The sequence below is a fragment of the Poecilia mexicana genome, unplaced genomic scaffold, assembly GCF_051168715.1.
Source record: "Poecilia mexicana isolate PSO_F unplaced genomic scaffold, ASM5116871v1 scaffold_1, whole genome shotgun sequence".
Lineage (NCBI taxonomy): Eukaryota > Metazoa > Chordata > Actinopteri > Cyprinodontiformes > Poeciliidae > Poecilia > Poecilia mexicana.
The window spans coordinates 21,009,848-21,130,278 of NW_028263370.1; the positions used below are offsets into that span (position 1 = coordinate 21,009,848).

The 120,431-nt window shown below is 39.7% G+C and overlaps 2 protein-coding genes across 3 annotated transcripts; both read left to right on the forward strand.

Annotated features, from left to right (window-relative positions):
• Positions 1–7,770: 7,770 nt before the first annotated feature.
• On the forward strand, positions 7,771–105,519 carry znf827 (zinc finger protein 827). 2 transcript variants are annotated; one of them, XM_014997006.2, is made up of 15 exons: positions 7,771–8,224; positions 43,190–44,461; positions 49,327–49,499; positions 50,192–50,687; positions 61,646–61,921; positions 78,942–79,184; positions 83,508–83,562; positions 83,708–83,808; positions 88,962–89,099; positions 91,953–92,124; positions 93,642–93,808; positions 98,091–98,300; positions 99,485–99,662; positions 103,552–103,602; positions 105,404–105,519. In XM_014997006.2, the coding sequence occupies exons 1-14, from the start codon at positions 8,182–8,184 to the stop codon at positions 103,598–103,600; spliced, it is 3,573 nt and encodes a 1,190-aa protein (XP_014852492.2). In that variant the 5' UTR covers positions 7,771–8,181; the 3' UTR covers positions 103,601–103,602; positions 105,404–105,519. The 2 variants fall into 2 exon arrangements, with proteins under 2 accessions (XP_014852492.2, XP_014852493.2); XM_014997007.2 differs by lacking the exon at positions 105,404–105,519 and having other exon boundaries at positions 103,552–105,087.
• LOC148161211 (uncharacterized) lies at positions 104,648–110,695 on the forward strand. Its single transcript, XM_088006296.1, has one exon. The coding sequence runs from the start codon at positions 105,444–105,446 to the stop codon at positions 106,230–106,232; it is 789 nt and encodes a 262-aa protein (XP_087862422.1). The 5' UTR covers positions 104,648–105,443; the 3' UTR covers positions 106,233–110,695.
• Positions 110,696–120,431: the final 9,736 nt, after the last annotated feature.

Genomic DNA, 120,431 nt, shown 5'->3' on the forward strand with positions numbered 1-120,431 from the left:
AATCAGACACTTGTGATAGGCTTTAAAGTGTCCTGAAACCACAACTGAAACACAAGGTACAAGGATGTCTTCAGTGGTATTTGCTAAAGGTGACAACCTGACTCGCACCCTGCATAAATGTGCCAACCAAGGACAAGAGCATAGAAGGCCAGAGGGCAAAAACGGGAGTGAACCACCTGTTTCTGTCACACTGTCAGAACGGAGGAGGATGAGCGCAAACAGGGCGAAGTGTGTTCCTGTGAGTGTATGTGTTGTGGATGCTGTGCAGGAGGGGGGGACAGGTGGCACACTGGAAGGCGCTGGCACAGGCCACCCAGGATTTATCACTCAGCGACAGTCACGCCTGGGCAGGGGACAGATGTTTCTGTTTACCCCAGGGCAACATCTGACTGGCCGAGCCTAACGTTAGCCCAACCGGCCTTTAACTCTGATAGGACAAGCCCTGAGAGGACTGAACTGAGGGAGAGAAAGGGAAACAGGAGGATCCACGCAGCTCAGCCCCCAAGGCAACAAAACATTTTTGGTCATTTTTCTCCAATCCATTTCATCCTCCACTGATGCACCTGAAACTCATTTGGCCTCCAATAACTCTTGAGTCACAATAGGGAATGCTTTTATTTTAAGAACAGAAAATATGGAGATGCACAACAAAACCGTTCCAGTCAACCCTGAATCTGTTTTGCATTCAGTGGGGAAATGGTCATAAATGCTCACTACTTATTCTAACATGTAAATAGACACAAATTAAAAAGTTCAAATCAACTCTAATTTCTGTGGACCTCGACAGAGTTGTTATTGTTGTAACCTTTCATACTGGTCCTCATCATTAGTTCTCTGTGTTTTCTGAATAAATTTGTTCGGAGGACTCAGGGTGAAGTTGGTCCCAACTATCATCTTGTGGCATTGATTATTTTCTGACAACACCTTCTACCTGATCATGCCAACATATTGTCCAGGTTTTGACTGGAGAAGATTTAAATGTGGACAAGTGAAAGATAAAATGCAACTTCAAGGCAGATTAAATTTATTTGAAAATCATGTTCTTTATAAATAGAAAGAAATCCAGCAAAGTCCTGACTCAAGACCTGACAGATGCATCCATTCTTAATATGATCATCTGTGTTATATAGTGACCCAGAAAGGTCAACAAAATGTAAAAACTAAAAGTAAATGTAGAAACAGCAAACACACAGTCATGCTAGCAATGTTATCAACTTACATTCTGCGATACAAGGAGGACTAGTGTCTGTCTACAGTAGTGACTGTGCAAGAGGCCGGGTAAACCCTGCACGGGTCGCCAGTACATCGCAGGACACTTTTGTTTTTGTGCTGTGGCTTTTTTGCTGTTGTGTCATGGCCTTTGTTTTGACTTTTATTGTTGTGTTGTGGCCTTTTGTTGTTGTGTTGTGACCTTTTGTTGTTGTGTTGTGGCCTTTTGTTGTTGTGTTCTGGGTTTTTATTATTGTGTTGTGGCGTTTTGCTAATGTTTTGTAACTTTTCTTGTTGTACTGTGGATTTGTTGTTGTGTTGTGGTCTTTTGGTTGTAGCAATTGTTGTGTTTTGTTATTGTTGTGTTGTGTTGTGTTGTGTTGTGTTGTGTTGTGTTGTGTTGTGTTGTGTTGTTTTGGACGTTTCATTGTTGCATTTTCCTTTTGTAGTTGTATTGTGATCTTTTGTTGTGTTCTGGGATTTTATTATTGTGGCTTTTTGCTAATGTTTTATAACTTTTCTTGTTGTGTTGTAGTGTTGTGGGCATTGTTGTTGTGTTTTGTTTTTTATTGTTGTGTTGTGCCTTGATTTTTGTTGTTGTGGCTCTTGCTGTTTTGTTGTGACTTTTGTTGTATTTTGCTTTTTTATGTAGTTTGTTGGCCCTTCTGGGCCACCATAACGTCAAATTGCTGCCATCAACCTGTGTAATCTTTGAAAAAATGAAAGAAATTATCTATTTTTACAGATTGGTCTAGTAAACAGATTCCTTGCTAAGTTTTCTACTACATGTAAATGATTCCGGTTCATCCCTTCAGTTTGAGAGACTTTAGGCACAATAATATTTTAGTTGAAATTAAGTTGCTTATTAATTAAACAGTCACTGAAATCAGCAAAAATGCAGTTAAATGAAAAAAAAAAACCTTGAAAGCTCTTCATAAAGCCTAAAGAACCATCAACTGAGACCACTTTAAAAGATTAAAAGACATAGTGGCTCATTTAAATAGAACATTATGGGAAATGCTTCAAGACCTTTGCACAGAACTGGATGTACTTTAATGTTTTGTCGGTGAAACTTGAGCAGTACCGCTGGCAATGAAGTCAGTGCACTCATCCCTGGAGCGCAGAGGAATGACCTTTAGGTTCAACCCTGAGTGAGGTCATGTTATTGTTGCCATAGCAACTATCGGTAGCCTGTCCTGTAGCGAGCATTACCTCAACTGACTGGCATTGTCAGGGTCAGAGACCAGGCCATGAGCTCCCCCCGTGGTGACCGAATTCACCAGGGAACAAGAACACCACCTAAACAAAACCTATCATTCCAGCCTTATCAGCTGGAACCGTGTGTTCAGAGAAAACAGTCGCAACAAATGCAAAAGTTTCACATCTTTACACTAAACTGCATCTGAATTAGGGTAGGCTAAAACATCAGCAGGATCATTAATGATCTGCTCTGTGGAAAGTTGATGTCAAGATTAGATATCCAATTTTTTAGAAGTTATTAACCCCAATAGCTCAAACTAAATAGCTTTATTTGGATTTTATATGGTAGGCCACCACAAAGTAGTGATTCTAACAAAAACAAACAAGAAATTATTGCTCTTTTCTTCAGCCTCAATTACTATGATAACCCTAAATAAAATCAATTGCAGTCCATTGCTTTCTAAAATCACCTAATTTAAACTTTAAGAAGTTTTTCCTTGAGAATATCAATTAAACAGGTTAATGAAGGCCAATGAACAGAACAGTGTGGATAAAGTTCTGGAGACATTTCGCTCAAGATGCTAAACCTAGAGCTTGGTTCAAACCATAATTTGAAAGTGGAAAAGCGAATTGTTCAACAGAAAATCTTTTAAAGGCTGCAAACGACTTCACCTTCCACCAGGAAGAGCCTCAACATTTAACAGGAGTTGCAATATATTGGTTTAGCTTAAAACATACCCATATATACAAATGCTTAGACAAATTAATGCATGGATGTGCCATAACTTTCTTCAGCTGAACAGAAACACAACTGAGGTTTTAATCTTTGGACCAAAAGAGGAAAGATCCAGAGTCAGCACAAAGCTTTATTATAACTAGTAATTAGTTATAATAGTTTCTATAAGGTCTGAGTCCTTCACAGGGTGTAGTGAAGGACTCAGGGCTGAGCCTTCAGAGACGCATAAAGACCATTACAAAGTCGGCCTTCTGTCACCTGAAGAACATTTCCAGGATTAGAGGACTAATGTCCCAGCGAGATCTAGAGAAATTCATCTTTGGTGGCATTGATTACTGTAACAGTGTCTTCACAGGTCTATCTAAAAAACTCAATCCTCCAGCTTCATGAAGTAGCAGCATTCAACTTCTACACACCACAAATCTGGAACAAACTTGTATAAAACTGCAAAGCAGCCGAAGCGCTGAGTTCCTTTAAATCAACGCTAAAAACCCACCTGTTTAGAGTTGCCTTTGAACATTGATCAATATATCTGATGTATATTTGATAATGAATATTTTTGCTGATTTTAATTATGGCATTTCATAAAATGGCACAATTATATATTTTTTGCCATTACACTTTGAACTGCATTGCAGCTGAAACGAGCTTTGGAAATAAACTTGACTTGGTGTGTTATAATGACTAGTTTGTACAAATTCTCCAGATGTGCAAAACTAGTAGAAACACATCTCAAAAAGTTGTAATAGCAGCAAAAGGAGAAAAGCACTGACTCAAAGAAGTTGAAATACAAATGCACACCACACTTGTGAGATTTTATTTGCTAAACAATTTGAATAGTTTATATTTTTTCCTTCCACTACACAACTATAATTATTTTGTATTGCTCTATCAAACACAAATGTGAAAAGGGGGTGTGAATGAATACAATTTTGGATATGAGATTTTATTTTGAGCCAAATTTAAGGGTATATAATTCCAAATATAATGTCTATTACATAATGTCTCCACGTATATTATGCAGTGCAAAAGCTGAACTGATCTGCAAGGAGAGGAGAAATGTCACAGTTTCCCACTTTCTCTATGCATCAGCTCTTTCAGGCTTGAGTCAGAGCACCTGTCAACAGATTGTCCATCAGCAGGTGCAGTTGAGAAACACTGCTGTTTGCATAACCACACAACCATCACCAAAAGATGATTACAATAGTCTCTATCATCACCCAGCATTATCCTCTCCAAAACTGAAAACCCTTACAGGGATGTCTTAATTATTTCACGCAGGAGATGCAATAACAAATCGCTTTTTGCTATTTGTGGAACATGTTTGTCCACTCTCCTCCTGATAGGTCCCATTTAATCATGTTGTTCTGTTTCCTAATTAGCAGAAATGCAAAGTGTCTTTGTCACCTGTGGACAGCCAAGAGGGCTAATTTGGGCTTTTCACTAATTGCCACGGTAACGAGCCTCCTGCGCCTCCACTGGGGGGTGGGGGGTGGGTGGAAGGCATGGCATGAGGAGGACTGGAGGATGGAAGGATGGAGGGATGAAGACACAGCTCTCCTCACACGCGGCCGAGGTGTGAAAGAACGCGGCAGGCCAACAGAACGCAGCCTGGAGGAGTCCAACAGCAGGGAGTGGGGGACAGCCTGCGCTGTGAAAAAGCCCCAACACCCAGCTGAGAGGGAGGAGGATTCAGCTCTGGCCAGTTTTTGCTCTCTCTCACAACTTTGATGAGGAGATGACTGCGTTGGTTTGGATAATAGTCTGAAATTTTTCTGATAGGACACCTGTTATTGCTATCACATGATTGAATACAGATTCCCACACAATGTCCCCTTCTTTTTTTCTTTTTTTTTTTATACTGTTCTTATTATAGAATAATCCTAGGAATAACTCAGCAGGCAGATTTTAAATGAACAGCCCAGGGTGTAGGATTCCTAGAGGGAGGCTGACTTTAATAAAATAAAGCTTTAAGTTCAGTGTTATTTGCTAAATTATTTAGATTTTATAGTGGGTGTAACTTTTGACCAAATACTGCTCACTTTTATGCACTTTTTATAAACTAAGCTAATTTTCAATGCATTTCCATAGGTTACAATGATTAAAACAGAATAAAATTAACTCTTATTAAGCCACAACAATGCAAAATAGATAAAGTAATAAATAGGATAACACAATACAATACCAAATACCACATTGGCTGTTTGTTTTTCTGATGTTTCACTCAAACCCACTTCACAATTCCCACTGGATGTGCCAAGGTTCACCGAACCAGTGACTCTAAGTGGAACTAAAAGAGCCTTGCCATGTTGAATATTTAAAAATAACTATGAGGTTTTCAAATTTAATGAGATTTTCAAAGCTCCTCCATTTTTTCCGATTAGTCCAAAGAACTGATTAACATCTTCTCTTGCTTCTGGAAATACTTTAGCTGTTGAGACTTGTTGATAAGTTCACCTCTTACCAATAGGGACCAAAAATAAAAGACAACTGGCAGTTTTAAGTGAGACTTGACTTTTCAAACCAATGCTGCAATAGACTCCAATACCAAATCAGTTGTGTTGAAACAATCAGCCATTATGATTATGGCAAATCATTTCTATTTCAGTGAAAAAATAGTGAGCTAAAAACTGCACCTTGTGGTGCACCTGTATTAGTTAGATTTGTCACCTCTCTAACTTTGCAAAGATTGAGATGATAATTTCTGAATAACAATGTCAGTTTAATTGTGTTGCTTTTCTTTTTAATGCATCTTTGAATTTGTAAATCAAGAAAAAATGAATTAAATCAACTTGCATGGGGAAAATTCTGTACATGTAAGCCAAAACCTTAAGAATGGTTTAGTTAATACAGTCATTTTAACACTAAATGAAAAAAATGGAATACATTGCAGTGCTCCCAAAAAAACTAACCAAATTTGCACGTGGACTGGTCATACTTCATGCAAGAACTGCTTCTGCCTGTGAGTCTAGGTACATCCCAACAAATTACAATGTCATCAAATGCTAAATATTTTTAGTAATTTGGAAAATAAAGAATAACATATAATAACATATGGGAATTAGATCTAATTTTAGTGATTTCTTTTAGATGTGTATTTCTGTACAACCAGCAAAACAAAGTTTTTCAAAGAAAAATTATGTTATGACCATTTTTTGGCTACACTACTGACTTGACAGTTCTTCGCAAGAAGAATAAGTCGCAAACATTCCAAAAGAAGCTGAGTGTTCAGTGTTGCATACAAGCAAAGTGATGAAAAGTTGTGTGGAAGGAAAAACTGGCTAAACATGGTGGCAAACAAAAGTAATAACAGCAGTTTTGTGACATAGTCTTATCCATAAGAAAGACAGCAACTGTGTTAAGTTAATCTCAGAGGGATCCTACTAGGGCTAAGGAGAGAAAAAAAAAGACTGGACTGTTGCTCATTGGTTTTTAGTTCTTTCTGAATAAGAGTAAATTTGGAAATTAAGGTCTCAGATTCTGGAGAAGAGGAGAGGAGCATAATTCAACTTGCTTTAGGTTCAGTATAAAGTTTCTTTTGTTTTTTCTTATGTCCAAAGACAGTGTAGGCTACCAGGAAAATTTCCACCTTGCTGATAAACTTTATGGAGATGCTCATTTAATTTTCCAGCAGGACTTGGCTTCTGCCTACACAGCTAAAGGTACCATTACTAGCTTTAATGACCATGGTATCACTGTTGCCCAACAATCTGGCCTGATTCAACAAAGCAGATGAGCTGGAGGCTGCTTCCTTCAGACTTCACTGGAGCCACAGGTTAATCACCTCCATGCCACACTGATGCAGTAGTTAATACAAAAGGAGCCCAGACCAAAAACTGAATGCATACTCTACAGCACAGGGACGTATTAGTATTATTATGTTTGTTTTTCGGTAAAGGTTTTGAATAATATTCTAATTTTCCAAGTAACAGCAAAGATGTTATTTAATTGGAATTTTTTCAAGTGGTTCTTAAAAAACATGCAATGTGATTCTATCAATCAGTGTCATTGCTTTTAAACTGTTTTGTAATTTGTTTTAAACTTATGCATATGTTTTATTTTTTATTTACTTTCATGTACTTGTGTGTTTTGCAGATTTCTGTCCAGGTCCGTCTTGAAAATGAGATGTGGATCTGTCTTCTTCATCCCTGATTAAATACAGGAATGAAGGAAAATAACAAAAGTGATGGGGGTTTCATTAGCTGTGAGCCAAAATTATCAAAATGAACACTTACATCGAATATTTTTAGAATATTCTGCCTTATTGAGATGCACCTGTAAATTGTCTTGAGGCTTTTTTCCCCCTGAAATTCAAAAAATGAATTATTTTATGCATTTTTCCTAATATTAATTTATCTTTTCCTGCTGAGCATTAGTCATTCTCTTAATCTCTGCTTTGTGTAATAAGGAGTCATAAATGTTAGCGACATTTGCATAAATTAACTACCATCACTTTATTTATTTCCATTTTTGTTTTTCCTTACGGAAAAATGACATGACTCTGGATGCAACTCGACTCCATCAATATGGTTCTCTTTGTGTTTTCAAATATCTATATTTTCTTTTCAGCAACGCGCACTGAAAGCCTGGGGGCACCTTGTCCGTACGCTGCTCTCGGGGGCGAGCTCTTCCAATGCGTGCGCGCGCGCACGAGGGACAGCGCGTGTGTATGTGTGTGTGAAGAGTGTGAACGTGTGTGCCGAGTGTGTGTGTGTGTGTGTGTGCGTGCCTGCCCACGCGCGTGTGTCTGCTCTGCTGTTGCTGCCCTTTGATCCCTGCATTAGTGTTAGTTAGGGGCTCGGAGACACACTTGCACCGAGAGCAGCCATAGTCAAGACACGGCAACAACAACAGCGAGCGGCACCTCCTCCGCCCGTGTTCCCGTTCCCCCCCTGAACAATACACTTTAAACCGAGCAAAGCCAGGTGCACGACCGAGTCCCTGCCATCACTGGCGCCTCCAGTCTCAATGGGAAAAATCCTTTTTTCTCCTCATCCCCAAACAAGGACGAGAATGTGATTAAAAGCGGGGGGAAAATGCCAAGGAGGAAGCAGGAGCAGCCCAAGCGCCTGCCTTCACGTAAGTCCTCCGCTCGATGTGTGCGATTTTAGCCGCTCTCCGTGTGTTTTGCGCAGTAGTTTAGGGTTATAGAGGTGAAACAGACAAAAGGCTCGGAGTAGGTTATTTCTCCCCCCTTTTTTTTTTTTTTTTTAGGTCCGAGCGAGGCAGCCATGTTGTTGGCGAATGGGTAACGTTAGCCAGGCTGTGAGTGGATAAACGATACGTGGCTTTAATAAAGAGCAGAATCGATGAGAGGTCCGGTTCCGCTAAAAAGGTTGCGGTCAGTTTGGCGTATGTGTCGGGGCAGTAGTGTGCGGCATAACGGGCGAGCGGTTTCGGTAACGTCTTCGGTCTCTCTCGGGTAGAGAAAAAGGGGAGGATCTGGGAGTCTGGCCGCAATAAAATGAAGGGTCAGCCGGATCAGACGAGCCAGAGTCTGGCTCCCCCGAACATCCCCGGTGTTCTCAGTTAGCCTCAGCGCTATCTAGCAGCACCGCTCGGTAAACTTCAATTCCCCGGCTATTAACGGCTAACTTTCGCTTCAGTTTTGCTGCTCGGAGCTCGCGGAATCGACTCGTTTCGCGTTTGTTTATGTCGTCGACTTTAATTTAATTTTATTTTTTTTGAAAAGTGATGATATTGCTTTTTCTTAAACCCAAACCCATGTATACATTTTTTACGCCTCCCCGTCTACATGAAGGCAGTGTCAGAGACATGGTCGGTCACCTGAAGTTCAGGGTTTTTCCCCCCTTCCTTCCCTTTGCAGCCATTCATTGCAGACAGACTCCGATCAATAACGCGGTTAGAAAAAGGAAACGGCACTCGGGCTCAGATACGCTGCTTGTGCCGCAGCAGAACCCCATTATACTTTCCGAGGAGTTTATTTTAGTCGGTGGTTGGCTTACTTTTGTGCGTTTGACCCTTACTGTCTTCGATATTCTGCCTTTATCAGTCCTATATATATATAATGAAATGCTGCAATAACGTACTCCGGCCGCTGGAGGATTCCTTAGATGTTTAGGGGCCATTATTAGTGACATTTTTTATGCTGTTAATCATTTCTGCTGAATGCACGCGTAGGCAAACAGCTCAATTAGTCATATTGATATGCAAATTTCATGAATAATTAAGTGATTCAGCTGGATATATTTTTTTGTTTATTTCATAAATGTCACATCCCTCCAGATGTTTTGCATTGCCGCTGATTTTGCTCGTTTGTACCCAGCTCAGGTGTTTGACCTGGGGGTGAACTTAGGGGAAAAATTGCAGAAGCTGGGTATGAGGCAGAGATGTGGACAGTAGGTGCAGTGATTGGTGCTCTGTGAGTGGAAGTGACTGACAGTGTGGGAAGTCACATGAATGGGCTTCACAGCACAGAGCGTGGTTTTGATGTATAATGAAAATAAACCATAGTAGTCTTTATGATACCATCTGGTATCAAAGTTTTGATTTAGAACTGTGTTTTGAGTGTTTCAGTCACTCTTATAGGTTCAGAGATTTAGTGGCCAATTACTGAATTTTGTAAAGTGTTGAATTGTCTATGCTTATTTTAGGTGATTTTTGTTCTCTTAAAGTAGGCATTTATTCATACACCACAACCTAGGTTGCCCTAAAATACTAATATTTTCTTTTCAAGCTGTTAATATTCTTGGACAGATCTCATATGAAACCAGAGCCTGTGGTGCAAAGACCAAAAACTCCCAAACTAAACCATTTGGTCTTTTGCTTTGGTACAGAAACCTGTTGAGGTTAATATTTTAAAAATCTAAGAGCCATTTCAATTCCTGTTGGCAACACATCTAAGAGGTTCTGCTGAAGTTTTGATCGTTTGAGTTTGGAGATAAGTTAAATGAAAAATCTGATTAAGTTCAAATTTGTAGCTTTAATTTGTGAAAAGATTCAACCTGAGTACCTATTTTTAGGTTAAATAGTATCCGTTTCTGTTTTAAATGGGGAATGTGTTAAAGTTTCCAGTACAAACATGTCCTTTTGCCTGTTGAAAGTTACTGTTTCAAGGTACATAACTGACATTTATTCTGACTAGAGCTGAACATTTTATCACAATAACAGTGCGCACACAATAGTATCACAAAATTGTTGGTTAATATGTTCCAAGTGTTATAAACTTTGATTTTACATGCTAAAATATTTAGCCAGCTGGACAGAGTCTCAGAGCAGCAGATGCTCACACCGGAGATGAGTAATATTGCCCAAAATGCTGAAAGAGTGAAGGAAGCACAGATAGCACCACTGCAATATTTACCAATATTATCGCCACTACAAGGTTTTTATTAAATGTCATACAGCTTTAATTTTGATAACTAAAAGGTTGAACATTAACCAAAGGTCATTTGTTAAATTTCATGACAATATTTCCCCAAATTGTTCAACTTAAGCAATTTATTTTATCATATTACGTCACAATTTTTATAGGTTTCAAAGTAAACTGAAAACCCTCAAACATCCCAGAATATCAGCCTTCATCTGTCTCCTTTTTTAACCTTGGTATAATTTCTTTCTTCAAGCTCTTTTAACACTTTTTCAGGCATCATTGTATCCAACTCTGAACATTTTTTTTCATAATGCATCTATTTTATAAATAACAGTAAAATGACTTTTTCTATATTTAAGATAAATGAGAACTGTAACATCCCAGACTTGAAGCTACGTCTGTGAGACTAGAAAGCTACAAGTACAGTGAAAATCCTCTAGGTTAAAGGCCTGAGCTTTGTATACATAAACCTCAACAGAAAAGACAGATTAAAGATCACTATTTTTTTCTTTCCACAAATATAGGGGTCAGCATATTACCAATATCTAATTTTAAAATAACAGTGGGGTCCAGCTTAATATTTGGATTAAAAAGCTCTGATTTTCTATTAGTTGCTAAATTGCTATCATTAAATTTATTTATAGTGGAGCTTTATGGAGTTGCTTGGATGCAATATTTGGCTGGATATTCTAAATCAAGTGCCATGCATTCATTCTCTGCATGCAGATATGTTTTTGCCACTTAGCTACCCATGCCTAATGTATAGCTTTAGTTGCTGAGTTGCTAAAGCATAGTGTGTATGCAGGGGACATTGGGATGTAGTAAAGAGTCAGGAATATGTGGGTTAATTATAATTAATATGCATTTTCAGCACCTTTTGATATGTTTCCTGAAATTATTTACTTTCACTTTTGACAAAAGTCAATTATGAGAGAGAGAGCAGCCTATGTTAAACCGCTCTGCAGCAGGAGGATTTCAGTAACACCAAAACAAAGAGAAATGATCATAAAGTTGACAATTTGATCCCTTTTGCACTTTATACTTACAATTTGCATTAACTGTAGAGTTTGTAGACTAACATTTTCCAAATCCTGCATGTTCTCTGACACACAACAGGCCTCTGACATCAGACTTTATTGTGGTATTATATTCACTCCTAGGAGCTTCTTGCATGTTTTGTGGTTTCTCTGATCATTTGAAACACATCAGTGAATCTAAAATTGACTTCTTCACATTGTGAAAACCTTCACAACTGGATGTGGCAATAACTGATTGGGAAAAGCTCAGCTCTTTACTTCAGATCAGCTGATTATCTGTCAAGCATTAAATCAACTGATTTACACTTCAGCAACTTCTTAATTTTGTTGTTTTCCCACTATGTTTGTAACAAATAAAACACATAATATATTATCTTTGGATCTCTTTCCATCGCCTGTTGGCTATTTGTCTATTTTTTTGTTATGTGTAGTCATTAATTGTGTGGGACTGTGATATGTTACCCTTAGAGCAAAGCTGTGTGCTCATTTTTGTTACATCTCTGGGACCTTTCTCCATTAATTCACCAACCTTGTCAGCACCAGCCGTATTCATGCCCTGGTCCTAATGAGGCAGGATGTCATTTCTGGGTTAGGTGAGGTTCGTGTCTGGATTAGGCATGCATTTGTTGCTGTTAAGATGTTAGTTTGTTTTTGAGGCTTTGTACATGCAATTTGAAAGCAACTCCCTCTGATATATTTGTTGCATTATATGCCTGTCTGTGTATCTGCATAGCTTGTAAAATACTCTTACAGATATCATATAGCAGGCATAAGATGTGTATGATTTGGTATCTAATTGTTTACCTAGAAGGCTGATCAGATAAGTTATTCAAAAAAGATGAGAACTTTATAGGTTTACTTCTTTTATCCTGTAAAGAAAACAAAGAAGTATTATTTCAACAGGAATATTTTGGGTTTTAATACAAGACAATTACAAAATGCACACTTGTTTCTGCTTGGTTATCATATAAATTAGTCCCAAATCGAGAGAAATATGTTTCATATGGTATACAAACACAACGTTGTGTGTATTTGTGAAAACGAAGCAAGAGAAAACCGATGGTGATGGAAATCAATGCAATGTTGTCTCTTCTGTGCTTGTCTTGACATGCAAACAGTTCAATATCCAGGCAGCAGAGACTAAATTCCACAGTAACATGTCTTGGATTATACCATAGATTCTTGGCAAGCATTACTAATCCAGCTCTCTTGCTTTTGCCACTTCTCTGACTGCATCTTGAGAAAGCCGGGCAGAGAGACACGTTGGAATTGGGGTTATAATTCTTGCCCATTATGACTTAAGGTCATATCGCAAATATAGAGATGGATTCTCTGCTTATATGAGACCAGAACTTTTTAACCCACATCCATATATTGTTTGCAAGTCTGGTGTAGGGCCTGGGCTCCAACCACTCAACAGAATGGATATGTCAGAAGTGTTTTGGTTTTTGTTTCCTGTCTTGGGATCTTCGTGTTCTGGCCTTTTTTCCCTGTATGAGCTAAATGATAAATAAAATAAAGAATAATCCATTTTTATTATGGCTGGGTTCCCCCCCCCTAGTTCCAGTGTTAAATGTTGCTTAGAAATTAAAGTTTTTTTTTTTACTTTGAGAAGGCATGCTTTTGTTAACTTTTAACTTTTTGTTGGATGTTTGTTCATCCTTAAGACTTAAATTCATACTAAAATTGATTTCCTAATGTCTTAAATTCAATAGAAAATTGTAAGTTGGCCCTAATTACATTAATCACATGTCTTAAATTTTCTCGTGGCAGGACCATTTAATCTCATATATTCCTTGTAGTTTGTTTGTTCTTGTGGTACTTTTCTGTCAGGCAAAAGTTTGAGTTACATGCAGACATCTTTATTGTGTTTTGTGACGCGGGGCAGTTGAGGCTACCACTAACTACCTGCTAATATACCCTTGCTAGCTATCTTTTTTGCATCCATCATTGGTAATTGCAAATTTTCTTTCCAGTTGGCTGGACAACGTTCATCTTTGCCAATTTAAAATATACAATTATTTTGTACATTTCTGTTGTGATACAGGCCTTAAATTTAATTCATAATAATCTTTAAAAAAGTCTTAAAATCTCTTAAATTTGAGATGGTAAGCCCTCCAGAGATCCTGGTTAATATACCTTTTGATTACAGCGGTTGGATCAACCACTTTCCACTACCTTTGAATTTAGTGGAAAGCAATCATTTCTGGGACAATTTATTGTCAAGCAAAATTTGTTATCATGACACCCAACAAGCTTTGGAAATCTCTTAAAAAGAAAAGGCCAAGCTAACACTGGGTGTAGCGCTGTGGATATGCTATCTTAGCTCAGACCCAGGTAGACTGCTTGTTCTGCCCTGCCTGCTCCGCTGATGTCTGTTACAGACGAGGAAAGTTTTCTTTAAGGATGGCACGCTCACGTGAAAACGAAAACAAACCTCCGATCGTGTGTGTGTGTGTGTGTGTTTGCGGGTGTGTGCATGCGGGTGTGTGCGTGTGTGTTCCTGTGTTGGTGTGGTGTGTCTGAGGGTACAGAAGCTGGCTATGGAGGTCACAGTGCAGTATGGCGCCTTCACTCTGACAAGCACACATGACCTTTGGTGCCACAGAGGAACCCAGCATTCACTCTGACCTTGGTCTTTATTATTGTTTATGTAATTTTTCAGTCTAACTACCCCGTCCTAAAAGTTAGGGACTAGTTTAAATGCTTTTAAGTTCCAGTTTTATGACCGGCGCTCTGAGTCAGCGAGAATACCATGGGGAACACTTTTATTCCCTTCTCATCCCTCCTGATTATTTCCATTTAAAATATAGAGATGTTCATCATTTCTGGACTGAATTGAAGGTTTCTTTCCCCCCGTCTGCCAATAGCTGAGAGACTTGGTGGCTCTCTACCTTACTGTAATGGCGGGTCACTGGCTACCTTCCACTTTTTATGATTATAATGACCTTGGTAGGGCTAGGGCTTGAAAACATTGGATTATAGGGAAAATGAGAGAAGGGTTTCCATTTCCCTCTTGGCATCAAATGTTCGGGGCTCTTTCTGCCAAGAATCCTCCACCTCACCACCGCTGCTATGTTCTCCCCTAAGCTGGCTGGGGTTGGGGGGCGCGTGCTGGCAGGTCCGATTGCACAAAGCTCAAGCGAGAAACGAAACACAGCCTCGAACTTGGAAATGCATTGCAGGACAAGGGGAATAACGCTGTGCGCCTTTAACTAACCGCACGTCATCTTGGGTGCATAGAAACTGTTTTCAATTAGTGTTCATATTCAGCTGACAAATTAGATCCCATCGTTGGTTTTTTGTTTTTTGTTTTTTTACTTGATAGTTGCAGAAAACACAAAGTTGTTTGAATGAACAGTTTGTTGGGCAGAGTTTAATGGGCCTGGCTTCACAGAAGTAGCAGAGCCTCAGGGCTAGGATCAATATTTATACACAAATGTTAACCTTATTTGCTACTTCAGACAATTGGCGAGGCACACAGACGTGGAGGCTTTACAGCACTTAAAAATGAAGGACTGGGAAGGGAAAAAAAAACTTGCTGTTCTGTTTGTAAGTCAAGATGAATGTAAAACGGTCAAATAACTGACTTAATGAAAGGGATTTTAACCGGCCTCATTTTTATTTTACAAAACCGGAATCAGTTCTCTCGACTGCCATCGTTCAGTACCCTGATAACGATGTGTAAAAAATGTCGGAATAAATTATTTTGGAGACTTTGTGACCCCAAGATGCCCCTCTTTGCTGCTGTTCTTTTTTTCTGACCTCCTCCTCTTCCTCGCTGCACTGAGGAGCAGCTGAAAGACACAGTAGTGACCCATTTTCAGTTAACTGGCAGAGGCCATCAGATTTTTATTCAAACTCTTCTCCTGTCTCATAGAGCTCTTGATATAACAAGGTTCTCTGGGCTGTTTTGGAACTGAATCAGGCCCACAGCATCACAGATTTAATCCCTAAATGCTTCCTAGCCATCTGATCTTTACATACATTTGTAGGACAGACCAGAAATGTATGGCCTATCCTGTGTGGAGATTGGGCGACTTTCAAGATGCCACTTCTTAATAATCTGATAATTACTGAGCCAATAATTTTGTTTAAAAAATATTGAATAGTAACATTGTTGTTTCGAGAGACTAAGACAACATCCAAAACAATAAATAAAAACAAATTAAAACCACTTACAACCAAAGTCATAAATTAAATTGATTAGGATGTCTCTAAAAATATTAATAATCAAAATGGAAATTACCAAGCGTCATGTTTTTAGACTCTAGGAGGAAGCTGGAGTACCCAGAGGGAACCACATAAGCACAGGGGAGAACATGTAGGAAAAACCCAAAACACATTCCAGGATTCAAATTCCCAACCTCCTTGCTGCTGTGCTGAGTTTGGGATTTTGTGCCTGTGTTTATTAGAGTCTTTTGGGCCTATACAGCCCCAGATTTCACACAAGGAATCAGTGGGTGATCTAGATTTGAAAAGACTCAACAAACGTCTCCTTCCAGCAGGACTCGTTCACAGTTCAGGTGCTTGCAAAGTCGGAAACAAATAATAATGGATTGTGTTTCTCTTTCCTGCTGCGTGGCCAAACATTCACAGGGAAAAGTAGTTTCTCCAACTCAGCCACAAACTTCAAGCACTAAAGGCTTACAAAGTGTCACAACGGCACCAAGTCAAAACTTCTCACGAGGACAGATGCATTGCTGGTTTGTCTGCCAGCAGCATTTGGAAGGAAGAAATCTGTAAAGAGTTTGCAGAAGAAAGACAAAAGAACTAGAATTTTCTCCCTTTAAAAACTCTGGTTCAGGATGTTTTAAAATGACATTTCTTTCTGTGAGTCCTACTGACCTGATGCACAAATCAATAAAATCGTACTTTGATGCTTCTAACATTTACAGAGAAACGCCAATATTATTCATTCCTACTTATGGTTTCTACAAATTTTGAATGACATTTAATGTAAAGCTGTTGTTTCTTTAAAATTCTGAGTTGTTTACTCTCCAAATATATATGCTTTATCCTGGAAACGTGTTATTATTTTTTGTGTGCCTTTAGAGAACTTAGAGAGTCAAAGGTGGAGTACCACTTTTGAAATCCCCCTCTTTGGGATCATTATGAATTTCTCACATTGCAAACTGAGCCCTAGAAATTAATGAGCAACGTGGAATTTAATTTTTCTTGACTTCGACATGCTGGCAAGGTTCCTAATGAATTAAGAATACACAAAACTGGCAATTAATTAAATGAATGTAGTTATTTCTCACTCGACGTGTAAATGAGATTTAGCATAATCATACAGTTTATCCCCCACTGCATGGAGTGCAGTGTCCTTGCTTCACAACTCTCACTGCGCCTGATTCATCAACTGTATATCTGGTGGCATCAATGGATGCTCACCGGTTTCAGCATCTGAAACAAATGCACATAACTAAAGCTGTATAAAGGCCTGGTTATTTTTAAATAAAATAGGCCAGTTCCTATTTTTGCACAAAGCCTCTTGTTTATAGAAACTCTTTTACCACATGATAAAATTATGTTATGGGGAAAAATGTAACTCATAGTTTGTGTTGTGATCTATGTGGAAGTTACTTAGCCACATTTTATTTAAATTACTGTTAATACCTTTTGACTGCAATTTTAACTTTTTGTCATGTTGAAACCATAAATATTTAGACTTTGAGTATGCCGTTCTGAGGCACGAATATGCTTTAATCCATGGGTGAGCAATGGTAGCTAAAAATACAGTTGCGTTCACCCTAAAGTGCTAATCATAAACATTAGTTCTGCTAATGCTAAAGCAATACATGCTAAATGCTAAAATTCTAACTTCAATTAAAAACATATCTGCCCTTGGACGACTACAATTTAATTTGAGTCTTTCAAGAGTTTGATTCAATTTAGCTCTTGAATTATAGTTCATATACTGTAGAACTGTAATTGTTCTACAGTTCTCAAGTACCGTATTTATGTTTATAGCTTGTAGTTTACCGTTTTATTTTGTTCTTGTATGTTTCCTGTTTGAATTAAAGTTATCAAGGGAAAAAAGAGAACGAGGAGAGGAAACTGACCTGCTGAGTAAAGTCTTCACTCACTTCAAAATAAGAGCAGGAATATAAACATCTAACTACTTGAATAATTAAGTCTATAACCAAAAACTTCAACACACATGTTGAAATTTAAGTTTACATTACAGCCAAGCAAATTAACCCATTAGAATTTATCCAAACAAAATAATTTAGGGGAAGTGTGCTAAAGGTTTCCAAAATTTAGCACATTAGCTAACTTTACTATTATCCCATTAGCGGATTAGCGGAAACGTGTCATTTCATCCCATCTCTGGCTTCATGTTTAGGGTTGATGTTCTGCTGGAAGATGAAGCTGTGTCCACTTTTGCTGCAACAATTTTCTCCAACCACTGCCTCGTAGTTGGCTCCATTTATCTCTCAATCAGCTCCCACTAGTTTCTGTTCTGACACTGTGATACTGCCTCCACTGTGTTTTGCCATGGGAATGGTGTGTGTTCAGGAGTACATGGAGTTGTTTTCTATCTCATTTGACCAGAACACCTCCCGACAGGTGTTTGCTGTGTCCTTTACATTGTTTTGGCACATAGTAAATGGAATGGCTTGTGGCAAACCTCCAACAGGACTTCCTTTATCTCTCAGGCCTGATTTGTAGGGTGAACTGTAAATAGTTTAGGAGAGGATTGCTGCTACTTCTCCAAAGTTACTGTGGGGCTGTCACTTGGTTGCTTCTCTGATTAATACGTTTAGGTGTTCTGCCATGCTTTGATGGGTTAGCAGTTGGTTCTTTTTCTCTCCATGTTCAGATGATGGATTGAACAGAGACGTGGGAGATGTTCAAAGTTTGGGATATTGTTTTCTAATCTAAATCAGCTTTAAAGGACTCCACAACTTTTTCCCTGACCTGCTTGCTGTGTTCCTTGGTCTTCATCAAGCTGGTTGTTCTCTGATTTTCTCTAACAAACCTTCACAAAACTGCAAAGGTAGACTCTGTTCACTAGTTAGGGGAATTCTGAAGGCAATTATTTACGGGGATCAGAGTAAAAATGCACTTCACACTTCTTTTTGTTTGTTTTTTGTTTTTTTAGATTTTTTATGTGGAAAAAGAACATTTTGAGACCTTGAGTCATTTTCTTTCCACTTCACAATTATTCGCTTCTTTGTTTTGGTCACAAAATCCTAATAAGATAAAAGTTTGTGGGCATTAACACTTTTGCAAGGAGCTGCACATCAGGCATCTGGGAAACATTTCTTTTTTTCCATTTAAAGTTAGCTTTAGCATCATCAAAGCATTGCCCTTTGTGATCGCCTCATCCCAGTGGATGATGTGCTGGATTTGATACCCTGACATTCCTCCTTTCTAATTGTGCTTATGACAAGACAGTCAAAAGTATTTTGCTGCTACTGGCTTTACTACAGGCACATTGTTTCTGATTTTTGCCTGCCATCACTTCTTAGCCGCGCTGCACAATGAATCAATTTCATTTGATCAAGAGCATACAGTGCTGCCTACCCAGCAGTTTTGTGGATCTCGTAAGAGAAGAGGAAAGTGTTTTTTTTTTTTTTTTTTCATCTGAAAATTGACATTTGAGTTATTATTCAGCTGGAAAACAAATCTGTTGAAGGGAAAATGTTCAAAAAAAAAAAAAAAAAACTGAAGTAACCCGATTAAATAACTGTTCAATAACTCAGATTGAGTTTTTGCCTTCAATCTGAGGTACATCCATCATTTCTATTCATATTTACATCATTTAGCTAAGGCATTAGATTGCCAAGGATTAAAAGAATTCCTTACAATAAAGGTAACAGTCTGAAGAAGGATACAAAAACTCAAAATCATCACTATGGATGTGAGGGCAGCTAATAACAATAGAAGAAAATGTTGAACAACAGCACTGGATTGTTGGTTTTACGATTTTTTTCAGTGTCCAATGAAAGTATCAGTAAAATCACTAAATTTTAAAATATGATAAAATGCGCAGTTACTGTGTGCAGATTAGTGATACAAATCACACTTCTTTATGCAACTGGTGTCTTAAAGAAACATATTACAAATGGGGGGAGCAGTATTTGTGTTAGTGGTGCTGTGACTGCTGTCAGAGCCATACTCTTACCTAAAAAGAAGTGATATATTTGGTGCTGTGGTGGCGCAGGGCAAAGCACAACCCATCTATTGAGGCCTTAGTCCTCATGCCAGTGGTCGCAGGTTCAATTCCCGGCCTGGTGACATTTGCCGCATGTCTTCCCCCTCTCTCATAACCCTCTTTCCTGTGAAACTACTTTATATATGTTATCAATCAGTCAAGTTTATTTGTGTAGCAAATTTCATCAGCAGCAGTGCAAGTGCTTTACATCATGAAAACATCATATAGTGAACAGTTGTAAAAACCAATAACAGACATTACATTTTTCCATCAATAAAATAATGAATACACATCATATATGTTGGTCAATGTTACATTCATTAATGTCCAAAAGCAGCTCTAAACAGGTGGGTTTCTAGCATTGATTTAAAGGAATTCAGTGTTTCAGTTGTTTTGCAGGAAGTTTGTTCCAGATTTGAGGTGCAGAGAAGCTGAAAGTTGCTTCTCCTCGTTTGGTTCTGGGAATGCAGAACCATAATTTTTATTCATCACTTTTAGAGTTATCATGACAGTGCTACAAAATATCGTGATAAGATTTGAAGTAAATGCCTTATTGAAGGTCGGAATCATTTTTCAACAATTTATGTCACATTTTTTTATATGATTATTGCGCTTACTCTTTTACATTTTGGGTGCCAGATAAAGTCCAGTTCAGATGCCAGAAACGATGACAAAGGAAACCAGAAAATGCTCACATTGTAAAGGTAATGTTTGCTTTATGTGCCTGCAGATTATTTTACTGACCAGAGACCAGGCTAACCTGAAACCACCAGGCTAGTACCTGCGTCTCCGCTTGGTCACTATCAGACCCCCGCCCCCTTTTCCTTTGTGTGGAATGGAAGTGCCTCAGTCTCGATAACGATTTTTTTTTTTCCCCCCGTGTTGACAAGTCACAACATGGAGATCTACAGCTCGGAGAGCAGCCCTTTGGCTACGTAGAGCTCTGCTTGCACTGAGTAATAGCAATCTCACAGGAGTAGCAGGCTTTCAGCTGGCAGCAGTTCATACGGAACAGCTCGCCGGTGCAGCTGGGAAAGACAGAGCATGAGTGGAAGAGGGGAGCGAGGGGCCGGTGGAGATGGAGGGAGGGAGGAAGTGGAGAGGAAGAGCTGTTAAGAGCTTTGGGCGGTTTCTCTGTTGTTGTACCACACAAGTGCATCCAGGCCCTGCAGGACGAGCCTTTAACAGGCGTGAGGGATGGAGAGCATGAGAGGAGTGGAGGAGGATGCAGCGGAGGAGGAGGAGGAGGAGGCTTTGGTTTGGGGAGCTGAAGCCGGCCGGTCGTACCAGACGCCTGATCCGAACATAGATGGGATTTATTGTTTGCCTCTGCATCACCAAAGGCATTAAAATTACTCTGAGAGATAAAGAACTTCCTTGATTAGAATCCCCTGCAGGCTGAGGATGTGGTGCATCATTAAGACAGGCTTCAGTTCTTGCAGTGCATTCACTCCAGCCCTGTTTAGTCTGCTTTAATCAAACTAGTTTGTTTGCCTAGAAAGTCCGGACAGTTTGGGGAGGTGTAAATGTCAATCGAACTGTGATGCGGACCAAAAAAGTGAACTCTGGTCTCTGAGTTTCCCTCCATAAAAGCTGCTAAACCCAGTGGTAGAGACGCTACTTTAGTCCACCAGCGCCCCACCATGTTTTGTTTAAAAAAATGTTAAAAGTTACATAAATTTGGTGGTGCATGATCAGACAAAATTTGCAAATAATAGCATGAGGCCAGTTCAAAACCCTATTTAAAATAAACAAGCAATGCTTATCCTGGTGGGGGCGCAAATGAAGCCTGGTGGCCCGCCAGACTTATAACTCAATTGGGGATCCCTCTGGGCCGCCTACAAACCTCTGTCTCGATTTTGTTAAAGTGAACACTTGCGTAATTCAAATGCACATGTGAATACCAGACAGACTGGAGATCACTCAAACAGTAGGAAGCGAACTATATCACAGGGGATTCTGGGTAAATACAACCAAAACAAATACAAAAGTCTAGTGCCAGCAGGAAAAATGGTTCATGGTCTTTTACCAAAGACAAAATAGAAACCCTACAACCTCTAAAATCTGATGACGCTACATTTTTGTTTAAATTTTGTGAAAAAGCAAGTTGCGCTCATGTAGACTTTGTTGTTTCCTTCTGTGGTTCTTGATGCAGCACTATGTGTATTTTAAGGATAACATTAAGTAATACAAACTAAATCCTATTACACATGGAAAAACAATTTATATATTTTTATGATTGCTTCACAAGTAATAAGTTAAACTCTACCTGTTGTTTCTGCCTTTATTGGGGAAACATAAGATATTAAACTTCTTAGCTTGTTTACTGTAAGTTCAGTGTTTATCTGCTGATGTTACTTTCAAATAGTTAAAATATTATGGCACACTTAAATACCCACTGCATTTCAAAATCCAAATGATTGTTTTTAGTTGGCTGCTAATGTAGAATTAAAATCAATAGCCATAATAACATCTGTATGTTGTAAGCCAATGATAAGAGATATGTTGCACACAAACTAACAGAGCAGCGTAGGAATGATGAAGCATCTGGTGTTGACATGTTGGGCCCCAAATGAGAATGTGCTTAGGGTCCCAAAAAGGCTCGGGCCGGCCCTGGCCACCACAGATGTTTCAAAGGATTTGGTTCGTTTGACACAGAGCAGTGAGAAAGCAAACTGCATCAGCCAAGAATGAAATAAATGTTGCATCTTTGGTCCTCAATCAAACTGAGTCTACTGGATTATCAGATGTGAAAACTCTCCTACTTTTTGCTTCTCACTGTATAAAACACAAACTTTCCATGAAAAATGAAGATTTAATGCTTTTATACACGTATCTCTGATCTGCATGGAGGTCGGCCAACATGTTGATCTTTGTCGCCCTCGCAGAACACCCTCCACAGCGCAGTGCAGTGAGATGACCTCACTTCCTGTGTGGGTAGAGGAGGGCAGCAGGGCTCTCATGCACACAGACACACTTTCCCTCCTGAAGCCTGGCTCCGGTTTCCCCTCGGTGCTCGGGGGTGGGGGGGCCTCAGCCAACCCCCGTCTTTCCTCCTCGGCATGGAGGAGTTTTCAGCGTTTTCACCTCCCCTTCTGGAGTTTTAGGGTCGGAATCGGGAATCAGTTCAGAGAAGAGATTAAAAGTGCGGAGGGTTGTTACAGACGGAGCAGTGTGTGTTCATAAAGCAGCAGGCGCTCTCCAGGGAAACAATAAATCAGCTCTAAACGGAGAGTGGAACTGTTTTGGCTCGAGTGCAAGAAATCCTGAGAAGTTAAAATCCTCTATATGATGTCATCTCTGTCAGTTATTGATGCTGAAAATGCTGGTAAACATCTTGACTGATTCATTGTCAGGTTAACTCCTCCTTTGCATGCTGCGGTCATAGCTGCTGTTACAGTAAATAATAAGGTGGACCAGGCCCTAAAATAAATTCTTTAACAGTAACTTTTAAGGCAGGCATGTAGGTTCTTTCAGAGTATTTTACAAAAATCCAAGTTTAATCTGATTCAGAGTGGGCTAAAAAAAATCACAGAATCACTGGAAACACAATTATTGGAACCCCTGCTGTTAACACTTTGTACAACACTTTTGCCACTATGGCTGCGTTTACTAATCTCCCAAGGGTTCTTAAAGTTGGTAAGATTGCAAATTCAGAAATCTGAATCCTACTTTTCAAATGTGAAATATGCTAAGCTTTTCCATTTTAGGTCTTCAATTATATTTCATCTTAAATTATTACTTCTTCCCCTATAGTTTCATTTTAAGATTAATCTGTACTGTGATGTTTTACTTCTACCTGAGGATGTCGGGGAATATTAAAAGAACTTCAAACTCCAGGATGCAGGGAAGCAGTTCGCTCGCCACGTTTAAAGAGATTTGGCACGCATTCACACCAGCCCTGTTTAGTCCGCTTACTTCTACTTTCAAATCTGTTTCTGTTTAGACAGTTGCATTAAATCATCTTGTTATTCACTACCAGCTATAGTGATGAAACACATTCTCAACCACTGAAATATACATTTGCTACTGCATGTGGTTAAGGATTTAAGTTTGGTAATTTAAATGTAGAAGCACTAACATTACATATGGAAAAATGCTACTTAAAGTCGACAGTTGATAAGTTTGTCGACAAAGTTTACTTAACTTTGTCATTGCAGAGTCATGGGGGAGCTGGTTTCTGTCCCCAGCGGTCATTGGGTGAAACAACCGTTCACACACACATACACACACACTCGCACCTAATGGCAATTTAGAAAGATCAGTTAACTAACATTCATGTTTTGTGACTGTAGGAGGAAGCTGGAGTAACCGGGGAGAACCCATGCATTCTTTTGTTTCTGATGAACCATTTCTGATCGAATGCTTCAGATCATTATTCCACGAACAGACCCAGTGAAGACTCCATTTTTAGTTCTGGTTTTATTTTTAGAGACAGAAGACAGATCCTCTGTTGTGGTTAACAGTGGGCATGAGGTGCTTATCTGCACATCCATCTTTTTGTTTATATAAACCCCAACAGGAGCGTTTGTTGTAGAAATGCTCCTTCCTAGTGCGATCTGACTAAATCATATGGTTACAGTTAACATTTCAGCAATTTAGAAACTCCACGTTTACTTTTGTGATGGTAGGATAGAACAAGGTTGAAAAACAAACAAAAAGCGAGTACAGTACAAAGTATGATATAGAGATTTGATTTTTAAAACTTATTTTATTTTGAGATTTTTACAGAAGAGGATTATGGCCAAAAACAAAATAGAATTCTGACATTAAAAATCACTTCTAACAGAAACTTGGTTCTCTTCCTGTAAAACTTACGTTGGTTACTCCCAGGTGCCCATCTACATTAAAGAAAAATATCTTTTTGTTTCTTCAATAGACTTGATCCTTTTCCGTAGATTGTTTTTGCAAAAGAATTTATTTGAGCTTCTAAAGCATCAGGGCACTAATAAATGTGGCCAGCACTGTACCTCCATTCTTCCGCTTTCATTGCTTTCCAAGGACATTTGTTCATTTCATATGGTTTCTTTTTACTGCTACTAAGATTAGGTAATCACCGTTTTCTGAATATAAAGGAGATATCATGTGTTTTTATTCTTAAAACCTAAAAGCAAACAAAGTGGGACAAATGTGAAGTTTCTAAATGAGTTGACATCAGAAACGGCCGCAGGAAGATGTGAATCAGACGGCCCTGCTCGGTAATTGCCTGTGTTTTTTCCCACACCCCACGGGTCCTTTGAATGGGGGCCATGTTAGCTCGGATTGCCATGTCATTAATCCCTCGTACTCTACAGGGGAGTGGTCAGCGGCAGATGTGTTTGCGCTTACTCCAGAAGGTTTTCTAGATTAGGACAAATCCTCCCTGAAAAAAAAACTGTTTAAAAACCCCATTTGGCACGCACGGCCGGATCGTGTGGGCTCATAGCCGGCCAATGACAATGACGACCATCCCTCCCTCGACATATAATTTGCCCCCCACTTCCTGATTTTTTTTTTCTTGTTTTGTTTTGTTTCTAATTCCCCCCCACCCACCCTCCACCCACCTCGTGATTCTCAAAGCGTAACCCCCCTCACTCCCCTACGTTGGTTCGGACTGGCCAGCGTAATTGTTTGGAAGCCGGCTTCTGTCATTTGCATGTAGCAAGCAGCCACTTTTCCAGTTTCAGTGGTTTGACCTTGTTGTACCTGCCAGCCAGAAATGAGATCATCAGAAGAGTAGACGAGAAGCTGACATCTCTCCTCCACCTACCCGTGGCTTTAAGTGATGGTTGTCATAGCAATCATTATGCCACAGAACAGACTCAGTGGGTGAAGGATGGCTTTGAATGCCGCAGCCTCAGGTCACAACCTGGTTATGACAGAACAGATAGACCTACGGAGGTTGGCTGCAGACTGTAAAGTAAACAGCTGCATACGCTGCTTGTTAGGGCTATAAATTCTATATTCCTATTTGAGCAGTTATGGCAATATTCCCTTTTTTATAGCATGAAAATGGGAAGGCAGGTATTGGTCTAACTGAGAGGAGAGGGGCAGCGTGGTGCAAACAGCGCCTCCCGTTCCCATCAGCCACCCTGGCTAGCATTTAACATGGAGATTGGAAATGGAAAAAGCCCCTCAAACCCCCCCACCATCCCACCATCATTCTCCCTGGACCTGCATGTAAATGAGATAGCAGTGAGCATTTCCTGCTGTGCCACAACAATTCCTCTCCTTTTTGCTTGCTCCTTTCTTTTTTTAAGTGATGGCCTGGAAGCGCTCCCTTCTTTCACCAGAACCAATCACTAATCGTGACCCAGTCCTCACTAACGATAGCCAAAATTCCAGGTTTGAGTTCCTTCTGCCAAATCTGTTCAACTAAAACGTCCAACAACCCTCCTTTTTTGTCCTCCTTGCTCCTCTTCCCACTTTCTCTCCTGCTGTATATATTTGTTGTTAATGTTGCATTATAAACCTGCCGAATTATCTCCCAAGTCTGTCCTCACCTCCCACTGGACCTTGATTGTGTGACCGCTGTAGGACCGAGCGTCCCTCCTTACCAGTAGGACGATTTACAAACAATACATGGACACTGTCCACGGCAACCTTCCACCCTCCTACTGTCTCTCACTTCTTTCTTGCACAGCTCCACAGCGGGGAGATGGTCTGTTCGTTTCACACTCATTCTAAAGAATGCACCCTGTCTTCTGCCGGACGTTGGAGCAACATCCACATCTCCTTCGACAATGGACGCTTTGTTGGCCAGCGGGAAAATTTATGACAAACTCACTATTTTTTTTTTAATTGACTTGCCTTGTACAATAATTTAGTTTGAAACCACGTGAAATTCATAGAATGAATTTGTGTAACATAGGCATGGGACGATATGAGATTCTCACAGTATAATTTGCCACAGAATCATAGCATAGGAAACGTGCAACTCTACAAGCTTTTATTTAAACCCTATAAACCTTATTTGTTCTTTATGCTCAGTTCTGATTTAGGTTTTTTTTTTTGTGTGTGTTTTTTTTTTTACGTGGTCGTTTGTGCTACTAATTAAACTCAATTGCGCTCAGAATTCTGTTTGAATAGTTTATGATCCCAAAGCAACCCGCATGTGCAGAAGAAGAACATGGATATCACACAGCAGCACATTGTTTATAGAAGTAATAATGGACAGAGTAGTCTATAGATCACTTTCATTCAGCGACAGTAAGATCATGACAACACATAGACTGCACAACTAATAGCAACGGCTTTTTGTGGAGCATTAACTGCAATTTCTGTAGAGAAGTTTGTTTTGGATGTATAGTTGAAACCAAGAGTGGTGTGATTGTGATCTGATGCGCTTCACTGACACAGACTTCTTTCATAAGTTCATAATCATAATTTTCAGGCATTGTTTACTTCCTGATTTACTGAATCTGGCTTTTTCTGGTGCAGAATGATGTTGCATGTCTCACATCAATGACATAAAAGCCAGATAAAATACGATATGACCGTTCAGACTGCTGGCACTTTGAAAACAATCAGATACAAATCCAATTTAGTACCACACATGGAAGTGGCACAAATCACATTTTTTGGAGGGGTGGGCATGGGGTGAAAAGTTTGGACATAGTTTGCGTATTAGTAAAGTAAAGCGGATTTTGCATGCAGAGGTGAGGAAAGTTTGACAGCAGAGTTGTGACAAAAAGGGTGGGCGGCATGAGACTGAGAACAAAATTACATGGCCTTTGTCACGCAACTGCGACTATGAGAACTGATTTCGGCACTTCAGCTCTGTGTTGGAGATTTTTTCTTTCCTTATATTTTTTAAAATGTCTAATGACTGTCTGGTTTGTCTAATATCATGTGTAAGTAGACCTTAGAAAGGAGAAAACAAATCCTATATTTCAGTTAAACCAGCCGTGTTTGGACTGGAGGGCATTCCTCCACTGTGCCCGCTCCTTGACCTGCAGAGTTAAGAAATCTAAACTGCTTTGTGGAGAGAAGTTGCTCAATAACTTGATTGGCGGAGTGTCTTCCACAGCGAAACAACGCTGAACTCCTCAGAATAAATGGAGAACTCTTGTTGCATCTAAAGGCTTGCTGTTCAAAACACAGTCAGGGTTGTTGCTACTGTGTTCTCCCCTGTGAGACCATCTTAGATGGATCAGGAAAGAATCATCCTCTGAATTGTAAGAAATATATTTATTCCATTCTGTGCACCACAAATCTGGAACAAACTTTCAGAAAACTGCAAAAAGCTGAAATACTGAGTTCCTTTAAATCAAGCCTAAAAACCCAACTATTTCTAGTTTCTTTTGAACCGTAATCACCGGAACGTTGATCATATTTGATGCATATTGATCTTTTTGATGATGGCTCTTGACAAAACTTACTGTTACTCGTTTCATAATTGGTGACTGTACGGTGTTTTTATATTTATGATGTAAATCACTTTGAACTGCCTTGTTGCTCAAATGTGTTGTGCAAATAAACTTGATTGATTCATTAATTATATTTTATGTACATTATTTAGCTATTTACACTCATGCTGACAGTGCCGCTGTTCTTAACTTACATGGAAATGTAGCTTCAAAAATAGATCGAAAAAGCTGCAAAGAGTAAATTTTAAAAATCTAGTTTTTTTTTCTCTGAGGACTGTTTTCTAATTGTGCTAGCTCTCTTGGTTTTAATAAAGACGCTTGAAAAGTGAGACCAAAGGTTAGTGTGTGGACAGTCACTGCGTTCAGTCATAGTCATGTGCTCACAAATTTAATCAGCATTACGTATTTTGAATATCAAGGCTGAAATCCACCTTTAATCTGATGGACCGAGCTGATATCAACAGGCAGTGGCAGCTCAGCCGCTTGAAGCTTTTTTTATAAGAAAGCCTTTTAAAAATTGTATATTTATTTTAAAACATTATTTTTCATAATATCCGTTTTTCCCCAATAAATCCAGCTAATTTGTTTTCTGGGGAAACTTCTGTTCTTTAAGCCAACTGATTAAGTGTGTGAACCATCTGGTGTAGGAAGGGAAAGGGCCTCTCTTTTATATAGATAACACACAGATGTGATGGTATTTAACATTTTTTAAGTGAGATTTTTCTAAGCCATACAAAGACAAGCCGATGTCTTGATATATTAAAATATCGTAGCATATTTTAGTGTTTCAAAGGCTTTGAAACTTTAAAATATTATTCATTTCCAAAAGCATTGATTTGTGAAAGTATATTTCAGTATTGGGTAATCTGTATATTTCTTTTTTAGTCTATTTTTCTTTTCCTGAAACAAATTTATGTTCATTGTGCTTCTTTATGGGCTCAATGATCCACAGTTTGCTCCTTTAAAACATGCTGAATAATTGTAGCAGTTCAAATCAAAGAAGACGGCACTGAGACAGATTTAGGCAGAATACTGCAGAATTAAAAGAATTAAACAGTTTACACAAAAACGTCAGAATTTGCATAGAAACATGAAGATAACATCCTTAAAGACTAATTTAGATTTTTTTATGTGCAAAAAAGGTAATGTGGGGATTACTTCCTCTATAAATGATCAAAATAATTGAGATATTTTTGGACTGAAATAAGCCTAACAGTTCACTGGTTGGTAGTTTGATTGTTGGGATTTAAAAAGAGAGAAAAAGTGAGTGCTTAAATCTGGATTTATCTTCCTATATATAAGTATGTCAATGAATTTTAAGCATTGCTGCCATTATAGAAGGAACACAGTCCAAGTGTTTTTGACAATTACTTTTTTCATTTTAAATTAATATTTTTTTTATTTTCAGTAATAGATTCTCTCATCTTTTTTATTTATTATTTAAGCGATCATTTCCTTTTAACTAATAATGAATGTGACCTATACCAGGTCTGAAGCTTGTTGAAACACTTCTAATATGACGTAATTTCATCTTGTACAGGAATTAAAAGCCAAAGATCTAATGATAAACTTTGCATTCATGTTCAGAATGCAAAGTGCAGATTCAGTAGATGTATCACCTCTCTCCCCTAAAGCGGGCCAATCGATTTGATGACACAACTGATGTTATGAGAAGCTAAAAAAAGGAACGGAAAAATAAACCGCTGGTGGTGGGGTAGGGGGCTAAAGTGCACTTCATCTGCATTGAGGAATTTCAGAGGTCTCGGGTTGTCTCATTCTTTTCCAAGAACACTTCTCCTTCCTGTTTCACCTCTGGCATACGGCCCAAAGAACCCACAAACCACGGAGGCCAAGGCTGAAAATACACTCATGGTAATTCGCGCTACATTTCAGTACGACTCGAACCAACAGTAAATATAGCCGCGCTGCCTGAACTCTGATCCTCACTGAGAGGATCGTCTCACCTCAGAGTCCAGCTAAAAGATGATCTTTTGTGTCTTTGTCAAAGGCAACAGTTGGATGAGATTATGGAGGTAGTTTAATGAGAAAAGGAGTTTGATCCAAAGTTTTCCAAATATTACAACGTAGAATGTGCTGATGAAATGTTTGTGGGTGATTTCCAGTCGCCGACTTGCACCGATTCAGATTCTTTTAGGAGCTAGACTATAAGAAAATATAGGAATAGAATTAAAACTACATTTCCAGTCTTCCTGCCCAAATATGTCATTGATTATTGGGAGCAGAGGAGATGTCTTTGTGTGAGAGCAGTTATTGTAAACCAGAGTTTTACTAATATTTTAATCAGAGTTGATATTTTAAACTATCTTTTGCATCTTATATGACAAATTTGTACTTTTAGAGTGGTTGGCTTTCCTAAAACAGTGTTCTCAGACAGAGACTTAGATTTTAGATTTACAAAAGACTTTTGAATTAAATTCAAAAATACTTTATTAATCCCAAATGGAAATTAAATATTGTAGCTCAAAAGTTATTGAGTTATCAAAGTATCTTTAAAGAATTATTGATGATGCTGTGGGAAGGAAGCAACTCCAGTAGCAGTCAGTGTTGCAACAACTATGAAGAGGTTTCAGATTTTACTGGAGATTTCTGACGGCTCATTGCCTCATATTACTGTTATTCTTTTCAATGAGCAGCCTTCTTGTCCTACCAAAGCACTCACAGATGGCCCAGTCCTTGTTCAGCAGTCCTCCCAGCTCCAATCAGAGGAGATGTTCAGTTTTGCACTTCTCATGTGTGAATCTGCCACTAGCTGTGTTGTTGTTGCCTCCTAATACGATTATCAAGTTAAAAACCAAACCAGACTCAATGGCCGTTAGATACATGTCCTAAAATGTTTCAACGTGGCAAAAATACACTTGCCTTTCAAATGCCTTCATGCATTTCTCTGCTTCCACTGACAGTTAAGCATCTTACTGATATTGAAAATATGGTATGGTGCATTCACTGACTGTTAAAAGATTAGATTTTTATGTTTTTGTTCCCGATCATAGCCAGTTAAGCTGAAAATTGTCCAATTGTGGTTACCAGATGGATTTTATGGGGCTTTCTGGTGTGTTTTTCTAGTTTTGGTAGAACATTTAATGCCTGACAGAAACACAGTTGTGAGAATTTTGTTTTCCCCAGGATCAACACCGTGTGAAAGTAAAACATCAATTTGATGGTTCAGGGTACCAGGAGTTCAGTTTATTTATTGGACATTCATTTTACATTAAATTTTAAATCTTTTTTTATTCCTTTGGAACAATTCAAAATTCTTTTAACACAAAAAGAGAAACCTTCTTATGAAACTTGGCCTATTCTTTAGTTCATTTTGTTTGCTTTATTTAATTAAAATTTCTTAATTATTTGAATTGTTGCTGTATTTTTGACATTGTTTCTGTCTTTATCAAAGCAGGTCTCACTTGTAAATGAGATCTTGGATCCCAGTGAGATGACTTGTGTAGAGGTCAAAAACGTATTGAATTGGATTTTAATTTGACTACTTTTATTCATTTTGGCTTGTTTTTTCCTTGTAATATCTTGATGTCATATTTGATGTGAATAGTTTTCTTTTTTCTTTCAGAGTTTATCAAGAAGCTTTAAACTGTACAATCACAAAGTTTATTAAAAGTAAATGCCCATCGTGCTTCATACCAACTTGGTTCAGCGATCTTATCCATTGCTTGGTTGTCACATTTCATTACCTTCTAGTGAAAATAACCACGAACATAAACTAGAATTATTAGGGTTTCCTGCAGTAATGGCAGTAAAACGACTGAAGGGACATCTATTTAATTTGTTCAATATGTATTTTATTGTTTGCTTTCTGGCAGAAATGGAAAGGCAGGAAGAGTTTTAAGTGGAGAAGTGATTGAGAAGTGTGCAAAAGGGATCAAGTAGGTGACAGATTATGCAGAAAAGGAAAGGGGGGTGAGCATTATCCAATGTGTCCCAATTAATGGAATTACACTCCTCCTTGGGAAGGCTGTTAGTCATTTGTTGAAAAGTGAGTCTGCCGGTGGTGCATCTCTCCCACCATATTGTCCAGCGAGCGCTTATTAAGCCAGGCCTGACCGCTGGGCATGCTCATTAGCATAGCCCGCGGCCGTGGCAAGGCCCAGTAGGGCTCAGCTGGACACTTAATTACAGCCAAAGCTTCTTCGGCACTACCTCCATGCTCTTTGCTTCCCTTCCCGTGTCCTCACCCCCCCCTGCTCAAACACCCTTAACCCACCCATCGAGGCAGAAACGTGCCCGCACACAACTGTCACCCTTGCTGCCTTGGCAGGAGAGGGAGGCTAATCATTTTGGTCATGTAAATGTGATGGCTTTAGTCGGAGTATGTTGTGGCAGTCTTTTATGTTGCCTCGCTCTGCACGGCTCTGCGGTCGCTTTGCGGTCAGCAGTCTTTGAGATTTTACTGACTCGCTGACCTACACTACCTCTCTCTGTCTCTGGGTCTCTCCCTCATTCTTATATTAGCTCATGGGCATGACTCTCCTTTTGACATCGGCGCAGTATTGATGCATCCCCTTCCAACCTTAATCGGCTAATGGCCTCTTCTTCTTGCCTGCCCAGCCAAATCAACCCCTCCCTTATTTATCCCTTTATCTCTTCCTTCTTTCCTTTGCCTCCCCCCCGCCGCCACCCTGTTTCTGCCTGGGGTCGCTGACGCCACTTTTCATGCCTACCTAAGGAAGAATAGCTTAGTACACATGCATGTTTATGGGTTCATCCGCCAGGACACGATGGCTACTGACAGAAAATGTATGTTATGGTTTTTAACTCATTTAAACCTCCATGGTGGGTTGATCTTGAGGGCTTGGATTATTTGCTGAACTTAACTATTCCCAAGAAATATTTGATTACCAACCCAAAATATCGTTTTTCGTAGCAGCTGGTAGCAGTATCAACATCAGAACAATAAAGTGGGTCGATGGAAACTAGACGCTAAGATATCTAATCTTACTGTAAATATTTCACTGCAAAAACACAAATTCTTGCTAGTGTTTTTTTGTGTGTGTCTTATTTCTAGTTTAAGTATCTTGGTACACTTGAAATAAGTAGAAATGTATAGAAATATATAGATTCAGAAATAAGGTAATTAACTTACAAATAACTTTTGAGGAAACTATAGGAGCTTATAGAAAATGGGAAAATGTGCAAGTTCTTATTTGTGTGTTTATGCTGAAGATCTTAATTCAAGCTGAAATCATTAAGAACAGTTTGTTCTCCATAAATGCAGAATCATCAGCTTAAGAACTTGGATTTCAACAGTACAACGGAGCCTCGTCTTTTTGCAGATTTTCTGTGCAACTGGCCTTCGAGTTAGTTGCGAAAAATCAACCTATTTGTGAATTGTTTTTGTAGAGTATACATAAAATATTTGCAAGACAGAAAATGCAACACAGGAAGTGGGAATAATGGGGCATAGTCCTACTTAACATGCTTTTGGCTGGCATTTGCAAAAGAGCCAGTCCAGGAGCTGCTGAATTAATAGTTATAAAAAGTTAAGAAAAGTTATGAGTTTATAAAGGGGGATCTCAGTTATTAGTTGATTTTAACTATTCACGGGCAGCTGTTGTCCCTGTATTCATAAAATGAGTAACATTAAAAATAATCCTTTGCGGTAATGCATACAGTGATATTTCAATGACCATATCTTACCCAGAACTTATATAGAAGTCTACATTGACTAAAAACTTGATATTCTGCATCTCTAAAATGGTAATCACTAGAGGCTAATAAGTTCCTTTCTTTTTTGCTTTTGGTTCATGCAAAAATTTTATAGGATCAATGTCGGAGATCAACATATCTGACTTGATTTGTGTACATCTGTTTTAAAGCCTAAGATGGCTTGTTGTTGTCACCATTGATTCCCTTCAGTCTATTTATATAGACTCAGTCTGGACTTCTTAGGTGTCCCTCTTTGTCTATAAAGTAGTGATGCTATGCATTATTTGTGGCCCAGAAAGATCATCCTTCTGCGCTGCACCAATGAATCACTCGTGTGTGAGCGATAACAGATCCCGACTGCTGAGCACCCTGCAGCTGTTTGTCTCAACATGCAAGTCATCCCCGCCATTACACCGCTAAACGGTCCCCTTTCAGTGGCAGACGCTTGCCGCCTCAGCCCGTTTCTCTGCATCTCCATCACTCGGGGTGGCGGCCGGCCGGGGTGTGTGGTTACTGTCACCACGCCAGCCACGTTCCAGAGGCAAAGCACTTGACTGCATCTCAGAAGCAATGCAATAGAGGGAGGGCATAAGCCTTAGAGTAACACTTGAGAAAAATGTTTGCTCCAGGCCTTTCACTGCAGTTGTGGGGTGTAATGCCACTGTTGAGCAAACAAATCTGTGTGAGTATCATGCATTTAGAACTTGTAATGCTTAAAAATTAAGCAGAGATGCCATAAAAATACAACCAATAGGGTTAGGGTAACCTTAGAGCAGTCGTTCTCAATTATTTTCATTCATGGTGCCCTAAATTTAATTATTATTGAGAAGCTGATAAGTGTTATAATTTGTCTATACAGACTACTGTATGCGTTTTTTGCACAAGCATTCAAAATTAGGCTTGCAACAACTTAAATTTTAAATTGCAGCTCATTTTATTGTGCTAAACTTTAAAACTATTTTAAGTGTGTGTGATTCTCAAAATAGAAAAAGTCCAAATGATTCACTGAGATGTCCATTTTTATACCAAACTTGGCACAATTCAAAACTTTTTAACTGTAAACATTGATTACTTGTCAGCTTCAGCAGCTTTTTCCTTTATAAAAAGACAACTTTTTAAAGAATTTTGTGAAAAAATTGCAACAATATTGCTTATCCTTTAGTATATCATGAAAATGAAAATTGCATGTCATATTGCATTCACAGTAAGCCCAACCAGTGTAGGCCTTGTCATACTTACTGGTATTTTTCTGCCTGCTACTGACATTTACTTTATTTACATCTACTTGCCTTCATCGTTTTTCTTTTTACTTCTCCATTTATCCTCCTCCTTCAGTTCTGGATACTGGTGTGCTTTAGTGAGTTACTTCTTCTACTGGGTTGACTAGTGTGAGCACTGCTGCCACCTAGTGATTGGATGCTTCTTTATCATTCAATCATGTATAAAGACACTAATAACAAACAAAAAAGTATTCCTCTTTTAAATTAGAGGTAGACCAATATATTAAGTGACCAACAACGTAGATCAATACATTTGCTTCTATCTATTTTTTATTTTTTAGATCTTGAAGGACTATAGACAGGATTCTACTTGCTGTGGGTGTCAGGATTAAAAGCACATTTTCAATCAGTTGAAGCTGATGAGCAATAAGTTCTTACAAAACATGCATTGATACAGATTTTAAAGAGTGTTACCAATATCTTACTTTTACATCAAGCCTGTTATAAAAACTACAACAACCACTGTTTCTCAGTTATAAATTAAGTTTAACAAATACAGTGGACCAGTTCGGTATTCACTGACTTTTCTGTGGAACAGTACTCCAAATTATTAACTAAGCCTCTTCATGAATTTTATGTCTGAACTATTAATAGAAAATGCACACTTGGGAACCTGAAATACTTGCTCACAATGCTATATGACATTTTGTTGGCTAGAGTTTACAAAGAAGAGCATCATTCATTTTCCTTGGCGCCAATTGGCTCAACACACAAAAGCAGAGATGAAGAAGGCTGGAGATGTTGGCTTCTTCAGTGTAGCTAAGACGGTATCCATTGTGCATATTAATTCATATTGAGGTATATTTGATATCAGATGGCGTCTTTAGAGAAGGTCTCAAACATTTGCAGATTTGGGCAATTTGTGGGTGTCTGTGGTCCCTTATCTCTGCAAGTACCAGAAATCAATTAGCATTAGAAAATTAAGCTACTACATTATCCCCATTTTTACTTCAAAGCATATGTCAGATTTTTATTTAAAATAAAATGCATTTAAGATCCTCCTGGTGTTGAGTGTACAGACCATAAATGAGGAAATTGTAGTCTTGATTCAATTCTTTGAGATGTTGTTTTCCTGAAACTGGTAGGAGTGATTGAATGTGTGTATGCCGACATGGACTGAAACATCAGTCAGTGAGGAGGAAGCCAATACTCCTAAAGAAACTTAAAATGCCAGATTACAGTTTACAAATGCACACATTGACAAAAAAACGTCATTTTTGGAGACATTTCCTCTTGTCTGATGAAACTGCAGTTGAACCGATTGGTCATAATGACCACCATTAACCCATGGTGTATGTAAACCTGTGATTTCAACTGTATCACGGATCTGTTTAAGTACATAGAAATACATTAAGGGGTTATTTTGCCTTATTCTGAAAAGGAAATGACCCTAAAACTTGTTTTAACCAGACAACAACACCCACTTCCTTAGCAAGCGAGCATCTTTGTTCCTGACATGGTTAATGTTGTAGAGTGATCATCGCTTTAGCTCAGGGGTGTCAAACTCAATTTCACCGAGGGCCACTTCAGCATATTGGCCACCCTCAACGGGCCACATTGACGGTACAAATCAGGAGTGCATCCCTGCTAAAACACCCCAGACAAAAGGTTGACTTCCCTCATTCAGTTCTGTAGAGATTTATAATGAGTCAATGGTCCAGGTGTGTTAGAGAAGGAATGCATCTAAAGCTGCAGATGGTAGCTCTGGAAAACTAGACTTGGGCACCCCTAGCATAAATGTATGAAAATACAATGTTAAAAATACATTAAACACCTCATATTGTTAACTGATTTTATGTATTGAAGTTTTATATATTGCATTTGAGTTCCCATGGCCTATAAAATGCTGGGGGGCCACGAGTTTGACACATGTGCATTACGCCATAGAACTGCCAATTGGTAATTGAAGTAAAGTAGCTTCGATTTCAAAGAAGCCAACATTGAAGCATTGGCAAATGAACCATCACAAAAGAGGAAAGCTCTTGTTGTCTCACTGCACCCCAAGAGATGCATAACCGACAAAAACCATTTCTGTCTGGTTTCGAACCAGAGACCTATTGCGTGTTAAGCAAACATGATAACCACTACACTACAGGAACTGAACTACTCTTGTTTGTTTCAGTTTGAGGTTCCAAAGTTGATGATGTGAGATGCAACACATGAAAATTTCAACTCAGGTTTGCACTCAGATGCCTGGATTCAGAGTACAGACCATGACACCACAGAACCCTTGTTGACCTTTAGTAAACACCTGTGATGAATAGAACATGCAAAAATCTGTTTCTGTCTGGTTTCGAACCAGAGACCTTTTGTGTATGAAGCGAATGTGATAACCACTACACTACAGAAACTCATGCTCTCTGCAGTGTTCCTGGTAGATGATCCACATTTTGTTAGAGACTAATAACGAGCATGGAACGATGTCAAATACCACAGATCGTCTCAGAGAGCACAGTAACTTGGTGAACAAACTGTCAGACTTATACTTGTGCCTAATTTCACATTACAGTCCATAAACTAAGCCTGGGATCAACAAATTGTATTGAAGATGTCATTACCAGAGACAAATGGTTCTGCAGAGACTTGGCTAAATGGCTAAAACAATAAAATCAATACTTACAAATAAAAAATGGTTCAAAAATGAAATTAACACATTAAAATAAAAAAATATATGTGAAATACAATCAACACTTGAAAATTAAAAATGGTTCAAAAAATAATATCAACACTTAAAAATACAAAATCTCTGGAAAATAAAATATTATGTATGTTGTTTTGAAAAACATTAGAATATAAGCACTTTTATCAAATCTTCATTGTGGTAAGATCATGTAAGTTATTCTTAAATCCATGGAAACTCAATAGTTTGTAAGGTAGGTGAGTTAGCTCAGCAGGTTAGAGCACCGTGCTGGTAATGCTGGGGTCAGCAGTTCAAACCCCATATGGGGCAATTCATGTGTAAGGTCTTTAAGACAATCAACACTTCAAAATAAATAAGGGTTCAAAAATAAAATCAACACTTCAAAAATAAATAAGGGTTCTAAAATCAACACTTCACAATTAAAAAATGGTTCAAAAATAAAATCAACACTTTACAATAAATAAGGGTTCAAAAATAAAATCAACAGTTCAAAATGTATAATGGTAACTGTTTCTGTCTGTTCAGTCCATAACATCAATACTTACAAATAAAAAATGGTTAGGAAGCACATTACAAACCTTTTGTTGAAATGGCGCGTTAAATTCAAGTCTCCATTACAGACCAGAGAAAACTAAAGAGAATGCAACGTTGGGTTAACCCATTTGAGGAGCCGGTAGTTTATCTTGAGGAAATAAATGACGATGCAGAAGTTAATTAGATTGCAACATGCGCAGTCCGCTGTCAACCACTGCGGAACACGAAGAATTAGAAACCGCTGGAAGTAACTCATCCAGCGGATTTAACAAATGGAGCCTTCTTGGTGCTCGTTACCCAGGAGAGCTGCGCTCTGGAGGAGCTGCAGACGTAACATCATCTGTCCGTTTCGGAGAAGCGAAACCACGCAAAAAAAATAAATAAAAAAAATCCTGGTAAAAGCTCACACCGGCCTGCGCAGGGTAAAACACTTACAGAGTTCAGTTGATCTGATTGGATCAGACAGATCCAACTGACTGATGAATTAGCGCAGATTTTTCTGCAGATGAGAACCAGGAGGAAGTGCGTTCAGACCCCAGCGGGTGAAGTGATGCTAATTTAAGTAAAGTTGCTTTATTTAATTTATTAAAAGTTATTGGAGCCTCAGTCAGTGGTTTTTGTCACTACGAGAAAAATGTAGATACATTTATCTGCTTAATCTGTGATGGGATCTGGATTCACGGTGAATATTAACTAAACCGCATAAAATGCGACTAAATAGCCGATGTTAATATGATTGTAATTTCACAGATAAAAATAGTACATGACCGATTTTTTTTATTTTTTTTTATTTTTTTATGTTGTCGGTCAAGATAACAGATAACAAAAAAAGTCTAGCGCCACCTGCCGCCCTGACACCAACTCACACACATCTTCATTCACAGTCTTGTAAATCGATTTTTCTTTTCTTGGACATTTTGATGTTAGCTTGTCGATGTCTCAGTTTTATTCGCTGGGAAAATCAATAAGCAGCTTAAGGTGACTCTGCTGCTCTCTAGTGGCGAGAAGCCGTAATGTTTGGCTGGTAACAATTGGAATGCATTGTGGGAGATGTAGTTTGTAGTCAATTCGTGCTCAAAACCTATTTTAAGTCAATCATCGGCTATAAAATGCTGGGGCGGGCCACATAAAATGACGTGGCGGCCCACATGTGGCCCGCGGGCCTTGAGTTTGACACATGTGCTTTAGCTGAACCTTAATCCAAATGAAAACCTTGGGTCACACAGACTGTTGCTGTTTCTGAATAAAACCAAGAACTGCTGATGAAATGTGGAATGTAGTCCAGTCGTCCCGGGCTGGGAAAGCTTTTCTCTGGTGCCAGAAGTTGGTCCATGCAACACAGATGTGAAGCAGTTCTCAGAAGCACAGTGGTTATTCCACTTAATGTTAGCTTGGTGATTCACAGGGAAGCTAAGTCTTCAAGTATTTTTCAGTTTATGCAGTAAATGTTGTAGTTTGTAGGAAACAAAACAGCTGTTGTTTTATGGTAAAATACAGAGTGTTTTTATTTTCTGTATACTGATAAGAAATATGATATGCCATATTCTCCCAACATTTGTAATTATGGAAACAAAAGCTTTAAGGATTTACTCACTTCTTAAAATGCATTATTTAGAAAACAGCTGTAAGGATCCAAATTTGTGATGGGTTGTAATTAAAATTTTTAATCAAGTTAATTGCAGGGTCTGTGTTTAATTAATCGAAATGAATCATGTCTTAATCGAAAATCATATATTGAAAAAATTTGTATATATTAAAAAGAGTCTTTTTTGTTGTTAAATCGTTGACAAAATAAACATATGAGCTTAACAACAAATTGATTGTTTCTGATCTGTGATTTAGGTTATTCAACCATCAGATTGGTGGAGGTGCTTTCAAGTGTTTCAGAAACACCTGTTTATTTATAACTTGCTTTAAAAAAATAATACTTTAAATAATACTTTAGAAAGTGGATTTTTGATGCCGACGTTAGCGTCATCAGGGTCTGTTCTTGCTGCATAATGTTTAGCACTGAGATGCTACTTTTGGCTTTAATAGCTTCACTGATGGGCTAACTCCTTCTTGCACAACTTGACCACAAAAGTAGTCTTTTCTAGCATCCAGTCAGATTTATTTGAAGCAAAAATTAACCCCCAGTGGGCCAAGAGAAGTGGCTTTGTCAGCGAATATGAGTAACTTGTGTGTCAGACTTTTTGGATTACGCACCATAAAGGTTCCATCTTAGGACTTTCGTACGTTTAAAAAAACTAAACTAAACTATTAACTGTTTACATTTTCTATTCATTTAAGTGCCACTCTTTATCAAAATAAAACAAAATCGATTAAATAAAAAAAATTTAAATCAAAAAATATTTTCGATTAAATAATCAAAAATATTTAATCGATGTTTGAGTTTATGTTCTTAATCGATTCAAAACATTGAATCCTTCAGTTTAGTTTCAGTTTTACTATTTGAATGTTACATCCACCAAGTTTGTGACACAAGACCATAAAACATTTTCATCAAAACAGGCCAGAAGCATAAAGGTTCAGATTTAAGTTGATGTTGCATATAGCTTCTATTTTTTCCCTCCTTACACGTGAATGGCTTTTAGCAGCAGTCGTGAGCACACGGCTTGGCTGAAGTGCCCTTAGAGGTTGGGCTGGAGACCTCGACCCTGGAAAATGCCAGTTTGCCCACGGGGGTGGCTTGCCTGTGACACACGAAGCTACGTTAGTGAAGTTCATCGTTGCACTTTAGCACTCAGCCAGGAGTCTGGTGGTGCAGCGTCGCGCTCAGCTGTACCTAACCCCGGGATTTTAGCGTGAACTCAGGAAGGAAGAGAGTTCAGCCTTAAAGCTGGAACCTCAGGTCAGCAATCCAGCTATTTCCCTCTAACCATATTACAGCCATTAGTGACTCTTACTGCTTTTCGCATGTCACATGGAAATAGGTCAAGGCCTGGCCTGTATGACTCACTGTCTCTTTCCCCCCCTCTCTTTACTCTTGCTAACCATATTCAGGTGGTAAAATGGCTGCAAGGAGCATGGGAAAGGATCAGGATCAGTGCATTTACTTATTCAGCTCATATGTTGACTGCTAATAGTGAAAGGTCAGGCAGTATATGATCATTCCTGTCAACACAAGCTGCATTGTGTACGAAGTTAGGGAATCAGATGTGAGATCCAGTGTTTCTCCTGTAACTACAGGATATATATTGGAACTGTAAAAGTGTTGGAGATGAGAAAATATGTGAAAGTGTGTGTTTGATATCTGTAGCAGCTGGAGAGCAGCGGTCATCGTGTGTTGGGATTCTGGCCACCCTTGTGGACCTCGGTGAGCTGTGCTGGCCAGATGTCAGGCAGCTCTAAAAAGAATCCCAACAGGTTGCCTGGAAACTCCTTTCCCTGTAAACAAAGAGCTAACCCACCAGGCCGCTGTAAAGTTCACCAGGGTTAGACCAGCTTTGGTGTGCAGATACACCAATGTTTGTGTTTTCAGACATTTTGGGCAAAAACAAAAAACAAAAACTAAAGAGGATTTTTTTTTTTTGCTTTAGTTTTCTCATGAATCTCTGTGAATTGCTTTCTGTTTAATGTTTGGGAGGTTGTGTACAGTAACCCAAAATGAAAATGCCGGTTTTGACACCCCACTTCACCCGGACTAGGTGCTTTTGACTTATTCTTATGGAGGTTTGTTAATATGTATCAGGAATATTCACTTTTCTTTGTTCGCCCTTGTCTGGCAAGCTGTAATGTTTTCCTTATGAATATTGATACATGAAGTGTATATTAATGACCCTTGGTGACCTTAACCCTATCCTTATTGGCTCCCTGGTGGTATCTGCAGGCTCATGAATATTAATCTGGTTCTGTAACCTCCATTACCCTAATCTTCGCTGTCTAGCCTCCCAGAAGGACCCGTTGTCATGGTAACCCCTTTACCAGGCTCTTCCTGACCAAGGGTGGGAAAAATGTTTAAAAAAAAAAAAAAAAAAAAAAAAACTCAATTACACACAAAACAATCTCCAATGTGCTATCTGGAATACTTTTATACCACTAACCTGTTTGTGTTTCTAAAAGGTAAAATTTTGTTTTGATTTTAATAAAAAAAAAATCATGTTTACATCAGAATCTTGAACAAGAACCACAACCTTTGCTATATTGTATCAGCATTCAATGTCATACAAAACAACATAGAGTAGTAATTTGTGGAGTTGCATGAAAATAATGCATGGTTTTTGATATTAAAAAAATCAGAAACGTGTGGTGTGCAACCACCCTGACTTAGTAAAACCATGTCTTTATGTCTCAAATGTATTTTTGAGGAACATTTTTTTGGAGATGTTGAGGAATTATGTACATTTGTACTATTCATCACAAAATACCTACAATGTCTAAAAATTCCTAGATGGAAATTAGGGCTGCAGCTAACAATTATTTTAGTAATCAATTATTCTTATTGATTATTCTGATGATTAATTGGATGAAAAAATTGCCACTTTCTGCAGATTTTTCATTTAACCACTTAAGCCTCTTTACACAAGAGAATAAATCCATAATGTTACAAGAATCAAGAATACAGTCAAATTAAGATAAACTAGAAGTAACATGAGGATAATGTTACATTATTAGCAGAATAAAGTCATGGTATTATGAGAGTGATGGTAGTAACTTGATAAGAACTCACAAAAACTAAAATGAGGAATATTTTAAAGTTATCCTTTGGTATTGTTTTTACAGATGAGGAAATACTACACATCAGCATCAAGTTATTATCAGCAGCGACTTTTTTGTCATTAAAACAACTTTTTTCTTGTAATTTTAGAGTGGGACATGATTTTAGAAAAGAGAGAAATAATAGATTAAAATCAGATCTTGCATGAAAAACACATTGTAAGCCATATCACCCAACACAATTAATATTAATACATTTCATTTTATTTCATTTTCTAAGCACTCAAAGAAGCTTATCATGTTGTAAATTAGTTTTCCAACAGACTGCTTGTTACATCTGGTGAAATGGTTTTATTTTATGTCATTTTGCAGATGTGGACGGCGATGAAGAAGAGGGCCCCAATGACGGTGCGGTGGAGGAGGAAGGCTGGTTTGGGAATGCCTCCGACACGCGCTCTGACTCGTCATCATTTGGCGACACGCAGGACGAGCTCCTGCTGCACAGAGCCTCCTCTCCTGAGGACCAGTCTGGGATCTGCGGCGGCTCCGTGGATCATGACACCTGTGGAGGCGAGAGCTCACTGGGCTGCCCGACACCCGTCCATCGTGCCTCTTTGGAACTTCTTGGCCTGGATGGAAGTACATTCTCGGCCCAGGACACTCTTTCCTCTGTTGTGTCATCGCTATATGGCGAGGCAGCATCTCGAGCCCTGGGGAAACCACTCAGCAGCAACCTGCGGCGCCTCCTAGAGGCAGGCTCACTCAAACTTGATGGTGGAGAGGTCCTGGGTCGGTCATCTAGGGGAAATGCTGGCGGAGAGTCCCCTCCGATCGCCCTTGCTCCACCTTTGACCCTTTCTCCATCTTCCCATCATGCCCAGCAGTTAAGTGCTCTTGCTCGAAAACTGGCTAACAACAACAGTGGCTCAGCCTCACCAGCCTCCTTGGCACCCTCAGTCACCAACATAAAGCAAGAGCCCCTTGACCCCTTTAACTCTGTCACCCCCACCAATGGAAGCGGCTTTGTGTGGGCAGGCGTGGCCGACAAATGGCCGCCGGCCTCCTGCTCTACGCCTTGCGGCTCCAGCTTGTCCCCAGATTCTGCAATCCAGAAGCTAAAAGCGGCAGCTAACGCCGTGCTTCAAGACAAGAATGCCGTTGCTTCCTCCTCAACGACTTCTTCCTCATCCACCTCCGCCTCATCCGCAGTGCCCACGTTGGGTGGGGGCGGTCGAGGAGATGATGTGGTGCGATTTGATGCCTTCAACTCTCCGTTCAGCCCGCAGTCAGCGAGCTCCACCCTCGCCGCTCTTTCCAAGAAAGTGAGCGAGAGAACCCAAGGCTCATCGACAGCCAGCACAGTGTCGGACCACCAAACCTCGGCGAGCTCCTTCCTATCGCTCGTGTCAATTACCACCTCCTCTGCTGCCTTGCTCAAAGAGGTGGCAGCCAGAGCGGCTGGAAACCTACTGGCAGAGAAGAAGGACGGTTCCCCTTTGTCGACTGTAGGGGTCCTCCAAGAGGACGTGAAGCCTCTGCTGGACAAGAACCAGAAAGCACCGACGCCCACTACACCAACGCAGAGCTTAGAGTTATTGTTACCGTCTACGCCGAAGGGCAGAGGCAAACCAAACAACCAAGCAGGTAATCTAAATGTAAAATAATATTATGTATGCTATTGGTGAAAGACCTGGCAAAATATTATCATATTTTCTGGACTATGTCGCTTCAGTCGCATTTATTTAGAAATTGGCAAATGTGAAGAGGCCCTTATTCATGTTGAAAGGTTCCAGTGACACATTGTGTTCAGCTAACAAATGTACGGGACCTGTTGGCTTTGACTTGGAAGTCTGCTGGCTGTTTCTGACTCACCAGTGTCCATGCTCTACATCTGGGTCAGGAACGACTCCGCTCCACCAGTATTCTGACAATCTGTGCTACCTCATTAGGTTTTCCTACCGTAGCTGGTGAAGTGCGCAGCAGAGCGGAGACACCTGCAGTAAATCCAGAATGATAGAGAGGCTGTTGTGTTTATTGAAGTAGTTTCACTAAGAAGCGCGTGAGTCCCACGGTTGGAGATGTAATTGTACAGATCACAAGCTTCACAGCTCGTTATTTAAGCACCAAGCCCAGTAGCCGTGTTAGGCACTGCAACTGAGAAGTTAGTTGTTACCTCTAAAGCACCAATCATAAATCTTAGTTTTGCTACACCAATACACTATTCAGTGGAAGCTAAAACCAGCGTTTATGTAAGTATATTCAGTACTGCACAGTCTATATCATTAAAACTCTTATTGTGACGTTCAGAAGGAAGTTGTCTGTTTTCCTGCTGTGTCTTGTGCACTTACTTAAATACTTTAAAGTATAAGTTGACCCTCATTTACAGTCCCTGTAGTCCAAGCTGAGTTAAATGGACAAACTGTTCTAGAATAAATCCCTCATATATCGGGCTAAATGTTAATTTACCAGCTGGTGGCTGCTGAACACACAACCAAGCGTATTTATATGTTGAAATGATTGAGATTATTGATTCCCAAACTCTCTGCCTTGTGACCCACAGAATAAAAATGTAAGAGGTCCTTGACCTCAACTCTTGGTTTAGCAGACAAGCATTCCTACTGAGTCAGTAAAAAAAGTGGTTCAGGGGAAACACAGTCAGCAACAGCACCCAATATATTGACCAATATGTTGCTTTTATTTGTTCAAGTCTTATTTTCTTTTTTATTGTCTATTAAACTATTTATAAAACACACATAGCTATTGTTAGTATGTAGGCTATTGTCTCAGGAGAATCTCAAGACCCTGCATTTACATAAATGTGACCCCAACTTTGGGAATTACTGTTCCAGATAGTCTGTGCAAGATCATAGAATAGCTATGGATAGAATCTGCCTTACAGATCGTCTCTATGGTTTAACATTTTCTACCTTCCAGTCCTTCACAGTATCAACCTAAACACAGTTTAATCCAACATTATTTGGGTTAAACCTTAAATCCATTACTGATTTGAATTTGAAATTTGATAGGAAATGATAGAGACATCAATCAAATAAGTTTTGCAAAGGTTTTTTGTTCTGTTAAGGTTTTTTTTTTTTTTGTTGCATTTTTCCTGTATTTTTTTTTTTATTATTTGTGTTGATGAGCTCGAAGACTTTGAGTTGGAAGGTCCCCTTGCTGTCATCCTAATCTTTAGGTCCATCTCATTAGATTCAAGTCAGAACTCTGAATAATTAATATTACATTCAGTAAGAAGAAATGTTTGCAACACAAATAGGCATCATTTGGTCTGAGTTGCTTAGGTCTGTTTATTCATTGACTTAACATATTTAAAAGTGTTGTTAATGATAGATTCCATCTAATATGGACTTTACCTTCAAGACGATGACAATCTTTTTTGCTCCTCCTAAAACTGTCATCCGTTTCCCAGAGAAAGCACAGCTCTGAACTTCTCTGACATGTTTTCTCGTGTTTTGTCATAGTTTTGCTCTCACTTCAGCGGCGCCGCAGTAGCAGTGTAGCCTCAGCTTCAACTGTCAGCCGAGCAGAGAGCACAACCGAGAGAAAACAGCCCTGGCTGGCCTTACAGTATGGGAAATGGTCTGCGGGCGCAACGGGGGGTTCCGACTGAGACCTCGCTGCCTCCCCTAAACCAGTTCGTTTGCGCTCGGATGTGCCTGCTGCCAAAAGGGGGTCGTCAGTGTGTGCTCGGCACAGCGGGGCGCCCTGGAGTCCATATCCATCTCAGCAGCCTCCTCCTGGCTGCAGCCCCCCTCTTACCAGAGCCCTCTGCACTCATCAGCACAGTAGACTTAAGGCCAAACACATCATACTTTCCACTGACTGGATACAGATGCGTGCACACTTTTCTCTTTCCCCAACCCTCTCTTCCCTTCCCCTTTCTCTCTTTCTTTCTCTCTGTGTGTGTATTGCTCATGCAGTATACTTGGCAAGCATACACTCAGATGTAGACACATAACCCAAACAATGGCGCACACAAGGATCTCGCTCGGGACTCTAAGTAGTCTTAAGGGAGAACCGAATGCTTTCAGAGAGATTGATGGGCACTTTTGAGGGATTGTGTCGCAACCCCGCCAAACCTAAAATGGCTGGATCAAATTGACTTCAGACAGATGAAGGAATCGATGTAATATTATGTGATCTGCATGCTAAAAAGGGTGTAGGGGTGGGGTGGGGGTGGGTCTGCTCTAACCCAGGCTGCCGTCAAGGTCGAGCAGCGCTGTAAAAATGCAGGTAGTCGTTTGGTCGCCAGACTGAAAAAATGTGACCTTGATTATCGACTCTTGTATCTTGTTTTACTGTCATCCCTCGCCAGTTTGACTGTAAAACCGTGTTGCACCGTTTCTTCCTCCGATACGCTATGGCTCCAAACATGTTAAGGACCAAACTCCCAAACTTTCCTCCTCCTGTGTTTTTTCTGCTGCAGTCACCTTAACTCTAAGAAAGCAGGGCTTCTTTCCCTTTTTTTTTTTTTTGTTTTTTTGTATCCTGATTCTCTCTCGGGGAGAGGTTGGGCCGCAGATGGCGGTTTATTGTTGCAAATAGGCAGTCTCGAGGTTTTACACCTCAGGTCAATGAATGGCTGAGCGCAGTAATTTCACCAAACACTGATTACCAGATGTTTTTCAAGGAACGGCGCTGGAATACTTATGAAGCCATCCTGACAGGCCCCTTGTAGAATTTGTAATGCAATCATGCCTCTTTCTAATAAGACCAATTAAACAGTAATGGATGCCGGATATGAAGCCAACAACAATAATCGAGACACTAAAATATGCCTGAGTTTTCTCTCTCTCATTGTTCCATTTGCTTCTAGCTGGCATTTCCCTTGATGCGTCCCATCATGAGGTGTACAGACGCGTTCTCCTACTTCATTGCAAACAGTGCTGGCCTCATTTATTGGCACATTTGATAAAGAAATGTAAAAAAATCTCTCATATGTTGACCTTTTATTGAAGCAGCAAGATCTCACACTTAAACCTTGAGAAAGACCCAACTTTTAATTGCATTATACTTATTTAATTTGATTAGAAATAACAAAACTACCACAACTATTGGTGCCCTTCTCAATTTTCTCCTACAATACTTCATGAGGTCAAACACGGAGAGGGGCCTTTGATGAACTGTTTGGAAAATCAGGATTCCAAACACTATGCAACTCTGAACCATTGCATAGTTCCAGAGTGATGTCAGCACGCCCAAGACCGCCATCTTGTTTGACAAGCGTGTTTTATATTTATTTTATATTCGGACTTTGAATTTAGGTCAACTCTACAGCAGATATAAGGGTTAGGCAAAGATTTTTTGTTTTTTATTTATTTAATAGAATATCGTCATAATATTACAAGAATATTGTTGTAATATGAGAATAAATTTTATGAGAATGACCACACAGAGGAAAGATGAGCATTTCATGAAGTTGTGGCACAAATGAAGTTATACATTTATGCCACTTCCATTTGTGGTACTAAATCGGATACATATAGAAAAATTTTCAAGTCGATCAGAACGAATGTCGCATTTTGTTTGTCTTTTACATCAATGACATGAAACATGCATCATAATTCTTCACCAGACGAAACCGGATGCTGTAAATATGAATGTAAAGAATAACTCAGTGCTAAGCTAATCGATGTCATGCTATGGTGTTGTGGTGAGGCTGTATGTTCTCTCATCACTCAACAAATCGATCCATAGAAGGTGACATCGATTTGTGCGCTGCTATTTGACGTCTTCTGCACATGCAGGTTGCTTTGGGGTCAAAAACCGTTCACACGGAAGTCTGATTGTGGTTGTATTTAATTAGTAGCATGAACCACTGTGCAAAATATCAAAATGGAGCATCAAAACCTGCAGTGTGAACTTCGTCTCTCATCCAGTTAGCAAACACTTCTTCATTAAGTTTGTGATGGTAGGACACCTAAACAACCTGTAGATGTGGTTGTTGGTGGTACTTAGTGACCCCAGGTTGATGTTTTTTGCTTCAGGATCTTCAGAAATGATTTTTTTTTTACCTCCCTTATCATCCTTCTCCGTTTGTGTGGTGGCAAGATAAACTTGGGTCATCATTCAGCCCTGTGGCCAGAGGGGATTGAGAGAGAAATGGGTCTCTGTGACGCGCCACATTTATTCCCCGGGGAAACAGAAAGTCATGGATTACTAATTAGATGTTCCTAGAAACTTGATTCCTGCATTGTTACGGGTGATTGTGCCACTGGCGGTTTTCTTAAAAACAATTATTTCAGAATATAGGATTTTCTTTTCCACGAATTTGTTTCATTAACGGTTTAGTTTTTCTGCATCTTTAAGTCTGACAGTTTCTAAATTAATCAGTTTGTAAAGATTTTTAAAGACCTTCACCCTGTTGGTTCCGCTTCTGTTACTAGAATGTCTTTGCAAAACTAAAATAGCATTTCTGCAGTAGTAAAAAGACAACAGAGCTCATTGCATGTCGACTGCAAACACCAACAGTGTTCTTCTCTTCCATTCAGGCTCTCCTGAGGATGGCGGCAAACCTTTCCAATGTCCTGTATGTGGACTGGTCATCAAACGCAAGAGCTACTGGAAGAGACACATGGTCATTCACACAGGCTTGAAAAGCCATCAGTGTCCACTGTGTCCCTTCCGCTGTGCTCGCAAAGACAATCTCAAGTCTCACATGAAGGTTGGATGATCTTCTGTTTTTTTTGTTTTTTTGTTTTTTTTTTATCTCAAATGATCTGAAATTGGTGCCTGTGGGATTATTTAAACATGTTTGCCAGTATAATATCTGATGGCAGTCGTTGATTGTTCAAATTTTTCCCTGAGTGATTTCTTATTTCTTTGTGTTTTTATTTCATGGTGCAAAATAATAAATGTTTGAAGAATTAATATTCTTTGTAGAGATCCATATATCTGTTCATTTATCCATCCAGCCATAAATCTATTCAGTCATTCATCTATCCATTTGTCCATCCATTCATTAATCAGACCATCCAATAATTCAACCATTTAGCTGTTTTTCATTCATTCATTCATTCATTCATTCATTCATTCATTCATTCATTCATTCATTCATCAATAATTTCATCCGCCCATCCATAGGATGGATCAGTCTGTCCATTAGTAGATGGATATCCATCAATCCATCTTTCAATCCATCCATCATACCAGCAGTCAATTCATCCATCCATTCATCAATCAATCATTCCATCCATTCATCCGTTCATCCATCAGTCCATCCATCCTGCCATGTCAACAAAATTTGCTGAAAAGGCAATGAGGACAAAAAGAAAAGTGTGGAGTTTTGACATATGGAGTGAGGAGTAACTGGTCCTTTCCACTAATTTATTTCCTGATTCTGTCTTCCTCTTCCAGGTACATCAGCACCAGGATCGAGGCGAGACATTTCAGTGTGAACTTTGTCCCTTTACCTCCTCCCGACACTTCAGCCTGAAGCTTCACATGCGCTGCCACCAGCACTTCCCTCGCACCGACGTCAAGGTGAAAGAAGAGCCCACCACCGACACGGAGGGCGAGGGATCCCTGCTGGGCGACGGCAGCACCAACGACCTCAGAGCGGCCGAGGCATCGCCGCTGCAGGCCGAGGCCCAGCAACAAACCTCCCCTCCGAACGAAGCGTCTTCTAATCACGTCCACGTCAAGGAGGAGCCTCAGGAGAGGGATCTGTCCGTGCTCTCTCCATTCAGCATTTGCAGAGACCGACCCGGCAGCAGCACCAACTCCCTTGACCTTCCTGGAGTTGGTATCGGAGTTGGGATGAGATCCAGTCCAAGTGGTCCAACCACAGCCTCGCTCTTTAGCCCCGACATCACTACCAAAACGGCGACTGACCTGCTTATGAAGCTTTCAGGTGAGCTGAAGTTTCTTTTCTTTGGTAATATAACAATAATGCATTACCAAAATGACGTCTGTATCATTTTGGGACATTTAGTTGGGTTATTATGACATTCCTATTACTAGTTTTCACTATCTGAAACCTACTTTGAGAATATTTATCTTGAAGATGTGTCAAACATGACAATTCAACAATAAATGTTTGAAAAAGATTCTACAAATTTTTACATGGGGTAGAAATCATTGTAAGGTGTCCTCAAAAAGTCTTATATTCATGTGTCTAAATTTAAGGCCTAGTATGTCTTAAATCCGTAAGATGAAATATAAGTTGGCCTTAAATTCGCTAATCACAGGTTTTAAATTTTGTGGTGGCAGGACTATTTTTTTCTCATTCTGTGTAGTTTATTTTTTTTATGGGATGTTTCTGTCAGCCAAATGTTTGAGTTGCGATCAGTGGAGACTATCGCTAACTAGCTTCCAACATACCATTGCTAACAAGCTGGCTAGGTTTTTGCGTCTATCATGAATATATTTAATGTCAGGTTGGTGGCAATAAATTTGTCTTTGTCACTGGATTTGTTGCCAACTCATATGATTCTACATGCTTTCTGTTCAAAAAAAGCTTAGCACTGCTTCTATATAAAATACACCTTTTCTTTTCTTTTCTTTTACATTTCTGTTGTGTTATACGTCTTAAATTTAATTCATAATAGTCTTAAAAAGTTGGTGAAACCTGCAGAAACCTTGCCACAAATTCAACTTCTATAACACAAAACAACACATCAGTTCCTCTGTTTGTGAAAACTTCATACTCCCATTTGAATGTGAAGAAGCGGCCAGTTGCTGCTGATTGGTTCCACTTGATTAATTGATTTTTCAGGATTAAAAATGACAGCACTGACCTTAGAAAAACAACTGCTGCAGACCAACAAGCTAGGAAGACAATTTTCTAATTATTTGCAGTCTGTTATTCGGAAAAGAGAAAGATGTTTTACAAGTGGGAAATATTTGAGAGCGCCAACAACTTTCCCAGGAGTTTACAACTTAGCAGAGTTATAGTAGAAAAGTTATTGTTCCTGCCTGTAACTTCTCAACACAATGCAAATTTACATTTACTCAGTTTCTTATTTTCTGGTTCATCTTTAATTTATCAATTGATTGAATTCCATGATTTTAAAGTTACTTGATACGGGACTTCTAGAACAATATCCTTTAGAAAATGAGACTGCCGATGTACAACGGCTGCTGGAAGAGACAAGTGTTTTTGTTTTGTTGTCTTGCCATCCAGAAACCACTTGCTTCATACTTGTTGGTTGTGCAGGAGGCTCCACTTCTGCTTTTCAACGATGTATGGTTGTATAATTGTGCAACTGTTTGCAGCCATTTTTACATCCGAGTTTAAGCATCGAGTTGTGTGGGGTGTGGCCAGCAAGAGCTTATTTGGACTTATAGTGACCTAAAACAGCTCATCCTGAAAGAAAATAGGCAGAATTGCACAAACTAAAATCTCATCATCTTAGAATAATTTTGTGCAAACAATTTGGTGAACATATTTTGCATAGGCCATAGACCTATTCTAACATGATCAGGGAAGCATATTTGGTCATCTTTAAAGGGTACAAACAGCATCGGTGACAAAAGACGACCTTGGTGGAGTTCAATTCTCACCAGAAACAAATCCAAATGCCAGCAATGTAGACCAAGCTTTGATTCAGCAGCGGAACATAAGGTCCATCACTAAAGGTTCTGATACCAGAACATCTCCAAGTCTATAAAACACATGTAGACTTGGTTGGACAAACTCCCATGCACCCTCCAGTACCTGCTGAGGGAGAGGAGCTGATTAGTGTTTCAGGATGAAAACTGCACTGTTCCCCCTGAACCCGAGACTCAACGATCTGGCGCACAGTGGCTTTGTTTCTGTTAAATTTGTAATGACAAAGGGGAATATGATACTTCATTTTTTTAGGCGTTAGCTCTAAATCATGACCTGATAAAGGCCAGATAATTTGTATTATGTCCAGATAAATATATCCCTACAGCTAAAGAAGTGTAGTCTGTTGTTGGTATTTACTGTAATCATTTCCTTTTAAAGAACTAATGAAGTAAATGTAGTTTTAACATTAGTCATAAGAAAAGGGAGACATTTTTTTCTAATCTTCATTGTTTCGGTCAAGACTGCAGTTTTGATGTGTTACTACTTGATTTTGAAGGTAATCAAAGATCAGAAAATCAGAGTTTTTTGGTGCAAATCTGGGATTGTTCTATGGAATAAAGGTGTTTACACCTGATCGCATTGTATGAGATGCATTTGTTTTTGAAATGGAGGACTGTTGAAGCATTTCACACATACCTTCAGGTGTAGCAAGGTTCACTCATTGCCTTGCTTTTTAGAATATTTTCCATTATTGTTGTGATTAAATAAGACATTTCTCTGACTTTTAGAAAACAAAATCTTGATTTGACACTTAGAGAATTCATACACTCTTTTTAGCTAGGTAAGAGCAGGTAGCTTTACAGCTAAGAGTGTCAACATGATAAAAACGGTACAAATATTCCAGCTGCAGCGCCCCGCCAGCCCACAGCAACACTGGAATAAGCACAGGAGGGGGAGATCTGGTTCTTCAAATCCATCTACAAAACTTGGCACATCTGAGTGGTCAGTTCATGTTGAGTACGGCCGGTCAAGACACATCTAAGTCAGTCCCTCCTTCTGTCATGCTGTTGCCGAGCGAGGCGGAGGGGAAAACACGATCTTGGCTGTCGATCTAAGACACTCATGGATGTTTTTTTCCTATTTAAAAACCATGGCGTCTGTGGCTCAGCGGCTCTTAACATCAATTTTTAGGCCTGCATGTTTTGTTTTCGTTGGGTAAAGTGCAAGTCACCATCAGCCTCCCAGCATGTGATGTGTGATTAGTAGCAGTGGGATGGGATGGAAATCCTAAAAAGATGGAAATCAGCCACTTTATGTAACGGTGTGCAGCCCTAATTAATGATCTGATTTATGAAGAAAATGTCTGCTGTAGGGCCGTCGGTGGAATCTCTGCATTACAATAAACATATAGGGTTTACTGCATTTTCTGATCAGATCTGCAGTTCGGACAAGTCAAGAGTTATGTCTGCACATGAAAATCCATCCATCCATCCATCCATCCATCCATCCATCCATCCATCCATCCATCCATCCATCCATCCATCCATCCATCCATCCATCCATCCATCTAGCCGTCAATCTGTCCGTCCTTTCGTCCATTCATTTGTCCATCAGACAGACATATATATAGATATATGGACATCAATCTGTCCATCCATTCTTCATTCATCCATCCCTCCATGAAGTTGCAACATTCTTAAACTTTCCCAGCTCTGCTGTTGTCATGTGAAAATGATTCGGTTGTTTTTTTTAGATGCATTTTTCCGTGTTGCAGAATATCAAAAGAACAAGTCTGGAGACGACGGTGAGATTGATGGAGAAAGGTTGACCGAGGTCGTGAGCGAGGGTCAAGGCTACAACTGCCACTCTCCCGCTTGATGGCGTGTAATTAGATTGAGATCTTCAGCGAGTATGTGAAGAAAAAAAAACCCTGGGAACATTAGATTAATTAAAAATTTATGCATAATTCATAATTAAAAAGGAATTCATAATTTGAAATGATTAGCGCCCCGAGCGCCATCCTGTGACCCCTCCAGGATGCACGGGGACTGGGACGGCTTAGTTAACTCCCCCTCGATCTCACGCGCCCCATCTCCACGCGACGCCCCCCGGGTGCCAGCCGCACTCTGCCACCAGACTGCACAATCAAGGCCAGGCCGCTCCCGGAGGAGCCGAGGTGGCTCCTCGCAATGTCAGTCCAGTGTCAAGCGGCGGACATCTTAGTCAGGACATTGTGCGAAGGGGATTAAAAAGGAAAACGTGGCTTTCCAACAAACACTGCTGCTCAGGGTTCATATAGATGCTGCAAATCCTTGAAAATGCTTGAATTTTCATTAGATGTTTTCAAGGTTTCGAAAATGCTTGATACTCAAACTGCACAGCTTTGTAAGAAAGTGAAGTCTAATGTTTGATTAAAAGTCTACATTTTGAAAATGTCATTTACAGCTGAAGCCAGATATTTTCATAGATGTAATAAAAAGACACATTTTTCATCTGTCTGAAATCATCAGACTAAACTTTTCTTGTTTTATGTTAGAAATAATTTTGGTAATGCAAACTATTTGCTAAATGCCAGAAAGTTTACTGAGATTTTTTTTTTTTTTCAATAATTATTGTTAGCTTTCATTTTATGTAAAGTTTAGTATTTCATTTGAGCAGGAAGGTCATTTATATTGACACGACTTGTTTGAATTTGTAATAAACCAAAAATTCACCAAACACACAAAAACTTGCAGGTTTTGTTAAAGCTTTATACGTTTTATGCTGAAAGAAATTGGTTAGGAAAAATGTTTCTTTTTGTAGTTATATTGTTTATATGAATTATTTTCATTTTGGTTTCTAAGATACCAGCATATCCCCATAACTTTATAATTTGGTCTGTTTGATGATGTAATTTTTAAATATGAAGTAATTTTTTTCTTATCAGTTACTCAGTGCTTGAGTAGCTTTTTTTTACTCCTGAGTACAATTTTCTGATCCTGAATTGAAACTGTCTTTTTTTTTTTCATTCCTTTGTATTGTTTTTAACTCCAAAGTGTGGTGCTGGAAAGGTTTGAGAACTTACCTTGAAAATGCTCGAAAGGTGCTTGAATTCATTTGTGTGAAAATGCTGTGATTAGAAGCTAAACCTTTATTAGTTTGTTGGAGTAACAGGGCGGTTTTGGACTTGTTGAAGCGAAGCCATGACATGTAGCTGCCAGGCAGACGGAGGTGAGGAAGTTCCTCCTGGGACCTCTAGACTCCATTTCCTCTGACCTCCCTGCCAACCCAGATTTAGTGCGTACACAAGCACCTCATCCCTCCTGCTTTTACACTGATGTCTCAGCGCATCAGTCCCACAAGGCCTTTAAGAGGGGTGAGGGAGGATGCTTAAAAAGCTGCAAAAGGAACGGGGCAGGGGGGGAGAAAAACAAAGTGACAGCGATCGAGTGAGACATAGTAGGAGTCGAAAGAGGGAGTTGCATAGACTCCCCCCGGCATTAAAAAAATAAAAAAATCTGAACTCTTACTGACCCCTGACATAATAAGCGTGTCAGTTTTTTGGGCTGCCCTGCTTTCCATCGAGTGATACACTGATACGCTTTGATTTTTTTATCCTCGCACACTTACACAACCGTTCGCCGTCCAGTGTGATCCACATTCTGATTCGCAGATGAAAGCCACAGAGGTGCTTTGAAATGCACAGGCCCTCTCCTGAGCCCACTGGACTCAGAGTTAATAATGACAGTGGGCACTGCACTCCCTCCCAACGCAGCCCACTCCCCCCACTCCCGCTGCGGTGACACAGGCACGGCGAGCTTGACCCCGGCTGGGTGTGAATAATTGGCATGCAGGGGGTTGTGGGAGGTGTTGCATCTGTCATGATGCTTCTGCAGTTGTCTTATTTATCTTTCCGCTGGCAGTGTGTCTTCCTTTCCTCCTGTAACGTTATGAATTGATTCCTAAACCCATCATACTAATGGGATTTCTGGTTAAGTAGTTTGGAAAGTAAAAATTCACCTTATATGGCCTTGAATAAGTATTCATACCCCAAGAACTTTCTTATGTTTTGACAGATTAGAAACAGAGACTTAATTGTGTTTTATTGGGATTTTATGTGAATGACCAACACAAAATAATGCTTTATTGTGAAGTGGAAAGAAAAGGACACTTGGCTTTTGTTTACTAAAAGAAAATCTGAAAATGTTTGGCATGCAAACAGGATTTTTTTATGGTGATCTTTCTGCAGTGTGTGTTGTTTTTTTAAGCTGCTGTGCATAAAGGCCAGATTTGCTGAGTGTTTGATAAAAGCTTGTCTGTCAGCACATTCTCCCACCTGAGATGTGGATCTCTACAACTCCTTCAAAGCTATTGTAAGCCTGTTGGCTGCTCCACTGATTATTGCTCTTCCTGCCTGGCCTGTGAGTTTAGTGGGACAGCCAGGTCTTGTTGGGGACTATTTCCATTTTCAGATGATCTAAAGATGGACGGGCAGCTTGGAGTATTGTTCTGTCACGGCGCTTTAACTTGACTCGGCCCATTTTCTATGTTCCCAAAGCGCTCACTCTCCATTGTACGAAACTTGAACAATATGTAGCTCGTGTTTTGTTTGTTAATTTGTTTTATTTTATTGTTTTTGGGACATTTAATTTTGATTCCGAATTGTAGTAAATGAGAATCGCGAATCTTATGTGAATTCCTTTTCTTTTTTCTTTTGGCACATTCCTGATGCTGTGTGTTCATTAACTAATAAACATCTGAGATTTTTTGTTTCTACTGAAAGCTATGGGTAGCACTGAAATTGTGTTGAAAGGGGATTGAGTGGAAATGCATGCCACACTTTTGAGATTTACATTTGAAACCGTTAATCAGAATAATCATGATGAATCGACTATTGAAATAATCGTCAGCTAATTCAGTAATGATTAGCTGGCAAAGTGCACAGGCCAATTGCTGATGAAGCAATACATTCAGAGCATTAATTAAACCAAAACTGTACAAAATGCATATATACATTTTGCATTTCAGGTAAAAATGCCTTTGTTTGTAGATGGGTTTCACCCAAAACTAGTCATTATTTGTAGCTTTTAATGTATTTCTAGTATTGTACACAAAGGCGTAAGTAGTTAAATGAAGATACCAATTTCTTTATCTGAATAATCATCAGAGTAATCGATTTACTAAAATAATCATTCATTTCAGCTCTATTTGTCTCCATTTAAGTCCAGACGTAGAAATGCTGCAGATTATTTTGAAATGAAACCATCTTTTTTTCTTCTTTGTGAATATGAGTTTCTTTCCTTCCAGCTCTGGCTTTTTGTGCGTGACCTCTGGTCCATACATCCCCTCTGCAGCCATCAGTATCACTGTCCAGTGTCTAGCACAGTGTCAGCTGTTGTTGGGTTCTCAACCTGCCCCACGCAGTCTTGTGCTTTCCTCTTTCTTTTTTTTTATTCCTCTCTGGGAGAAAACAGCAGCCGATTGTTAGAGGGGGAGCAGGCCGGCATGACAGAGGTGGAAAGCTAATGAAGTTATTTGACGGCAGCCCTGACCACAGAGCGAGAGGTGAGGTGCAGCGGACAAGCGCCTGGCAGTGAGACGGATGAGGCGAGAGAGAGCGAGGCAGAGAAGCAAGCGAGGGAACGGTGGTGGAAAGGAGCGTTGGTGGCAGGTGTCAGAAGGGTGTGATAACATGGAGACAAACTGATAGCATCGTCCATCCTGAGCTAGAGCCTACCGTACAGTATCGTGCACACAGAGCTGTCACCGGCCTTGGTTAGCACATAACCACCCTGCCAGGAAGCTCACAGAACAGAAGCTTAGTCACCCAGAGATGCCCATCTCCTCCGCAGAGATGCACTCGCTTCACAAAATGATCCGCCGGGGGACTGGACAGTCATGATGCGATTACAATTGTGAAACTTTGACAGACAAAAAGACCAAAGTGTAAGCTTGGTGTTGCTGGCTGAAATGTGCCGCAGTATGGCTGCTTGTTAGCGCTCCATGCTGCCTTTTTGTTGCCTGCAGGAAGAAAGAAACTTGCCCTTTGGAAATGGGGCTTTTAGTGATCGATTAGTTTAGCAATTATTCTGATGATTGGATAAGAAAACTGATATATTTTGCAGATTTTACATGGTACCGCTTAAGCCTTTTTGATATAAAATTAGTACATTGCATTTAAAAATGCTTTTTAAAATAAAAATTACTTTTTTGCCTGATTAATTAATTGGAGTATGGACTCCAATTTGCTGAAAAAACTCCAACATACTCAATAAAGTCAAAACTGATCAAACAAAAAACCCTATTAAGCACCTTCTGCTATTTATCCCCCCAAAAATCAACCATTTAATGATATTAATTCCAGAAGAAAGGCCTGAGGATATTTTAAGCAGAAAACTAATTTTTTTATACAAACAATCAAACATAAGTTAAAGGACGGCTGTGTTATTTCATTTTAGGCAGTAGAATATTTGTTTGTTTTCTTATTTTAAAGACATTTTAATTATTTACTGGAACATTTTAAAGTTTTTCTAATATTGTATAAGAAAAATCCTTGTCATTTTATACATCAGATTTTAAAAAATCCCATCGTCCATGTCGACTATTTTTTGGATTAATCAGTTATTAAAAAGTAAGTTATTTTTTTATGTTTAATGCAATATACATATATTGTTTGTACATTTTTGGCTTAATTACTGCCTTGACGGTTCTTTCAGGAAAATGCCCATTTTTGAGTCTGTATACTTCAGTTAACGATTGATAAGTAGACTAGCTGATAATTATTTCAATAATTGATTCATCATGATTAATCCAATTAATTGTTTCAGCCCCAAGTGTAAATCATTAATTGTGCTCTGTAATGTAGATTCTGAGTGGAAATGTCTTATTTATAGCACCAGACAACAAAGGTCAGAGTACGGTGACTTTCCTGGAGCTGATTTCTTGCTTCCAGCTCCACTAAGGAGGATTTTTCTGCTGATGATTCCATCTCCGATTGGTTAAATGTGTATTTTAAGAATTCATTTGCAAGGTGGCGGCGGCCGTGTGCGCGGTCCGCATCTGATCCAACATGGCCTCAACACGCTTCTAATTAGAGGACGTCCTTCCAGGTGCTGACCAGGTTATACTTAGCCTGCCCGCTGACACCCGACAGTGTGACATTTCCAGCTGGTGCTGTGTGCTGCCCCGCGCCACTGGCCCCGAACTTGAAGGTCACCGCCACCCCTCCTCTTCCTCACCGCTCAACCTCGTCCTTTTCACCCTCTTGAACTGCAGTCCAAACCTGCCCTGCCGTTGACTCTGTGGCATCACATGGGTGGTCAAAACACCCACACCTGTCCCCTTTCCCTGCCCCGCGTCTCTTGTCCTGGAGCTCTTGGCCATGGATCATCATTAATCAGAAGCGCCAGAGGCGGCACAGATTGATGGCGTGGGGCCGGCAGCAGCAGGCCTGTGGTGGTTTGAGATGTTAGGTGTGATGGGAGGGTAAGGACCGGAGCAGATCTCTGCTGGGGTCAAAGGAGAATGGACAGCAGTCGCTTACCTGGGAGTTATGTCTGCTGGCGTCAGGGGACGGGCCTTCCAAGAGTTACTTTAGACGTTTACTGTTATTAAAACATGGGCAGTTTACTAACCTGGAAGATTGAATGACCTTTATGTGTTTAACATCACATAGATCACAAATGTACAAAAAAACAAGAAGTATCATCCTAACACATTAAGGAAGAACCCTAATGCAACAGTGTAAAAATTCAGTATTTCTTGTCCATCATTTGTGCCTCTTCGTAGGATTACACAGTATAATTTACACTGTTGCATGAGTTAATATTTGCTTGTCTTTGGACCCGATTCTCTGCAATATAACACTTTCCAGATTTAAAATATTTTTAAAACTCACATAAACCCATCCAAATATGGCAAAAGGACTTCTCATATAACTCTGCTTTCCTGCTTGGTGTAATCTGGTGTCTAAGGATGCGTTCTCACCAAACCTGTTTAGTCCGGTTCATTTGGGGAGTGTGAATGCGTAATTGAACTCTGATGCAGACCAAAAAAGTGAACCCTGGTTCATCTGAAAATCTTGGTCTTGGTTCAGTTCGTGTGGTTTAAATATGCATATGAATGCCAAGTGAAACAGAGACTGCTCCAAAAGAAGGAAGCAGAATATACCGCAGGGCATTCTGGGTAAATGCAACCAAAGCAAACACAAGAAACTAAATGTATAGGGATAAATGGCTTGTGATAATTTTCCCGAGACAAAAGAGAAATCCTACAACCACTAAAATCAGACACCACTCCCTTTTTGTTTGTCTCATGAAGAAGGAAGTTTAACTCAGGGATACTGAGAATTCAAACGTGCTGTGATCGGTAAATCCCTTGTTCCTGTACTTTACAGTGAAATATATGATAGACAAATCTTACAGCTTCCGCCAGTGTTTGTTCTGTGTTTCTATCATATTGTAAAATACAACCAACCTTCCCTTTAACAGATAAAATAATGAAACGTTCACAGAGACACAAAGAAAGCAGCTTGGCCTGCTCTTCTTTTCTTGGCGGCTAGTTGTTGCTCCATGTCTAATTATTAATTATTCATCTAAGGCAGATTAAATGTGGCCCAGTTTCTCCTCGAGATGCCTTCGGACCAGAGCGATCCATGTGACAGTTCAGTCTCTAACCTAGGCTGCATTACAGTAGAGTGAAGCTGGTTTTCTATCTGGGTCTGAAACAATAAATAAATAATTTTGATGCCAAAGTGTGATGTGAAGGAAAATGCACCACAACTACAGTTCAAAACTCCAAAGATGCTTGTTGGGGCTGAAGCGATTAATCGTGATTATTCATGATTATTCATGATTACTAGGTTGTTAAAACAATCATCTGCTTATCAATTAATCGTTAAATGGCCATTCACTGAAAGAACAACACAGTCAGAGCAGTAATTTAGATAAAACTTTCTATTCTATTTTTATTTTGTTATTTAAAAAATAAGAAATTATATATATATATATATTTGCATCTCTTACTGTATTTCTAATCTATTTCCCTTATGTAAAAAATCTAAGTGGTTACATGAAAAATTTTATTTGATATGATTAATCGATCGTTCATCATAATAACTGTTGGAATAATCTGTTATTTAAAAATGGTTAGCTGTGCCCTTATTTGTTCTCTGTATTTATCATCTTCTGTTCAGCATGTTCGGATGCCTCTCTTTGAGATAATAATGTTTTTTTCCTAACCTATCCTTTGCCATCACATACCCAGGTTTAACTTGAGCTTCACCAGGAATCCTTTGATCCAACTCACTCCTTTAATCTCGCCGTTTTTCTCTCTTGCAGCAGCCAACCAGAGGGAATCACTCAAGTCTCCATTCCACCTGAAAGAAGAGCCCAAAGTGGAGGAGACACCGAGCCCAAGACCATCCTCGCAGTGCCAGAGCCAGGTTCAGCCAAGCTTCCCTGGGTCGTTCTGCCAGGATGGGCCGACGGGGGCGGCGGCATCGGCAGCCATGGAGTCCCTGAAGCCGAGGGAAGGAAGCCCCATGGCTAAAAACAGCCTGCTGAGCCAGGATATCAACGTTAAGGTGGCCTCTGAGCTGCTGATCAAGCTGTCAGGTAGGCTTGTGCTCTTAAGACTTCTGTGATGGTTGATAAAAAAATATGCAAATAGTTTTGCATTTCTATTTCTTCTGTCAGATCTTATTGTATGTAATTATGAAATTATGCATGTAATAAAGTTAAAATCAGCATGTGAAAATCTTAACCCTTTCTGCTCAACTTAACATTAATGCAGTGTAGGGCTGATCTTGTTCACTGATTAGTAATTAGATGGCAAAAGGTGCTTAGAAGTAGTTTTTATTTTTTTTTTGACCAGGTGGAGCTAAATTTATGCTACATGATGAGTTTTAGGTAGAAAATATTTCCAGATAAAGGCTTTTTTTTTTTCTTGGTTGCAAAATTTGTATATATTTTGTACAGTTTGGGTTTTGCTCTGTTCTTTCAGTAAACAACTGTTTTTGAGCCTGTATGCTCAAGTTTTGTACTCCTTCCTACTCCTTTTCGAGCATATTAAGATTGTCTTTTGCATTCCTTGTTCATGTGTGTGATTTTATACTTCTATCATGTTCAAAATAAATAAAATTCATTCATTCAAGTTAGCGATTAATTGATTACTGAATTTTTTTCAATAATCAATTAATCACGATTGATCATTTTTGTCTAAATGCTAAATGATGATGCTGTGCTGTACTCTAACATGTATTTATTGCATCTTGTTCTGAACATAGATTTATGTGATTTGTCTTTGTTTTATGTTCTGACATCCCTCCTAAACCACTTAAATCATATATTTTAAGACTGAAAACTCAAACCTGGCTTGTCATTTTAAGAGACACATCTCTGCGTGTGTGTGTGTGCTGTGTCTGAACCTACCTGGATCACTCTGACATCTTCCAGTGCAGCATGATTTAGCCTCTGCATCTTCTACTGTAACTTGACAAGAATGTTGGAAACAACTCCTAAACCAGGGACACTGATTTGTCTCTTAACTTTTGTAGCTGAATGCATGTGCTGCTGCTGCTGCTGCTGCTGAGATTCGTTTTAAATGTATGTGTTTTGTTTTGCTGCCAGATTTAGCTGTAAAGAAGGTGCTCATTTTGCCAGGTGTGGTTGAAGTGCAGCAAGGACAGGTGTTTGTCTGTGGGATGGTGAAGAGCTGTTCTCAAATATTTGAGAGGGAAACTGGCATGTGAAACATGTGAGCAGTTATTATTGTCTTATCCTGGTAAAATACATTTTAAATTAGTCGTAAACCGCGCTCTTATTTTACATAAAGTACCTTAATTTGCAATTTGTTTTTAGTGTTCCTAGAAATTGTCAGTTTTGAATTTGAATTTTGAAAAGTTAAAGTATGGATTCTATTCTTTGTTTTATTTCTGTTTTTACTGTTTTGCAGCTTAATTATACAGTCACGGTGAAAAGATACGGACATACTAAAATCAATCTGTTCCTGAATTTATTAAATCTAATTTTACTATTAATAACAGATTTTAAAAAATGCCAAAATGAAAAAATTGCATCCTGAAAGCTAAGAATACAATTGATGCTTCCAAAGGATTAAAAAGATGTTGAAGCTGCCAGGTGCTGCTAACTGTCTAACTGATCAGCAGCTTTGTGGAACAGCTTGGAAGTTTGTGTATTTGTGTAAACACACCTGTTTGCTTCAAATCAGCAAAGGAAATAAAAATAAATGAAGTCAATCAATTCAATAGAAACATCCTTCTTAGTCCTACAACAGGGAAATTCAGGTGCACCAGCTGCAAGTTGAAGGTAAATAGAAGTACGCAGATTCAAACTAAGTCAAAAAAGAATAAAGACTTGTCTCTACAGTAGAGGCAAATTTACAACATAAGAAAATATTGTACAATTTCTGAAAATAGCATGCTGTGTGCAACTGACTACTGTAATTTAAAAAAACATAAATGAATGTATATTTGTGCATAAAAAATATTTACAAGAAGTGAAATAAATGAGTTTGTTGGGAGCAGAGATTATTACTTTAAAAGCTGCTGGGAGGAAGGATCTGTAGTAATGCTCCTTTGTGCAACAGACCTACCTTTCATGCTCTATATATCTCAGATGGAAAATGCTGAAGTTCAGGACTGTATTGCTGAATGAATGAATCACAAGACTTCGACTACGTTCACACAGCAGGTGAATGCGACTCAAATCCGCTTTTCTTGCCTATATTTGACCACTATCCAGCTGTTTCACTGCAGTCTGAACGGCTCAATTCCAATCTTTTCACTCCAAAAACATCCAATCTGTGCCACTTCCGTAGGTGATGCATTGCCTGCAGTCTGAACGGTCATGTCGCATTTTATGCGGCTTTTATTTCAAAGATTTGAAACATGAGTCATGATTCTGAGTCATGATTCTGCACCAGAAGAAACTACATTACATCCAGTAAATCTGGATGTAATCAATGGCTGAAAATTATGAGTATAAACTTAAGAAAGAAGTTTGTCAGTCACATCACAATCACACGACTCCTGGCTCCGACTACACATCCAAACAAACTTCTCTACAGAAACTGTAGTCAATAATCCACAAAAAGTCTTTGCTCCCATTACCGAATCACTTTAAAATCAGTCCATAAACATCTGCTGCTACAGCTTGTAGTTGCAGGCGCTACACCACACTCTGTGCGTCTTGTAAAATAAACTTTTCCACCACATCTTCCTAATGTTGATACGAGGAGCGGCCATATTGAAACATAAAGTCCGCCTTACAAGTTGTAACTGGGGGTAGTTGGAGTTTCTTCCAGTTTCCCAGTGGAAAATCCAACTTCAGAAGACGATGCAGTTAGGGGTCGGCATTTATCGTATCGTTGATTGTTTATAATTTATTGTGATACATTTCTTAACATATTAATGTTTAAAAAAAAACAAAAAACTGTCCGTATCACCCTTTTGTTCACCGTTTGTTCAATAAAACCGTCAATAAATCTCAAAATGGGAAGTTTCGGTGTGTAGTTTAGTGAGACAAATCACGCTTCTTTATGTGACTGGTGTCATAAAGAAGTGCATCACAAATACAAGAGCAGAATTTGGGTTTGTGTTGATGTGATTGGTGTATCCTGAAGTCACAGCCATACAGTTACCTAAAAAATAAATAAATATATAGCTCTTATCAAATTTATTATTACAATAGTACCACAAAATATAGCAATAAAACTTTAAGTCAGTGTCGCCCAACCTGTAGTTCCACATGTTAGTTATCCGGCTGACATCCGTCAGTGTTGTAAATTCTCTCACAATAATAGAAATGACAACTGATTTAAATTGTTCTACAAGCTGTTGACTCATGGGGTTGATTCCTTTTTGTTTTCATAACTGACATTTTAACTTCAGTTTTAGCTCATAAATAATGATACTGTGGAATATTAATTCCAATTATTGATGGTTAACTCACCCAAAATTGTCCATATTTTTTGGATTATTTGTTCAATGAAATTATCAATACACATCAAAATCTGACTAAACTAGTTCCATTTGACTTGTCCAACTGGGAAGTTGAAATTTCCCACTTCTGAGTCCAACTGGAACGCAGCATAAAAACTTTGAAGAATGAACTGCAGGATTTAATTCTGACAAATATTTTGCCAGTTGACATAAAGATTTTAGAGCATAATTTTTTTTTGCAAACTCTCATAGTTGATCAGAAAATGACACGCATGCAAAATGACACACACACACACACACACACACACACACACACACACACACACACACACACACACCAGGTTGGTTGTAATTTGATGGTGCTGCAGTGAGCCGCTGCTCCATCTGCAGCTCTTCATCCTGTGCCAGTGTGCGCACGCTTGACAGACACCTCGCACACCGGTGGCCATTGTTCTCTCTGGGTCGACTGGTGTTCGCAGTGACTCATGCTGGCTGGTAGCTTGGTGGTTCTACACGTGTGCTGCTCCGCTGACTGCCCTCGGGTCACGTTTCGCTGTGTGCGTGCATGTGCGGCAGCAATGTAAGACGTTGGCGTAGAGGGGCCCTAAACAAAGAAATGCATCGCCTCTACCTGCGTTCTTTTGTTGAATCGCAGCATCTCCTCTTCTGTCCTTTTTTTTCTCCCTCTTTTCTTCCTGTTTGCTTCTTTCGCTCTCACTCCCTCCCCTTCCTCCTTCCCTCTTTCTCTCGTTTCTGTTCCTTACACCGGCTCTGCCAGGTTGACCCGGGTTAGGGAAAGATGCCGCAGCGTTCATCCCGCTGCCCTCCCCACAATCCCTCCCCCCTCGTGCAGCCCTTTGGAGCGCGGTGCCGTCCGTTGCCGTGGCAACAGTGGGGGCGAGTAGATGGAGAGGGCTGTCTGGAGTGACAGCCTTGACAAGAGTCTGGACCCTCAAATGACCTTGGTGGGGGGTGGGAGGAGGGGAGCCGGTGAGAGCGCCATGGAAAGGTCGGTGCCGTTATCGTCACGTGTGATTACAGTCGTGAGGTTCAAGGGCGCGTACACTGTAACCTCTCGCCGTCCTCCTCCAAAGGTCGGCCCTGGTAAGGAAGCTTGGGTAGGAAAAACGCATTAGGAGTCAAGTCTCAGCGTTTTTCTTCCTTGTTCTTATTTGGCATCGTTGCAAATGGACAGAGTCTAATTAAATTTCTGCTGCTCGACCGTGGCGTTGGGGATGTCATCATTACTGCCCATTGTGCTGTAACATGAGTTGCATCATTCCTTTAACTAGGTCACTTCTTCTCTCTCTCTCGCTCCCCCCCTCGTCTTTTCTTCTTCATCAAACATTTGTCGGCGGTGTTGCTCGCGTTACTTCCCCCACATCTGTTTAAAACCAGGCTGCTGGTGTCTGGGGGCTAATTACGCCGGGCTAAATAGTCCCCGGTGCCAGCGGCTAACGTGTCCTAGCAGATGGGCGCTGGTGTTGCGGGCCAAGGAGAACATGGCGTCAAAGGAAGAGAAGAGAGTGAGGGGGGCTTGGGGTTTAAGGGCGCAAGGTGGTGCCCTGACAGACTGGCATCGTGTGGGTAACAGCCGTGCCACCCACTCACCATCCATCCACCCTCTCTCCATAGGTGTGAAATCACACTCTGTTCACTTAACTCCCCTCCGCAGGGCTCCTTAACTTCCTAATTCAAGTTGGACGAAGCAACTTTGACAAATACACAGAGAAACTTTCAACTGAACTGACAACAAATATTTCTTCTTTGAGTTTATTTTAATGTGTGTTCTTTATTTATTTTATTTATTTTTTTGGTTTGGTCTGCTGATTTTGTTGAAAGTGAACCACCATGCACGCATCTGAGACTTTAGCACTTACTGGCAACATTGGCAGCAAAACATTGGCTGGTTGTTCTTGTCAAAACTATGCAGTCACGTATCTTGTCATTGTCAGTTCTACTCCTCAAGTTTAACTTCAAGTTCATCCTTTAGTGTTTTTTGTGAAAGGTTGCGTTCACATAAGCCCTATTTGGTCCATTTTAATTGAACCTTAGACCGCTGGAAAGATGGGCTTGTTTGTGGAGGTGTGAATGCACAGTCAAACTTTGATGTGTATCAAGAAAGCAAACTCAGGTCTGTCTAAAAATCTAGATCTCAGTTCGGATCGGACCACTGCTCTGAAAGCAGGAAGCAAACTATACCGCACAACATTCTGCGTAAATACAACCAAAACAAACACCAGTGTCTGGTGTTAGCAGGAGAAATGACTCATGGTCTTTTGTCACGACAAGAGAGAATCCTACAACAGCTAAAGTCTGTCGCCACTTTTTTGTTTCTATTTTGTGAAGAAGGAAGTTGTGCTTAGTGTCTTCTAAAGAGGTTTTTGTGTCATTTCCTTGTGTCATTCTTGCTGCGGCGCCACCTCAGACGAGGAGGGGAACAGGCCGCTCAAAGGGTTTGGATTGTTTGGCACAGTGCAGGCTGAAAATGTAACAAATGTTGCAACTTTTTGGTCTCCAGTTGAACCGAATCTACTGGACTATCCTGTGTGAAAATACCCAAAATTTGGTGGACTTACCCATAAATAGCCAGTGTTGCTCTTTCCACCCCTGGTAAGGATGAAATCAGTTTTTGGGGTCACAGGTTGGTGCAGGTATAGAACAACAGCAAAAAGAAAAGAAAATACCAAATGCCATCAATCTTTTTACTACTTTAGTGTTGACCTTGCTTCATTAGTGTAATGTATGCACATCAAGGCAGGATTTGTTTACTAGTATTCATACCAAGAGTGATAAAATATTCAAACTGTTGAGCCATTATAAACCCTATTATTTTCTGTTTCCACCCTGAGAAGTGTTATATAGGATGTGCTACCCTTTATTTTGAATTAATGTTGAGGCCAAATTGATTGGTTACAATTTAAAGAAAAACAATGAACTCACTGCTTTATGGCCTCTAGGGCAATATTTATTCCACTCACCAAGTTTGACTCATTTTCAACACAGCTGTTAAGAACATTGTGACATTGACTGAAAGTCTGGTAAGGATATTTATTCCTTTTCATAGTAAATGACTGGATACCAAAATTATCGAATAAACTAGGGCTGTTGTAAACGAATATTTTAGTAATCGAGTAATCTATCGATTATTCTTACGATTAATCGAGTAATCGGATAAAAAAAAATTATAAAATGAAATATTGGTAAATCTGGCATAATACCGGTGTTACTATCAGATATCAATATCAGTCCAATTTTTCATATTTGAGCATCCCTAACAGTTGCTTTTTTGTAGTTTAGAAAACTAACCTGTAACAATAATAGCTCACTTTCTAAGTTAACCAGAAGAAAAGTTATAGAAAAATCTGAAATTATATTGAATTTAATAAAGAGGCAGGCTCACAAATTTGCTTATAAAAATGTCTACAATCCAGCTTTTAGTTTATGTATTCATCTTCAGTGAGTTTAATAGATTAATTAAACTCACCTTGCCACCTAACCTGTCACGCTTTGGGTTTGAAAATACGGGAAATGTCGCCTGGAGTGGCAGGAGAGGGCGAATGAACGAACGTAAGATGGGGGGGAGGGGAGGAAATAGACCAGCGGACTGACGAACCGTTAGACCGGGGGACGAACACGGGGGGAAGCAATACGGGATATTTACGACACCTTCACTGGTCACACTCAGAAACTCATCTACCAGCCATGTACGATGCGCTCCGCCACCCGTTTCTTCAGACCGGGATATGAAATTTATTGTGCGGTTCGTCGGTAAAGCTACATTTACACGGTAAGCATCAGCTACTCAGCCGCCCGCCCTGCTCAGGCTATCTGCTCACCTCAGCGCTCTTCCCGCCGTTCGCTTTCAACCAGCAGCCCCGGAGGAGAAATGCTGCCGTACTCCAGGCATTCCCCCAGTCATTTTAAGGATGCTTATTGGTTCCCCAAAAACGATAAAAAGTCAGGCATTATCATCAATCAATAAAATCCCCACGGGCCAATCTTGAAGATTGGACTTTATGCCGCTGAGACTTAGCTTTTGTCAACAACTCAGAGGCGGAAGTGAGAGCTCCGCGCAACGCAAATGAAGTCCCGGCCGGAACACGGTGCGCTAACTAATAAAACATAAATTAACGAAGCTTCGAGGCAGGTAAATTTTCCTCGAGGAATTTTAGTAATCGAGGTACTCGAATCATTCGAGGAATCGTTTCAGCCCTAGAATAAACACGCAAATGGTTTGCCATAAGTTTTATTTTATAGGGCTATTGGGCTTGCCATATTTTCACCGCTCCCTCACCACTCCCACCAGAAAACCTGAACCCACTCTATGCACTCAGGTCAGAAAAAGCAGACTGCAACCTCCTGTGGCATTTGTTTGGTGTGGAGTGCTTTACCAATCAAACAAATTTATTTGTATAGCACATTTCGGCACAAGGCAGTTCAAAGTGCTTTACACCATTAAAATACAAAGTCATAGAAAACACAGTCAACAATTGAAACATTACATTTTGTCAGGTGCCGTCATTACACATCAGAATGTTGATTAATGTTACGTTGATTATGTTTCAGAAGTAACTCTAATTTAAAGGCACTCAGTGTTTTGGGTGTTTTGCAGTTTTCTGGAAGTTTATTCCAGATTTGTGGAATGCTGATTCTCCGTGTTTGGTTCTGGTTCTGGGGATGCAGAGTGAGTAGCCTGATTGTGTCCACATTGGTAAGAGTAGATGTGTACTACCTTTATTTTAACAGTTTCTCTTCTCCTTTTTTTCCACCAAGCAAAAAAAAATGAATTTGAGAAATAAATATTCTATTAGTGGTAACACGTTTCAGCAAATCATGCCATTTTTCTGGCAATTTAAATAGGCAGTAAGTATGAACCTTCCATTCCCCCGCTTCTTAGCATGTATTTCTAGGAAGTATAAAGAGGTGCAAGGTAATAGGCAAGCAAAATGTTTTATGTATATATGTTGGTTTAAAAAAAAAAAAATCTCCTTTTAACCTTTGAAGTCAGTACAGTGCTGTTTATATTCAACTGCTGCATTAAAAGACGATTATTTCTTGAGTATCGCTTATCGCAGCTCACTGTCCAAGCAGTTCACCGTTGTGGTTCACAACATTGGCGTCATTCTGTGGTATTACCTCATATTAAGCCGTGCTCTGCTCTGACAGTGTCCTCACCGTGACCCCTCAGCGTGGCCGCTCGCTGACCTCTCTTATTCCCGCCCTCCGTACCTTCTGTCTCTCTGGCTCTTCATCACTTCCTATAGTTAAATTTTTTTGTTTATTATTGGTATATTTGCTTTTCATTTGGTACAAGTTTTGATATTCTTGGTGATTTCAAGTCATTTATGTTGTTTTTGTCTTGACCTCCTTTTATTACCAGAGATTTGGCTGTTGTTGTTTTTTTTCTTCTGTTTAATCGCTTAGGTGTCTGACAATATCCAACTAATTATTGGTCGTTTATCAGGCGCGCCGCTCTGCATCTTGCTGCAGTTTGTAACTCTTGTAAGGCTTAACTACGGCACTCTAGCTGGTTGAGGATCAATTGTAGCAGCAGCTGTCTGTGAAGTCTGCAGGCAAGGCTGCTGTGGCTCCCACATGACATCCAGTCTCCACACTGCAGCCTTTGAAGCGCCTGAACTCTTCACCCCTGTCTGAGCAGGTCGGCTAGAGAGCAGCAGAATAGAGAGATTGAGAGAGCGAGGGAAGGGGGGCAGGGATGGAGAGAGAGAGATGTGGAATAACAGAGCAGAGAAGAGGGGTAGAGGGGGGAGAAGAGATGTCATTTAGGCTCTGGCCAACTCTCATCGCGCTGTCCTCCCCCAGCTCTTCATTCTCATCCCGCTGTCTTCGTTTCTATCTTACCCTCGGGTGTTCTTTTTCTGGCACTCTTTGACAGTTTTTTTTCTCTCTCTTCACCCGTCCACTTTGCCTCGCTGCCTGTCCTCCTCATTGGTTGTCAGTCCAAGAATTTGTCCCTCTGCTTTCGATGCATCCATGTGGTGCAGCGTCTTCACTTTTTTTGTCCTTTATCTAAGGGTAATTAGAAACTACAGCCCAAAGTTTGCCCTGAGTTAAAGGTTCACAGATGTCCATCAGGTCAAAGTTGACCATCAGGTAAACTCTCATCATTTCAGATCAATCTGATCTAATAAGGGCTATTTAAGGGGCCAAAGGTAGATCTAATGTCTTTCTATTAACAAGGAGTCGCTTTGGACGTCACATTTCTGCTTTTCTTCCACCCATTCCCGAGGCTAATGCTCACATTTACAAAAGTTTCGACTAAAACGGAAAGACTTTTACTAACTCTGACTGAAGCTGTCAGTTATTAAAACAACTGGCAAGAAACTGATTTAAAGAGATCTTATAATATACAGATTCTTTTGTTCAGTTATTTTATCTCCTCAGATATGCTGAACATAAAATAACTAAAAGCAAAATAATATTTAAGACTATCACATATAGACACAATGAGTTTCATTGATAAAAAATGTACACAATTCAACAAGTTTCCATGTCTCTGCGCTGCATTTCAAATATTAATGCTGCAGACTCTGGTATAAAGAATAATAATATATGTTGTGTTATGGCATAAATAAATTACTATTTGGTGCATGCCCTGTTTTTTGGGTCATGATTCCCCACAGGTAAAATACAACGGCAAAAAGAAACAAATTTACAGGCCAAACACAGGTTTCACATCTTTTAAACAAAATACTAACCCTCAACAGGAACAGGTAAGTTAACTTTTCTTATTAGAATAGTTGTTTATCTAGCATCTAGTGTTGTCTAGTGGCGTATGGATTACAAACGCTCAGGGTTGCAAGTAGCTGTTGAAAATTTAGCGTAAAATCAAATATGGAAAGTAAATATACAAACTTAAAGCAAAATTAACTATATAATTTTCTTACAATAGAAACTATTAAGACAACTCAAAGTATGTAAGTCTTTCAATACCTAAGTTATTATAGTAAGTAGAACCTTGTTTTTCCAACGACTTGTACTGAAAAGCTGACTTTGCTGCACCCAAATCAGCTTTTCCCTAACTTATTAAACTAAGCTAAATGCAGCAAGCATTTTGAATGTTTTATCACTTAAAATGTATTTCTTCAAATGACTCCAAGAGAAACTGAAAACTGCATATATTTATTTGGATACAATCAACATGCAAAACAGTCTTTAGATGTGGATTTATGATGAACAGCACTCCTTTCCAAAAACCAAATAAAACAATTCTGACTACTTCATTTCCTTGATTTTAGTTTTTTTGTTGTTGTTTTCTTCTTTTAACTTAACGATTTTGGCTCACTGGGCCCCGGCATTAAAACTTGCATTTTGATGTGTGTTTTTTATGACTTTTACTAGAAACTGAGGCAATAGTACATGCAAGGCAGCGCTTCTGGACTGAAGGGGCTGACACATACTGTACATGCACACAGACTAAACGCTGCTTTTTATGGCTGCAGAACATTAGGTCATGACCCGAGCCAAAGAGCCATATCTACTATTAGTGTGGGAGTGAGGGGCTATATTTAAATGTTTTTTACTTTGTGACAGGTAGACGTTTCCTCTGGCCTGCTGTGACGCTTCCAGTGTCTGTGTTTCCTCTCTTCACAGAGGAAACATTAGTTGCTGCATATTCTGTCCGTCACATGTGTGATTTTTTTGTGTGTGTGTGTGCAGAGCAGCCGCCGCTGCTGTTAAAGCTGTGATCTACTGATGGAAGCTCGCGTGTCCCTTGGTTGACCCTTACAGTGCAGTCCAACCCCCACTCCCCCACTCCACTTCTCCATCAGCCTCTCCTAGGTTACTCGGCCAACTCAAGCCACCTGATTAAAGGATTAGTGAGGCTGATGGTTGTCAGTGTCCACCCCCCCATGCTGGTTGCTACCAATAACCCAGACACCTGGCTCTGAGAGATGAAGAAAGAGGGGGTGGGGGGTTGGTTGTGCTTTAATTCGACCCTATAAGCAGTCAAATAAACAAGCGCATTGATTAAGTAGATTCTTTTCCGGCCAAACAGGTTCAGCGCTTCTGTCTTGAGTTATCAAGCAAACGAGGAGAGAATGCAGTCAAGGCAGGGGTTAAAATAAGGTTTCTGGTTTCTATCCTCCCCACCCCCCTCTAACCTTCCCCCACCCTTCCCAGTGCTCCCAGTGACCTGCCAAATTCATACATCCCATAATCGCGCCGAGTCGCGACACCAGCCGCGGTCTATGTTCTGCTGTTGTCAGAGTTCTGCAGCTCCATGAAACAGTGTTTGTCTTGTTACACTTTCTTATGCTTTTTAAATATTTCACATCATCAGACTAATTCTAATATCAGACAACAATAACCTGAGTAAACATTTTTAAAATGTTTTCAAATTACTCCCTTGTCAAAGATTTTTTGGGTTTATTTACATTAATGAAGCCCAATCCTGATTACAGTTTTATAGCCTGATCTACCTGTTCAAATTATTATATAAATGTATGATCATTGCTGGATATAATATTTAGGCCCGAGCAGCTAAGCGCTGCGAGAGCCTATTGAAACTGTGCTGTAAATTATTATTATTATTATTATTCTTATTCTTCCGTAAAATAAATTGGCTTTTTGGGGGCTTTATCATATTCAAAAACTCACCAAACTTGGCGGGGGCATAGAGCCCGGTGAAAATTTACGTATTTTAAGGTCCCCAGAAAAATCGCACAAGAAACGGCTCAAGGGCGCCACCTAGCAAATTTCAAAAGACCCTTTCCTATTCACTTACTTTATCGTACAGACTTGAAACTTGGTACACTTGTACAGCTCCCCAAGACACTCAGAATTTACAATTAATGTCATAGTGCAAGTATCACAGAATGTCGGCCATTTTGGATTGAAGTTCCGATTTTGGCCGTTCACAGGGTTCGCATTTTTTCGAACTAGTCCTAGGGACTTCGATCGATCGGCTTCAAACTCAGTCAGATCGTTCATAAGGCATGGCCGATCCAAAGTTATCAGAGTTTTGCGTTTTTTTTTCTTCTAAATGGAGTTACCTGGGGTCAAAGTTCACCTTGTCGCCATGAAAAATAAAAGGGTTATAACTTTTACAACAAAACTCACAGCAGCACCAAACTTTCAGTGATTGATCATCAACGGGTCCCCTACAACACCCAATGGTCAAATGATGACATCACTTAGGCCACGCCCCCTGACAACAGGAAGTGTCATGTTTTACTGTGAACGGTCCTTATCTGACCCCTTTGACCTAATAAACATGAAACTGTGTCCACAGACAGAAAACATGTTGGTGTGTCATGGATTCCAACCCTGTTTGGCTTTGATGGACCAGGTGGGCGTGGCGGCATGGCGAAGTGACCTGTAACGCCGTCGCCATACGTTTGGCTGTAGATTCCTCAATCTTGTGCCCAGCTGCACCAAACTTGACATGAGTGATCCTGGTGGGATGCCTGACGATCCTATGTCGTCATAGTCTGACGTCATCTAAGCCCCGCCCCCTCAGAACAGGAAGTGCCTTTTATTGACTTGTACAGCTCCATCTCTGGCTCTCTCGACCTAATCAAGATGATTCTGTGTTGGATGACAGATAACATGTTGGTCTCACTTGCTTTAAAGCGCCAAGAGTTTTCAGTAGAGGGCGTGGCCGTGGCAGCGCGGCGAAGCAGAGGGAACGCCGCCGCCATACGTTTGGCTCTAGATTCCACATCATTCAGACCAGCTGCACCAAACTCACTAGGATGCATCCTTATTCATCCACGAACAGGAATCCATAACAGTCGTTGATGGGCGTGGCCTAATTTCTCTACAGCGCCCCCTAGAAATTTTTAAATGATCAGCCCCAAGCCATGCTTTAACCTAGAATTATGAAACTTGGTACACATGTGTATCATGTCAGGACCTACAAAAAAGTCTCTTGGAGCCATGGTGCAAACCCAACAGGAAGTCGGCCATTTTGGATCAAAATCAGCCATTTCCTCTTTTTCATAGACATCGCATCTGATCTATCTCCTCCTGCAGCTTTTGAGATAGAGACTTCAAACTCAGTCAGCAGAGACTTGAGACATTAAAGATGAAAAGTTATCGTAGGAATTTTTCTATGTCAAAGCATGTGGGCGTGGCTAAGTCCCAAACTTTGACTATTCGCCATGAAACATCAAGATGCAATAACTTCCACATAGAAGGTCACAGCTGCATCAGACTTCCTATATCTGACTACAGACCACCCCTCATCACATTGAGATGGTCAGTTGATGACATCACCTTAACCCCGCCCACTTCCGACAGGAAGTCACCTGTTTTTTCTATTGTATGTCTTACTTTTACTCTCTAAGTCATATGGGTTTCATCCGGTGTAGGCTGACATGACATGATATGATGATGAACTCTCCCATGATGAACTCGACTGACCCGTGGGGGCGTGGCTAAGTCCCAAACTTTGACTATACAGCATGAAACATGAATGTGAAATAACTTCCAAATGCCAGGTCACAGCTGCATCAGACTTTCTATGTCTCATTATAGACCAGCCTTCATCATAGTTAGGTGGTCGATTGATGACATCACCCTAGCCCCGCCCACTTCCGACAGGAAGTAACCTCTTTCTTCAATTGTATGTCTTACTTTTACTCTCTAATTCTTATGGGTTTCATCCTGTGCAGGCTGACATGAAATGACATGATGATGAACTCTCCCATGATGAACTCTACTGACCCGTGGGGGCGTGGCTAAGTCCCAAACTTTGACTATACACCATGAAACATGAATGTGAAATAACTTCCAAATGCCAGGTCAGAGCTGCATCAGACTTTCTATGTCTCATTATAGACCAGACCTCATCACAGTTAGGTGGTCGATTGATGACATCACCTTAGCCACGCCCACTTCCGACAGGAAGTCACCTGTTTTTTCTACTGTATGTCTGACTTTTACTCTCTAAGTCATATGGGTTTCATGCTTTGCAGACTGACATAAAATGACATGAAGATGAACTCTGTAAATGCCTACTGACCCGTGGAGGCGTGGCCAGATGGCAGTCCCTCGCCATATGCAAACGATCATCTCTTATTCACACACGCATCATCCCATTTGCTCCAGACTTTTTATGAGTGACACTTGTGAACCTCTAAGGAGCCCAATAGAGTTTAATTGCAATTTGACTCCACTGCGCACCCAGGTTAATCAAACACCTGTGTCTCCTTGCGATATCAGCTGATCTACACCAGATTTTTGTGCATTGTCTGGGAGCAATGTCGAACATGACAGGTGACTATCTTCAGGGCGGGTTTGGCAGCTCCTTGAGAGCAAGGCGGTGGCTGGGGGTAGGCGGTGGCTGGGGTGACATGGTGCTGAGGGGAGGCAGTGGCTGGGGGGAGGTGGTGCTGAGGGGAGGCGGTGGCTGGGGGGAGGTGGTGCTGGAACATACGCGGTGGCTATAGGCTTGAGCGGCGCTTGGCTGCGAGGGCCGCTTGAGGCTCCGCGGAGCTTTAATTAATATTATTGTGCCATTATTGTTGTTTTTTTTATATAAAAATCCCATTCTCACCTATGTTGACACTGCACAAAAACCACTGAAGGAAACGACAGAAAACCCTCTAAAGAAGTCACTGAGCTCAACTTCCCGCTTTGTAAAATGTGAACAAAAATGGAGTGGTGTCAGATTTTACCTGTTGTGGGATTTCTCTTTTGTCGTTGGCAGAACACCACGAGCCATTTCTCCTGCTAGTACTACACTCCTGCATTTGTTTTGGTTGTATTTACCCAGAATGCCCTGCGCTATAGTCCATTTCCTGCTTTTGGAGGGGTCTCCGATCTGCTTGCCATTCACATATACACTCGAACTGCACCAGACGATTAGGACTTTCTAGGCAAGTGAATTAGAGTTATATTAATTCAGACCAAACTGATTTGAATGCACCATAAGTTGATAACAAGTTCACCTCTGAATGGCTTTAAAAACACATTGTTTCAGAGTGGCCTAGTCAAAGTCTGGATTTGCTGTGCGACCTTAAAATATCTCTTCAAGCTTTAAAACCCTTTTCTCCTCAACCTGTTATCTGAAATGTTTGTGGCAAAAAAGTCAAAACAGAAGAAATCTGTAATTTTACGGCACTGAATATTTTTTTGATATCTCCAGGTGGATCTAACCGGGGTTCTGCAGACGAGACCGAGACGTTCCTGAAAACTGCCGTTTTATTTTTAGCTCGCACACAGTTTGAACTTGTGAGGGAATTAAAGCAACGGCTTGTTCTCACCTTTTGCGCCACTGTTTTTGTGAGCTAGGAAACGATAATAAAAAAAAAAACAATTTTCAGTTGAATAAACAGATTTGTTGCCCCTTTGTTAACATTCAAAGTGTTTTACTGCCTTTCCTGTTTGCTTCAGTGAACCCACATGAGCTGCTGGATCGCTCCTCCAAGCAACAGCGTGACCTCTCGGTGCACTCCTGCCCTAATAATCACCCCGCTACATGCTAGCTGACTGCGCTCCAGCTCTGAAGGGAAACCGCTGGTTTAGGATTTATTTGGATTGTAGAATTTCTGCCCTTTTTAAAAAAAAACTTTTCATCTTTTAGCTTAGCAGATTGAGTCAGACTTCCTATTTAGTTTAATTTTTAATAAATCTTGGCTAAATAAACAGTTTGGAATGGGAATTAATCCCCCTCTATATGCTTTGATCAATTTGATGGATCTACAAATATATTTTGCTTCCTATAGTTCTGATTCTTGGAGAGTGATTAGATTAGTTATATCTATTTTTAAACTGTAGACTTATAAGTAGATTGGTATAAAGAAAATAGAAAAATTGACAGATTTTATTTGTATTATTGTTCCCAAGTTTTATAGTTTACACTTTGGGGAATAAAGGTCATTGTTGCTAGTAAACCTGCAAAGGACAAAGGAAACGAAGAAGTATTTTTCTACTCAGAATGAGTCATAATAGAGCTGAGTGGCACATATATGCAACGCTGTGGGGAGAAAGCATTACTGCATGTTACCCTGAACACACCATCCCCAGGGTCAGACCTCTTCTTGGCAGCACCATGAAATGGGAAGGTTGAAATTATCTTCAGCAAGATTTCTTCTTCCCATCCGGTTGGAGTTCAGCCCGATTAGAAGTCAAACAGTTAAAAATATGGCCAACAGAACAGAAAACAATTGATGATTTAGTTATTGCCCTTTTTTTCTTTTAGTAAGGCAACAAACAGTCCAAACCCTTTTTCATGCTTTGGATCTTTAATTTTTTTTTTTTTTTTAAAGATCCAGCAGATTAGCTGTTTATTGTGGAGCAGGTAAAACTAATCACAATAAACTCATTTTGACCATGTTAATTTAAATAATTTCACTGCTGTTAAGATTTTCCAGTTTTGGACTCTGCCCTACACGTTCCTCAGAATGTTAAGCTCAGCACTATAACTGACGGCATACTTGCTTTCTCTTTTTATTTGTGTTTAAAATTTTTATTGGTGTTCTTATTGCTTTGTAATTACTTTATGTCTTTCATAAAAGTGTGTTTGCAGAATCATTTCATTGTGTTCAGGAGCCAAAAACAGAAGCTGCATTCATTTCATAATCCATAAAAAGCTGAAAGATTGATTGTTGCCATTTTATTTGAGAAAGACGAGCTTTTCAGAAAGTCTGCAGGATTTAAAAGAATATTGTTCTGACCAGGAGTTGCTGTCTTCTCTCTAGAGAACAGCAAAGATGCCCAGTACCAGAAGGTGAAGGTAAAGGCCGAGCCCATGGAGGTGGACCCACCCCCTGCAGAACGTACCCCGCCTGCCTCCCACCTGCTGACCTTCAGCACTTTAGGGGCGAGTGAGAAGAACGAGCCAATGAGCAACCTCCCAGAGACGTTGGCCTGCCCCCAGAAAGACCTCTTCTCCCAAGACATATCGGTCAAAATGGCTTCAGAGCTGCTGTTTAAACTGTCAGGTACGCTCCCTCTCAGGACACAAACACCGTCACACATCATCCACACACATGAAGAGGGTCAAAAAAATCTGACTTTAATCTCAGAATATTGAATGACACCAAATCTAGTCTTCAGACTCAAATATACCAAGTAAATACAACCCAGACTTTCAGAGAGGATAAAGTGTAGGTTTGCAAATCTTACAACAAAGAATTAACAGTTATGTGATTATTTGCATTTGCTAACAAGATAAATGACATACAGCCGAGAATGTGTAGTCATTTATTTAGATTTGGACATAGATGAATACAGAATTGACTAATTCTGAGATTAAAGTACAACATGCAAATCTGATGGAAAAAGTTCCCATCATCTGATAGAAGGTCTGTCAACATGTAATCATTTGAGACGTTTAGTAAGATCCAAGTCAACTTGACATGAGGGGAGGAACTACTTTTGTCGTCTTTAGTGCAACAGATCAAAATTTATAAAAACGATGCACTCATTGACTTTCTCCGATATCGATACAGATATCGAAGGTTTAGCATCAGCCGATACCGATCTGATACAGAGGAACAGTGCTGAGTTGACTTAAAATGTCACAGACATAAATGTACTGAATTACAAGTTTGAATTATACGTTTATTTGATAACTACACACCACTACAGCACACTTAGATACACCAATACCTTTGCAAGCTTGGTCAAACATGTTAAAGCACCTTTAATTTGTTCAGTCTGTGCAATTAGGAGTATAACAGCCAATGTAAAATAAATGATAAAGAAACAGAAACTCATAAAAGTAATGGGTTGGCTGCATCCCAAACATCTAAAAATAAACTATAACAAGCCTTCTTTCAAATGGTTCAGAAAATGCAATTATGAACTCTAATTATAATGTAAAATAAATAAATAAAGCGTGACCTCACTCGGAGAACAAAGCATAAAATTAGGCTGAATAGATTTGCCCTTATGGATCAGGCACATTGTCACCGATACCTGATCTAGAATGTTTTTTAATATTGGGACCAATATAGCTGTTAACATTGAATTGGTGCCTCTCTACTCTAGAAAGTGTAGTAAGAGTTGGGGTGTATTTATCGTCCCTTAGAGAGAGAAAAGACAAGTCTGTGTGTGGCCGAGGCTTCTTTCTGTCCGTCTGCTTTCTGTCACTTAAATCCAGCTTTTTATTTTGTTTGTTTGTTTTTACATATATTCACACGTTGACAATTTTTCTTTCCCACATCGTCTTTTACGCATACCTTTACACGCTCGCACCAGGCCCCACGGGAATCGGCGTCTGCACAAATTCCCGCTCTCCTCTGTCTCTCTCTCTCTCTTTCTTTCTCTCTCTCTTTCTTTCTCTCTCTCTTCTCTCCCCTGACTTGTTTTCAGACATGCCGGCTCAAGCACACTTGGCTGCACATGTCCCCCTCCCCTCCTCTTCTCCACCCTGCCACCCCTTCCTCATCACTTCCCCTCTCTCCCTCCCCTTTACATTTCTCCTGTGCGGCATCTCCATGGCAACGTGAAAAGAGACCTCTGTCCTTGGCGAACAGTGTGGCGGAGCGGGGCGTTTCGGGTACGGGTTGGTTGTGGCGTTTTGTAAAGGCGGCAGCGGGGTGAAGGGTGAGGGTGGTGGGGGGGGTCATACAGCTTGCCCACCCAGGGAGGCCAGGGCATCGTCGGCCCTGGCAGCAGCAACCGCCACCCTCTCAGAAGTTGTTTTGAACGTCGAGGGGGGGCTGGAACAGAGTGGGCTGCTGTCACACAATGAGCAATCAATATGAATTACCCAGAGCAGTAGGACCTCAGAGACGCATCAGCAGCAAGGTCGCTGTGAACACTGAGATGATTGCAGCTTTGAAATTCACTTCAGTACGTCGCCTTGAAACTCACACGTAAGTCTTCGCTCTCACTCATTTAGTGGAGTGGCCTTTTCTTCTGGACACCGGGAACTACACGCTCTGAGCTCTGGATCTGGCTGCTTTCACCTCCTTTTTTTTTTACACCACTGTTGAAAAGTTGCCAAAAACTCAAGTCTCTGTGTGTTTGAAACTTTTTTAGGCATGCGTGCAAGATTTCAGTACATTTGAGGTGTTCGGTACAGCATATATCCTCTGAGTAAAGAAAATGATCAATCTTACCACGCAATTATTGATTCAATACTGATACTGACTTGGTATTATCAATGTATCGGATCGATCCGTCCACCTCTGCTGTCCAAGTGTGTATTTGAAACTTTTAGCATTATTTAAACACAACAATAGTCTTTTCCCCCATCAGATGGTTTTTTGAAACTAAATTTAACTGCCTGACGACTAAGAGAAGCAGCTTGGTCATGCATTGCTGTTTCTTGCTGATGTCGTTTATTTATGAGCGTACCAGAAACACGGAAATTCAAATAGAAAGCAGATAGAAAGCAATTAATTGCATTAAACTTTGAAATCTATGTATTTAATTAATTAACCCTTATTTTCCGATGAAGATCCCAAAATAAAAATCACATAAAATCCCAACATAATACTTTCTCAGTTGGATTTTGGTCTGAAATTTGACTGGACCATTCTGACACACAATTCTGTTTCGATCTTAACCTTTTGATCTTTTACAGCCTCGTTTTACAGCCGGTTAACGAGATTTCCTCCAGGATTGAACTATCCTGGCAGAATATGGTTCTGGCTCTCTTCCAGAATTTACACTTCATATTTTTATGTGTAAAAACATTTGAAAGCCATTCCTTACACTTCACAATTCTTAACTACTTTGTGTTGGTTTGTCACTTTAAATCCCAATAAAAAACATGGAGTTTTTGTGGTTGGAATGTAATAACTCCAGAAGGTGTGAATATTTTTGCAGGTACTGTGTCGTTGAAACCCTTCCAATTATTCTTTTGTGTGAGAGAAGTAATATTAGGCGTGTTACTTATGGTGTCTTTACTCATGTCAGCAGTTGATGGATGAATCCATCACAATGTGCAGCCGCGTCAACGCCATTAATCTTAACAGCACTAAGCTGAGTCAGCAAAAAAAAAAAAAATCTTTTTTTGCAAGTTAGGAAAATGAAAGACAAACTACTGGACCAAAAATTGCCATAAATGAAATGTTAAATATTTCACAGTTACTTTTCTTTAGTCATAACTGAGTTTTAAATAGTCGACTTTAGTCCTGGTTCAACTCCTTTTAGTTCGTCTTTAGTGCGACCATAATGCCTGTGAAATCATCATGTGTGCTTCCACTGAATAAAGTAAAGATTTTACAGATCACTAACTTTTCCAACAGATCTCTGTTCAGTGAAGAATCACCTACCTGAGGTTGGACCAATGTTTCTGGATTAAATGGCTGCAATAATTGTCACAGTTTTCAAACTAACATCATCTGCTCAAACGCAAACCGAATCAATATCATTTTAAATTTAGCTCATGCAGGGGTGTCCAAACTGCAGCTGGGGGCCACTTGCTGGCCGGTTTTACTCAGGCCCTAAACTTACAATAAATTCAGAATCCTTTTTTTGTTTCTATCTGTATCCTGCACATGTTGAACCTTTTTAAGGCTTAAGAATCCTCCAAAAATCATCCCAAGTAAGGAACCAACTTTAAATCAGATCTTTCAGCTGCAGCTTGTCACAAATCAGTTTCCATTTCTTTTCCTGAATGAATACAAATAATCAAATGTAACATTTTGACAGAAGAAATATAGATCAGCACCAGTTAGGTGAAAACATTTTGAATTTGGTATGAATTTTATAAAAAGCTATTAGCAGAAAAACTTTGCATACAATAGATGAACTGAGGAGGTTTTATCTCTCAGGTTTCATGCTGAGTCTTTGCTGTTTGATGAAAAGACGACTGCAATTAATTTTTGACACGTCTTTATTTGTCCACAAATAAATCCACTTTGCTCATTTTTTTTAAAAGCTCACAGCAGACGATATGCAGTCAGGGTCAGCTACAAGGACTGGAGTGAAAGGAGTGAAAAACACCTGAAGGAAAAACTTGAAAAGACCTTCAGGAAGTCTGGAGAAATATTTGTTTTGAAAAAATCTTAAAAATAAAAACTGGCTTATTTTTAAGGATGAAAACAAGAACTGAGAAATGTAAAGAAATGAAGCGTGGTTTGATCACTTTTATCACGTTTGTCATGTTTTCAGTAAAGATCTGTTGACAGCAGCTGACATGAACTTGAAAGAGTCTGAATCCACACAGCTGCTGCAGATTTTCCCTTTAAATTTAAAGTCTGAGTCCTCATCTAACATCTGCCGTGAAAACACAAAGAAACAGATGTATTTGGTATGAATAATGTTACATTGACTCTGCTGATGAGTTTGTATTCTCTTCTTTCCAGAAAAAGTAAGCAAAGCCAACAACCACAAAGACAGCAACATGGTGGGAATAAATAGGTAGGTCAGTTTCTCTATAAATACTCTGTTTTTATTTGTGCTTTTTAAATGGCCAGTGATAGTTGGAGTGCGGCTGAAACCTGTGGGTGTTTTTTAGTGGCTGTGTAAGTGTTGGTAACATCGGCGCTGCTTCTCTCTGTTCCAGTTCATTCCTGGACGAGTGCTTCAGACAATCACCCTTTAACTCGCGCTCCAAGAGCTCGTCCCCCGCAGAGGCCAGTTCCTCCACCAGGGCGCCGTTCCACGGTGAGGAAATGTTACTGTGTAGTGCACAAAATCACAGCAGTCCAACATCATTAACCAGATCAATCAATGCGTTTCTGTAGAAATTACACTTGGAAACAGCAAATTATTCGCCAGCTCATTTTTATGTTTAAAAGTGACAGGAGATTAAAAAACCTACAAAGAGGTTTTGTGCAGGTTCTTGGATTCCTTGAAAAGGCTTGACTTTTAATTAGGTGTTTTCAAGGTTTAGAAAGTTCTTGATTTCTGTAAAGTGTTTGATATTCAAACTTCATCGTTTTGTAATGAATTGCAACCTGATGCTTAGCTGAATGGCTAAATTTGGAAAAAGTTGTTTACAGTTGAAGCCCGATATAAACCAGTACATTTTTTGCCACTGTTTGAAATTAAATCAGACTAAACTTTTCTTGTTTTAAGTCTGTTAGAATTACCAAAATTATTTCTATTTGCTAAATGCCAGAACATGTTTAGAGATTAATTTGTAATCATTGCTTGGTATGTTGTGCTTTAGCATGTAATTTGAGCAGGAAAGTCTTTTACCTTTTCACAACTGGTTGTTATTGTTTCCATGTAATGAATATTTTTTATTCCTAATGGCTCAATGACTTATTGATCTGCGTAACTGAAGTAAAGGTTGTCTTATGTTTTATACGTTCAGCAAAGTTATTTAAATGTGGGGAATTTTTGTTAAATTAGTGTTTGGTTTGTGTGAAACTGTTGAAACTGTTCATCAGATGAACCTAAAAGTAAGTTACAGTAGACTGTGAGGCACGGTGGGTGAGGTATCATGATATGGGCATGTTTCTCACACTATGGAGACGTACTTATTTAACTCATACCAGGGATAATGAGGGCTCTGACTGAAGGCTAACAACTCAACATTGATGATAATATTCACTTTTTCTGACTTTCTGCAGAGCAAATAATTACTACACATCTCTATGTTTTGATTTGGAGTAAAATGTGCAGAAAATGTATTTATAAATTATATTTATTATTAGAGCTTTGAGCTTTACAAAGTGTTTGAAACACTTTTTTAAAAATAAAAATAAAAGCAGATTTTTATGAAATTTATTATGTTGGTGTCACTAACAGGTAAGCGTTCATTAATCCAGAGGCTCAAATTAAAAAACACTCTTTCAAAGTTGGGTAAGTTTTAAACAGAAGTCCCTACATCCCAGATGTAGCTCTGACATTCTTCATAATGCAGTGATACTCTGATTCCACACACACAAACTGTATTTGCACATTTTTGGAGCTTTGTTTTTTATATACATATATATTTAAACTGAGGTTAGGGCCCTCTACCTTGAGTTGGCCTTTCTGAAGCCCGGAGTGTCCACCTGCCCGCCCGACTCCTCCTCATCCCTGGCATCTCTCAGCTTCCCTTGGTGTGTCTTTGACAGTGAGGGATCCAGAGGTTAATTAGCTTGTGCCAGTTTCCTCTGTCCCTCTGCCAGTTAATGAAAATCTGATTGGCTTCTGGGTGTCAACAGTGTCCTGAAAGTTAATTCGTCCAGGCCTTTCCCCTGTGAGTTTAAGCCTTACATCCAGCCTCTGCTGCTTTCTGCTTTATCACCTCTGTTCTGCTTCGCAGATTTTTCTGTCTCCAAGTTCGATTTCCTCACTTTTTTTATTTCTTCTTTATCCAAATATTGGAGCATCGATCAGATATAATGTAATGAAATAACAGTTCTAATCACATATACTTACCCAACTGCCTTGGTAAAAGTCCTGGGATTCCCCAATACTTGTTTGAAAACAACTTTTTTATCTTAAAATGTAGCAAGCTGCATCAATTTTAAATTCATACAAACTCAGATGTAGCAAAAAGAATAAAAAATATGGCGGACAAACACTGCCTAATTAAAACATTACAGAAATTAATTAAGAAAATTAATTCTGAATATTCTGCTCCAATTAATTAACCTCTAAAAAATTATTTTAAAATTATGAGAATAAAATGAGACCTTTAAATGTTAATTGATAAGAAATACATTAGGAAATACTAAATAAAAAAATTTCAAGAATTATAGAAATAAGCTGAATAATGAATATGTGGATTAATGATAAAACCAAAAAATCTATCAAAACTCAATTATATTACATAAAAATATTTAAGTGAAAATGAATTCTTAGAGAAATTTAAATGACAAGTCAATTGTCACTTGTAATGAATCAAATGTCTGAATTAAAATATTGCCACATAAATTTTAAATATTTTTTTCCCTCATTTTGGCAGTGTCAGTCCTCCATATAGATTCAAAATTAAACTGCAAAATGAATAAATAAAACATGTGAGAATAAATTTCTACCAAGAAATGTAAATGAAAAATCAGTTTAAATTACTTTTAATAAATCAAATCTCCAAATTAAAATTATTTTTTCACATTTTTGTCATTTTTAAATATATTTAGTCCTAATTTTGGCAGTCTTAGCCCTCCGTAAACAAGTTTTTCCATTCAAACAGAAATGAATGATTTCATCAGGGTCCATGTGATGCTCACAGTTTCCCCTCTTCCAGCCTGGATTTAGCTCGCTCCTTCATTTCTTGTTTGCGTCTCTCCTCTCGGCTCTAACACTAATTAAGGCGTTAACCACTTCAAGGCCATCCACTTTAATTGGCTTAATCATGAGTGTATTTGCTGGGTCATGGCTTTGGGTCTCTGCAGTCTGACTTCTGAGACCCTCGAGTGACCGACCCTTCCTCCTGCTTCTCCTCCGAATCAGGACACTTAATTCTCTTCTGCTTCTTCGGCTTCAGCCACAAATCCTTTAAGTTTGGACTAAAAGCTGAGTGTGAAATCAACTCACTTCGGTTGGATTTTATCTCATGCAGGAAGTCTGATAATGAAATATAATAATCTCACCTGTCACTACTTTTTCTCAAGTTTTTACATTTGCATTACCCTCTCGCTATAAGTTTTATTGGCAAAGATGTGCACAGAAAAAAAAATTGCTCTCAAATGCTTCAAAACTTCATTCATTCATCTTGAGATGTTTAAAAACTCAAATTTAAACTACTCTTATAGTCATTAATCATTGAATATCCTAATGATTAATTATTATGCTTCATTATGACTAATGATTGATGTTAGCTTACTTTACAAAAGATTGAACCAAAAACTCTCCTGGAGATTAAAGTGTAAAAGAAACAATGAAAATGTGGATAAATATCTTGTGTATTTAGTACAGTCATAAATATGGTGCCAGTTTCTTATCCAAAGACTGTGAAACCTCTTTTAGAGTACATTCCTTCATGTATCATGAGGACATGTTAAATAAAAATCCAGTGACTTCTACCAGAAAATATAAAATGAGTCGTTATGAACCTTTCAGAAGGATAAGGTTTCAAACTCAGACAAAAATCAACCTTCAGTCACGGCCATCCGAGTCCTCAGGCTTTAATCCTGTAGATAAACTGTGGGTGAGCTGAACAAAGGTGATGGTCAGGGATCTCTTTCTCTGTACGATGAGGCTCTACAACATGTTTATAAGTAATTAAGCACCTCTGATTGCAGTAAAATAGATATTTCTAAACATGACATTTTTTTAAAGATAAGATATAAGGTTTAAAAGGGTTTAAAACTTTTCTTCAGCTTCAAATCATTTAGTTTGGGGGGAAAATATTAAAAATAAGAAATATAAACAGGGCAGTAAAGCAAAATCTCTCGATTGTCTTTACGTAAAGAAAAACAACAGATTAATTGGAAAATTGCATCTTTTTTTCTTGTTTTGCTTTTTCAAGAAGTCCATAAAAGCTGCTCTGACACAAATGAAAACAACGATCCAAATTGCACACAGCACGACAAAGCTGGTTTGCATTTTGGGGGTCAAAGAGGAAGTTAATATCTGACACACAGAGGAAAAATGCTCAAGGTTGCTTGAGTCAGTGCAACAGCAGCTGAACGTCTTCTCACACCACCATCTGTTCTTTAGGGACTCGCCACAAAGTCTTCCCCCTGCATGCCTGGAAAAAAAAAGAAAAAGATATTTGCTTTCTCTTCCCGAAGTTTTCAGAGCTGTATAAATACCACATCATTTGTCACCAGTGGAACACACACAGGTTTTCTTCCATAATCTCATACAGGCGCAGCTCAAGGCCAAACTGTGCAGCCTGAACAATGCACTCTGGGAATAAAGTCTTCATTTACTCTATGGAGGTTGAACAGCACAATGGAGGAAAAAATACTGCATGTTTTCTTTACTTCAGCTCTTTAAAAGCACCATCTCTGTTTTTGAGTTGGCATACGGTGAAAAGGAGCCGCAGAGGTGTACTTACCATCAGAGGCTTCAGAGAAAAGGACTCCTGTTTGATGTTGACATTAAGAATGCGTTTAAGCGGCATCCCTCCTGTAGGTTAGATAAGGAGCATCGTTTAGACGGCGGCAGGCAGCTTTCAGAGTGTTGGGTTCACGGCTGAACGAGAAGTGAATGAAACCTTAGAGAATGACGACTATTCTGAATATTTAAACAGAACAGTAATCCAATTTTGGTCTCAACGACTTCTAAAAACAGCTCAAGTGCTTAAATAAGCCACACAGCCATTTTTATGGCAATAAGCTAATGTTTTTAGGTGTCTGGAAAATGTGTAATTTTCAAAAACTTCACTGGCTGTCACCTAGCAAACTTAGCTGAGTTCCAGTACTTTTGGTCAGTTGGTTTTACCGCTGTATGCACTGTACAATGGCTGTTGGAAAAGACAGTTGTTTGGATGTTGGCTTACCATTCAGAAACCACTTGCTGCATTCTTGTTGATTGTGCAGGAGACTCCACTTCTGCTTTTCAAAATTGTATAAATGTGCATCAGTTTGCAGCCATTTTCACATTTAAAGTGACAAGAGGCCCTAAAACAGTTCATAGGCAGAACTGAGGAGACTAAGATCTCATTATCTGAGAATGACTTTGTGCAAAAAAGTAATGAATATATTTTTATATTGCCTGCAGACGTATCCTAACCTGTTCAAGGACGCGTAAAAGGTCACTTAAGTGAAAATGTTTGAAAACCATTTATTCTTTTCCTTATAGTGATATGCTACTTTAGTTTTGTTTTATAACATGAAATCTGTTAAATACTTTTAAGCTTGGGGTTGTAATGTGACAAAAACGCGCAACATTTCAAGGCAGTGAGTGATGGAAATGTGTCTTTGTTTCAGATTCTGAGAAGGACGACGGCGAGCCAGGAAACGGCCTCGCCCAGTGGAAGCTACACGAGCAGCTCTTCCCCTGTCCCGTCTGCGGGAAGGTGTTCGGCAGGCAGCAGACCCTGTCCAGACACCTGTCGCTCCACACAGGTAAACCACACGCTCACACACAGAAGCTTGGTCTCATTTATAGGGCTGAAACGATTTATCAGATTAATCGTTATTTTTCAAATAGCTAACTAATTTAGGAATGGATTAATTGTTAACAGGACTGTACAGACTCTAAAAATGCCATTTTGCTGAATGTACAACACAATAATAGTGATAATTAAGTCAGAAGTGTAAAAAACATAAATATTTTGCATTTTAAAAAAAAAAAGAAAGAAAATTGTTAGTGAATCTGTTTTACCCAGAACTCAAGTATCATAGATTTAACTTCACTTGGTTCAAATTCTGTTAAATATATTAAAAAACAAAATCTAAGCACCCTTTGCTAATCAGTTATTAATCAGTTAATCCAAATAAATAATCAACAGGCTGGTCATAAACTGTGTTAGTATTTTTTAGCTGCAGATGCATCCTTTGCTACATTTGATCAAGTGTTCACAAAAGGGACGTTGTTACGTTGTACATAATAAAATGTGTATTTCTTATTTACAAATTATTCATATTTGTGTTTTTAATGTATTTATAACATTGTATATTAAAACCTTAAATGGTTAAATAAAATTTGTAAAATGTGCCTTTTTTTATCTGATTAATCGCCAGAGTAATTGATTAATCGTCAGACTAATCGATTAATCGTCAGAATAATTGATAAAATAATCGTTATTTGCAGCCGGACTTCTCTTTCCTTTAATGCATAGATGTTGTTTGTGGCGCCCGCTGTAAATAGATAAGGTTGACCAGACTAGATTACCCTTCCTCGAAAAAGATTACTACCGTGATTAGTCTCTCTGGGAAAACTGCCGTCTAATTACCCGGCTTGAAGGATGCTGCACACACTTATGGTCCAACTGGTCTTCTCCATCCGTTTCTCTGTCCTACACACACACACACGCATACACACACACACAATAGAGGCTTGGGAGGCTTCCTCACTCCCTGGTGACCTGATTACTCTGCGTTTTCTCCATTGATCCGTTCAACCCCATCCCTGTCTTCCACTGTCCCACTCTCTGTCCTCGTTAGTTACAAGAATCTAATAATAATCCCACCTTCCCGGTTTTATTTAAAGGCACATTTCCTCTGGACTCCAGATAAATGGAGCCTTTTTGGGACACCACAGCTCACAAGTTGAGGCTTGTGTACCAAATGCCCCCCAAACAACCGAACATGCTCACACATTTAGGGTACACACACACACACACATACACACCATCTGAGAGTGTTGGCTGCGAACAGCTTGGCCACACCACAGAGAGCAGAAGCAGGGGCATATGTCACTGTGATGGTCTTTTTGGTTTCCCCGGCGACATAAAGGTTGCCTGGCTTCATGTCCTTGGGGCAAATGGGTTGAGAGTTAGTGTTTGTGTTTTTGTTGAGGGGGGGAGTAGACGTGTTGTTATGCTAATTTGTTTTTGCATAACAGGAAACGTGTTTCTGCAGATCTTCTATACTGCTTATAAATTGAACAGAAGTTTACATACACCGAATAGAGACACGTCCATCTTTTTTCCTAACTGTTTTGAAGTGAAATCAGACCAAACATCTCCTGTTTTAGGTTAGTTAGAATCACCAAAATTATTTCTATTTGCTGAATGCTACAATAATAAAATAATATTTGAGATTTATTTTTTAATGTCTTCAAGATCAAAAGTTTACATAAAGAATTATTACTGTCCCTTTAAACAATAAGGGGAGGCCCAGGTGATAATGTCATGGCTTTGGAAACTTCTGATGGGTCACTGACACACTTTAGTTAATTTGATGCATTTCAAGGCCACACCTGGAACTGCCTGCTTTCTGATTTGACACGATAGGAAAGTCAAAATAAATCAGCCAAGGAGAGGACAGAACCGTGAAGCTGCATCAGTCTGGTTCATCCTTGGGAATAATTTCAAGACGCTGCGTTCTTCTACTCAAGTTCAGACATGAGGGGAGTGTCCTACCATCAGACCGCTCAGGAAACATGTTTCTGTTCAGGAGACAGATTCTAGTCCAAAATGTGCAGATTGAGCCCAGAACTAAAGCCAAAAAACTGAAAAGATGCAGCTGAAGCTGGTAACTTGTACCAACATGGGCTGAAAGGCCGTTCAGCAAAGAGGAAGCCATTAAAGACGCATAAAAAGTCAGATTGTACCATCCTGAATGTGAAGTTTGGAGGTGGCAGCATCATGTTGTGGGGCTATTTTGCTGCAGGAGGAACTGGTGCACTTTATGAAGTGAGTAAAGAACATTATGTGGAAATATTGAAACAAAGTCAATGTTTTGACATAGCCATCACAATGCCTATGTCAGCTGTGGGAAGCTGATCTTCCCACAGATTCTAAAGTGAAGATCAGGAAAGGCGTGTGTGAGCAAAGCGGCCTACAGATCTGACCCAGTTCCGCTGGTTCTGTCAGGAGGAATGAACCAGAACTCCAGTAAACTACAATGAGAAGCTTGTTGGAGGAAACGCAAAAGATTTGACCCAAGTCTTACTGTTCAGAGGCAGCCCTATGAAATACAGAGGAAAAGTATGAAAACTCCTGAATTTGAATACACTAATAAATAAATCCCTGACATGTTGTGGCATTTAGCAGATGGAAATAACTCTGGAAATTCTAAGTGATCTAAAACAAGAAAGGTTTAGTTTGATATAACTTCAGATGGTGAGGAAAAAAAGGTGAATGTTCTGGGTATCAAATCTATATTTATGTGTTTTTACCTTCCTGAAAATTGAATTGGGCCGTGTCAGGAATTAATTGACCAGGTTTAAAAGTTTGATCCAGAGTGAAGTTTAAAATGAGGCGGGGTGTGTGTGTGTGTGTGTGTGTGTGTGCGTGCGTGTGTATGTTGCAGAGGAGAGGAAATACAAGTGTCACCTGTGTCCTTACGCAGCCAAGTGCAGAGCAAACCTCAATCAGCACCTGACCATCCACTCTGTGAAGCTGGTCCAAACGGACGCCGAGCAGATCGTCAGCGCCGTCACCGCCGACTCCTCAGAGCGCAAGAACTGCCCGTACTACTACAGGTAGGCTTCACACACCGCACACACACTGACACACACCGTGACAACACTGAGGTTCTACACAGATCAATCTTTACATTATAGATCGCATAACCAACTTTTGTGACTCGGGTTCACATTGTGAAATAAATACAGAGGAAATTTGTCAAATTTAGATTTTCTTCCTAACATTTCTGATGATGACCTTGAGAAATTATACTTTTATCTTTCCAGATTCACACGTGATTTATATGAGACGTTTTAGCATCCGGTCAAAAGTTTACATACACTGTTGGTGTCCAAACTTGTTGCCTTGTCGACTAAAATTGCAAAGTCAAAAGTTCTCGTTTGCCACAGATTAATAATTATTTTAAACTAAAAGTTGTGATTTTCTACCTTCTCAACAATAAGCTAAGCATTCAATGTTTTAATTAAATAGTCATCTTTTTCTCTAGGAAGGGAATGAGTAATTCATTCTAGACCCAAAACTTAGAAATAGTTTTGTAAATTTGGCTTATTAACAGAAAGACATCCAGTTATTCATTTTTGGCCTCTATTGGGAAAAAATGTGAAATTTAAAAATGTTAGCTTTATTTCAGTGAGTTTAATAAATTTGCTAAAAGCAGATTTGGACACACCAATGTCTACTTTTAAGATATTTACTGTGATATTAAAGAGAAGGCAAGAAGTTCCTACATATTAAGAAATGAATACTTTGTTCTGGACTTAACGTTTTCTGTTGTAAAAAAGATTTTGGTTTATTGGTAATAACGCTTCACTAAAGGAAAGTGTAAGGTCTACACTTGTGCTAATGGCTCAAATTTGGATCATTCTGAATTTGAATATGGGCAAGGATTGCATCCCCAACTTCAACGTCTCTCTGACAATCTGGTCAGACAGCGATCTAAAGAGCAGCAAAAGCAAATGAGGCGGAATAGCAGTGCTAACTGATGATGTCATCTTTCCGGCTCGCAGCATCACCATCCACAGTGGTTACTTGAAAATACTTGAATAATATGGGTTAAAATGTTTAACTTACCTGCAGGATAAACTATTTTGATTGAAAATCCAGAATAACTGCAAACATTTGGTCTTGGTAATGTTTTTAAAACACACCAAAGTTGTTTGTGGTGTAATCTCTCCAACCTGGAAAGTTAAACTTCTGACTCTACATGAGCTGCTTTTCTCTCTGTCTTATGAAGCAAACCCAGACTGGTTTTAATATTTATTGATGCAAACTGAACCGTTTCATCATGTGAAACCAAACCAGTTCACATCTGGTTTAACATTTTATCTGATACTCACCTGGACTGATTCTCTTTTTATTAAATCATTCTCCAGAAATTTCCTCTGTGTTTCAACACTGTAAACCTGTTTTTCTAGTCATTTTCAGATAATCTTATTCAAACTAAAATGAATGCGGAGACACCATACATTTGGTAATTTATGCAGGCAAATGTAACACTGAATCTGACTGTCTCCCTCTTCTCATTCTCACCATTTCTCCTCCCGCCCCTCTCTGCTGTCTGTTCCCTGTCCAGCTGCCATGTGTGCGGTTTCCAGACGGAGCTGAATGCCCAGTTTGTCAGCCACATGTCGCTTCATGTGGACAAGGAGCAGTGGATGTTCTCACTCTGCTGCAGCGTCTGTGACTACGTCTGTATGGAGGAGAGCGACATGAAGAGCCACATCAGCACCGGACATGCAGGTAATGACAGCTGTCGGCCAAAAGATGCCGGCTTCGGTTGTCCTGTCAGATGTTGGAGTAAAAAAATCAACTCGTAAAAAACCAAATTAAGATGTATTATTGCTAATTCTGATTCCCGAAAAGAGTTATTTTGGAAAACGTCTCTCACGCGAGAGTGGGTGGAAGCTTGTTTGGACGATAATTGTGATCTGGTTCAGCAATACTCAGGGTTTGAATTTAAACAATGAGCAAAATTCAGCATTTGGGATTTTATGTGATAGGCCAACACACATTAGGTTATAATTAAGGGGAAGAACAAAATTTTTACAAATAAAAATCTGAAAAGTGTGGCATGCATTTGTATTTGATTCCCCTTAAATCAATTGTAACCAATTACCTTCAGAAAGCATCTTATTTCCAAATGCAACCCATAAAGCAGAGTTTAGTTATAAAACAAAATACCAGACTTTTTATGGGAAGAATTTTTTCTAATATTATTGCAAGTAGAGAAAATATTTTAAAAATTGAAATTTGAAAAAAATAAAATAAAAATCTGAAAAAGTAATTCGAAAAAATCCCCCTGAAAAATAAAAGAAAATTAAAATATAGGTTCAAATATTGTGTACATATTTTGTATGTTCTTCACAAAACATTTTTTATTTGAGAAGTTTTTCACAGTTTCACTTTTGAAACTTGTATCTTCTTGTTATGATTTTGGAACAAATTTCTCTCCATAGCTTTTAAAATCACCTGAAAACGGAAAGACTATGGCACAACTGCAAACCTACCTAAACTGGAGGGAATTATGAAGTAAACAGCTGAGAGGAAAATTTGGAAGAGCTTCAGAGATCCAAAATTATTTATTAGTCCTTTTTTTAGGTAACTGTGTGGCTGTGACTGCATGACACATCAATTATAATAACCCCACAAACATAAATACTGCTCTTGAAAATCATTCCCATTTTAATGTGGTTAGTTAGGACACCAGTCACATAAAATACAAAGATACAAAGAGTTTTAGGGGATTTTAAACATTAACTGGAATTTATCGTGACTATAATAAGTCAAAATTCTTAGAAATGACAAATGATATAATTAATGTCCAACCCTAGTTGTGAGCTACAGCGCAATGTTTTTTATGTGTTGGAAGGGCCTAGTCAAAGGCTAGATTTGAATCCAGTTGAGAATCCTATGCACAACTTTGTGTCGGTTTTGCAATTGTGGCGAAACATGAAGAGTGAAGACTTTTACAGCTCTGTAATCATCTTTCAGGGTCAGACTGTGTTTTTCATTTCTGTGTGAAAGAAGCTAGAATTGTTAGCAGAAACGTTGTGATGCAGGAGTTTAAAAACACGGGGTCAGAGGTCAGTTCATAGGACGGGGAGGAAGACACAAACAAGCCCGGTCCGATCGACCGTCCTCACACTTTTAGAGCCGCGGCCCTGAGTCCCAGGTTGTCGATACGCGTTTTCTTGTCTGAAACAGCTTTGTTCAGTTTTATTGCTGATGTTTTTTCCTCTTTTTTTTTCTGCTCCTTGTTGTGGGTGATGGTGTTGCTGGGTGGGAATGTCCGGCGCAGACAGCTGAGGGGTCCTCGGCAGTCCGTGGTGGCCTTGTTTATCTGAGAAGGCTGGCCGTTATCGTGCCTGTTGGGGAGGAATCGATAGGCCTCGGGTCCTGAGAAGACAGGCTGGGTTCTGCTCTGGGGACGACTTTTAAACCTCGCAGCCTGCTGTGGCATTTATCTTTGTCTCAAACAAGACGGACTCCACCGTTTTATGTACAAAAACCTTAAACTGCACAAGCAAACGTCTTTGCATCCTCGGGAAGATTCATCTGTCAGGGTGCAGCTGAGTTTACTGAGCTTAAAAAGCATCTGCTGCATCGGTTTCATCACATCCCATAAATTAGTTTAGTCATAAACAAAGCAATACTGCTAAATGATCGCTTTTATATTTTTTGTTTTGAGCCATTTGTAGGTTAGTTATCTGCTTTTTTTGTGGTTCTTTTAATGGTGGGACTGAATTATTTTTTTTTAATAGAGCTAATTACAGGGGCTTTAATTAATTGATTACATTATAATCAAAAACTATTAACAAAATAAGCATAATTTTCAATTCAAAAACCCTTTTTTCTGATAAATTATTGAATAAATAGGCTCAACAACACAGATATATTTATTGTTTTTAATATTATTCACATTATTCAACCATCAGATTAGTGCAAAGTGCATCTTTCCAGTGTTTCAGGAACCATTTTTCATTCATGGAACTTCTTTAGAAATGTGAATTTTGGATGCTAACGTTAGCATAGAGGACATCTGAGCTGCTGCAACATGGTTAGCATTGAGATGCTTCAGGCTTCAGTTGCATGGCCAATGTTAAAGTTTATAACAGGAAAATTAGAAAAACAGTGAACAATTCAGTATAGATAAGAAAAGTACTATGTCCACCATTTTTTTCACTTATGACAAGGACATTTTCCCATGTTATGAATAATAAATCTGCCAATAGAACTAGTACATTTAAATATATATAAACAAGTTCCTAAATCTTGCTGTAATGTTACTTGTAAATTAGTTTTGTCTTATTCCAAGTGTACTGAGATATCTGCACTAGAAAGTAGACAAAATGCTTGGTAAGATTTGTTGTTTTTGCAGTGTAATGGCCTAGTTCAAGTGCAGATCTGACTCTGATTGAAATCTGATAGCATTTTGTAAAAAGATCCCTAGAGGGAACTCTTGAATCACAGAGTTTACTTAGTTTTTGACATTAATCTTCTCCATTCCGCGTTGTGTATTATTGTAAACTTCAGGTAAAAGAAGCTGGACTATTTTTAATCTCCTGATACCTAAAAAAAGGGGGAAAAAAGTGGTGTAATTTCCTTTCTCCATGAGAGAAGGTAAGCGGATGCGGTAAAGGAAGCTGGTTGAGTTTATTAAAAATGCGGCAAAGACCAAGCTGTAATGACCTGCTATATATAGATTTGATGGAAGGTAATCATTCATCCTCCATCCCAGAATAATTTCCCTGCCTGAAAGAGCAGACCCGCTGCGTTTCTACATTGGTGTGTGCCTGTATTAAGGAGAGAGGTCAACCATTTGGAGGCTTCTTCCTGCCTCCATTCACTCCCTCCTGAGTGAATGCCCTTTGTTGCGCTGTGCCCCAAGATGCTCCCGCCATCTTAGCTCCTTCGGCCGTGACCCGCGCTCCCCGGCCCTCCCTGCTGCCGCCCCTCCTCCGTCTAATTCCCCCTCTCTTCTTGCTGAATTGTGGACTCAGAGAAGAGGATCAATAAAAGCCCACTGCATCTTGATTGGACTGGCAGCAGGGCTCCCAGTTCAGGCTGCCTGCTTTTATTCTGCATGTGTGTGTGTGTGTGTGTGTGTGTGTGTGTGTGTGTGTGTGTGTGTGTGTGTGTGTGTGTGTGTGTGTGTGTGTGTGTGTGCATGCAGATAACAATGGCAGTGCCCAGAAATAGATTTTCTGCACAGTATGCAGCCCACAGATTTATTTTTGGGTCTCGATTTTATATTCAGGGTTCATACTGGTGCTTGAAATCCTTGAAAATGTTGGGAAAGTGCTTAATATTGAAACTGCATAGTTTTGTAATAAAGTGCAATCAAACATTTGATTAAAAGCCTGAATTTGGAAAACGTTACTTAGAGATGAAACCAGATATTTTCATACATCTAACAGAGTCAGACATTTTTTTATACTTTGTCTGAAGTGAAATCCAAATAAACCATTATTGTTTTAGATCAGTTGGAATCAGAAAAAATATTTCCGTCTAACTGCCAAAAAACTTGCCAAAAAAACATTTTTTGTGACTTTCTTTATATATTGTATTTAAGTGTGTAATTTGAGCAGGAAGGTCATTTACCTCTACACAATTTGTTTGGATTGTGTCAGTGATATTAATATTTATTATTGCTAGTGACTCAGTGACTTATATTTTATATGTTAAACGTTATTGACATTATTTTTTTTCCGTTAAATTAGTGTTTTGTTCTTGGACCACTGAGGTGTATCAGGTGTGTGTGAAATTTCAAAACAGAAATTTTGTTATATTTTAGTTGACCTCTGCTGTATTCATGTGATAAATTACATAACACAATAGTGATTTGAAACTATTCTTTTTAGTTCATTTGTATTGTTTTTATCTCCAAAGTGTGGTGCTGGAAAAGTTTGAAAACTTACTTTGAAAAATCCTTTAAAGTGCTTGAATTTTACTGTGATTATTATTTCTCAGTTTTGTCGTCTCTCTGAGACGTAACTCTCACTTCCTTCCTTCTTTTGTCCAGGTTTGAATTCAAGAAGTCCCCTCAGCGAAACCAAGAGCACCTCATCGTCTCTCTCGGCCCTCAGCGATTCGCTCAACAGTTCGGAGGGCGGGGACGTTGCCCACGGCAACGAAGAACTGAAGAACCTGCTGGCCCCGCCCTCGTCGGCGGGCAGCCAGGCGAGCTGCGGAAGCCACTCGGGATCAGGAACCGAGGACAAGTCGGACAAAGGTTAGGAACAGGAAACACATGCTCTGTTTTATTTTATAGTCTATAAAATCTTGACATCAAGTTTGATTTTTTTAAAAATTTCTCATTTAAAATAATATTTATTAACATTTAAAATCAGTCTAATCTATGGTTTAGTTATATTTGAAATAAGTTTTCAACCAGCTTTTTAACACATGCAGCAGGAACTAAGACGCAAACCATTGAAGCTCCTTCATTGAGACGGAGAACAGGCAAAGGGGGAGGGCCCATGCAGAATTGGACTTTTCTGATCAGATTGGACTTTTCTGATCAATAAGCCACTAAAATCTAGTCCGTACATCCCAAATGAAATTATGGGAGCTCAGGAGGGAATGAGATGTATACTCCACAGGCAGGGTATCATAAATATTTCCTTGGTAATAAATGAGTCACCCCAAACTGTTTTTCTACATAGGCTCTTCAAAGGGAGAATAATCTGTGAATGAATTACAGAAAAATATAGACAAATGTAGAAAATAACTACTTCCACATTTTCTGATTCCTCCTGCTTCATTTTTAAACGTTCTGACCTTTTCGTGTTCTTCCTTCAGTAGTGACTTCCGCACTATAACATAAACATCAGAAAAAAGGCCGTCTTGTTTGCAATTTTCTGTCCGATCACCAATTTTAAATAAATAAATAAACCTGACCTACCTATTCTGAACTGGGCCAATACACTTTTTTTGTCTGAAAAGTTGAAACATGCTAAAAGGGAGTCTCTATAAAAGCACAACACAACTACAAAAAACAAAAATAGTAATTATGCTAAAAGGGAAGTTATGCTAACATATGGTAGCATAACTTTTGTTGTGGCTTTTGCGTTTTGTTTACCTTTTTTGGGTCAGAAAGGTAAACAAAAGGCCTTGTTTATCGAGTTTGTTAAAGGTTTAATCAAGACTGGGACCTAAAGAATGAATTAATTTAATAATATTCCCATTTGAAAATAGAGTTGAGAGCTTTTTATTGATTCACAAAACAAGAATCAATAAAATCACAGATGTGTCAGAATTATAGGATTTGCATGACATTTTGTTCTTACTGTATTTGATTGTTTTCTGGAGGCCGTCTCGCTAAAATCTAGTCTGGATCACATCCAGAATCTAATCAGACTAGATTTGCTTCCCTCATTCTTCACTTATTTTGTTCTGTTATTCTTTTCTCTCCAGGCTTCGAGTGTGTTTTCTGCAACTTTGTGTGCAAGACGCGCAGCATGTACGAACGGCACCTCCAGATCCACCTGATCACGCGGATGTTCGAGTGCGACGTTTGCCACAAGTTCCTGAAGACGCCTGAGCAGCTGCTGGAGCACAAGAAGTGCCACACCGTCCCCTCCGGAGGGCTCAAGTAAGGAAAGCAAGTACAGACACAGGTTCCTAACTCCACCAGTCCTTCCTCTCCATCGTCGTTCCAATTCACCACATACAAGAACCTCCAGAAGTACAGATTTACAACAGAGATGTGCCAGCTGAAGTATTTAATCTCTACCTGATTTAGGTCAGGTGCTAAAGATATAAAGGTTCACACAAGAAATATATAGAAAACAAGATTAACACTAGTAACAACATACTGTACAAGTCTGAAAACAAAGTCCTCCAGTTTATGCAAAGTGCACCAGAATCTGTGGTTGTAAAATTTGCACCCAGCATTATGCTGCCTTCACCATGCTTCACATCTGGAAAAGGCGTCTTAGCTGTGAAAGCCTTGGCTCTTCCAAACAGCTAAAACTTTCACTTCTCTCACCAGGAACCTTTACTCCAGATAATTTGTTTTACCTATGTAAAAAAGAAGAATATATTTTAAGATGTTGAGTGAAAATGTCACCCTGAATGAATTAAAAAAAAAAACATTAGTATTTGAAGATTTTGTTTGTCTGTGAAAACGTCACACTAAACAAAAAAATTACAAAAATGAATTAAAATATTTTTAAAGTCCATGTGCATCAATCAGCAGACTTGGACTGTTACAGAATATAGTTGAGGGCCACACAAAATCATTTTAGAGCCACAAACGGCCACTGGGCCGCCCTTTACGCAACTCGTTTATATTTAACAAATATATATATAAAAAAACAGTTCCCTCCACTTCTGCCACTTCCTAACTAAATAGACCCAGAGGATGATGCTGCCACCTCCATGCTTGTTTGTGAGCCTCAACTCTTCCAAGCTTACTTCTTTACAGAGAGCCATATTTTTCTCCTGTTTTGCCATAAAATATTTCTCCATATGGTGTAATCAAGACTGCACAATTCAATGAAGTTTCACCTAATTTTGGTTAAAGACTGCAATTATTTCAAACAAAAACTGGGTAAATCTCTCCTATATGAAATCAGGCACTTCATCAGCCACCATCTTTGTAATCAAGGCGACACATGATGGCTGAGAAATAAGACGTGAACTGCGAGAGCCACACAGATGACACCTGTAAGCGGCAGAATCGCAGATGCACGGTCAATTTGAGGACGATTTCAGCCATGTGGCTCAAATCAGTTAACCTCACTTCTCTGCTCATTATCTGCTGCCAGGAAAACCAAACGATGCAAGCTGTAGTTTCGCTGCTTGACAGCTTCCCTTGGCAAGTCTGACTTATTAGACAGTGGTCTGTGGGTCTGCAGTGGCTGTTCTGAACAGAAGGGAGAGTGGAAAAGGAGCTGGAAATGGGCTTCCCCTCGGGGTCTGTTGTTCCTCTGCCCACAGCTAACAGCCATGCCAGAGAAAAATATCTGCTGAAATCTGCATTCCAGCAGAAATACACAGATACTTGGATTGGTTCACCAAGTGGCTGATTATATAAAATCTGTTGGCGCACCCCTGAAAGATAATCAGACACACTTTATTAGCACAGATATCTCAGTTCCTACTGCCTTTATTTATTGAAAATGTTGCTCTTTCTATTATAAACAGGTTATAATGTACAAATATTTAAACATTTATTCATAATATTCTGATTGGAAGTGCTTCACACTTTAAAGAACCTACTTTTCCACATTTTGTACCATTTCAAGCTCAGCCAAATCCATCCACTGACCTTTTCCCACACACAGACGCTGGCCTTAAGTTTCAATCCATCCAAGTTAATTTTTTTTTAAAAGTAACGTTTCCAGACTAATTTCAAGCAACATGAGCCATGTTTTTGTTTCGTCTAGTCTGTGCATGTGCAGAATCATTGAAGTGTCACTACGACTGCCGCCTCATCATGTCATGAACAGGAATCTGTGTTCAACATGTGTTTTTCTGTGCAGACATCAGTGGAGTTAGCATGTACTTATCCATCACATGCCACTGGATCAGAGTAGGAAGCTGCAAACAAAGTCACAGCACTGACGTGTTCTGCAGAGATCAGAACATGAATGCATAGGAAGCCCCTCGTTAGCTCCACAGTCTCCACACGGCAGATTTCCTGCAGCCGCTGTGTGGATAAATCAACTGTATTTGGAATATTTGACATGTTTCTTCTGTCTGCTGTAAATGTTTTCCAAGTTCAAATTTCTAGCAGTGAAAAATCTAACTTTTACCAAGTTAACAGAGGTTACTAAGGGAAGCAAAGAGAGCACTTTTGTGTACATATAACTTTTGGGTAAACACTTTGAAACAGTATTTAGTTTTCAACTTAAACTTTATTATCAAAAACAGGAAGTAGAGTTTGGGTCAGAAGTTTACATACGCTGTTTTTGGGTATAAATGTCATTATTTTTGGGCTTTTTATTTTCCTTCTAAACTTATAGAACTCTAAGCATGATGCTGCCATTACTGCCTTGCAACGACGCCACCAAAGACAGTTCTCATCACCATGGCAAAATGTCTGGGCATGATGCTGCCACCACCATCTTTGACAATAATGCTTTGGTAAAATACATCTGCAAAGAGTTTTAAAATGCAGCTTTTAATCCACACAGCATCAAGATTATATATATTGATTAAAATATTTACACAAACATCCGCCAGTATTTAACTTGTGGTTTGACCACCAACTTCTAGAAGTCAACAAATCAACTTGTTTCTCAACATCCAAGCTGTTCAGGCCTCTTAATAATTTCTACTCATTGTTTAAAAAATGTCTCCAAAACACTTTCCCAAACTAAATCTGCAAATCTTCTTATGCCTTAACCAACCTCCTTTGACTTTACGAATTCAAACAAAAACCTTCCAGCTGCCCTCAGTCGTCATCAGGAACCCAGCTGACAAAACGAAGCCGGTTGAGTCCAACTCTAACATCCAGTTCTTGTTTTTTTCATTTATTTGCTGTAAAAATCCTTCCAACCTGGAAGAGAACATTCCACACTGTAAAACACAACATTTTACCAGGTACTTTTGTCTAGTTTTAAGTTTCAAATAAAACAAAACTAACTTACAAGTAGGTTTTGTAAGCTAGGCTTTCTAACATGTTATAATTTACTGTTAAATTATAACAATAAGCAATAAATCAATTAATTGTACAATAAATCAAACTCAATAATTTCCAATTAGCATGGTTTGTAGTTCTTTGCCTTTTTTCTCCTTTTTTACTAAAAACTGGATAACAAAAGTTTTCAGTTTTGGTGTTTTGGTCTCAACTAGCTCTTCTTTTTTTTTTTAAGGAAAATTTTGTTTACAAAGACTTCAGTATCCATTTTCTTTGTAGTTTCTGTTGTTTTATTTATTTTGGATATTTAAAATGTTGCCCAGTTTCAATGTTAATTGTTCATTAGAAATTAATGTTTGATCTTTGAAATTCCATTATTGTATTATATTACTTGATAATGGTCTCAAAACAACAGTATTATCGTTTATCACAATAATTTCTGGTACAATTTATCATTAAGCAAAATGTATTGTGACAGGCCTATCACAAATAACTCCACAGCAAAGTACAGCAGCATGTTTTAAGTCAATAATTCCTTAATATTGATGAAAAAGTTCTAGTTCAAATTTTCTAACATGCGAAAATGTCTTGTTAAAGGTGAAATAATCTGTATAGTATTAAGGAATAATTGTAAGTTAATTTTGTCTTATTTCAAATGTACCAAGATATTTGCACTGGAAAATACGTGATAAAATGTTGTGTTTTTGCAGTGCAGATGAATAATAAAAGCCCAAAATGGATGGCATCCTTGTCCGTGACGAGTGTATGTAAACTTGTGGCCGTGTGCGCAGACAGACGGGTGTAGCCAGATGTTTGTGTTTCTCTGTATGACGGAGCGAGGGAGAGAGGGCCTTGATCATTTCGAGGTTTTTTCTGAGGTGATTCTGTTCTGCAGGGTTTGTGAAGCGCTTTGGGGCCCAGAGCAGATGAAAGGTGCTATTTAAATGTAAGTGCCACTCATTCCTTCATTTCCCCCATCATGTCCTCCTGCTCCCATCTTTCTCCAGCCTGTCACTCACCCCCCACTCTTTCCACCCACACACCCCACTCACACCTGCTCACCTCCATTCTTGCACCATTAAACCGACACACATCTCCAGCATTTTTTCCACACAGTTTTCCTTTATCCGTCCTCCTCCTCTTCATCACTTCCTGTTAATCAATGTCAAGCTGTTACTTGGTTGTGAATGACCTGAGTGAAGTTGCCCTCCCCTCCACTGTCTTCAATTCAAACAAAATTGGTGTCAAGGGTTTGTGCACCAAAAGGTTTTGTTTGTGCCGCTGTCATCTTTAAGATATTGATAAGTTTCCAGAGGTCGGAGAAGGTCAACCAGCTCCTTCCAATTGGTGTTAATCAATAATTGCTCAAACTGGAATTACATTAATAAATTTGTTTAATGGAAACATGGCAATTGTGAAAAAAAAAATCTTTTTTTTTTTAATCAAATGTTTTTACATAAGGATGAGGTGGTTTTTCAGTTTTCTTGAGATTAGTGTAATGGAAAAGAGTGATGTGATCAACAGTTGGATGTTACTACTGGAGGAAAAGACGAAGAAGACGACAGGAAGTGGAAGGAGGATGATGGCGTTGCATGTTTTTAAGACGGATCCTGTGAACAAACTTATGTGATTTTTATTGCATTTCTTGTTTAATGGAAACGCTGCAATTGTGAAATTCTGTTTTTGGACACAGCTTTGTAATGGAGGCACAGCTTCTCTTAGTTTGTGTTGCCAAGACGTTCCTAAACGAAGATAGAAAAAGCATTTTTGTTTTAGGGGAATATGGATTGAATTTTTGACCTTTGAGCTTTTAAGACATTGAAAACAAAAGCACTAAAAACGAACATTTTACCAGCGTAAATGTTGCATAGTTGACACCAAATTTGTTAAATTAAGTAAATGTGTGGGGCTGATTGACCTTCTACGACTTCCAGAAACTTATATTAAAAGGAACACAATTCACATTGTCCACGTTTTTGTGCTTCCATTTGGATTTCTAAAAGCAGCCGAAGCACTTAAAAGTTCACCCAGTTAGTTTTTGGCAATAAGTTGATGTTTTTTGGTGTCTGGAAAATGAGCCTTCAGAATGTAACGTAACAACCCCAGACCATTACCTAGCAACCCCAACTGAGTCCAGCCTGCCACCTAGCAACCCAAGCAGAGCTCCAGCACGTTTGCTCAACTGGTTTTAGAGTGGCTGCTGGAAAAGACAGATATTTTGTTATTTAGTTACCATCCAGAAACCACTTGGTGCATTCTTATTGTTTGTGCAGGAAGCTCCATTTCTGCTTTTCAAATATGCACAGATGTATAATTGCTCATCTGTTGCAGCCATTTTCACACATGAGTTGGGGAGTGTGGCGAGCAGCAGCTGATTTGGATTTAAAGTGACAGGAGGCCTTAAAAAAGTTCAATCTGAAAGAACTAGCCATAGATTTTGTTTAAAAAAAAAAAAAAGTAATTAACATGTTTTGTGTAGTCCATAGTCCTATCCTACCATGTTTAAGAAAGCATAATAGATCACCCTTAATATCTTAAAAATTAAAGCTCCCCAAATGAAACTTTTTGGCTGCTTAAACCAGCAGAAACGTAGCGCAAACGTTTGACGCTAATTTAGTTTGATTTGAAGACGGTAGAGGAGGAAGTAACTCCACTCAGGTTTGTGAACGTACACTTTCCCTTCAGCTGTCTTCTGCTTCTGTGTGTGGCGTCCGTCCTCCCTCCTCCCCTCTCGTTGCATTAACCAGGTGCCCTTTTTGCATCTACTCCACCAACCGTCCAGCGGCCATGGAGTGCCACCTGAAGACGCACTGTAAGGTGGAGTACCGCTGCCGCATCTGCCAGGGTCTGTGGCCGGACCAGGCCTCGCTGGAGGCGCACATGCGGGGGCATCGCCTGGGCAACCACTACAAGTGCGAGCGGTGCGGCTACCTGTCCAAAACGGCCAACAAGCTCATCGAGCACGTGCGCGTGCACACGGGCGAGCGGCCCTTCCACTGCGACCGCTGCTCATACAGCTGCAAGCGCAAGGACAACCTCAACCTGCACAAGAAGCTGAAGCACGCGCCGCGCCAGACTTTCGGCTGCCGAGAGTGCCCCTTCACCACCACGCACCCCTTCGTCTTCAGCCGCCACCTCAAAAAACATCAGAGCGGAGGCCCGGGGGGGTCGGACGGAGGCGTGGGAGGGGGAGGCGAGGACGAGGAGGAGGAGAAGAGTGGCGGCAGCGGCCCCCTCATGAGCCTGACAGCGTCTCAGGCGCTGCAGTCCGTCGCGCTGTCGCTAACACTGGGCCGGTCCCGCCAACCAGAGACGCCCAGCACCAACGGCGGCACGAGCGTCAGCATCAGCAGCCCCTCCCTCTTCCCTCCCTCCTCCCGCCACGTGTTGGAGCAGTACAGGAACGGCGAGCAGGCCCACCTGATCCCCCTCACCACCCTTTACACATTCCACTCGCACCTCCACTCAAGATGGCGGCCGGCCACGTCTCCCCTCGTCTTCGCCTCACCCTCCCACTCCCACAAACACTCCTTCCTGGCCTACCTGGGACTGATGGAGAGGGCCAAGACTGTGTGACCTCACCCACCTCCACCTCTTGACCACTGCAGCGGGAGCAACGTCTTTTCCAATCAGACCAGCAGAATAAGCTGGACCAGACAAACATATTAAAGGACGAAAAATAATAATAGAAAAAAAAAAACATTTATAAGAGAAAAACGCTGTACATGCTAAAATGCATTTATATCAAAAAGCTGCTTTTCTTATCAGTTCTATCAATTGAATTATTACTACAAGTACTACACTCTATTACCTTTTTGTTTTCTGTTTGTAAGCATCTGAATGACCTGGACCCAGTCGCTTTATCTGATGAAACTCGCGGTTTTATAGATATTTTTCTTTAGTCGTTTGACAAAAAAAGGTTGGGTGGGGTAAGGGAAAAAAAGACAAAACAAACATTGCAAGTGCATTTATGTGCATTTATGTCCCTTTGCTATTATGCATCGAAATGGCATGCCTGTTTCTGTGTTTCAGCTAGCTGTGACGTCATTAGGAAGCTGAACTCCAGATTTCCCGAAGTGTTAACCCTGCGACTCGGACGCAACCAATGAGACGGGAAAGCTTTTCATCTGAAAGGTCACGTTTCCAAAGCGACGCCTCAGACCATGCACTTACTTACTTATTTATCAACCTTGTACATAGTTTTGTAGCCCCTCGCCCTGTTCCCGTCTGTTTGAGTTGCTTTTCTTTTGTATAACGTGACGGCGTGACGTGCGTTGCTGCTGACTGATTTCAATTCTGTCTCAGAATCAATGTGGTTTCATGGATCAGATGAAGCTAACAGGTTGTTGTTTTTTTGTAAGCTTGGAGGATTTGATTACACTGCAAAAACACAAAATCTTACCAAGTAATTTTGTCTAGTTTCTAGAATAAATACCTTAGTTCATTTAAAATAAGACAAAACTAACTTACAAGTCAGTTTTTAGTGAGATGTAGGAGCTTGTTTTAAGTCAGTAGTTTCTTAATATTGATGAAAAAGTAAAGGACGAAAAATCTGCCAGGGTCTGTGGCCGGACCAGGCCTCGCTGGAGGCCTGGTCCGGCCAGTGAAATCTGCTGTTTCACTGGCAGATTATTTCATTTATAACAGAAAAAAATTTGCTGTAAGTGAAAGAAAATCTGCCAAAGCAACTCGTACTTTTTTAAAATCAACATTAACTAGACAAAAATATTTGGTAAGAGTTTGTATTTCTGCAGTGACTGTAAATATAGAAAATATTCAATCTGAACTATAATTGAGAAAGATGCATTTATTATCAGAGAAGCTAAATATTAAAGTTTTTTCGTATTCCCAGGTGAATAAGCAGTAAAATCTTACAGAGCGGGGGTCATCTCAACACGTCATCTAGTGTTTAAAAAAAATATAGCAATATATGCATCGCTGCAGCTGCGTACAGTACTGTGCAAAAAAAATATCACCTTCAGTTCTTTTGTCTTTTCTTCCAAGATTTCTTTAAATCTGTTAGTTTTAGCTGCTTTTATTCTCAACTTCCTCCCAGTAAATTATCACGTTTTTTTTACTAATTAGTTTAAATTATTCATCTCTTACCTATGAAGGCATGAAAACCTTAAAACTTAAGGGATGGATCCACAATTCCTAGTCATACACACAGATCTATTAGTGGTGGAACCAACCCGACTGGACCGCATCCGCAGTCAAATAAACACTTTTTATTTGTTTGTTTTAGTGGATCTGGACCCAGTTGTGTCGGCTGAGCTGAAAACTGAGCTGGAAGCTGCTTTATTTTTAACTTTATGGACAAAAATGCACTGGCTACAACACAAACGATCAAATGACTATTTACAATCAGAGTGATGGAGCTGATGGCCTGACTAACCAACCAGCTAGTAACAGCTTTTGAGAGCAGAGTGACTGGAAAGGAAGATATTTTATGCAATAAGAAGTTTAGCTGGAGTTTATTCAAGTTTTTTATATAATAAATCAACATTATATATGGTATAACTGTAATTATTCGGCTTATTTTGACAGCAGTATCAATTGAGAGATGATATCACCTTTATTTAAATATTATGACTTTGGTGTTTTGACTCAAATGTTATCCTGTGACATCACAAACCGCCAGTTTAAGTTCGCGACCAAAGATTTCGTCAAAGCGAGCAGCTCTTGGCTACATGTCGTCAACCTGGTTTTAAAAGCATTACTACATGTAAGGTCTTAATTTTTTTCCTCTGTCAACTTTTCTAGTGAAAAACTAAAAATCTTAATTTGCAATCAAAAGAACAGCCAACGTACGAATAAAACATATCAAAGAGCTTAAAAAAAGGTCAGGAATGACTGCAATTAAGGGTAAGTTGAGGGTTTCAAACTTTTGCACAGTACTGTAATTAATCATGATGTTTCCCCCGTATGCATTCAGTGCAGCGCCCCAGTCTACTGTAGTCACTGGGAGGCCTGGCGTTTGGTGATCCCCGCCTTTACGTGTGTCTGTAAGCAAACCTCCTGTTATTATTTCTGAGACCAGGTTGACATCAGCGCAGCAAATATGCAGATCTATGTATCACGCATCCATATGTAGAAGAGATATATGAGAAAACTGTTTTGTGGAGGCGACCTGCTGCGGGTTAGCGAGCTTCCCCGCCAGCCAGAGTCGCCACAGGCCGATTCAATGGTGCTTTTTGGAGCTTTTTGTAATTTTGTGTACAAAAGAGAAAAAAAAACTGTTCCAAAATGACTTGAATGAATGTATTTTTGTTTATGTACATGAAAAAGAAGCGATAGAGAGGAGCGTGAACAGTTCCGGTAGAGACGGTGAGGGGGGAAAGCTGGTGTGTCTGGTGGCCTTTCTGTGTCTTTTTCTGTTGGGTTTTTTGTGTTTTTATATTCAGTTTTGTTTTTTTATTATTGAGCCTTTTACATCATATTCAACATTTTCTACTAACGCTCACGGAGAAGCTCCTGTAGGGTGCAGAGAAGAAGAGAAGCCATGGTTTGTACGGCGTTGCGTTGAGCGGCTTCGGTTTGGCAGGCCGACTTGGTACTGCTGTTCGTCCAACTTCCCCCCTTTTGTCGACCTTTGAGTTTTAATTGCACTCGTTATTGTTACTCTTTAAGCCAAAAGCACTTAAACGTTTTATTTTATTCTTTTTTTTTTTTTTAAGAGCAAATTTGGATCCATAATGGGACTCAATCAGCCCCCCTTTCCTTTAGTTTCTGCTCGTTTCTGACGGTGCAAAAGGCTGCGCCTCTGTGAAATCGGAGAAAAGTCAATGAACACAAATTGCAGGAATTAGACAGTAGAGGTCAAGCTCCCCTCCTGGGAACTAAAGGTCCCAGACTAAATAGTTCTGGCCAATTTTGCACAGTGCTGCACTTTTTTTGATGATGAGAATATGTATTTATCCATAAAAATGCTGAAGGAAAGGTTTGTTCTGGCGACATCAGGCAGCGTAGTTCAAGTATTTTCTTTTTAAAAAGGCTTTACGTATCGATTGCGCTTGTGTTCCTAAGTGTTCTTCAAGCCAAATTCCCTTATTTGTAATGTTTTTGTATTATTATTATTATTATTATTATTATTATTTCTGTTTAACAGGTTTTTTTGTTTTTTGCTTTTGTTGTTTTTAAATTTCTCTCGTTAAATTTGAAATTTCAAAGATCTTGGACCGTTCCTGCGTCTCGCCACCGGATGTGATGTTAGGATTGAATCCGTCACGTCCCGCTCTGGGAGCGACGCCGCAATCGTCTTCCCCCCGTTCCGTTCCCGTTTGTTTCCTGAGAGAAAGGAGCATCCTTCCCAACCGTTTTATCTTTTATACTCTAGTGCCACTTGGTGGAAGGAAACCACCTGAGACTTCTGAGAATGAGTCAAACTAATTGTCAGGGTCCAGTAGAATAGAATAAAAATGTGTCCGCTCTTTTTCTGTCTTTTCTTACAGCGGACTCATGACTTGCTGCACTTCCTCCCGCCCCCTTTAGCTTGAGTTTGATGTTTGAAAAGGTAAACGGGGATCAAGTCTTTTAAAGCACTTATCCTGCTTGTTTTTTTGTTTTTTTATGACTGGAGGGGGTTTGCTCAGTTGTCCGCAGCAACAATGACCTTCTTTTCAGCTCGACTACCTTCTCAGCACTTCAAAGTATGCATGACACGTTTTCTCTCTGGTCCTTCAGCACTTAATTGTGTTTCCAACTCGACTCCCGGGGTTTGCATTTAGATGCACTGTCTACAGTCGGTTAGCTTTAAGTTTGGCTGTATGTCATGATTAGAAAAAAAAGGCTCAACTATCTTAACTTTTGGCACTTGGTAAAGATTGGTATGTGCTGTACAAAGCTTTTTTTTATTACTCCATTGTTAAGGCTGTACAGGGTTGTGACGATAACTGGTAAATAGATCATTTGTACTTTTTCTTTTTGGGTTTGTATTTTTTATTTTTTTTTGTTTTTTTTCTTGTTTCACTTTATTTTATGTTCAACTTGCCAGATCTAAATGTAACAGGATTTGAAAGTAAAGCTTACATCAGATATTACTTCTGTTGTCTGTCGTCTCTTTGGTTGTTGTTGAACAATGTTTTAAACGTCTGTTGTTACACATGCAAAAATACAAAGTTTATTTAAGTTTTTAATGATGGGAAAAGTCAATTTAACTATTTTTAATGTTCAAAGCACCTTGAAAGGCAAAAAGGTCCAATTTGTTCTAATTTACTGTAAAACAATCCAATGATGTAGCCGTTCTGCAGGATTTATGAAACATTAATACAAATTTAGCAACTGATTCTATAATGTTGGTTAAAAAAAGAATGAGGTAAAGTTTTTTCATCCATAGAAGCCCAGCTGATTATATCAAGTAAAGATTTTGTTGGCCAAATCATAGAGGAAGAAATCCTATAACTGCTGCAGGTTTTTGCTCAGTTGTTGTTTTTATTATTGACTCGGAAATTGAAGCTCCAGTAATGAAACTGGATTAAAAATGGAGACTTTCCACTCCTGGCAATAAAAAACAGCAATAATGAACTAGAAAAAAACCTTGAAAATTTACGACTGCTTCTACATAGCAAACCGTTTCAAATGGGTATTTTGAACACTGGAAATATTTGTTTTTAGGCTGTTTGACGAGGCCTTTTTATCATATCCTAGCAAAGACGAGCTCTGTGCTGCCTCTAAAGTTAATCATGTCATAACCACAGGGAGCTTGACAACCAAATAAGTGGCAGATATTTTCTGAGTAAAAAGATAAAACACATCAGCGTTCAGCACCAGTTAAAAAAGGACGCTTTTATGTTTTTAAATGTAACATCCTTCACCCTGGATGTGTGACTGCTGACCCCTCAGTAGTTTCACCTTAAACGCCTTTGCCAGCTCTTTCCTACATCAACTTGCAAAGCTAGCTAACCATTAGCTAACAGCTTCGTCGCTTGTTTAGAGGTTCTTTCTGAAACGGTATATCCAAATCAAGTGTTTAATCAAAGAGGCTTCTGTCAGAGCAGGAGGAATGGGATTACCACCTGGCTTGTGCTACACTTGACCTCCATGTTGAGGAGGTGGAGCCTATTGATGCCCAGCTGAACCGCAGGAGCCAAAGATCAGCTACCAAGCGCTAGCCTCCCTTCCAGACCAGGAAGGTTCCCTTGTCATCCAGATCCTGGAGAGCTTTGCTTTTCAATCTGGTCTACTGTCATCAAAGCCGTGGAATAGGTTTTAGGATGTTCTCACCTCTGATAGTCCAGTGGAATCGATTTGATTTGGGGACTAAAACTGCAACATTTCAGCTGCTGTGCTTCATTTTCACACTGAATTATGTCAATGAACCAAACCCCTTGAAAAACCTGTTCACTCCCCTCACCATCGAAGGAAACGACATGAAACCCTCTGAAGACGACATGAGAACAATTTCCTTCTTCACAAAATGTAAACAAAAATGGAGTAGCATCAGATTTTAGCAGATGTAGGATTTCTGTTCTGTCTTTGGTAAAAGGCCTCAAGCCATTTCTGCCTCTAGCACTGGACTCGTGCTTTTGTTTTGGTTGCATTTACCCAGAATGCCCTGCGCTATAGCTGCTTTTGGAGCGCTTGCATTCACATGTGCAGTCAAACTACACCAGCGTTCACTTTAACTGAACCAAGACTGAGGTTTTCAGGAGGACCAGAGTTTGATTGCGCTGTCAAGAACCAGACTTTCTAGACAAACGAACTAGAGTTTGATAAAAGCGGACTAAACGGGGCTGGTGTGAATTCACCCCAAATCCAGTTTGATGGGAACTCCTCAATCACAACCTAGTAAAAACCTGAAACGGTCAACAGCAAACCATTTTAGGCTACAGAGAGCATCTCAATCATTCATCGGCAGAACCAGGTAAGCAAGGAGCACCAATCATCTATGAGGGACGAGGCATTCTCTAATTTCTAACAAAAGCATGCCGAGATAATAATAAGGAATAGGATCTGTCACTGTGTCGCGCTGGTGTTTTTATTAGAGCGATGGGAGGTCCCTGAGCCTCTCCTTTCTGTGTTGCAGTAATGAAAGTTACAGCACGTTCTCGCCCAGCCAAAGGTTGGCCCTGCCTAATGAAAACAGATGAAGCAGAGATAAAGTGTTTGCCGACATTAAGGGACTCATTTATCACCGTTAGGCCTGGAGCTACAGAACACCTTGGTCTGGAGCCTTCCTTTAACAGGCGCTGCCTCCCAGCACCCCAGTGGCTCTCTGCAGCCTCCCCGGCGCATGCAGCCCTCCATCTTCGCCTCCGTTTCCTCTGTCATTCTTTACATGCTCGCATTGTGCTGCATACACCCACACCATCTTATCTGCGCACTTTACACATTCAGCAGGACGGTATAACAGAGAAAAGAGCGTTTTGGAGGAACCCTTATCAGATCTGAAGGATTTGGTAGTCCTTGCGGGGCCGCCATCACTGCGCCCCCGACGTTGACCCAAGTGGGTTCAACAGCCATCCGACGCTGAATCTCCTCTGTTGTGGGGCCATGTTCTCATCTAGCTGCTCATCTTGCCTGTGTATTAATGAATCTTTTCGGCTGTGTTTAAAGCTGCTTAATTAAGTTCAAAGCAGCGCTCGGGGCACAGCGCGCCTGCTCAGCCGACCTCTCTACGAGTGGAAGTGTTGATTAGGAAGTAAAGAGACGTTGCGGCACTGCAGGGGATGGCTATTGATTGAAGGGATAGAAAAACCTCATTTGGATTTTTTTTTTGGACTTGAATATCAGGCATCTAACCGGGAATGATGGTGTTCATTCACTGAATCCCAATAACGCCCCTTCTGCGCCAACAGTTTGGTGAAATTGGCAACTAAGTGAGGAATTTCTGCGATGAGACCAAACGGCGGAGTTTTCCCACATCCCAATAAAAGCCCTTCACCCCAGGCCGAGTTGGCTGCGCCGTGTCGACCTTTCGACACCACCTCGCCGAAGTTGGCCGCTGTCGATCAATAGCATGTTAGCTTTTTGTTTGTAGGTTCAGGCCGCCTTGGCTTTATTACAGCTGCAGAGAGTCACGGGGGAGCCATGCAACGCTTTGAGAGAGTGGAGCTCCCTCTTGTTTGCCAAAAGTGTAATCCCGCCGTGACCTGCTGCAACCCTGCCCTGAGAGGAAAGCTGCTTAGACAGAAGTGTGTGTCTGTGGGAGCTCCCAGCTGCCTGGCCTCTCTATAACATGTACCTCACTCCGTTTTTTTGCCTTCGCAGCATCTTTTTTACTGCATGTCTTATCTTACCCCCCCCCCTCTCTCTCTCTCTCTCTCTGTTTCCTCTGTCTGTAAATTCATGCATGCTTCATTCAGCCTCAATGCTCACCCTCTTCGCCACTTATTCATCTACCATCAAGGTTTTGAGCCACGGCTTTGGTAAGTGGAGACAGATCTAGTTTTTTTGCCCTCTCTCTCTCTAACAGAGAAAATAAACACACAGAGTCCTGCCACAGATAACCTTCAGTGAAGTCTGCAGAGCAGGACCAGCGGAGCACAGGAAGGAGAAAATGAAGGGAAGGAAAATGACCTCTGGTATCGATTCGGTTCGAGTTGAAGTCAGGGCTGAAACAAGCTCCGCCGAGGCAGCTTGTTGATTTTTGCAAATCTATTCAGTTTTGAAAAAAATTTGGAGGGGTGGGGGACTTGGCAAATGTGAAATTCAATGTTTATTCAGACCTTAAAAGATTGTTGAAGTTCACCCGAGCTGCAGGGAGCATATGCAGTTAAATGCAGCGGGGCAAGAAGATGACATGTTCCAGCCTGTTAAAAAAAGCATTCCTGATTTACACCAAGACGTCACATGATCTGATGGGCCGGCTTGTTGTCATTTACTAAAAAAAAAAAAAGCTGGACACGCATGATGGAACGTGCATGCATGTTATTATCAGCGCCTGTCCCAGGAAAATGGCATCAGTGGCCGCCCGCTCCCCCGCCGCGCCCGCTCCCCAATCTCTGGGGTGAGACATCACTCTGCGGGGGTCAGCAGCAATCTGATACTGGAGGCACTGCGGGGGGTGTTTGGGGTGAACGGCTTACCCACAAGTCTCTGGGCCAGGCGTATCCAGACTTTAGGCGGCCCGAATCAGCAGGGGAGACAGATCATTCCCCCCCCTGCTGGCTGCCGCCTCAGATATGAAGCTAATGCTGGGCCACTCCAACTGAATGACAAACACATCGTTGAGCTAAAGGACCAGGAGGAGGATGGTAATGGGCTCCGGGAGACCAGCGATATGGCAGGCCATTGCGATATAAAATCAAACCATCCTCTCCTATATATATATATATATATATATATATATATATATATATATATATATATATATATATATATATATGTATACGGTCTAAGATATTGATTTAAGCCATGTTATTATTTAAAAACACAGCTTTAAAGTGAAACTAAGATTTTCTTAAAACCCTAAAAGTTTCTAATGGCCTTTTCAACACTTAATAGTTGCTCTTGATGTGTATTATAGATGTCCCCACTGCAAAAACACAACATTTTTTGGTCTAATTTTATCTTGACACACTTGAAATAAGACAAAATTGAATTACTTTACAGTGAGATACAGGAGCTCATTTCAAGTCAATAAATCCTTAATATTGAGGGGGAAGAAAGTATAGTTACACTTTTGTAAGTGATTATTTCACTCACAACATGGGAAAAGTCGTCTTGTTATAAGCTAAAATAATCTGCTAGTTGAGCTTTTTTCATGAATACTAAGGAATTATTAACTTAATAACAAGCATTTTTTTTCTTGCTTCAAAGCTGCTTGTAAGTTGGTTTTGTCTTGTTTTAAGACAAAACAAGACAAGGTACTAGCGCACCTTTCACAGGTAGCTGAACTGCAGTGCTAATGCCAAATTTACACAGCTAGCTGGCTTAACAAGCAAATGCCAACATCTTTTAGCAGCTACCTATGCTAACTCTAACTTCCTCAGTAACTATTTATGCTACATAAAAGTTAGCATTACTGCAGTGCTAATGCTAACTTGATTTATAAGCTAATTGATGCTAGCTTCCACTACCAGCTGTGCTGCTACATGAATACTGGTCTTTATGCTAGCAGGAAGTGTTCAGGTTAAACGGTTTCATTTTTATTTTTCCTTCTGTATAACTAGCCGCATTCATGTAAACATGTCAACTGATACTGTAATTAATCTTTGCAGCTTTAATTGTATTAACCACCAACAGAGGACGAGTCCAACCCAAGTTAAAAACACCATATTTTCACACTCAACAGCAAGAATATTGATGTCTGGCACATGAAAACCAAAACGTGGTAGTTAACTCTTTAAATGTAAAGGATTCTGTAATTTCAGCTTTAAAGAATGATGGTTGAAGTATCTAAAATTTTGATTTCTGCAAGAAAAATGTTCAATTTGACCAAAGGAAATGTAAAATCCAGAAAAGTGTGTATCTTTTCATTAGATTCGGTTGAAATTTATGTTACAAATTAACTTGCCATACAGCTCTTTTCAACTATAATCTTGGAAATGGATAAGAAACAAGCCTGCTGACTCCCCTATTGTCAGGCTCTGCTGTTACCATAGCATTCAGTGACAGCCACCAGCCATAGGTTACTTAGTTTCTATGGGTAACAATCGACACTGCACTTCACATCCACTGTGACACTGAACTTACTGCTGCAACCCACTGATTCTCAATAGCTTGCAAAAGCTCTCAAAGATATTCATTTTAAAACAACAAAGCACACTTGAGTTTGAGTTATTGCGGTTATTTTAGCGATTCTGAATCTGTTGCCGTCTAATGTGAAGAGAAGTAGTCAACAGAATACAGCCCAAGGTCGAGCCCAAACTAATCAGCCTGCTTATTTCCCTGGATGGAGTAATGAAGAAGATCCTGACCCCTGGCCGACCGGGGGAATCCGGAGCAGAAATCTGTCCTGGATACTAATTAGGCAAAAGTAAACTGAAATATTAAAATAGACAAACATATACGTCACGCGGTAATACAGTGTATAAGATCTGAGGCATTGTAAAATAAGACTTTGAAATGCTTCTGCGCTGAGAAAGATTAGCTTTGATGTTCTGCACCTTCTGCCATAAAATGTAAAGTCTGACAGGATAACAAGCTGCTTCTTAGTCCACATTCAAAAGACGAGAGTTGATTATAACCGGGTTAGCTCCCCTAATTATCTTCTGCACTTGAGCTTTTAATGATTTCCATGATTCAATTATCCCTAACTAAATTCCTGTCTTCAATCAATTAAAGCCATAGCAGCACAGTCATCCATCTTCTGATCAGGACATCAGAAATCCCTCCATCCATTCTCGTTTGTCCAGGGAGCGGGTCATGCAAATTAAAAACGCTTTGCATCCATCTATGTCCTCTCATCTTTTCCTTCACATATTCCAACCTTTATTCTGTTTACTTTTGATGTGTTTGGGATGGATGTGGACCGCTGTGTGGCTTTAACTTTATAGATATCAATCCAGTGTTTAATAAGTTTAGCTTGCAGCAACAAATAACAGCAATGCCTCCAGAGCAATGCCTCTAGCTTTGTGGGGCCCTGAGCAGGATGCTGTTTGGGGCCCCAAATTTATAAAACTACAATAAAGAGATTCCAAACCATTTAGATGTTCCACAAAAATGCTACAATCTATTAACAGTAAAAACTAAAGGTGAATTAAACAATAAAAAACTGCAATACAGGGGAAAATTGTAATATTCTGTACATCAATAAAAATACCAATTTTGAATGTTTGTAAAAACTCTGCTAGAATCTAAATTAACAGGTAAAGTGTCAGTAGCTGTGTTTCCATTACTAACATGTACAAAACTTTGTCAATTTTCTGCCTATGTCAAAAAACAATTTCGCAATTGTGGTGTTTCCATTAAATAAGAAATTAAAATCACACATGGTTTGTTCACACGACAAGCCATTAAACAGCATCATCACCTACCACTTCCTGTCGTCGTCTTCGTCTTTTCCACCAGTAGCAGCATCTGTTTGTTAATCATGACTTGTGTGAAAAAAGTCATGCATTACACAAGTCATGATTATGAGATGGCGATTTAAGCCATCTCAACCTGGCACAAAACCTTTTTTTTTTAAAAAAAAAAACAAGTTTGTTTTTAAACAAATGTATTTTATATAAGCTCAATGGAAACTCAGCTAGTCAGTTATTCACATGGAAGCACAAACTCTTCATTCACATGTGACATATTCATGAAGCAAACACCAAATCTGAGCTGATGAGGAACAAATTACAGCTAAATAATTACAAAAGGCTAGCTAGTATGACAAAAAAAAAACACTCTTCAAAATTTTAAAAAGACAACACACCTCTTATCCAGCTAACGTCCCCAACAACCTTTGTCCTCCATTTCCTCTGGTTTGTTTTGCTTCTGTTTTTCCAGGTCACTAAACTTCTTTTGGATGCCATTTTGTCTGGTTTACGTTTCTTGCTAACAGCAATGAAGAGTCACTTATTCCCGTCATACACGTCAATGCCAAATATGATCTAATAATGTTGATATTTGCCGTTAATTTTATTCATATCACTTTTTTAAACGTTTAAAGGATGTAAAGATGAAGAGTTTATAGCGAGAAACGTTTGGCACCATCTCAGAGAAAGCTTCCTCTTAAGAGGTTTTAAAGCAAAAATCCCACAAAGAGGCTGGTAAAAATTAAACATTAATGTTCAAAACCATCAAAGGGATTTCTGTAACTGTTGTCAGGAACGCTCAGGTCTGTTTAGCCTGTTCAGAGTTGAATTAGAGGAGGAAGAAGAAGGAGCACAGAAATGGTTGCCAAGGTGCCCAGATAGTCATTTAACCCTCATTGGTTGAGAGGGAAGCCAAGGGCAGCGCAGCCTTTTCACATGCTGCTCTTTCCATCCCCATTATCTCCTCCGTCTCATCCCTTCACCCAGCAATGTGGTGTCCATGAAAGGGTTTAGCATTTTGTTAAAGGGAAATACCAGACTGTGCTCTTTCTGTGCAGGCGCGCAGGACGGGGGCCGAAGATTAGGTTTGATGTTTTATCGCCGCGGCGCCTTTCTTTTCAGCAAAAATAATTTAACAGCAGTCCCCCAGCTGCAGAGCGCAGCGTTAGGGCTGGTTTGGTCACATTTAACCGCGGGTAAGATCAAACACAAACACAGGCCGGCTACACTGCGGCGGGCCCCGTTTCAGCACCCCACCATGATCAAATCTGTGGCTGAAACATGGCCGCAAACTTCAACTTCATCTCACTCAGAAGTGTTCTTTCAGGCTCTGGTTTGGCATTCGCTTTTATTCCCATTTAGGATCGGACAGAGACTACGTTCCTTGGCACATTTTTCAACAGAGCTCCCCTGGAGCTGCAGGACAAAGACTATCGCAACAATTACTCTGACAGCCCTTTTCTAAAGTGCACTTGATTTATTTGATTAGCTAAGATTAATGAGTCTCCCAACAGAGCCAACTGAGATGTGCAGCACCACCCAATGATCCATCCAGCAGCTGAAGGAGACCACAGGTAAAGAAACGAGAAATAAACAAAACTACAAACTGATAATGTCACATCCAGCCCTTTGGAAATGTAATCACACTCCTTGAATCTTTTCCTCATTATATTATGTACAGTCTCAGGTTTATGTGATAAACCAACAGGGCTGAAATTATTCATCATCATGAATTAACTAATTTAGCAATCGATTGATCGCTAACTGGAGTATTGAGCCAATTGTCTAAAGAACAATATGCTAATTAAACAAACAAAAAAATGCATTTAAGATTTAAAAACATCCTTTGCCTGCAAACATGTTCTACCCAAACTGCTCAGGTGACAAATTTAGCTTCACCTGTTCAAATTCTGTAAAAAGAAAAAAAATACAATTATCTTTTGCTACTCCGTTATCAATCAATTAAAAAAATATATCAGATTAGCCACACACTGAATTCAAAACAGTGCAGAAAGGGCTGAGCTGTTCACATGATGGATGATGCTGATAGTGTTTTTGCATTGCAGATGCATCCTTTGCTACAAATGATCAAGTGTATACTAATTTAATGCTGTGTTGTTGCATGTCAAGAAATGTTTATTTTCTAACTTTGAAAGGAATTGAATTGATTATTTGCATTTTTTTATGTATTTCTAATTTTGTACAAAGTTGAAGGTGCAAGTTTTTAAAATCTGATTAATCGTCACAATAACTAAAAATAACCAGCCCTAAAAGGACATCTTTCGCATCTTTTCAGACCCCCCCTTTCACGAGGTTACCTCTAAATGAAATGTCACCTAACCTATATAAAGATTTCTACTGTGTGGGATCTAGTCTCACTATAAACAGGCCTAAGGGTTTGTTAGGGAACATTAGTGAAGAAGCAGCATCAAGGAACTCACCAGAAACTGTACAAAAGAATTGGTTTGTTTTCTCCCCTCCAGGCTAAATGCTAAATTTTCTGCCTCTTCAAAGTTTAAATAACTTGGAGACACCCGGCCTCCCACTCTGTGCCAGGAAGTGCAGCGTTGTGCTCGCTGGTCGGCTGTTTCCAGGCCAGCAGCGGGTTACAGTCCGGTGCGGTTGGCATCGACTGCGGCCCATCTGCCTGAGTTGACACGTTTGCTCTTACACCGCTTGTTTCCGGAGGACGGAACGTGCTGCGGTGTCCTGGCAAAGCTCCCTGAAATGTCAACCTGGCGTAACAAACCCGCGCCGCCCCTTGGACCTCGCGGGCCTGGACGCGGGGCCGCTGCCCCACATCAGACGGGCAGCGTGAGCCAGGAACATGCCACGGTAACACACACTGCTGATGGACTGCTGGGGCGCCACC

Bases quoted from the DNA above. Each gene is read 5' to 3' on its own strand.
- znf827 (XM_014997006.2), top strand. From the start codon at position 8,182: ATGCCAAGGAGGAAGCAGGAGCAGCCCAAGCGCCTGCCTTCAC. The intron at 92,125-93,641 runs GTAGGCTTCACA...TTCCCTGTCCAG, and splicing joins AACTGCCCGTACTACTACAG to CTGCCATGTGTGCGGTTTCC. The intron at 98,301-99,484 runs GTTAGGAACAGG...TTTTCTCTCCAG, and splicing joins CGAGGACAAGTCGGACAAAG to GCTTCGAGTGTGTTTTCTGC.
- LOC148161211 (XM_088006296.1), top strand. From the start codon at position 105,444: ATGGAGTGCCACCTGAAGACGCACTGTAAGGTGGAGTACCGCTGCCGC.